This window comes from Citrus sinensis, chromosome 4 (assembly GCF_022201045.2).
Source record: "Citrus sinensis cultivar Valencia sweet orange chromosome 4, DVS_A1.0, whole genome shotgun sequence".
Classification (NCBI taxonomy): Eukaryota; Viridiplantae; Streptophyta; class Magnoliopsida; order Sapindales; family Rutaceae; genus Citrus; species Citrus sinensis.
In genome coordinates, this window is record NC_068559.1 from 4767328 (window position 1) to 4909798 (window position 142471).

The 142471-nt window shown below is 33.3% G+C and overlaps 13 protein-coding genes, 2 long non-coding RNA genes, 1 other non-coding gene and 1 pseudogene across 32 annotated transcripts in view; 13 read left to right on the forward strand and 4 right to left on the reverse strand.

Annotated features, from left to right (window-relative positions):
* Positions 1-1990, forward strand: part of LOC112498964 (uncharacterized) — a 3964-nt gene extending 1974 nt beyond the window's left edge. The window contains exons 2-5 of one of the 4 annotated variants that reach the window (XR_008054188.1): positions 1-392; positions 482-534; positions 1149-1245; positions 1791-1990. The exon at positions 1-392 is cut by the window's left edge and continues 1566 nt beyond it. This is a non-coding gene — a long non-coding RNA (uncharacterized LOC112498964). Of the gene's footprint in view, positions 393-481; positions 1734-1790 lie in introns of those variants that run through there. The other 3 variants (XR_003066365.2, XR_008054187.1, XR_008054186.1) reach the window with 3 other exon arrangements.
* An 11150-nt stretch (positions 1991-13140) lies between these two features.
* LOC127901807 (uncharacterized) lies at positions 13141-16045 on the forward strand. Its single transcript, XR_008054145.1, has 3 exons — positions 13141-13367; positions 13462-13541; positions 15920-16045. It is a non-coding gene; the product is annotated as an uncharacterized LOC127901807 (long non-coding RNA).
* LOC102608444 (E3 ubiquitin-protein ligase WAV3) lies at positions 15998-20941 on the reverse strand. Of its 2 annotated transcripts, none has more exons than XM_006485588.4 (2): positions 20179-20941; positions 15998-18304 (listed from the first exon to the last, which is right to left on the reverse strand). In XM_006485588.4, the coding sequence occupies exons 1-2, from the start codon at positions 20410-20412 to the stop codon at positions 16361-16363; spliced, it is 2178 nt and encodes a 725-aa protein (XP_006485651.1). In that variant the 5' UTR covers positions 20413-20941; the 3' UTR covers positions 15998-16360. The 2 variants fall into 2 exon arrangements, with proteins under 2 accessions (XP_006485651.1, XP_006485650.1); XM_006485587.4 differs by having other exon boundaries at positions 15998-18307; positions 20179-20939.
* A 4276-nt stretch (positions 20942-25217) lies between these two features.
* Positions 25218-30273, reverse strand: LOC102608152 (synaptotagmin-3). Its single transcript, XM_006485586.4, has 12 exons — positions 29852-30273; positions 29027-29125; positions 28825-28875; positions 28627-28750; positions 27777-27895; positions 27568-27669; positions 27386-27460; positions 27167-27243; positions 26730-26979; positions 26191-26562; positions 25860-25988; positions 25218-25770 (listed from the first exon to the last, which is right to left on the reverse strand). Exons 1-12 carry the CDS (start codon positions 29969-29971, stop codon positions 25642-25644), a joined length of 1647 nt encoding a protein of 548 aa, XP_006485649.1. The 5' UTR covers positions 29972-30273; the 3' UTR covers positions 25218-25641.
* A 12643-nt stretch (positions 30274-42916) lies between these two features.
* LOC102607860 (phenylalanine ammonia-lyase) lies at positions 42917-47040 on the forward strand. The gene is made up of 2 exons (XM_006485585.4): positions 42917-43509; positions 45056-47040. The coding sequence occupies exons 1-2, from the start codon at positions 43097-43099 to the stop codon at positions 46809-46811; spliced, it is 2169 nt and encodes a 722-aa protein (XP_006485648.1). The 5' UTR covers positions 42917-43096; the 3' UTR covers positions 46812-47040.
* Positions 47041-50443: 3403 nt separating this feature from the next.
* LOC102607566 (adenosine kinase 2) lies at positions 50444-54511 on the forward strand. Its single transcript, XM_006485584.4, has 12 exons — positions 50444-50704; positions 51070-51123; positions 51395-51441; positions 51582-51613; positions 51695-51796; positions 51874-51941; positions 52508-52584; positions 52689-52786; positions 52870-52940; positions 53013-53079; positions 53171-53354; positions 54159-54511. Exons 1-12 carry the CDS (start codon positions 50622-50624, stop codon positions 54299-54301), a joined length of 1026 nt encoding a protein of 341 aa, XP_006485647.1. The 5' UTR covers positions 50444-50621; the 3' UTR covers positions 54302-54511.
* An 11841-nt stretch (positions 54512-66352) lies between these two features.
* LOC102607267 (transketolase, chloroplastic-like) lies at positions 66353-70875 on the forward strand (annotated as a pseudogene).
* Positions 70876-73970: 3095 nt separating this feature from the next.
* Positions 73971-74042, reverse strand: TRNAC-GCA (transfer RNA cysteine (anticodon GCA)). Its single transcript has one exon. It is a non-coding gene; the product is annotated as a tRNA-Cys (tRNA).
* Positions 74043-77859: 3817 nt separating this feature from the next.
* On the forward strand, positions 77860-86916 carry LOC102606975 (lysine-specific demethylase ELF6). The gene is made up of 7 exons (XM_006485582.4): positions 77860-79408; positions 79887-79965; positions 80153-80220; positions 81102-81252; positions 82097-82665; positions 83521-83718; positions 84027-86916. Exons 1-7 carry the CDS (start codon positions 78241-78243, stop codon positions 86636-86638), a joined length of 4845 nt encoding a protein of 1614 aa, XP_006485645.1. The 5' UTR covers positions 77860-78240; the 3' UTR covers positions 86639-86916.
* Positions 86917-87862: 946 nt separating this feature from the next.
* Positions 87863-88894, forward strand: LOC102606670 (probable acetyltransferase NATA1-like). Its single transcript, XM_006485581.4, has one exon. It carries the CDS (start codon positions 87949-87951, stop codon positions 88660-88662), a length of 714 nt encoding a protein of 237 aa, XP_006485644.1. The 5' UTR covers positions 87863-87948; the 3' UTR covers positions 88663-88894.
* Positions 88895-90938: 2044 nt separating this feature from the next.
* Positions 90939-92703, forward strand: LOC102631393 (lysM domain receptor-like kinase 3). Its single transcript, XM_025100850.2, has one exon. It carries the CDS (start codon positions 91224-91226, stop codon positions 92454-92456), a length of 1233 nt encoding a protein of 410 aa, XP_024956618.1. The 5' UTR covers positions 90939-91223; the 3' UTR covers positions 92457-92703.
* A 1857-nt stretch (positions 92704-94560) lies between these two features.
* On the forward strand, positions 94561-96748 carry LOC102631081 (uncharacterized). The gene is made up of 2 exons (XM_006485579.4): positions 94561-94729; positions 96152-96748. The coding sequence occupies exons 1-2, from the start codon at positions 94648-94650 to the stop codon at positions 96631-96633; spliced, it is 564 nt and encodes a 187-aa protein (XP_006485642.1). The 5' UTR covers positions 94561-94647; the 3' UTR covers positions 96634-96748.
* Positions 96749-97211: 463 nt separating this feature from the next.
* On the forward strand, positions 97212-102151 carry LOC102630368 (ATPase GET3B). 4 transcript variants are annotated; one of them, XM_006485577.4, is made up of 12 exons: positions 97212-97552; positions 98128-98339; positions 98445-98507; positions 98629-98739; positions 99046-99120; positions 99208-99276; positions 99353-99418; positions 99719-99793; positions 99882-99980; positions 101114-101248; positions 101602-101762; positions 101855-102151. In XM_006485577.4, the coding sequence occupies exons 1-11, from the start codon at positions 97354-97356 to the stop codon at positions 101737-101739; spliced, it is 1242 nt and encodes a 413-aa protein (XP_006485640.1). In that variant the 5' UTR covers positions 97212-97353; the 3' UTR covers positions 101740-101762; positions 101855-102151. The 4 variants fall into 4 exon arrangements, with proteins under 4 accessions (XP_006485640.1, XP_006485641.1, XP_006485639.1 ...); XM_006485578.4 differs by having other exon boundaries at positions 101871-102151; XM_006485576.4 differs by having other exon boundaries at positions 97213-97552; positions 101863-102151.
* Positions 102152-102229: 78 nt separating this feature from the next.
* LOC102629884 (ABC transporter G family member 28-like) lies at positions 102230-111265 on the reverse strand. Of its 4 annotated transcripts, none has more exons than XM_006485574.4 (14): positions 110599-111265; positions 110179-110255; positions 109332-109604; positions 108903-108966; positions 108661-108807; positions 108421-108455; positions 108146-108219; positions 106914-107842; positions 106056-106352; positions 104834-105328; positions 103976-104124; positions 103420-103709; positions 103188-103321; positions 102230-102803 (listed from the first exon to the last, which is right to left on the reverse strand). In XM_006485574.4, the coding sequence occupies exons 1-14, from the start codon at positions 110829-110831 to the stop codon at positions 102644-102646; spliced, it is 3357 nt and encodes a 1118-aa protein (XP_006485637.1). In that variant the 5' UTR covers positions 110832-111265; the 3' UTR covers positions 102230-102643. The 4 variants fall into 4 exon arrangements, with proteins under 4 accessions (XP_006485637.1, XP_052295126.1, XP_006485638.1 ...); XM_052439166.1 differs by lacking the exon at positions 110599-111265 and adding an exon at positions 109930-110038 and having other exon boundaries at positions 110179-110193; XM_006485575.3 differs by lacking the exon at positions 110179-110255 and having other exon boundaries at positions 110599-110744.
* A 3905-nt stretch (positions 111266-115170) lies between these two features.
* On the forward strand, positions 115171-119208 carry LOC102628859 (serine/threonine-protein kinase PCRK1). Of its 5 annotated transcripts, none has more exons than XM_006485573.4 (6): positions 115171-115566; positions 115782-115814; positions 115908-116303; positions 117336-117596; positions 118135-118257; positions 118495-119208. In XM_006485573.4, the coding sequence occupies exons 3-6, from the start codon at positions 115914-115916 to the stop codon at positions 119011-119013; spliced, it is 1293 nt and encodes a 430-aa protein (XP_006485636.1). In that variant the 5' UTR covers positions 115171-115566; positions 115782-115814; positions 115908-115913; the 3' UTR covers positions 119014-119208. The 5 variants fall into 5 exon arrangements, with proteins under 5 accessions (XP_006485636.1, XP_006485634.1, XP_006485632.1 ...); XM_006485571.4 differs by having other exon boundaries at positions 115172-115566; positions 115889-116303; XM_006485569.4 differs by lacking the exon at positions 115782-115814 and having other exon boundaries at positions 115172-115566; positions 115864-116303.
* A 1542-nt stretch (positions 119209-120750) lies between these two features.
* On the forward strand, positions 120751-126486 carry LOC102627972 (OVARIAN TUMOR DOMAIN-containing deubiquitinating enzyme 9). 3 transcript variants are annotated; one of them, XM_025100851.2, is made up of 12 exons: positions 120751-121127; positions 121266-121294; positions 121933-122307; positions 122760-122989; positions 123489-123562; positions 124128-124182; positions 124762-124836; positions 124946-125019; positions 125116-125164; positions 125810-125894; positions 125975-126034; positions 126196-126486. In XM_025100851.2, the coding sequence occupies exons 3-12, from the start codon at positions 121980-121982 to the stop codon at positions 126243-126245; spliced, it is 1080 nt and encodes a 359-aa protein (XP_024956619.1). In that variant the 5' UTR covers positions 120751-121127; positions 121266-121294; positions 121933-121979; the 3' UTR covers positions 126246-126486. The 3 variants fall into 3 exon arrangements, with proteins under 3 accessions (XP_024956619.1, XP_006485628.1, XP_006485630.1); XM_006485565.4 differs by lacking the exon at positions 121266-121294 and having other exon boundaries at positions 120752-121127; XM_006485567.4 differs by lacking the exon at positions 121266-121294 and having other exon boundaries at positions 120757-121127; positions 125978-126034.
* Positions 126487-135058: 8572 nt separating this feature from the next.
* On the forward strand, positions 135059-136987 carry LOC127901818 (uncharacterized). Its single transcript, XM_052439818.1, has 2 exons — positions 135059-135717; positions 135817-136987. The coding sequence occupies exons 1-2, from the start codon at positions 135059-135061 to the stop codon at positions 136985-136987; spliced, it is 1830 nt and encodes a 609-aa protein (XP_052295778.1).
* Positions 136988-142471: the final 5484 nt, after the last annotated feature.

Genomic DNA, 142471 nt, shown 5'->3' on the forward strand with positions numbered 1-142471 from the left:
AAATGATTGCTTATATTTTATATGCTTTATTATTTCATTTTCTAACAAACTTACACCACTTGTAAAATCAATTTCATGAGCAATTGTCTCAATTACTAAAGAAAGAACAAACAGAAGATGTAAGAGAGCGAGTATTGGCTGAAGTGATGGGACCTGATGGTCACAGATTTGTATGTACCTTGGTCATGGTCCATCTCCAGCACATGTGTTACAACAAAAATCAAGTCGAAGTAGGGAGATGGTTCAGCAAGAATTAAACTATCTGCAATCCAACTACAGTGATTGCAATGCAAATATTGTGAATTAGAGACTAAATATGATAGTTTGCATTCATGTCTACTGCACCATTTTGATGCTTTTGATGCTGAGATGCAGCCATCCATGAGTGAGAGGTATTTTGTGTTTAGAGTAGCATTATCATATGATGTTAAACCAAAAAAAAAAGATCATCTAACATATGTCATAATGAATCTGTTGGTAGGTTCCAAATGCATTGTGTGCATACCATCGTCATTGTGATTCTCAAAGTGACTGGTATGTTTATATTGCAATTTAGATAATCCTTTACAAGTAAGTCTGCTTGTTGCTTTATCAGATTTCTTTTAGGATTTCAATACCATTTTATTTTGTTGATAGAATATTTATTTATTATAGTTCTTGACAATTCTCAAGAGCAAGAGATGGGACTTCTTTAAAAAGAATGAGCAAGGAAGAAGCGTGTTGTTGTTATGGTGCTTAGCAATTAGCACTGAAATCTCTGCCCTTTTTGGGAAACATATTGTTTTTGTAGGCTTTGAAAAATAAAAATTATAGACTTGTAATTGATTGAATATAGAAGTACATTATTAATATTTTCTCAAAGATGCTACATAAAGTGTAAGGATTATATTTGGCTATCAATGATTTGTTTCATTTTGGTACCATATACATGTTATCAATAGAAAACGAGGAAAAAAAAACAACAATAGGAACACTATAATTAGATTTGTTGAACAAACTTTCATACTATTTCACTGTTTTATGCTGTTGCAAATTTTTCATAACAGTTTACAACATAGCCGATAAGCAGTCATAATAAAGTAATAATGACTGCGAATTTCTTGTCCAAGAAATTTATGACACTTTTATTTGCGACCTCTTGAAATCAGTTGCAAGGCATCGTATAAGGTTTTATACAATTGCAAAATAGTGGTCGCAGAAAAATCTTATAGTGAACCTCAGTTCAATGGACCAATATTTCAACAGGTAAAATCTTGTGAATATTTGTAAACTATTCTTAGTTTTTATTTTGACGATTTAGATATTTTGTTAATGTGGTATTACAACTGTTTCAAGTTGATAAAGAAAGATATCATCTTTCGAATGCAAACTCTTGTTGGTCTTTGTTTTGATGATTTGGTTAATTAATGTGGTATTATAATTGTTTCTGCATTTATAAAGAAAGAATCATATTTGGAAAGCTTGTAAACTCTTCTTAGTTTTTGTTTAATTTGATCATTTGGGGTGGTATTATAACTGTTTTTTGTTGTTCATGAACCAAGAAATTAAGGATGAAGGAGAGCGAATATAAAGAATTTGTGTAGAGAGAAATGAAGAGTATTAGAGAAGCCTTTTCATTGTTAGATTTACTGCAAAATGCTATGTAACGAAAAAAGACACACTTTGTCTTTATAATTTCTTCATTCATGATATTATATAATTTTTTTTCAGAATATATTGTTTTATTCTCGTCTTATGGACTGCTTATTTGTAATAATTTTGTTCATTTTCACTTGACATTTGCATTTCAGAGCTGTTTAAATGGGGGTTCATGAGATGCAAGTGTCATCCACAATAGGATTTTCATGGAGGTATTTCTCAAAGTAGTTTCTATATGTATTTTTTCTTTTTAATTTTTACTTTGCCTTTCTCTTCATGATGTATATTTGTAATAGACTATTTTATTGTAGGACTCTGTTATTTTTTAATATCTAACTTATAGTCCGTTTGGGATTGTGGTAGGGTAACTAGGCTGTCAAAGCCCAACTACTAAGGTGTTTGGTAACACTTGTAGCTGGGCTTTGGTAGCTTAGCAATTTTTTTTTTCCCAACTTGTCTTCCATAGTTGTAGCTTTTACTCCACAACAGCTAGCACCTCACTCCCAAACATACCCTTAATTATGACTTTATATCCCACTGTGACAATAGGAGTAGATACAAACGAGAGACAAGCGGGTTTCTCTATAATGCATTCTGATAACTGCAAAAAAATTGAAACATATACTTACCGAGAACTACATCAAGTTCTACCGAAAATAATATTCCGCACCAACAACTTTGACTAGGAGTATAGATAATACTACCCAGGTTGCCAATTTTAAACTTCCTAAGAGGCCACTACTCGTAGAGATGAAAGTACCATTTTTGCTGTTACATGGCCAAGGTAATAAGGGGGCAGCCACGTATTTGCAGTGGAATATTGTTATAATTGTCTGCCCATTTAATTTAGCTTTCACCAAAATCTCAAAACTCATTAAACTAGTTAAACTAAAAAGTGTTAGAATCCATCAATAGAAAGCAACTGGTTACCTTTGCGAACGTTTGTGAATAAACTTTAAAAAAATATGATAAGAGTAAATCGGCATATGATCAGATAAAAGCATAATTGTATTATATAAAGCCGTCCATGCTATTTTTTTCATTTTTATGTGATCGTATCTTTGAACTATTTCTTATTGTGATCATGAAAACGTGAAAATGTTCCTTTAGCTAATGTTCTCCTCTCTCTTTCAATTCTTCTCGTTTTTTCATTTCTTCCAACTAACTATAGGTAAGGTTGGTCGCTTGACACTATAAGAGAACTTTTATGTTCGTATTTTCTAGTCCCTTTTATTTTGTAAGTAGGGATAGTAATGGGTACGACCGGCAAGTTTGTCATTACCAAACATGCACCCACAAAAAATTTAAATTACTAAATCTGCCTACAACATGCAATGGATTTTTTTTATAAAAAAAAAATGTCCATTGTAGATTTTAACAATTCTCAAATATACCCACAAACTCGCAATAGATTTTTTTTGCAAGTTTTTTCATTTAAAATCACAAATATTAAAAAATAGTTTGAATAAAACATAAAACTTAAATTATATAATTCAAAATATAAATTTATAATGATGGCTTAAGAAATCTATATCTAATATTGAATTCTAGATTTTATCAACGTAAATAAGAAATTAAAATTTCAATATTAAAATAAATACACAAAATATTAATCTAACACAAAATATTTCTGCAAGAAATTCATTATCACTAATATTAATTGCTTGCTCCATATTTTAATTAATATACAAGTATTGTCAACAATATTAACAAGTAAATTTTGTAAAAGTATCATTAACAATAAATTAAACAAATAAAAACCCAACTTTAATAAGCAATCATTATGTTCAAGTCATTAAAACAAAAATGAACGAAATCAATTTACTTAAAATAAAATATCAGTTATTAAACTTGAAATTATAACATAGAAGCTTTGGAGAATTTTGAAAATCAAACACTCAATAAACACTATTTTAGTTTTTTAACAACACTCCTCAACCACATCTCCTATTTTTCACTCTCTATAACTAAGAAACTTTGTTGCTTCACTTGATGATTAAACTGAATTCATGAGGGTCTGTATACATGTTATAAATCAATCATAACCATGAAATTATTTAAATATAAAACAAATTCTAACCATTCATCAAAACCTACCATTCACCTACTTCACCAACCACACCTACCACAAAAAACTTCTATGAATTGGGCTTGAAATTTGTTAATCGTGGATCAATTTATGATCCAACACCCCCCTTAAACCTGATCCTGTGACACCAAGCAAATTTTAAAATTTTACAAAGTCTTCTTTCTTGAGCGGCTTGGTGAAGATATCAGCAACTTGATTTCGTGATTTCACATACTTGACTTGCACTTATTTTCTTGTAATGCACTCCTTTATGAAATGGTAGCGAGTATCTATGTGCTTGCTTCGATCATGAGAGATTGAATTTTTAGATAGGGCAATTGCTAATTTTTTATCAACACAAATCTCTATTGGCTCTTCTTGTGGCAAACTTAACTCTTTCAATAAATTTCTGAGCCAAATTGCATGACATATACTTGATGTAGCAGCTACGTACTCAGCTTCACAGGTAGAAAATATGACAATTGGTTGCTTCTTTCACATCCACGTGAAAGCAGTGTCTCCCATAAAGAACTCAAATCATGTAGTGCTCTTTTGATCATCTATATATCCACCCCAATCGTTGTCGCATAACAAGCTGAAATTAAATGTACCTTTGATGTAGCGAAGAAAACTTTTTGTAGCTTTAAAATGGGTGGTTTTTGGATTCTCCATCTATCATATCATAAGTCCAATAGCATAAAGGATATCTTGTCTCGTGCATGTCAAATAATGTAAGCTTCCGACCAAACTCTTAAAGAATGTTGGATATATATATATTTGCTTTCATCATGTTTGGATAACTTGACTCTATATTCTACTGGCGTGCTTATAGGCTTGCGATCATTCACCTTAAACTTCTTGAGAATCTCGTTTGCATAACATTCTTAAGAGATAAATATGCCTTTTTTTTTTTTTTTTTCTTGACTTCAATGTTGAGGTAATATGCCATCAATCTGATGTCAGTCATCGCGAACTCTTGATCATCACTCTCTTGAACTCTTCAAATGAGCTTAGATTAATTTTAGCGAAGATGAGATCATCCATATACAAATATACAATCAAAATGTCTCTATCTTTTTCTTTGACATAGAGAACACATTCATATGGGCATTTGGCGAAGTCGTTCTCTTGAAAATACTTGTCAATTTTGTTATTCCATACCTCTGGAATAGTAGAATTGACAATCAAAATTATTTTCAGTGAAGATGAGATAATACATATACAAACACAATCAAAATGTCTCCATTTTTTTCTTTGACATAGAGAGCATGTTCATATTGAAATTTGACGATGTTAAAGTACTTTTCAATTATGTTGTTCTATACCTTTCGTGCTTGCTTTAACCAATAAAGAGATTTCTTCAATCTCATAACTTTGTTTTTATGTCATTTCACGATAAAACCTAATGTTTGTTCGATATAAACTTCTTTTCTAAGGAATCCATTCAAGAAAGCAGACTTCACATCCATTTCAAAAATCTTTCATGTTTTCTAAACAGCTAATGAAATAATAAGTCTAATAGTTTCAAATCGAGCTACAGGAGCAAATACTTTATCGTAGTCTATGCTAACCTTTTGACTAAAACCTTTTGCAACTAGTCTCGCCTTATGTCTTTTAATTTCTCCTTTTATATTTATCTTTATTTTGTACACCCATTTGACATCGATCACTTTGTGACCTTTGGGAAGAGTAGTAAGTTTCCAAGTGTAATTTTTTACGATGGCTTTGATTTCTTCATCCATTACTTTTTTCTACTTCTCACCTTGTGCAACTTCTTGGAAGTTGACTGTCTAACAATCAGCAAAGATGCAAAAAAGAGTGAGATTGTCAAATCTTTTAATTACCTCATAGAGATCTTGAAGACTCTTTATACATTCTTTAACTCTTTCATTTAAATATTAAAACCATATCTGGAACATCACCCATGTGAAGAAGACATCAAAATCAATTTGGGTGACCCACCAATTCTTGATTAAGTCATTAATGACTGACTCAATTGTTTTACTATTATTTTGTTGTTTCATTGTTTGATTTTTTTTCTTTCTCTCTTGATTGATACACTATACATATTTTTTTTAGCATTATATTTCTTGTTTAAGCGTGTTTGTTTGACAATTGTACTTTCTCTCATCAATTTTCATTATATGTCATGAATACTTTAATAAGAAAGATCTTGTTCACACATCTTAAAAGACTTTTACGAGTAAGATTTAATCTGAGAAGATTTATACAAAGTTATAAATCTCATCTACTTTGGGATCTGCAACCCCCAACATTAGTGTCCTACGTTGAGGAGAAAAAAAGACAACTCAGAGCAATAGAGCATGGTATATACGAATTTTAATTAGAGCTTGAGGTTAACTCAATGAGAGGATGAATGTAAGTTCATTTTCTTTTTTTACATTGTGTGTTTCTTTTTGTTCGCTTTCACGTTTGATTTGATTATGCATATTTGATTTTAGTATATTTTGGTTTATTTTCCTATATAAATGGCGGACAACAGTACTCAGTGACTTCTTAAGTCGGTATCTTTAGTTTCCCATAATAACTGAAACCCCAAAATCAAACATGGAAGAAATACAACATAAATTGCATAAGCATTTTCCCGCTCTCTCATAATGCCCTTAGGAAAATTTACAAAGCTCGTTGTGAACAATTGCGTTTGTTAATGATCAATGACATTCCTTCTGACATTCGTTAGTTAATTGAAACAAAAGTCCAATTAGCAGGTGAGTTTTCTAATCCATTTGTTTCTTTCATGTCTAATTTTGGTAAAAGTATATTTGCTAAAAAAAAGAGAGCTAAACGACTTGGCTCAAAATATTATAATTGTGTAAGACTTAGTTGCATACGACTAGATTATACATCTTTAGGACTGGTGTCTGATACTCGTGAAGATAAAATTAAATTCGTCAAAGATGGCCTGAGTAAAGAATCGTTGGATGATATCTTACGATCTCTTGAGACGCATTAAAGCGGATATTTGCAACGTGAGATTCATAATTTAGGGGATACCATTCCAAAAAAAAAAAAAAGGCATAGTTTAGTTTTGGGAATCTGACTAAAAAAAAATCATGTTTGCTAGTTTATAAGAAAATTTGATAAAAAGTCTATCCTCGACCCATAGAGGGCGTTCAAGCCGTTACTGGACGTAAAACCAAAGGAAGACGTGAGCCACAATCACAGCTACCAGTAAATATCTTTTTATTTTGTTGTTATTTTATCATTTGCATTATTACATTTAGTGGTGTGATTTTGTATTTAATAATATTTATTTTCTTTTACTATTTACTTTTTCTAATCATTATTTTCTTTTTACTATTTGCTTTTGAATTATTGAACCATGAACTTTACTCGTCATTTGACAAATATGCAAACCCATTTACAGATATTTCTCATTATTTCTGTCACCAAAATCTTTAAATGTGAGCTCGTTTTTCAAACACTCACAACTTGTTTTTAAAATATTATTCCAATAGCAACATCTTCAAGTAAACAATTTAAAAACATTTGTGTACTTTCTGAGTTTCTCTATGCAAAGTATAAAGAATTTGTTCAGACAACTGTAGATCTTGGTCATTTCATAGTAGAGAGGAAATTACATCTTGTATATGGAGAGGGTGAACGAGAGTTATCAAGGCTTGTCTCAGAAGCTGTTTTTACTTGAGGAAGCCAAGTACTAGGCATTATCTCAAAAGCCATGAAATAGCTAATATGTCAGTTGGCCCACCAATTGGAGAAGAATTAGTGGTATCAAGTATGCAAGAGAGAATATCTTAAATGCAAAATCATGCTGATACTTTTATTTTCTTGTTAGGAGATCTTACAACTTTTGAGGCACTAATTACATTTGCATCTTTGGCCCACTTGAACATTCATAAAAAACTCATCGGTTTGTTAAATGTTAATAATTTTTATGATGGCTTGCTAACTTTTATTAACCATGCAATAAAGAATCATTTTGTTCCACGCTCTGTAAAAAAACTTTTTATCTCTGCTTCTACTGCTAATGAGTTACTTGATCTTTTACAAGCTTATACACTAGAGCTAGATCCCAATATTTTTTAGCTGGATTGGTCGACTGATGAAGGTAGCAGTAGTAGTAATAAGAAGTGCAAATTAGATTTAACTCTCCGTCTGTAAATATTTTATGTTGCAATGTTCATATGTTGTCTTCTAAACTCTTCCTCTTTCTTTTCAAACATTGAAGATAATGTCTCTTTCAGGTTGGGGGAGGGAATATTTTATAATTGTGGAATGTCTTAGTCCCTAGTGATGTTTTAATAAAAAAAATTCTGTAAAGACTAACTTTGGACTAAATTTGAGTCGACGATGGCTGGATATAGAGAGTGCAATACTTCTAGAAACGCATCTTCTTAATCTTAGAGTTTTATTTTTAAAAAAAATTGACTTTTTCTTATTCTTTATTATTTGCTTTTAAGCTTCTGCATCAAGTTCAGGTGAGATCTCTTCATTTTCTTCTTTTATTATTATTTTTTTATGCATATCTGTAAAATTATAAAATGTTAAGATAATATTTAAATTAGGTTGGGGTATGGATAATTGACATATGTTTTTAAATATGTGTGTTTATTTTTCTCTTTTTAAAAAAAAACCCAAAAAAATATTTTTGTTTTTTTTAAGATGGTTGTGTAAAGAGTCAAGACTTTTGAGACGCATCCTAATAGTCTTGTTGTATTATATTTTGATTTTAAAATTAATAGTAAATTGTTTTTGTTCCATTTTCTTTGAATTACTCAAATTTGTGAACTCTCCACTTGGTTACTAAGTCACTTAATTGTTTACTCATTTAATATGTATTATTGAATCATTCCTCACACACACACTATGCACATACTAGTGGGTTGTAAGTTAAAATTTTTGCAGCATTTAGTTTTTTTGATTTATTGTGGATAATATCTAAGGTAGTAGAAAGTGTATATTGTAAAAAAAACAAAAACCAAAAAAAAAGAAAAAAACTAATGTGTTTAAGTTTGCTATATCTAGAACCCGAGTAATTAAGTCTGCATGAGTGTTACAACACCTAATACCCTAAGGTCAACTGGTCTGGGAACAAAATTTTCAACACCTAGTTTTTTTGATTTATAGATATATATTGTTTGCTTATTTATTAGAAACCCGAGTAATTAAGTTCGTAAGGGTATTTCAACACCTAATGCCCTAAGGCCAGCTGGTCTGGGAGTCACTCACCTAAAGCTCGCTACATGAGTTAAAAATGTAATATTTTAAAATATGTGTGAATAATCTACTACTTAAAGATAGAATTTCTAATGAATTTTGGAACAAAAATGTTGTTTTTTTTTTAATAAAGTCTCATAAGCATTGTGTTAATTACTTGAGTACAAAAGAAGATTTGATGATATTCTGGATAATGAGTGAACATCAAAGAGGTAAAGAAATTTGGGAAAATTTATTTATTTGGTAGTTTAGAGGATAGATGAAAAACTATTAACTTGCATGTGAATTTTGTAAATCTTAATTTAATATAACGCTTTAATTGCTAGGGGCTAGTAATAAGCTAGTTGAGGGTGTGATTAGTATTAAAAACTATTTAATTATCAAGCGGTAATAATGTTATTTTGTGCTTATGTTATAATTTATATTTATGTTTATGCAATATATTAGGAATTATTAATTATGTATTAAATAATCTATTTTTGTGTATTTATTATCTAAAATATTAATTTCACGCAATTTGAGACTCTAAACAGATGAACGGAGGTCAAATTTGGATTTCAAAGGTTCATAAATCTTAAGATCAGTCAAGATCAGCTTAAATTTGGGTTTGTGTAAAAAGAGTTGACTTTTCCTGTTGACCTAGCACTGATTGGATAATGAAATGAGCTTATAATAGATTGGAGTGCATGGGATAGCCGGCAATTTTGACTAAATCTCAACCGTTCATGATTCAATGGTCATGATTGTTCCACGTGGCAATGGTTGGTGACGCAAGTTGTAGGATTCGAATCTTTGTATTCGGGTCGACCCGATCCACTCATTAATTTGCCAAATCTCAACCGTTCTTTGGCCAAATTGGACGAGTCAAACGATGCCACGTGTGATGTTGGCTTTTGAAGTTTGAGCAGCCGTTGGATCTTGATCTAATGGTTGTGAGGAGTGCATGCATGAAGCTTATGATGGACCGCAAAACACTGGATTATGAATTTATTTTTCTATAAATAGAGCCTCATTTTTATGTCTTTAATCATCTCTCTACATCTCTCTTCTTCTCAAATTCTCTTCATCTCCCTGTAATCTTGATTTTCGAGTGTGTTTTTAATATTTTGTATAATTATTTTTATAAATAAATTTATTTTTATTTTCAATTTTAGTTGTTTTTATTACTTTTAATTATAAGTAATTTAATTTTAATAACTCTTTTTATCTCAATTATACTTAACTAAATAATATTAGTTAGGGTAAGGTGAAACTCTTAGGAAATAAATATCATTTAATCAAATTCCATTTTTAATTTTATAAATTAAATTATTTTCTATTTAATTTTATACATATTTTATATTTTGAAATTTTGATTTATTGTAGACAAACAAGGGATTTTGACACAATAAATTCTTAATATCTTAATATAAGGTCTGGTAAAATGGTATTTTGACTTATTGTAGACAAATTATATTTTGGCAAAATAAATACTTAATCCATCATAAAAATAAAGAGAAAATAATAATAATTTATATAATTAATCTTTTAGGTAATAAATTTAAAAAAATGACAAAAGAATTTATTAAGTTTTATTTACTATTAAGAGTGGATCCACAACCCTAACTAGTTCAATTTCATAGTTTTATTTAAATTAAGTTGTTTATATTTAAGTTTTATTTTAAATTTTTAGATAAAATAAAATAAACAAATTAAATCTTTTCTCTGTTGATCGACCTCGGACTCACTGGACTATAATATAACAAGATACTCTTATACTTGGGAGATAAAATTTACTTTTAAATTGTGTCGAGTTTTTGGTGTCATTGTCGGGAAAAAGTTTTTATTTTGCTTTATTTTTTTGTTTTTGATCTTTGTGTAAAGTTTCTTTTATACCCCTTTTCCTTTTCTCAAATTCTATTTTGACTCTAAAGTCTTTCAGAAGTTTCACTTTCATCCCACGTGACTCAATTCTATACTTCTAAAAATTGCGGTGTGGCCATAAAATTATAAATCATTTTCAATTAGATACCTAAACGAAATTTCTCACAATAATCAAAATTGGACTTACATCTTGAATTTATTTAGACTCAATTTAGACTTAATTTGGACCAAGCAAACTAACTATTAACTCTTAACTTTCTAACTACTAACTCTTAACAAACTAACTACTAAAAAACTAAAAATTAAAAAAAAATTTGGTGGTTGAACCCATCAAAATAAAATAAAGCAAAAAATAAATAAATAAATGCGAAATAAAATAAATACTGAAAATTAAATAAATGAAATAAAAAACTAACTACTAAAAAACTGAAAATTAAATAAAAATTTTGGTGGTTGAACCCATCAAAATAAAATAAAGCAAAAAATAAATAAATAAATGCGAAATAAAATAAATAATGAAAATTAAATAAATGAAATAAAAAAAATAAAAATTAAGAGTTAGTAGTTAGAAAGTTAAGAGTTAGTAGTTAGTTTGCTTGGTCCAAATTGAGTCCAAATAAGTCTAAGATGTAAGTCCAATTCTGATTATTGTGTGAAATTTCGTCTAGGGATCTTATTACAAATTATTTATAATTTGATGGCCACACCGTAATTTTTAGAAGTATAGAATTGAGCCATGTGGGATGAATGTGAAACTTCTGAAAGATGTTGGAGTCAAAAGATAATTTGAAAAAGGAAAGGGGGTATAAAGGAAACTTTACACAGAGAAAAATCAAAAGCGGAAAAATAAAGCAAAATAAAACTTGCTGATCAACTTAAAAGTAACTTTTAACTCCTAATTATAAGAGTATATTGTTGCAATATAGATCAGCAAGTCCGGGGTTGATCCACAGAGAAAAGATTTAATTTGTTTATTTTTTTATCTAAAAATTTAAAATAAAACTTAAATATAAATAACTTAATTTAAATAAAACTATGAAATTGAATTATTTAGGGTTGTGGATCTACTCTTAATAGTATATAAAACTTAATAAATTCCTTTTGTCATTTTTTTTAGATTTATTACCCAAAAGATTAATTATATAAATTATTATTATTTTCCCTTTAATTTTATGATGGATTAAGTATTTATTGTGCAAAAATTTAATTTGTTTACAATAAGTCAAAATACCATTTTACCACACCTTATATTAAAATATTAAGAATTTATTGTGCCAAACTCCCTTGTTTGTATATAATAAATCAAAATTTCAAAATATAAAATATGTATAAAATTAAATAGAAAATAATTTAATTTATAAAATTAAAAATAGAATTTGATTAAATCATATTTATTTCCTAAGAGTTTCATCTTACCCTAACTAATATTATTTAGTTAAGCATAATTGAAATAAAAAGAGTTATTAAAATTAAATTAATTATAATTAAAAGTAATAAAAACAACTAAAATTGAAAATAAAAATAAATTTATTTATAAAAATAATTATACAAAATATTAAAAACACACCAGAAAATCAAGATTATATGGAGATGAAGAGAATTTGAGAAGAAGAGAGATGTAGAGAGATTATTAAAATCATAAAAATGAGGCTCTATTTATAGAAAAATAAATTCATAATCCAGTGTTTTGCAGTCCATCATAAGTTTCATGCATGCACTCCTCACAACCATTAGATCAAGATCCAACGGCTAGTCAAACTTCAAAAGCCAACATCACACGTGGCATCGTTTGACTCGTCCGATTTGGCCAAAGAACGGTTGAGATTTAGGGGATTAATGAGTGGATTGGGTCGACCCAAATACAAAGATTCAGATCCTACAACTTGCTTCACCAATCATTGCCACGTGGCATAATCATGGCCATTGAATCATGAACAGTTGAGATTTAGTCAAAATTGACAGTTATCCCGTGCACTCAAAGCTATTATAAGCTCATTTCATTATTCAATCAGTGCTCGATTAAGAAGAAAGTCAACTCTTTTTACACAAACCCAATTTTAAGCTGATCTTGATTGATCGTAAGGTTTTTGGACCTTCGGAATCCAAATTTGACCTCTGTTCATCTGTTTGGAGCCTCGAATTGCGTGAAATTAATATTTTACATAATAAACACACAAAAATACACAAAATTAGATATATTTAATACATAATTAATAATTCCTAATATATTGCATAAACACAAATATAAATTATAACATAAGCACAAAATAACATTATTACCGCTTGATAATTAAATCATTTTTAACACTAATCAGGGTCGCACTATTACATGCCTCGAAGGAGTTGAACAGATTAGAAACTGAAAACCCCAATCAGAAGATTGGTGTGCATCTTATACAAAATGCCCTTAAGATTGGTGGTTTTATTTTTTTCCCCCCTTTTGATTTTTTTTCCCCCTTCCCAATTTCTTAGTAATAATATGAGCATCTGCAGATGCCTGTTTACACCATTGCTTCTGTTGCTGGATTTGATGGATCTGTCGTTGTTGAAAAGCTACTGGAACAGGACGACCCTAACTTAGGGTTCAACCCAGCTACTGGTAAGTTTTTCAAAGAGCAAAGAACTTCAGTTATTTTCAATGTTGTAGTCTTGATTTTGAATTTGGAAAAGTGTAAAATTTTTGTTTGTACCAGGTGCATCTGTAAATAAGATTGAATCTAGAAATGTCGATCCAATGGAGCAGATAAAGCAAAGAACTAGAATTTGTTGCAAGGTAATTGTGTTAAACTCCTTAAATATTGTCCAAGATCTCAGTATTTCTAGTTCTTTTATTTGCGCAGTTTATAATTTCCTATATACGTCTATAGGGTCAAGTTGTTTCAACTTAAACATTGATAAAAAAAAGTCAACAAAATTTCATAAAATGTGATCATCTTACCGTGCTCAAGTTATTAGGTACAATTTTCTTAGAGTTCCATAGTTGTTATGTTTGGGATTAGATAGATATCTCTAGTTGAAATTTTTTTTTTTTTAATGTCAAGATTTTTTTGTTTAAACTTGTAACATAAAAAATTAGAAAGAATCTAATATATATTCTTATAATTAATAATTAAAAAATCAATGTTTAATTTTTTTGTAGATTTAAGATATTTTGTATAGTAATAAATCTAACGTAACTCTTATATGGATCCAGCTATGGTGCAATGAGCGCACCGTACCCTCTTTGTCTTTTTTAACTTCTCCTTTGCACACTACTGTATTTATAGTTTATTAAAATAATTATTTTTCTTCCTTCTTCAACTCTTCACCTCTACATTTTTCTTGCTTTTTTCTATTTTCAATTTAACCTATAATCAACCAATTGCAATCAATAAGAGACAACTTGATATTCTCATTGAAGCTACCTGTTTGTTGCAAGATTCATTTACTCTATATCACATAAGCAATAATGAGTTGAACTTTTAATATAAATGAAAATCACATAGATATTTTTTTATCCACACTTTATTCATTATCTATGAGGAAACTCAAATGTAAATAAATTGAATTATTTTATCTTTTATTATGTATCTTCTTTACTTTTTGGGAAATTAACTGTACACCATCTTTATTATGTCGTATATACATCTAACCACCTTAAAATTTTAGCATTTTCTTTACACCACCTTTATTTTTAAACTTATATTAATCAACCACTTTGACACTAAAATTAATCATTTTACCCATAAATGACTTAAAAGATCATTTTATTTTACAAAATTTAAAAAAATAAAAAAATATGACTACAAAGATACCCTAAATTCAAATAAAACAAATAAATCTCAAAATCTAATATGATAATTTTTAAATAAAATTATCATTATAAAAAATTAACATCTTATAATTATAATTTCATTTAATTTTTGTAATTAAATTAAGTATAGAGAAGTTTATAAAAAGTAAGATGAAGAGAAAAACTTCCTATAATTATTGTAAACTTCCATATAATTAATATTAGGAAAATTCTCTATATAAATAAATGAAATTATAATTACAAAAACTAACTTGATAATTTTTAAATAAAATTATAATTATAAAAAATTAACATATTGAATTTGAGATTTATTTATTTTTATGACTTGTGATAAATGATACCGTGCGTTTGTGTTCAAATCCTTCCTAATTTCTTTCTTTATGTGAAGTTATTATTTTTAATAAAAAATCAAAAACCTTATTTGTAGATTAACTATGGTTATAGGGTCAAGACATTTTACTGATACAAATTTTCGAGTTATTGGTCTCTTAGAATTTAGTATTGGATGAATTTGTGGGCAAAAAAACCGTGGTCTTAAAATCACCGAACCGAGCCGACGGTTTTTTCTAATTCGGATCGATTTTTATTTTTAAAAAAAAATTGAAATATATCATTTATAAAAAAACCGAAATGTCGGTTCGGTATTCAGTTCACTCAGCTGAACCGAAAAATCGAATTAATTATAGATTTTATTCAAATCGACATGTGTTAAATTTTTTTTTTATAAATCCAAATATTGAGTTGGAAAATGCCTAAAGTTGATGTTGATATTAATGAAGATAGGAGAATGTTGTTGGCGTTTATTTGTAATTTTTTTTTTTTTGGGTGAAAATGGAAGAATGTTGTTGGCGTTTGTTTTTAAATTTTCTTTATATTTTGTGTTGTAAGTTGTAATTGTTGTTATTTTTATTTGTCTTTACAACATTATAATTATGTTTATGTAGATGGAGTATTGAAATTTGATTATGTATTTTAAAATTTTAATATTTCATATTTTGTGAGTACCTTATTAGTAGTTAATAAGATATTAGTGATAAAATATGTTTTAAAAACTTTGTATTTATTGTTAATATTTGTAATGAAATTAGGATGAACTAATTGTTAAAAAAATTATTACATTCATGTGGCTGGACTAAAAATTTAAAAATTTAAAATAGGCTCAATAGGCCTAGAACCAAAAACACCGAACCAAACCGATCCGAAAAGATCCGTTTGAGTTCGGTTCTTATTTGATTCTTTTTATAAAATAACCGATTTAAATCGGTTCTACTTAATTTTAATCCAAACCAAACAGTGCCCACACCTAATTTGTATTACGAAATGTTACTTTAATTTGTCTTGTGATGTTGCTTGTTTAGTGAAATAGTATTTACACTTGTGGTTGTGGCGGTTGGCTTTGTTTGGGGAGGCTGGAAGAGAAAGCAACCAAAGTTCAGTAAAAAGAATTGAGAGCGGTTTATATATATATTAGGTGAAGAGTTCATCCAAAACCATTTTCCACAATTTCAAACTTGTGCCCAGATCTTTCCCAAGAAACCATTTATCTTTATGTACACACCCCCAACAACACAAACAAACATAGAACCAAAAATGCTGTAAAATCTACCTAACGTTTTTCCTCTTTTCTCCTCCCGAAAGGCAAAAATACTCCTTTTGCCCTTCTCCCAGTGGTTATTATTCATGTACACGTACAAAGGCAAGTAAAACCACAGCCTTAACAAAAAAACCTTCCTATACCCTCCAATTTACCCCCTCCAAACAAGAATGTGCAAAAATAAAGGTGCTGGAAAACTTCAGTATTACCTTGGTTTTGGTTGCGATCCCAATGACCAAAAAGGGTGAACAAGTCTTTGAGCTGATGGACTAGCCAGTAACATAGCCTGGGACCGAGTAAGCATCTCAGCCATTGTAGGTGTTTGATAAGATTGTACTAGACTTGACCCATCGGTTGAGTCCCCTCTTGCCGTTGCTCTTTGCCATGAGTGTGAACTCAGCCCTGACAGAATATATGCTCGACCGGATGCTTCGTAAACATGCCTACTCGCCATCCTCTCTTGCATTTCCTTGAGCTCAGCATCCAATGCCAGACAGAGACGATCATGAGCTTTAGCTGAGACTGTCTCTGACAGCATCCGTCGACAGTTCTCGAGGATAGATACAGCACCAGCCAGATCTCCCTGCTCAGCTGTAGTTCTCGCCAGTGCCATTGCCTCTGCTGCTTGGAGCCGGTTGCGTTGCCTGTCCACTTCAATCGACGTGACTTCTTGTCCAGCTATTTCAGGCCTTGCAATCCTAACTTCATCACTCTCCAGTGTTACCATTTCTTTAGTTAAGGGATCCTTATAACTACATTTCACCTTTAGCAATGACGTCTCATTTCCGCATGACTCTGCTGGAACATTAACTGATACCAGGAAATCCCTCTCTTCATCAGCATATAAATCCCCAACATCAATAAACCCCCTACGTCCATCAACCATCACACGGGTTGGGTAACTTCCTGCTTTAAACGAGCCCAGACGGAGACTTGGGTGCACACACTCAACTCCCACTTGCAGTTCCTGTACCACAACACTCAAAAGCCCTCCAATGCATTGTGCAAATGCATCCTGGAGCACAGCTTCAGTCTCAATGAAAGAAAATGTGCCTCCAGAGTTTTCAGAAATTGAATGCATTGATGAAGCATCATGATCGGCACCAAATCCAAAAGCATGAACCGGAATCTGGAAACCATTATTGTCACTGCTGTTAATTGATGAAGGAAGGAGAGACTGATAATTGGGTTGAGGACCTTGAGGCTGATTACCACCAGAACCATTGACAGTATAAGTATCCTGCCCATCAGACAATAGTATAATGCTGGCCACAGGATTCTTTTCCCTACGCTCTTCCATTACTTTGGCACCTTTTCTCAGGCCTTCAGCAATATTGGTCCCACCATTTGCAACTAAAGAATTAACAGCTTGAAGAGCCTGCAGCCGTCCTGTGTCAGTCATCCGATGCAGGGGAAAGAGGCGGCGGGCTGTGGAAGAGAAGGCAATAACTGAGAGCCTATCATTAGAGCCAAGGTTTTGTATTACAAATCCCATTGCTCGTTTAAGTAATGCAAGCTTGGTACCAGCCATGCTTCCGCTGATGTCAAGTACCGTGACTAAATCAACTGGAACTCGAGGAGTTAGAGAAAGCTGGGGCAAAGTAGCCTGATTTCCACCGGGATTCTGTCTTGCAATAGTAGCTGCAGCTTTGAGATGGATCAAAACTGTGAAATTATCATAAGATTTCAACCGTGGTGCAACTGAAACTTCTGGGCATGTTTTGATGGCTATTGTTCTACTAGAATTGTTATCTGCAACATTGTTACTGCCAGAGCTTCTGTCAGCATACACAGGTTGGTGATCTAGACATTCATCATCGTCAAATATCACAGGCTCAGGAGCCTGAAATAGGGGAACAACGTGACGTCGACTCAAATCACGATGAGGAGGTAACCGGCGGACCACAGTCATCAAAGCATCACTTTGAGGCCAACCGATTGGATTTATCGGTGCCCTCCCAGGGGGAAGATCAAGGCTAGGTCCCTGCATGGGGATCTCTTTCCATTTAGCCCTACAAACTGGACAAACTTGGTTGCCATGTTTTACATTTGAAGCAATGCAGTGGAAATGGAAGGAATGGGAGCACTCTGCAGTGAAAATAGCCTGGCCGTCTCCTTGTTTCATCTTTGTCAAACATATGGAGCAGGTCTGCTGAAAATATAAAGCAGGCAAAGTAAATATCTGAGATCACACTTAAAATTTGTCATGAACTGTTGTCATCAATAGCGAAATTAAAATTTGTATACTTATCCCATGTAACATGAGTACTAGACCTCAACAACAGTGTAGAGAGTGATATTTACATAAATAAATGCAATATCACAAGGCCATCCAAAATCAGTAAAGGACACAATAAGCACTCTAGGCATGAATAACTTTTGCTAATATGTCAAAGAAACAATGTTTAATTCGGAGTCAATAGAAAGTGTAATCCGCATTATCTGTCCAAAGAATTTGAGTGAATTAATGGAAAATGAGGTTCCAAAAACTTAAGTAATGAAGAAAAAGTAGTTCCAATGATGGGCTAGCTTATGAAAACCTCTATTGGCATTTAAAAATAATAATAATAATAATAATTCAAAAAAATAACTTCAGGAAACAAACACACATCCACACATATATATCATAACAAATTGGATCCTATGCTTCATTTTGCTGGTATGAATTATTAATCCTTATATAATGATTGTATATTTCTGCATAGCCTACAATTTTTTTTTTTCCTTCTGACTCATTCTTTTCCTTCATTATGTATAAAATGGAAACATAATGTTATAGAAATATTTTATCCATAATTGACAAAAGGAAGAATTTATAGATAAAAAATGTTGAACAAAATAAATTGTCAAAGGCAAACGACTTACTAACAACTAGAGCTCAGTTAGAATACAGGACATTCCCATAGGGCTAAAAGCAAGGAACCCATAAATTCGAGCCAACTAAGGTAGTACATGAACAGCTAATTATGTTTCAAAATGCTTCCATATTCTTATATTTTTACTCTTCTCAACAAGTCAATGTTAGGCATCCAACAAATATAGTGTATGGTTATCACACAACTACAATGATACGGGGTAAACTAGACCTTTCAAGACAACTTGCAAGAAATATGCAAAACACATCAATCAAAGAAAGGGAAATCATAAGTTTCTTTTTAATATATCTTTTCTTGTACTTCTTTGATGAAGGTCACAGCTAGAAAGATTGTAATTTAACAGTCAACAGATGAGGCCACCGGACAAGTTGCTTTCTCTCTCTAAGACCGGGAAAGGGAAAGGTAAATCCTTTAGTTTTCTTTTACTAGTAAGGTCTTGAAAGTGACTTAAGCAATTACCCCACAAGCCCAAAGAGGAGAAAACAACATGTCATCAAATACATAGCTCCAATAATTTACGATATTCCTCAATCTAGGATATAGCAAAACCAAACAATAAATGTATTAATTAAAGATTAAGACAATTTCATATTATACAAAACAAAATTTAAGAAATTTCAAGGCTCTCTCACCCATCTTGGTCTGCAACAGAAATATCAAAATCATTAAACAGATAATAACTTCAGAAATCATTTCTGTTTGGTTGCTATGTGAAAAGAAAATAAGTTCTTTTTTGTTAAATTATAAAATAAAAGCAAGAGAGGGAAATCTTCAAACAGCTAACTGTCGAGGTAATTAGTACTAATCGAGCAATAAAGATGATTCTTTAATTGCAAAATAGAAATGAAAAAAATTTTAAAAGAAATAGAACATGCAAAATTTCAATTTCTTAAACAAACAAGCTTAGTTGAGCTGAGTTAGGTAGCCAAAGTTTTAAATTCGTTTCACTTCAGATATTTCTTCAGAAACCAAACAGAGAACTTAATAAGTTTAAACGCAATCAAAGAAATCAAATCAACACAAAACCCCACAAAAAAAAACCCTGAATCTCATTTTTCAGCAACCAATCAGACCCCAACTCAAAATCATTTCTCAGAAACGTCAGAAGCAGCAGAATGAAAAAAGAAATGAGAGAAAGCACGCAAACCTTGGAGGATTTACTGCCACTTTTGGACAACCTCAAGCCATGAGAAGATGGAGTTGGTGTCATGGGACGATGGCACGTGTCCCAATCAACAGGAGGCAGCAAAGCAGCATCAGATAGTCTCTCAGATGAATCAACCGCAGACGGCGGCGGTGGCGAGTCCTCTAAAGTTCTTGGTACGAATACACAGAGATTCAAACCCAAAGCCAGCTTTGCTTTTCTCCATTTGCTTCCCATATTTTTTTTCCCCAACAAAATGAGCTAAAGCTTAAACCTTTATCAGTCCAAAAGCTAAACACCAACAGCCCAGAACCAGAAATCAAGAACCCAAGTAAAAAATGAAGCAAAAATTTTGATTTTGCAGCTGGTTTAGCTCCCAAGATTTGATTTTTGTTGTGTTTTTGGCTTGGTTTCTCAAGATGGACCCTTGGAATAAGAGAGAGGTAATGGTAATGGTATTGGTAATGGGGTCTTTAGCAAAAGTTGAAATGGAACACGAAACCCAAGAGAGAGACAGGGGGTTATAGGCTTATAGGCTTTTAATGCAATTTTTTAAGAGAAATGGGTGATGGGCAAAAGCTAAAATGTCAAAGGAGGTGACTGGGTCGCCATAGAAGAAGAGTTGTAGTGGAGCTGAAGCTTGCATTCAAGGCCGCCATTGAAGAGAGAGAGAGAGAATTGAGCTCAAAGGTCAAAGTTGTTTGAGTTTTTTAGAGAGAGAGAAGTAGTAGGAGATATAAAAATAGGTAAGGTAAAAATAGCACGTTTTAGTTAAATACAGAAAGCTAACTGCTTTATGCACACAATCAATTATTTTGCCTCTTGTCTCTTTGCTTTCTTTTCTCTTCCCCTTTTGCCCTTGTGTTTCACTTTTATTACCATGCATGGTGCTACTCTCTTCCTCTGTTTTCAAGCATGTATGTCCAACGCATTCCTAGAGAGTGACACCTTCTTGATTCATATAATTTTTTTTTTTTCAAATTAGATAATGTTTTTTTTTTTTATTTTACATACCTCATGTGGTTCTTGTCTTCTTGATGTCAATCAATTTAAAAAACTTCTCAACAAACTTGTTAGTTGTTTCCCATTCACTAAATGGATAATTCTATTGACATTTTTTTAGTTTTAGTGGATGGTTGTCAAATCTTCTACATCCTAAAAAACACTCCCTTTAATCTTTATTTCCTTTTGCAATATGAAAATAAAATAAAAAATTGTTTAGTGCGTTATCCTTTTATTGGAGGGTATGATTCTCAATTATATTTGTCTAGGATAAAAGAATTCTTAAATTAATAAACAAATACGGTACGTACATGTATGAATCATTTTGTAGGATAAGTAACATGAAGTTGGGGGATGGACCCCATCATGATTGATGATCATGATCATGATTCGTTTTTGGGCATGATGATGGGTCAAAACGTAGTGGGATTTTCATGATCACAGTCGCACAAAATATAAAGATAGCTATTTTATTTGTCAATTTTGTACCACATGAGATGATGATTATGATGATAAAACTATGCCACACGTGCACATCATCACAGAAGTCCCATGTCAACCCTGTTTGACATTTTTCTTTTTTTTTAGATCCTATCACATGCGTCCTCTTTTTTTTTTTTTTAACCCCATTTCCATTTTTGCTAGCAAAAATATTTTTTAAGCTAATTTCTAGCTTATAAGAGCATGAAATACTAGAATTGTAAAATCCCAACTTGTTTCAAGGCAGCAGGAAAAAAAAAATATCCTTCTCTCTACTTTCGTTTTATTCACTTAAAGTGAATAAAGAAAAGACTATTTTCATGTCTATTTTAATAATATGAAGATACTAAAATATATTTTTGGGTACTAAAAATTTTCACCAATCACAAAAACAAAAATCACATCATGCCATAAGAATTAAGAAAGGCAGGAGGTCAATAGAAACGGCAGCGTGCTGGCTATCATGCATCTTTGCTGCCACCATTTGTTGAATTTTTTTATTCACGAATTATGAGTAACAAAAATAGGAGCAAGTATGGCCCAATATATATCATTACTCCGTGAAAAAAAAAAATGATATAGAAGTGTATTATGTAATTTTTTTTAAAAAGTACTCTGGTGAAAAAAAATGTTGATAATTTTGATAGTGTGTGAATTTAAAAAAAAAACACAATATGTAGAGATTTCTTTAGAGAAGAATGTATGATAATTGATTTCTCCTAGAAGCAGTTGGACCTTTTTTTTTTTCATTGAATAATAGAGTTTTATACTTCTAATCAAAATTAGTTAAACATTGTAAAATTGATAAGAGATACTTTTTATATTTAATTTTTTTTGGACAACATATAAATTATTTTTAAAGGATTTCAAAGTGGGGTAGTAATAGAATAGGCCAAATTTTTTTTTTTAAAAAAAATGTTGGGTTTTCCCACCGCTACCGATAAAAACGTTGAACTTTCACAACTTAAATGATGTTTTTGAGACATAATTACTAGTACTCAGAGACTTTTCTTTGAATCTCAATGATAATCTTCTTCTCATTTCTTTTAAAATATATATAATTTTCGTTTTTTAATTCATTTAGATACGTGTGCATTCGGCAACCTTTGTCTATCACAACCGAGTACACAAAACAAAACATTAGTCTTTGAATCATACAATGCCATGCCCTGAAAACTAGCATTAAATTCAATAGTCAAAAACTGGCACGCATAGGAAGATTCAACATAGCCTCAAAATTTGAATTTCTATATGGCTGCTATCATTTTGATGGAGTCAGTTACTAGGTTTTTGTAATCTTGTTTGAGTTTTTCAAGATAATTGCGTTTATACTATTTTTTGAGATTGATACCTATTGACTGGACTCAGTTTTTTGCACACACCAGAAAATTCAGATATTTTTAGTTAATTTTTAAGCAGGGTTTGGTGATTATTTTTCCTATTTTTGATTAATTTTGTTTAATTATGTAGACATGCAATAAGAGTCGAGATTCGAGAGGGGTTTGATTGATTAAGAAATAAGTAAAGTATAATATACATTTTTTTCCTTATAAAACATGAAATTTTTTTATCAGTACATTGAATCCATAATTGATTGAAATTCAATAAGACGCTGGCTTTGAATACAAAATATTAATTGATTCTGATATCATACCGGTAAAACCTCTGTTGTTTGTGATTCAAGTTATTAGATAAAAGCTCTGCAGCATTCATATTAAAGTCATATTTAGCAGGAAAAATGTTGGATGGAGCAATAAAGATTGAAGTGTTCTGCAGTGTATATACGGAACCAAAAAATGGACCACTTCAAATCATTCCAAGTTGACCAATGGAAGTGAAAATAACTGCTGAAGTTGGATCCAGCAATGCCCATTATAGATTATTTGGAGAATAGTATATGGCACCAGTATATGGAACTTGATTCTCTCATTGAAATTTTCTAAAACTGTCACCAACACCAAATGGCAAATACATATATACATATCCCACACTTTCTAATGCCCAAATGAGAATAGAATTTTCAGGTTTGAAAAACTAGTGGGGAAAGATTTACATTTTAAGTGGAATATAATTTTCTCTTATATTTTTTTTCCCGAGTGTTTTGGCAGTTGAAAGTGAAACTTTGATGTATAATATTGTGTATGTGTATATCCAAATATAATATCCCAATCATCAACCATATGTATGCATGAGAGGAATTAATTAATTAAAGAAAGACTAGAATGAATGATAAATCTTGAGTGGAGTTTCCTATTCCCACTAGCTTTTCTCTCCTCAAAAGACAACCTTTTAAAAGAAAAAATGCCCTATCTTTTTAGCATGGCAAAAGTTATAAATATTCTCCTCTCCCCACAAAACAACATCAACAAGGAACCAAGACAACGACTTCTTTGTTTTCAATTTTTAATTTTACCTCTCCTTTTGACAGCACACACATGCTTCACACAACTTAGAGAGAGAGGGGGGGGAGGGGAAAAATAATGAGTGTTGGCATAGCAATGAGTGGAGTGCCAAATGTGGAGATCCATTAACAAAGAATTTTTTTTAAAAATTAATTTTTGTCATAATATTCCAGCTTTGTTAGGGAGAACAAATTAAAGAAGAGATTGGATTCCCTTTTACTGCCTCTAAATTTTTGCCAGACTTTCTGGGGCAAGTCAACTAGAAAGCTGACTTTTTCTTTCTTTTTATAATTATCATAAGGGAGCTTCTCTTATTGTGTTCCCCACTTTGGTATTTTGATCAATGGCTATGTGATGTCTTGCACTTCTGAATCAATATTTGTATCTTGTATCTCCCAATTGCTTAAATTAATTCCAATAAAAGCCTACAAGCGTTTTTGTTGTTGGAATTCTCAAAAACATTATCCTGTTCATGGGCTAGGGTTTCTCATCTCACAACAGTCATCTCTTTTCTAAATTAAGCATCATTTTTGTTACTAAACTTTGGCGTAGAAGGAGATTAATTATGTGTATAAAAAGAAATAAAAAGACTATGAAGCAGATTAATTATGATAATACTCTTTTAAAGATATGAATGATATCATGGGGACTTTACCAAACCATGATGTCACATGTATTCATCATGATCCTCAGCAAGTCAAACCTAATCCATGCACTCGGTGGGGTCCAAATATTTTATTTTTACATCATGTCCCAACATGTTGATTGTTGAGAATATATCATGCTTGCTTTTCATCAAACTTTTTCTTTTCTTACAAAAATAAAACTGTCATAATTATCTATGATACATGCATGCACAAATGGCTCCTTCAATCAGGATTACTTGTGTTTATTCTTTTGTGGGCTTTCTAAAGTGAGGTCTCATTTTATTGGCAACAAATGCAGAGAGCTCTCAAGTGATGGCATGATGATGAGCACTAAACAACAGTGATTGTTAAAAGGTTTCAGAAATAAAATGGGATTTTATTAGCCTTGTTTCTTCAGTGTTGGTATGTGTTGGATTAATGCCCTTGCATCCATTTACCAACATAATAGAATCTTTTCTGTGTGACATTTCTTTTATATTTCTATCAATCACTTGTTGCTCAAAAGAGTTCATTCAACTGAAAAAAAAAAAAGTATAATTTTCATTTAAGCAACAAAAATAATGTTCTTGACAATATTTTTTGTACAAATGCGGGATCTAAGCTATAAGCTCATGTTTGATTAGTAAAAATAATAGTAAAGGGGAGAAATGGAAAGGAAAATAAGTAAAAAAAAAAAAATCAGTCTCATTTTTATTATTTAGTTGGACATAAAATTCATCTTTTTCCCCATATTTCTTTGCCCTCTTGTACTTTCCTCTCCTGCTCTCCTCTCCTCATATTTCTTCAAATCAAACATGCCGTTGAGTTCATTCTTTTTCCTTCAACATCACTTTGGTATTCATCTTGTGTTCTCCTATGGCATCTAACAATAACTTTACCCACAAATCCCATTTCGGAAAGCTGTAAGTGCATCTGATAGTCTTCATGTTGATCTCTCAAATCATCTTCCACCGTATGTCCACATGTATCACACCCCTCTTTGAATTGATTAAGTGGTATTTCTCATTGATGCGTCCGTTGTGCACAACATCAGTGAGATTAATTTCCACATGCCCCAATGACTCCTACATAAACAGAAGATGATTTAACATTCCAAAAGACAATTGCATTTTAGAGAAATCTAGTAAACAAGAATGAGGGTGGTCGCCGATACCTTTGACCAAAATCTAATACCAGTCCGCTTACTCATAACCTCGATATGGATCTTCTCATGCAAAGGAGGCTCATCGAGCATAAATTGAAATTCTTCATTCCAGGCAGGGTCTCGAGTTTTTCTAATCATCTTTAGAAAACCAAACGAAACATGAGATTACTTCCAAGTTCCAACAGTTAAAATATCTTTGATAATGCATTAATTATCCTACCGATCCATTTCATTCTATAGCAGCTTGAATGCTTCATTGTGTTTGTGTTATTTCCAGGGAGTTCCAACTTGAAATTTACAATTGAAGAGAATAGGCATATAACAGGGAAAGAAAGCTCACTTTTGTTCTCTTTTTGTCCCCTTTGTAAAGGATTATAGCATACGGATTGTTGTGATTTTCCCCTTCTACATCCTCGGCTCCTTGGACTAAAACAGAAAGCAAACCTGCTCCACTCAAGGCCTCCTCATCAGATGACTGATCATTTCCACTTCCCTTCCTGCTGTATTTTTTGGACACTGAACTGAACTTGATGCTGTCTTCTTTAAAAGGTACATAGGTAAGCTCAACTACTATTTTTCCTCTTTGTTTCATGTCTTTTGGGTCACTAATATTTGTGTGCTTGAGCAAATCAAGAGTAAATTCCTTTGTCTCATGGGGCGTGAGAAGTTTCAGAGGAACCAGCTGCATTCCCAACCTGTCATGTCCTCCAACCTGCAGATAATTTAAGCAAAAAGTACAACAATTCTTATTAAGCAAAAAGTACAACAATTCCTAGAAACTTGGAAAACAAATTCTCGTCGGTATAACTCAAGCTTCAACTTATTCACAATAAAAACTGAAAAGTGTCCTCATGGCAACAACTTGGATAAGATAAACACCTTGTCCCAATCGAAGACTTGTAATTGGAGAATTTGAGATTCAGGTTCCTTCACGACAAGCTTGAAGTTCTCATTCCATTCTGGATTCAAGTTTTTCTTCTTGACGGTGGTTTTCTTCCATGGAAGCTTCTCTCCAGTCAGACTGAGTTTGACATATGGATCAGAAGTTCCCAAGAAGTCTTTCTTCAGGAGTTTAGAAGCACGAACAACCTTCACGTGTAGTATTCCCACGGGCTTCTTTATGGCCACACTAGTGAAATTATCAAAAAGATAATTATCTCAGGAAACAGAAAAGAAACTATACTTCAGACATGAAAACCAATTCTTTCCATACAAAGTTGGGAAACGATATCTAACTTCACCGGTTGAGTGAGCTTTGCGAGTACAAAAACGACACAGAAAAAGGAAAAAACATGAAACTTGTATTATAAAATTACCTTGAAGCATCAAGAATAGGTATTTCATATGTTTGGGGCCAGATGTAAATACCAGCAACATATTTTGTTATACACTTCTGCAAGAATCTAGAATAGTTAGTTGATTCATAACCAATCCAGAAGTAAGCAAGCATAACATCCACCGCAATTCAAACTCAAAATAATCACATCAAAATCCAATTCCTACCCAAGAGGCAAGAGAGAACACCAGTTCAGCACCTGAATAAATTGGTAAAGGCCTGGTATGGACATGATGTCTCCTCCAAGTATTTTAATTCCAAAATCTACATGCGGCTGCAGATATATCAGGGAATGTCATCACACAAGAATTAGCTGATTCATTCACTTTGTATCACAGAGAAACATAGAATCTGCTTCAATGTATATAGAGAATTGCTTACCCTCTCCATCAAAGACACCACCATGGTAGCGAAACATGGGAAGGTAGGAACAAGAGGTTTCAAAGTTATTCGTGGTGCCGCAAATATTTGTAAATCCACTAACTGAGAAGAAGTACAATCAATATTACAAAAGAAACATGCTCTTCAGTTTTAAAGAACTAAAACCACTCATTCTTCCATTAAATGTTTTGTCCTTAGTCTATTCTGACCTGAACTGTAATTCGAAAGGACAACAATTTTAACACCAAAACAATGTTGGGATTGCCGGCCCACCTCAATGCTGGTTCCATTACTAGCTGATTCTCATTAGTTTCATAGACTCGGATACCTAAAAGTTTATAAAATAAAACAAAATGAGAACCATGACTACCTGCTTTTATTTAGTGTCCCAGTTTCTGATACTTGAAAGCTTGACAGTAAACTGAATGAAAAAGAAAATGGCATTAAGGTGTTCACTTCATGATCCAGCCAAATTCTTGCTAAATCCAACTGACAAGGAAATTCTTCAAATGGTGGAAGTGCGATCTCTTATACAATTAAGAGTAAGTATATATCGTTGGCAGCATTTGCTTATTTACATATGATTCCAGGTTGACAGCATGCATTAGTTTTTCTAAAAATTTCTTTATACTTCTTCCACAATGCAGCCGCTGCCCCAGATAAAAATCAATCTTGTTTCTTTCAAACTAGAGCCACAATGTGAAATGAAGCACCAATTTCTCAAACTTTCAACAATTATTTTTCAGAATTTTCAACAATCTTGAAATCCACATGAACCTGGAAGTTATTACTATGTTTGTGCACATACACATTCAAGAAACAGAAATGTCAGGAATGAGAGCCAATGCTTCAGCGAATAGAGGCAGAATTTGTAAACTTGCATATGAATGAAGGACATAATTGAGGTTGATAGTGTCATTTAATCTGGAAATAGTTGTTCAGAAAAGAAGATATTTCAGTTCAGTAAACATGATTAAGTGACTAAATGGACCCTTTTTTTTTTTAATTCCCCTATCATTTTAGTTAGAAAAGTGATTGAGTAAATCTCGTAAAACTTACCATAAATTGTCGGAGGAAGAGTCCCCAGAGTTAGATTCTCAAACTCAATGGATTCTATCTTAAACTTCCCACTGTACTCATCAAATATTGGCTGTGCCGTGGTCCTTACGTTAGCACAAATCGCCTGTAAATTGACATGAAGTCAAGCTTAATATAATCACTGATAGAATTGAAAGTATATCTGAACTATAAAATCACCTTATCGAGGTAAGGCCACATATCTGAGAGAAACCTGTTTAACCAGTCTACCTGCGATCACACTAGTATAGTCAATAGAGTGACTGGCTTCATACAATAAAGTAGTAATGATAAGAACACAAAACAGATAATAACATTAGCTGTAATATAAACAAGCTGAGGACAATTGTAACAATTAGATTGTTTATACATTACTACTTACTCTCTCATAATCAGGGTTCTTAACCCATAATGGAATTTCAGGTAAGAGGTCGAACAAAGGAATGGTATCCAACTCACAAAGTGGCGTAACAAGTGGTTCCTGCATCAATAATATTTTGCAAACAGTTTCATCTCACAAAGACAGAGAATCCAAAAATTTCAAATTGCTCTGAAGAAACTTTGCACTTCAATGCTGATTAATATGATTATAGCAGTCGAACAGAAATGTAATGAACAGTCTAGAAATTTAATATGTTTACACTTGCAAGTGAATCGTGCTACACTCACTTTACATTTCATCTAAAAATAGTGATTCAGAAAGAGGAAATTTTCATGGATTTTCTAGAAGCTACCCATCAAAGACTTTATCACCACTCAAGGAATTGTCAAATTGCTGCAGTGACCCATTCAATATAAGTGAATTGTCTTTTCATTCATTTCAGTAAAATTCAAAGATAATTTATTCAATCAAAAGCCAGAAATCCCCCGCATAGAGAATGGTCAGCAATTGTACAGCCATATTCACCAGAAATGCAGTTATAATATAAAATTCGAAACAAATGAATTTGAATGAACACGAATTGCATATTACAAATTACAAACAACGAAACAGGGTTGTAACAAATCAAATAAAATCTCCACTTGAAGCAGAATCCCCATTTCACATGTGAAATTTAGCTTTAACAACAAATGGTCACAATGAAGGTAACAAAACTAACAATTAATAAAAACAAGTTGCAATATCAACAAATGAATAAACAAGTGATGATGCAAGAACATTTTGAATCCTGATAATAATAATAATAATAACAATAATAAATGTTACCTCAACTTGATCATCGTTGGGCTTAGAATATATGAAGAGAAAGAAGCCAACAAGGAGACCAAGAGGAAGCCCAATGAAGCCAAAACCAAGAACTCCCAGTACACTACTCAGAAACCCCATTTCTTTGCCTTTTTCAACTTCAAAGATATATCAAAATCAAAAGTATATGCAAATTCTGAAACTAAACTCAACAGAGAATTACAGAATGAGAAACATCAAAAGGGTCTTGTTTTGTTTATTTATTTATTTATTGCTTTTCATGTTGTGTAGGAAAATGTTATTGCTCGGGAACGTAACGAAAAAACTGACAGAATGGCATGAAAACCGCCAAAACAAAACCACTTTTGTTTTTTGAGTTTTTGAGTTACAAGTAGAGCCTTCTAGTTGAAGTTGGTATGTTTTTCTTAGCACAGTTGTGTAATTTTGTTTAATTTGTTTTATTAGGTTTGTGAAATGACGTGCAAGCTCTTTCCCTTGAGGCCTCTGTTTTGTTTGTTTTCGTTTTTGTTCAGATAAAACCAACGACAATTTTGTCACGAATGCTCGGTCTTTTATTTCGTTCGAAAATAACCCCTAAAGAATATATATATATATATATATATATAGAGAGGAAACTAGAAAAGGAAGAGTTGTTAAAAAAATTATATTGTTTAAAAATCCTAATATATATATATATATATATATAGACACTCACAGGGAGATTTTTGTTGATCTAAAACTAAACGATGCTTTTACCTTGGAGATTACATATAATTAATTAAGATTTACTATTAATTAACAGAATAGGCCAAGTGGGTTTTTTTTTTTATATTAAGTTTAAATAACCTTATTTTGCTTGTGATTTTGGAGAAGGGTGCATTTGGCGCAATGAGTTTAATTGAAGTTGGCCGACTTGGAGAAGGGTGTATTTGGTGCAATGAGTATTTAAAAAAAATAAAAATTGTACCTCCATAAAAGTATTATGAGGGTTAGTTTCAGTTTTTCTTTAATTATAAAATAATTGAGTAGATATAGTGTTAGTTAAATGTGAATGGCTCTCCCTCATAAAAATGTGAGTGGAGTAGACACCCCTTAAATATTAGAGATGGTTTAAAGAATTTGAACAACGCTTCGGATAAATACATGTCACGATGAAAGTCCAAATTATATAATGTGTTTGTAAATATTAATTATAATATCTGATATAATATCAGTAACAATTCTGGATAACAGTATTTTCAAAAAAAAAAAAGTTGGCCGACTTGTCGTAGTTAGTGGGGAAGATTTATGATTTCATCAATGACATGGACAGAAATAATAATCAAAAAATGGAAACTAGTTGGCACGTAATCAAAGAAAATCTTATCATTTTATAGTCAAAGATTTTGTATTTATTAAGATTAAAAAAAATTGCATTTGTTCAGAATTGGAGAGCATTATCTAAATTCAGTTTGAAAACAATTTTAATTTATTTTAATTCCATATGTTTAGTGTGAGCGAAGATTTTCTTTCAAAAGTACTAGTAATGTTATATCTCCCAATTACCATCCCAATAGCTTTGTATTAATAAATATGAGAAAATTGTATTTCACTTTTGATAATGATTTATACTTGTTTAATATTTAAAATTCTTTTCTAAAGGAAAAAAAAAAGTAAAAGTATTATTACTTTTTTAACACTTATTTTAACACTTGAATTCATACTTTTAAAAGATAAATAAATGTGGCTGTTAAATTTAGATATTTAGGTGCATCTAAAATTAAATCTCAATTGGATTTAAATCTATTTACATTTTAAATGTGTCACGAGTTAAAGTGATTTCTAGAGTCTACACAGACATGAAACATATTCGGACCTTGATTCATGTGGGCAGGAGAAAAGAAAATGTTAGGTACATATATCCATCAAGAATCAAAACAAAAATTTGCAATCAATCAAGGATTAGCTGAGCAAAACCTCAATTTCTCAAGCAATCAATCTTATGTCAATATAATCATGCGGCAGCACTTAATTAACCAATCAATTTTTCACATATAAGCGGAGTCACTTTTGAAAAATAATAAAACAATTGATAGAAAAAAAGAAACTTAAGAGGAAAGGTATTGATTCATATAATAATTACAAAAAAAAAAAAGGGAATTTAAATATATTGAATTAAAGCTTAAGAATTGAATGAATTATATTATATACATGTGCCTCATCATATACACACACACACATGTTCTAGATCTTGAATAATGTAAACTTAATTTGAATTTGTCAATTTTTCGCGACGTTACCCAAATCATTATTTTCCACATTTGTGAAGATGGAAACACCTATTGGGAGACTTTGATTGAGAATATCAAAGAGAATATTTTAGGCTGGCACATATATAGTATTCCAATTTCCATTACATTGCTTAAAGACTTTGTATTTTGATTAGTAGCTTAAAAGCAAAGTCTATGTTATTTAAATTAGACACGGTTTTCTCTCTTTAAAAAAAAAAAAAAATTAATTAAGAGTATAAAATTAAAGGTTTAAATTTGAATCGAATCTAGATCTCCTTTAATATAAGAGTGAACGAATTTGAATTGCATGAAAGGGCGATTATAAAGAATGTAAAGTTCACCTCTTGAAAAATTTAATAACATAGTGCATTCCATTTAATTGAGTGGTTTTTTTTTCCTTTTCATTTTTTTTTTAATGTTAATGTCACAAAATCCATGTTAACGATATATTTAGAATCGATAAATATAATAAATAAGTATGTCTATGTCTATCCTAAAATATAAAATCTTTTCAATTTTCTAACTATTTCGTTACTTGTCTATTGATAAATGTTATTTAATACATTTATATCAATTTCTTAATGCCAGTCGGCCTTATTTAATAAATTCATTTTAATTAATTGATAAAGAAATTTAAACAACATTAAAAAAAATTAAAGTCATTTTCATCGAAACTTAACATTAGAGTTTAATCTATCCTAAGTTTGTATTCATTTTTTTCAATTTAACACATATTTTAAATTCATATAGACTAAATAAAAAAACGAGTCATTTTCGTCGAGAGCTTATTAGAACCTACTAAATTGTAGTAATTTTTTATTATTTATTTTGAAACAATGCATTATCATTAGTTGTACAACATTCAATCTGATCGTGAAACTCTACATCTCACTAACTTAACTAACACATGAGAGAATGCTATCAATTTTTGTGTGGCTTACAAAACTCAAAATAAAAGCCACACACACTTTGCTTCAAACAAACTCCATATTAAAAAAAAAAACCATAATGTAGATTAATATTAATTTTATTTCTTTATTATGGGCCAGATTTTGATTTTTTTTTAATGGCCAGAGAATTACTAATTATAAAGTAATATTTATTTTATGTTCTAACCCAAAATGATTCAGAACGGTTTATTTATGTTTTTTGTGATTTGTCATAAAGAAAAGGATTCGGCCTTTGATTTATAAAACTCCCATTTTCAGGGCCCATGAAATTGGGTCAGGCCTCAAACCGATGAGGCCCAAAGATATGACAATTCTTTTTTCACGTTTCTTTATTTTTTGTTAAAAACTGTTTTACTCTTCTTTTCGATACTACAAAGAAAATGTATTGTTTATGATGAACAAAATTGTATTGTTTTATAATAATCAAGGCCATCTACTGATCCTGAAGAATAAAATTCTTTATTTCTAAAATTTTTAATTTCATATTTGTCGGTCGCTTTTATTTAATATATTCACATCAATTTCTTAACGTCAGTCAATCTTATTTAATAAATTCATTTTAATTTATTGATGAAGAAATTAAAAAAAAGACTTACCAATAAAATTGAATTTCAAGCATAGACGAATTTGAGAATATTAATTGGAGAACACTGAATTGGTTTAAACTGAACTGATGTTAAAATTATACATATTAAATCGAATTTTCTGAAATAAAGTAATATTAATTTTTAGGGGGATTGCCACTTTCCCCCCTACAATAATTAACATATACCATTTTCCCCCTGCTATTTTTATAATAGCCAAAACTCCCCTGACAACATAAGTTTATAATATTACCTTTATTTTTAACTACTCTTTTATTTACATTTATTATAAATTAAATAAATCACATGAATATAAACTAAATAAAAAATTAAGTATTAAAAATAATAAATATATGTTTTGATATGAGCAAAAAAATTAATAATAAATTTTTTTTCTTGTAATTATTTATTTTGTGAATATTTTCTTATAATAAATTTTTTTAATATTTTAAAATTAAATGTAAAAAGTATAGGCAAAATATTTTATTATTTATCTTGTAATAAATTTTTATTTTTCATTCAAGTTTTCTTATAATAATTTTTTTATCATTTTATAATAACTTTCTTATATATTTATTATAAGAAAAGTTTCACAAAATAAATAAGTACAAGAAAAAAATTATTATTAATTTTTTCTCATATAAAAATATATATTTCTTATTTTAATGTTTAATTTTTTATTTAGTTTCTATTCATGTGATTTATTTAATTTATAATAAATATAAATAAAAGACTAGTTGAAAATAAGGATAATATTATAAACTTATTCTATCAGGGGAGTTTTTGGCTATTATAAAAATAGTAGGGGAAGAAATAGTATATGTTGATTACTGTAGAGGAGAAATTGACAATCTCCCTAATTTTTATGTTAAGAGCTATGAAAGCCCGTTTGCTTATGTTTGAGCTATGAAAGCCCGTTTTGAGGGCCCATGATATTTGATCTCAGTCCGTATAGCCTCAAACCGGCAAGGCCCAAAGATAATGACAAGCTTTTTTTATTTCATTTTCGATCAAGTCAAAATATGTTTCAAATGTAACAATAGTTTTTTTTTTCATCACTTACAAATAATCTGTGTGTATGTGGAACAAAATTATATTATTACACAAGTTTTTTAACTTATATTAACTTTACATATTTGAGAATCGAGATCAAAAGGAATGACCATAAAAGAATATTAATGTTTAACAACTTAATACCAAACAGATCCTTAGTTATGTATTTCCAAAACCTGTCCAAGTTTATGATTATACATTAATCTAGAATTCTAAAGTTGTTAAAATCCAAAAAAAATATATTAAATTATATAGTTTAATAATTTTCCAAACTTAAATAAAGTTCACGATCCTAGACGAAATTAGTGTACGTTTTATCATTGTCATTAAAGGTAAAATCATAATATCTTTTTTTTAAAGTGTCATATTTTAGGTGTTAGTTGAAATATCATTTTCTCTCGCTAAAAAATAAAGAAAAATCAGCAGCCATGCTGTACCAAATAAAGATGAAAATGTAATATCATATAAAGATGAAATGAAATATCAAATTTGATTTCCAAATGCCGGGCAGCTCAATGTGCATAAAAACGACGTGTCAATATAATGCAACGAAGTTAATTGGGTGATTGGGTCTATGAAATTTAAAATATATTGAAAAAAAAAAGAAAAAGGTACAATCATCAGGCAAATGCTATGTTACAATTAATGTAACATACACACTCAACAACAACCACACAAATTGTGTGGGCCCATTATTTGTGTGGTTGTTGTTGAGTGTGTATGTTACATTAATTGTAACATAGGGGCTCCCTCAAATTGAAGGAAATAATTCAGTCGACAAATGCTGGTGAATCACGACGCAGCACATTTTTCAATTAATATCAGCCAAGTATTGTCACGGTCTGTGAATCTGATGTGGTCACAATAAATATACCGATATATGAATCAGAGAGGGACATTAGATATCGGATGCACATGTTAATAATGAACCAAACCTTCAATGAGTGAGTGTGGGTCTACTACGTATAATCTCTTTGCATCGCACCCTACATTTTGACACGTGCCTCCTTATAATAGTAATTTGAGACACGTGCTTTCGTTTTGGGTGTTAATTGGTTCAACTGATAAAATTTATTACAATAATTAGATGTTAATTTATTTAATTGATAAAACTTATTAGAATAATATAAAAAAAATTCATGGATTTGTTTTTCATGACTCATAATTTTAGTTCGAGTTAAAGATAAGACTTGTATTCAAGAGGGGAAAAAAAAGATACACTTCTAATTTTATCTCCATAAAATAAGAAAAATAAAATAAAAATCCACCTAGTGTGTCCCAGTGGGTCAAGATTATACTTCTAAATTTATAATAAAATAAATATTATATGGATAGTTATGAATGATTTTTTTTTTTTATATATAATTGGAGCTCGTGGAACATAGGTTTGCTTTAATAAATACAATGCCATACTATGAGAAACGCAAGATACCTTTTGCCAGATTTTGTGTTAAATAATCCACATGGTGATAGCTGTACACGTGCGAAGTCGTTGAGATGCCTCGGGCTGAACTTCAAAAAAATTTCATGAAATATATCACAAAAGATTCTAATGCGTTTGCCTTTATAATGTGCTATAATGAATTCAATAAAAATAATTATGTTATCATTATTACAAAAAAATTATATTGATCAGGCTGCTCTTGTTGTGGGTGTCATTTAATTGAGTTAGTAAAATTTATTGTGTTAAACATAAACTCATTTGGCACTGTGTTGAACATTAGTGTCTGAAATTTTAGATCAATTTTCCCTTTTTATGCCAAAATTATTTTAAAGAAGTGTCCAATAAAAATGCAAATTAAAATGCCTTAGGGTAAAGTAGAGCTTTTAAATTAACAACTCGTCATATGTACGTTTGAAATTGAAGTGTTAAAGAATTTAATTGATACATTGAAATATTGCGGAAGCAATCATTAATTATCAAAGTATAAATGGGTGAATTGATTAGTATAAACTAGATATTAAATCAAAAAGGAAAATATTCATCAAACGCTCTAGTTGCTGTACTTTGAAGATAAGTCAGAAGCACAACATTTTTTTTTTCTCTTTTTTCATGTAATTAGCTTTTTTAAATAATAAGAAGTGACTAACCAAAATGATTAACATAAAATGATATATCATACCCTTGATTTGAATGTGTAATCCAATTATAATATGATAATCCAATCTAATTAATTAACTACAATCCACCAGCCAATAATAAAAAAAAAATCACTAACCTTATTACCTCAATTGATCATATAAATGATTGAAGTCAAAGATATACTTCTAACCTAGTCTGTATAAAAATAAAAATAAAAAATAAAATACCCACATGAATCTCAATTAGTCAAAGATGTACTTCTTCTATTTTTCATAAAATAATAATATTCGCCTGATCGATCGTTTTGAATGATATTTTTTTGGGTTATTTATACGTATAAATATAATTTAGCTCGTGGAACATATATAATGTAACTTAATTTAATCATTTGATGAATACTGTAACATGAGATCAAGTAATTAGCTACACATGATAACGAAGCCACGTTGAGACCGGAGCAGGCATGTGCTTCGCTGCTTCAGCTCAATTTTCCAGAAATTTCAACAATGAAATTGTAGGTAAATGAAACAAGTTGTGGTTTTAAACTTTTAATATTCATTGTGTTAGATGTTTAATTTTCAGTTTGTTGGGATATGGTTCTTGGAAACAACAAAGTGGGTTGGTGAAATCACTTCTACACCAAACACGCAAGACTTTGAAAGGAAAAACAAAAAAAAAATACAAAATAAAGAGATGAGAAAATTCTTTTAAAATGTTGCTGTTCTCTCTGTTCACACTTCTGTTTTTTCTTGAAAATTTCTCAGGAAACCCATTTGCGGAGAAGGAATTTACTTTGTAATTTATCTTCAATTTGGGAGCCTAAAAGTAGGAAAATTCTCAATCATCTTCATGGATAGCTCTTTTTTAGTTTAGGTGATGACCAAGTTCAGTCTTGACTCATATTTGTGTTTTTTTGCATCAAACTTTTGACTTGTAAATATCTCTTGGATTATATGAGCTCTAAACATGCAAGTCTATTCATTTGATACCTTTCATATTGTAAAATCTTGTCAAATTTCTCAACGGTTTACTTCACCTACCAAAAAGCAAAAAAATAAAAAAATTAAAAAATAAAAACTAGTGGTGGTTGTTGGTGACCATGACTTGTCCATACGCATGTTTTTATCATTAACCCTAGCTCCGAAATCCGGTAGAGACTTTGTCAAGAAACTTTGGTTGTGTATGGGTGCAATTTTTTTTCTTTTTCATTAAGCGAATTATGGATTATTCTAATTAGTTCCAACCAAGAGTTTCATTTTCTAATATATTTCTAAGAACCAAAAGACAAAGCCATCGATTTTTAAATAAGAGATCACTTCACTTCATTGCTTGGTCGAAATCTTCAATAACTACAAAATTTCAAAACGCAAACTAATCACATTGAAGTGCTTATCTTCGTGTGTCATCATGCGCAGAATATATATAAAGAAAATGAAAAATGAAATTCTTGAAAAGGTAGCTAACTCGTTAATGAAAGGTTATAATTAATTGGGCAATACAATTCATAAATTAATTATCAACCGAACCGCAATTGACGATGATCATTAATTAGATATGGTTTCTTAGGACCCTAAGTGGTGCTTTCTTGGAACAGCCTCGAGGGAGTAATTTAACTATTTAAGGTCCATCACGTGTCTAGCTTTAATTTCTTCATCCTCTTTTGTCGGTTATTTGACAATGGTTTTTAAAATTAAACTTTATAATATGAAAAATAACAAGTTGCTTTCTTATTAGCAAAAAAACTTGATTTGGACAAAAAGAAAGAAAGAATGAATTAGTAGGAGTAGGTGGAGACTTGAGACCACAAAAACACATGACAACATCTTACCAACTCCATATCAATTAGAAAAGGATAAATTTCGGGTAATTCACAAAACAGTAATGATATAACCACAAACTCTTGACGTGACATGATAAGATTGATTGAATTAAATATCATTTGGCCCACATGATTTGTTTTTATTATTTTATATTTTCATTCAACCAATGAATTAATACCACGTCTGTTTGTACAAAATAAGTTTGTACAAGAGTTTGTGGCTCTATCATTACTCTTCACAAAAATGATGAATTTTGGAAAAATCTTTTTGTGAATTGATTGTTTTTTGGATTAGTTTTTTTTTTTTATGAATTGATTATTTTTAAATCGTCTCATTTTTAAGTTAATAATTGACTATTTTTGAATCATCCTCTTTTAGGTTATTTTTATTTTTATTCAAAAGATAATAAAAATAAAGGCGGGTTGATGAATTATTTTGGTTTTCTCAATAAAAAGTAAGATTAAATTAAAATTTTCAAATAAATAAAAGAAACTATTTGAAAATAATTAGTTCACAGAAAGATAATTTGAAATTAATTCTTCAGAAAAATAGATGAGATGGAGTTGGTAGGTTTTCCACTGTATACGTACGAGTGAATAATTAGAGAAAAGAATTTTTCTTTAGAAAATAAAAAATGAAAATTAAGAAAATAATTTAATAAGAAAATTGGCACTTTCAAATCAAGTAAGATGTTGTTGGCACATACAACAGGCAAAAGTATACTTTCGATAATTAATAAAATAGTAATGATTTCATCTTGTTATTCTTCTTCTTCTATTTTTTTTACTTTTAAATGATAATTGACTCTCGGTTCTCTTGTCGATCATTACCTACGTAATCAACTTACTAGGACCGTGCAAGTTAAAATTTACATTTAATATTAAAAAATCTAATTTTTTATCTATCAATTTTAAGATTTTCGGTTGAATATTTTTTCAACATGATATCAGAGTAACAAGTTCGTAATGTTCTCCGCCTGAAAACTCTATCTCAATCATATATATATATATATATATATATATATATATATATATATATGGAGCCGGCTAAGTTACGTTAAACGTAACTTACGCCAGGCACAGCAACAGTGACAAGTCCCATCACTAGCATTGTTGCTGTATTTGGCGTAAGTTACGTTTAACGTAACTTAACCAAAGCCTCTATATATATATATATATATATATATATATATATATATATTTCTCGTGCTTTCAGTGTAATATATTCTCATGTGTGGATTACGGATTTCACACGAATTATTCGTTATTACGCCAAATGGGTATACAATTAATTGAATAGTAAATATGTACAGAATCTGTATTTAAGCATCTGCATGCACATGAGAAACTCTATATGATTGTAATAACATTTTTATTCAATTATTTATAATGTCATATGATATAATAATAACGAATTTGCATAAAATTTACAGTTAACGTGATTATTAAAATTATAATGTTTGTGCACGCACGCCAGTAAAATTAACTCTTATTAATTAAGACTTCTTGGCTCTGCCCTCTTTCGTTTTGAAATTAATACCAATTATCTGTTGAATTTTTTTTTTTAAAATATATATATATATATATATATATATATACATGAAATCTTGTTCATTTGTGCCAAACGGCTTCTTGCTTTGGCTAATTGTGTGTAATTTCTTCTTCTTCAATCTTCATACATCGCTAAAAAAAGAGGCCTTTTTTTAAAAGTTGTGCAAAATTCAAACAAGTACAATGATGGTTTGTTTTTTTTTTTTTTTTATCGTTTTGTTTTGGTAAATTTTGGCCGACAATTTATTAGTAGAGGGCAATGATTAATGAGTAGAGAAACTTGCACTTGCTCTAGTTAGCTACAACTTATTAATTAAGCCTACATATATATATAAATATATATATTAAAAGGTTACAATCTCAAGTCTACTAGTAAGTTAAATACGTGCTTGTAGTGGTGGAAGAAAATTAAATTGAGTTTGATAATTGTATTTATATGCTGGGCAAATTCTGAAAAGTGAGTTGCAACTGATAATTGTTTCTATTTAATTCTCTGCCGGAATAAACGGCTCTTAATTGATTTTTTTTAACTGTTTTTTTCAAACTGCAAGTGGAATATTAACTAGCAATCGTTGCTGAAAAGCTTGTAGACAATTAGCTAAGGATTTCATCAGTGCTTACCTATGTTATGTGCTCATATTTTTTTTTTTTTAAAAAGAAAATGCATGTAGTTTTTTGATAAAAGATACTGAATTTATTAAGGAAAAAATAAGAAGAAAGAATGCAAAAACACTCATTTGAAACACGAGAATCGTCCCATCAATTATAAGTATTAAGATTTAATCTTAAATTATCAAGACTATCAGCCACTCAATTCCCTTCTCTTAAGATGTGTAAAGTAGGAAAGTTTATTTTACGAATAAATCTCAAACAATTCAACCATCTGATACGGAGACGCCATGTAAAAAATAATTAAAAAAAAATACATGTAGTTAGTAGTTATTAGATAAGAATATATATATAAGTAATTAAATCGTAGTCTTATATTCCTATAATTATACGCGTCATAGAAGACTACGAAAATGTAAGAAAGCTCAAGCTCAACTTTAGATTCAAATTATTAACTAAAACTTCGTTGCCACAAATAATCAAACACAATTTATCTGAAACTCATGATTTGGTGCATACTTTAAATCTTGTTTTAGATTTCACAATTATTAGAAAGTATATATTAAATCTTTCAATCAAATTATTAAAAAAAAAAAAAAGAAGAAGGAAAAATTCAAGCCAATGAAAGCTAGTGCCGAATGATCGTGCAAAGTTCTTTTTGTTTTAAATGTACTTTAGAATTTCAGTTTTTTCGCATATGGTGTGTCTTTATTATTTGACATTTCTAAAACATGGATGTGCTTCTTTAATGAATTTTGACCACGATACTACTAGACATCTCTACTTGATTCGAGATATATTACCTTATGTTATAATTTTTTATTTTTTATTTGGGAAAGTTACCTTATAACACAACTAATGCTTATTCTCTCAGCAAATGAACTTCAACGAATTTACTTCTATAAGACTTTTTTTTTTAATAAAAAAAAAAGTAAAAGAGCAGAAAAAAACTAATCATTTCTATTTTTAATCTCATATCTTTTTTAGGATTCGAATTCAGGTGGTCAGTTGGCTAGTCCAATTAAACCAAATACAATTATTTGAAAATCACTCGATTAAACCCTTAAGAGGACCTCTACATAAATATATACTAAACAATACGCTGTCTATTATATAAAGACTCTTACAGCGTGTTTATTGTTTAATTGCATAAGAGTGACAAAATTTAACCCATTTGCAATAAAAGGGAGCTTAACTTTTCAATATAAACCAATTACACCTAAACCATTTCATCCGAACACCTCACTTAATGGGAGTCCGCGCTAGTCTCGATAGAATTTTGGGCTGTGTTATAAATTTATATATGTAGATTCTTAATAGATTGATATCAAATTATAGTATATTTCTAAATTGTAGCAATTTATAAAAAAAAACACACACCCCCTTACTTCATGTGGTAAAATTTAAACCAAAAGCAAATTAAGTAAATGATCATTGCTTATAATTGAAAAATTGTGGATGTTGTAACTCGTAATATGCCAAACAGATAAAAATTGAGTGATGCTGCCATTGGAGACATTAATTCTTTTTCTAAATTTAACAATGAAATGGGTATCCATGCCCATAAAATGGCCATTTCTTACACTACTCGACATATATGAGATTTTTTTCCTTATCATACAATAAATGCTTATCCTCTCTATAAATGAAATTCAATGAATTTACTTCTACTAGAATATCGAAATAATACACAATAATTTGTAACGTGCATAATGGTATAGAGTGTCCATTGGTGTGAAAAGAGGGACCTTGATTTTTAAATATAAATCAATTATAACTAAGCCATTTCATCGAAACACCTCACTCATTTGATGTTGCAATTTCCAAACCCAGCAGTCAAAAAACGAGTGAAGTAAATGACCATGCAATTGCTTAAATGGATACTTAAAAGTATTCATTTTGGAACCAATTTTGGGGCTTGGTGAATATGAGGTATAGATATAAATTGGATTGGGGGGGGTGGTGACGTTGTGCTTTCGTGCCCCCTCACCAACCCCAAAAAAGTCCATGCCACCAATCACCTTGCTTCCATGTGGCGAGATCTTAACCATCTAAAACCATGAAAATCCAACGGCCGCGTGTTTCTTTCAACTAACCCGTCGGCCAACCCCACCAAACACTCAATGTTGCAACCCCCCCAACTCTATTTAAAGCCCCCGTTTTAGGTCTCCAAACTCAGGAATTTTCACTTGGCTTGAAAATTTCCCTTTCATCATCGTCACAGATTCACGTTTACATGCAATAAATATATAATTGCCCCCACAAAAGATTTTCCCACCCATTTTCTCTCCCACCCATCAGTACATTTACTTCTTTTAACTCAAAAACAACAAGGAAAAAAAAGAAAATGGAGTTGTCACATGAAACATGCAATGGCATCAACAATGATAGGAATGGTGGTACTTCGTCATTGGGGTTGTGCACAGGTACTGACCCTTTGAACTGGACCGTGGCAGCGGACTCATTGAAAGGGAGTCACCTTGATGAAGTGAAACGGATGGTTGACGAGTACAGGAGGCCGGTGGTGAAGCTGGGCGGCGAGTCCTTGACCATAGGCCAAGTGACTGCTATCGCGGCCCACGACTCTGGAGTCAAGGTGGAGCTAGCGGAGGCCGCCCGCGCCGGCGTCAAGGCCAGCAGCGATTGGGTGATGGACAGCATGATGAAAGGGACTGATAGCTATGGTGTCACCACTGGCTTTGGTGCAACTTCTCACCGGCGAACCAAGCAAGGTGGTGCTTTGCAAAAGGAGCTCATTAGGTACGTACTTAATTTGTCTACCTTTACTTAATAGATAATTTTATCATTATATATATATATATATTAATTAATTAACTTTGGTTAATTTTATATTTGTGTATTGTTAGGCGGTTCTTAAGTTAACCGTTAATTCATAATTTGGTGAAAAGTTGATGTGTTTGGAGGTGCATAGCCTTTGTACCCATCTAGCATTTAATAGTTATAGAGCTGGCAAACCAACCCAACTGTTGGACGTCGAATAATAATAATAATAATAACAACAAAAAAATATTTTTCTTTAACATTTTGATATAAAAGTATTATTATACGAAAATGTTTTGGACAAGATCATTTTCTTTGAAATTTCCCGTAAAAGCTGTATACTGAAAGTATGAATAATAATTGCAAGGGCCCATATATATAATATATAATTTCATTGAAGGTGCCACGGCCATGTCTTTTAACTTTATATATTTTATTCTCCACCACTTATTTGGAACAGTTGAAAATCAGAAATATCTTTGTCTAATTATTAATTACTTATAATTTTATTTTTGTTAAGAGAGGGTTTTGAATTTTGCCGATATGGGACATACCCAACTAAAGCTTTCATGTTGCCCCAGATTGGGAGAAAAAAGACATAATTTGGTAAATTAAAGTTGGGAAATTGACAAAAAGGAATATTTAATATATTATTCGCCTCCGTGGTTGGTTCATCTCAAGTTGGCTTTGAATTATAAGAAAATAATGGTTAAAAAAAGAAAATTGATTTAAACTTTATCCATCCCTTCCAAAAAAAAAAAATCATATACATTAACTCTAGTAATTAGTTGTTAATCATAGGAATGATCAGCAATTGTGTACAAAACTAAAATTAAAAAAAAAAAAAAGCCTAACAAAATATCTTTTGATACGACAGTTTTAAGGGTGTTTTGTTATTATCTTTATCAATAATTTCGGATCTCAATCATATTACTAGATGTCCATTCCACGTGGTAATCAGTAATCACATGTGTTACAAACATGTCACAGCTGATAAGGGTTTTAAAAGCTTAAGTCAGATTAGTCAGATAAAAAATCACAGAAAAATCACCATTCTGAAACTTGTAATGTCCCAGAAAAAATAAAAAATTGAATGCATGTTACCATGTGAGATACATTATTACCTTTTTCTTATATGCTATATCTGAATAAATAAATGTGTAATGCATACAAATATTTATTTATTAGAAATTTGTCATAACTTTTATTTATTTATTAGAAAATGAAAATCAAATCCTTTAAGGTATCTTAGTACCGTTACAAGCAATATTAGTTATAATTAATGGCGTGGTCAACTTAGTATTAAGTCACATAACTCTTTTTTTTTTTTAATTCAGAAGATTCATTTTTAATGAGAATTAAGATCAGACCAAATATTTTATTGGATTTACTAGTTTAAATACCAAATCGACTAAAGCTTATTGGGCTTTTCACTTTTCAGGCCCGATGTTTGATTGCTAAATGAATCAAAAATTTGTTATAACATTAGTTACGAATCTAGTTTCTGAATTTTTGTTTTGCCCAGATTCTTGAATTCTGGAATTTTTGGCAATGGCACTGAATCAAGCCACACATTGCCTCACTCGGCAACAAGGGCAGCAATGCTGGTGAGAGTCAACACCTTGTTACAAGGATACTCAGGCATCAGGTTTGAGATCCTGGAAACCATTACCAAGTTCCTTAACCATAACATCACCCCATGCTTGCCGCTACGTGGCACGATCACCGCGTCGGGTGACCTGGTCCCACTCTCGTACATTGCTGGGCTTTTGACAGGCAGGCCCAACTCGAAGGCTGTTGGGCCCAACGGCCAAGTTCTCAACCCCACCGAGGCCTTCAACCTAGCTGGGGTCACTAGTGGATTTTTTGAATTGCAGCCTAAGGAAGGTCTTGCCCTGGTGAATGGCACAGCGGTTGGTTCTGGTTTAGCTGCCACGGTACTCTTTGAGGCTAACATATTAGCCATTATGTCTGAAGTTTTATCTGCAATTTTTGCGGAAGTGATGAATGGGAAACCTGAATTTACGGACCACTTGACGCATAAGTTGAAGCACCATCCGGGACAAATTGAAGCTGCAGCTATTATGGAACACATTTTGGATGGCAGCTCTTATGTTAAAGCAGCACAAAAGTTGCATGAAATCGATCCTCTTCAAAAGCCAAAGCAAGACAGATATGCTCTTCGAACATCGCCTCAATGGCTAGGCCCCCAGATTGAAGTGATCAGGGCAGCTACCAAAATGATTGAAAGAGAGATTAACTCCGTGAATGACAATCCATTGATAGATGTATCAAGGAACAAGGCGCTTCATGGAGGCAATTTCCAGGGGACCCCAATTGGTGTTTCCATGGACAACACCCGTCTAGCCATTGCTTCAATTGGCAAGCTCTTGTTTGCACAATTCTCTGAGCTTGTCAATGATTTCTACAACAACGGGTTGCCTTCAAATCTTACTGGGGGACGTAATCCAAGCTTGGATTACGGATTCAAGGGTGCCGAAATTGCAATGGCATCATACTGTTCTGAACTCCAATTCCTCGCCAATCCTGTCACCAATCATGTCCAAAGTGCTGAGCAACACAACCAAGATGTGAACTCTTTAGGCCTCATTTCTTCTAGGAAAACTGCTGAAGCAGTAGACATATTGAAGCTTATGTCGTCAACTTTCTTAGTTGCTCTATGCCAAGCGATTGACTTGAGGCATCTGGAAGAGAACCTCAAGAACACAGTGAAGAACACCGTGAGTCAAGTTGCCAAAAGAGTCTTGACCATGGGAGTGAATGGAGAGCTTCACCCTTCAAGATTCTGCGAAAAAGACTTGATCAAAGTTGTGGACAGAGAATATGTCTTTGCATACATTGATGATCCTTGCAGTGCAAGTTACCCATTGATGCAGAAGCTGAGGCAGGTGCTTGTTGATCATGCGTTGGACAATGGAGACAGAGAGAAGAATTCAACCACTTCAATCTTCCAAAAGATTGGAGCCTTTGAGGATGAACTAAAGACCCTTTTGCCTAAAGAGGTCGAAATCGCCAGAACTGAACTTGAGAGTGGAAATGCAGCCATTGCAAACAGGATCAAGGAATGCAGGTCCTATCCGTTATACAAAATTGTGAGAGAAGAGATTGGAACAAGTTTGTTGACGGGCGAAAAGGTTCGATCCCCAGGTGAAGAATTCGACAAAGTTTTCGCAGCAATGTGTGAAGGGAAGTTGATTGATCCTATGCTTGAATGCTTGAAGGAGTGGAATGGTGCTCCTCTTCCTATTTGCCAGAATTAATGGTTTGATTAAGTACAGTTTTATGACAGTGTCTTTTTTTATGCTTCTTGTTCTTATGCTTTTACTTGCCATGTTGTGTAGTCAACTTGAAACAGTCAATTCAATTGCTTTTTTGGTTTTTCTGTATTTGGAAAAGTTGGGACAACAACAAATGTAATGTTGATAACAAGATCTTTTGTTATTTCAGTTCAAGTTGAATTAATGAAATATGAAGAAATATTTCTGTCGATTTCTAGTGGCATTTTTTTTTTCCAATAATAGTACTACAGAAATGACTATAAACTTCCCTTAGAAAGGGAGTAAAGTACAGTAACAGGACTACAGATGGCTATTTGTTCAATTAACGATCAAAATTACAATTATAATGATAAAAAAATTTGATAATTAGAATACTAGTTAACAAATTTCAAGGTGGCGGCCAGACTTTTTTTTTTCAAATAAAAATTGTTATTGGACAGAAACAAGAGAACGTTTAAAGGCATTTTTTGTTAAATAATATACAAACATATGCATACACCAAACCCCTCGTTAATTTCAGTAATGAATACCAAACCTGTTTTAGTATTACAATAGATTTTTTTTTAATAATTAAACTAATTGAATTGGTACTCACAATTAAATGCATTTTTGTGGAGTTAAAAAAGTAAATCATTTTTCCTGAACAGATCCAATCTATTTTAGGCCTGAACATTTGAAAAGAATGCACAGATGTCCGAACTACATTCTCGTAAGTCATCGAGCACTATCATGCAGCTATCTAAACAAAGTTCCCACAAATTAAAAAGAAAAACTCCAAATTTCTGAAAGGAAAAAAAAAATACTTTTTATAAAACCCTAAATACAGCTAAACCCATCAAAAAGGGCAAAAAAGTAAAACAAACACTCTACCTACCCAAACACCAGTAAGAAGCAAACGAGTTGAGTGGGTAATTTTTAAACACCTCCCCTGAGGTTTGAGACTGTTGCAAGTAAATGACGAAAATCATTTTATTTATAAAAAACACCTACCATTAGTTAAATTTTCTACTGACTAACGGTTGATTTTAAAAAGACAATATTACCCATGATGATAGTTTATAGACCGGCACCGGTGTAATATACAAGGCTGAGATTTTTGTGGCGCCTAAATCTTTAACTCTATTTTTTTGACATTTATGCCCCTGCCATTTCTAAATATTTACAACTTCAAAATAGCTAAAATGACTATTATACCCTCATTAAGTTATTGATATTTTCTTAAAATCCTAAGAAAAAATAGATAAAATTACAAACTTAAAAAAATATATAATTGTTTTGCAATATGACCGTTTGCTTGATACATCGATTTAAAGCTCACAAGCAGCACACAAAAACATGTTTGTATTTCTCATCATTTCTTTCTTCTTCCCCTCTACTCTTAATGGATTCTGGAAGCTCAAATGGAGCAAGTAGCAGCACGAATAGGGATGGCAATGGGGAGGGGAGGGGAGGGGACCAATCTCCCCATACCCATCCCCGATGTTTTGCATATGTCCCCGTCCCCTCCCCGTCCCCGTCAAAATTGCTTGAGAGAATCCCCATCCCCTCCCCGAATAATAACAGGGGATCCCCGAGGGTCCCCGGTCCCCGAATAATTAATAGTCTAATACATTTTTTATTTTCGATTTTAAATTAATCATATTAAAATAAACTCATACCGCTATTGTAAGCTCGTAACCAACTTTGACAGCACATTAAGGCCTCCAATGTGCTTGGATGAAGTTTGTTATGGTATGAGCTCACAACTCTACCACTAGTGTTAAAAGCTGATTCAGAAGCAACTGTTGTAATTGGAATTGCCAAAATATCTCTAGCAATTCGAGCTAATGTAGGATACCTATTAGCATTTGTCTTCCACCAACTCAAAATATTAAAATCTTCCATCCGAGATATAACTTTCTCATCCAAATATGAATCTAATTCATCTGCAACAACTGCACAATCTCCATTGTTTACATAATCATTAAAACATGTCATCCATTTGGTTGCTTTCTTATAAGAATCCCCTGTAGATCTAGTAGAAGAACTACTACCAGTATAATCAAAGCAATAAACAGTTGGTGAAAACTTCAATTAATACTCTTCAACTAATTCCCGGCAAAGGGTGACCACTTTCCCAACATACAACTATTTTGATATTTATTATTTTTAACAATATTTATAATTTTGTTATTTATTTATTAGTAATTTTAAAAATAAAAATAAAATTAAAAATTAAAATGGGGAAATGGGTAGGGGATGGGGATTCCACCTCATCCCCGTCCCCTCCCCGAATAAAAAGTTTGGTAAAAAATTTTCCCCGTCCCCTCCCCGAAAAAAAAATTGGGTATAAAATTATCCCCGTATCCTCCCCGAATGGGGAAAATCCCCGAGGGTACCCATCCCCGTGGGGATTTTTGCCATCCCTAAGCACGAACAACACAAGCAACTTTTACTACCAATCCACATCATTATCCATTCAAAATGCATCATGATCATTTTCCGACAAGCTCTATCCACAAAGACAACAGCAAATTTACCAAAAAAAAAACAAAAAATTTAACTGAAAAACAACAGTAAATTTATCCAAAAACAGCAGAAAATTTAACTGAAAAAGAGCAGCAAATTTACCCAGAAACAATAGAAAATTTAATCGAAAAACAACAATAAATTTACCCAAAAGCAGCAAAAAATTTAACCCAAAAACAGCAGCAAACATTAGAAAATCTAACTAAAAAACAACGGCAAATCAGCAAAATATTTATCCAAAAACAACCGCAAATCAAACCCAAAATAAAACCCAACATAAGCTAAATAACCAAAACAAACAAAACATAAAATTTCTTATCGTTTTTCAACTGAAAATTACTTTATTGTACAATTTACTTCAATAATCAAACTGTAAATCAATCAATCGCAGAAAAGATAAAATAAAATAAAATTATGACAACAAAAATCTAATTTCATCTCATCACTTTTCTCGCCAGCCACAAACAATAATAAACCACCAGTTCAAATCATCAAAAGCGGCTACCGAGCTACTTAGTGTCATCCAGTTTCGACAAAAGGCATTTTCAGCGTGTAACATGTAAAGATCTTGAAGACTTCATTGTCAGGGTAAAGCCAAATCCCTAGCTTTAACAGAAGCTCATTATCGTCTCTTCCTCCTTCTTTAAAGCAGTAATTTTACCTCTTGCCTGAGCCGTAAAGGACCTTATCATCTTCTTCTTTCATTTTTATCTTTCTTGCTCCAGAATCTATAATGACCAAAAAATTAGGAATTTAGAATAGCAGTAAGGGGTACATGTTATCTTTACAAACGATTCCCTTGTTTTTCTAATTTTTACTTCATAATTTCTTTATTTTAATAAATATTACAATCATAACCGTTGGATTCATTTAAATTGGATTCAACGGTTTGAAATAACCTCATGCAGCATAAATCGAAATGACAAGTCATTCAAGGCACTGAGATTTGCAAAGTGTTTGGCAATATTACGGAATGTCAATAATACCCCCAACCACCCAAACAACAAGTAAATGGAGCAAAAACGTAAGGGGCTTTTAACAAATAAAATAATTTTCGCCATCTTACTTGCAACAGCCTCAAACCTCAAGGGAGGCTTTTAAAAATTAGCCCGAGCTGAGTTGGGGAAGTGGGTGAAGGCAGAGACATTTGACCAACATATGCCCTTCTACCAGTCACTACAAATATCCCACCAACCCGACGAAGTGAATTCCTCTTGCACCAAGTGAGATCTAGCCATTGAACTGAGCTTGTTAGTTGATCTCTTTGTAAAATCTTTTGCATCAATGGCGTACGAAGGGATCCTGTTGGGCATGGGAAACCCACTTCTTGACATTTCAGCGGTTGTCGACGAAGAGTTCTTGAAAAAGTAAGCTTGCCCATTTCATTCATTTGTAGTTTTGTCTTCTGTGCTGATGAAAAATTTTGAGCATTTGTTATTTGCTTAAGAGTTTCGTCTGCTTGGTTTTGTTATTTTAGATAGTGGGTTGTTCTTAATTTTGGGATCTGATGATTTGGTTAGCGGGTTTTTTTAATACAATGGATCTGGTGCTGCTTAGGGAATTTTTTTTTTTTTGAATGTAATAGTTTGTATTATGTGACTGCCTTCTTTGTGGAATTTTGTGATTCGTTTTGGTTAAGTGATGGTTTTATTGTTTTATTTTGCAAATGTAGTTAGTGTTCTACTCTTGGATTTATCATTTGACATTTGAAGTTAATATGGTTCGTTAACAGATATGACATCAAGTCGAACAATGCTATTCTTGCTGAAGACAAGCACTTGCCCATGTGAGTTGTTTTTCCTGTCTTTGGATAATCCATTTTGGCAGTTTAGTTTAAATAGATCAGGATGCTATGGCATCAAGAAGATGTCCTTTCAAATAGAATGACCTCATGTGGTCAATTGGGATTGACATTTTCTTTTAACTAGTTGGACTGCTTATTATTTGAATATCGTTTGAGACATAAATTTACTCATTAGATGGTGGCACATTTTTTAATCTTTCTGATTGCATACTGTTATGTGGTGAACTGATTTAATTCGGATTGGTTTTTGAAGGTATGATGAATTAGCTTCCAAAGAAAATGTGGAGTATATTGCTGGGGGTAATGTGGAGACTTCTTTGATTTTTTCTTTAATGATGCCATCTCATATAATGCTCTGCCTTCGAAGCATAACACGGTTCAGGTTTTTGTTATTTACTGCTTATTTCAACTGATGTGATTTGCTTTATTGTTACTTTCAGGTGCTACACAAAATTCAATCAAAGTTGCCCAGGTTTGTTTTGCACATTAGAGTGTCTTTTGTTTTAGCTAAACTTCTATGATCAAGAACTCATCAGTTTTGGGGCTCCTGCAGTGGATGCTCCAAATTCCTGGTGCTACTAGTTACATCGGCTGCATTGGAAAGGATAAGTTTGGAGAGGAGATGAAGAAAAACTCAACAGCTGCTGGTGTCAATGTAGGTTTCTCTACATTTTTCCCCAATGTTGAGGCTTTTCATTTTGTCTTCGAAGTTTAATGATGATATGTAATTAGGTAAAATACTACGAGGATGAATCTGCACCAACAGGGACATGTGCTGTTTGTGTTGTTGGTGGTGAGAGGTAAGTTCTGCCTGCTCCGAAACTTTTGCTTTTTGAGTTTGAGGGAAGTTTGTTTGCTTTATATTATTTCTTTTTTTTTTTCCCCTTCACACTATGTTACCATATGGTATTCTCCTTTTTGAATTCATAGAAATCCCTATTGCCCCTTGCATTTTTTATTTTACTTCTCCTGACATTCTATCAAGAGTACGAAGTTTATTAGCTCTTTTGAGAAGATGGTCTAATACATGTGCACTGATCATATTCTCTAGCTCTTTAATATAATTTCTTTATGTCCCAGTTCACAAAAGCATGCCATGGAAAGCTCTCTGTTAAAACCAAACTTGCATACTAGTTATTATAAAAGTAGTAAATAGGTGCAAGGTTCTATCAGCGCGATTGTTTTCTGACTTGAATCTATAACAGAGGTGATATTGTTTTTAAAAGCATAATTGGGGTTTGCCATTACATACCATGAGGGAAAAATATATATATATCTCCCTTCTGTATGTTGTCTTTAATTTGTTCTCAACTGATAACGGCTGCAATTTGCTTTGCTAAGAGTATTGCTACAAATGTTTGGACAGGTCACTTGTGGCCAACTTGTCAGCTGCAAATTGTTACAAATCTGAGCACTTGAAGAGACCTGAAATATGGTCAATAGGTATGTGCATTGTTTTGTTGCTACAATATTCAACTCTTGAGCAGTTCTTCTCTATTATACCGTTTAGATTAGAATTCACCTTGAATAAATTCTGATCTGAGCAGTTGAAAAGGCAAAATATTACTACATTGCTGGGTTTTTCCTTACCGTGTCTCCTGAGTCCATTCAAATGGTTGCTGAACACGCTGCTGCTAAGAACAAAGTAAAACTGATATAATTATATATTTTTAATTGTTACAATTTTTTCTTTTCAAGTGCTTTAGAATCCTTGTCATACATTTGCAGGTCTTCATGATGAACCTTTCTGCTCCATTTATCTGCGAGTTCTTCAGGGAACCACAGGAGAAAGCATTACCGTAAGCTTCATGATGAACCTTTGCTTGTAATGTTATTTACTAGGACGTCCCTCATGTGCTTTTTGTGTACAGGTACATGGACTATGTGTTTGGAAACGAGACTGAAGCTAGGACCTTCGCAAAGGTTCATGGCTGGGAGGTAAAACTATCGTAGTGTTTGGTTTGTTCAATCTCAAAACTCAATTTTTTCCACCCCAGCTGGAACTTATAGGTGATGTTTTTATTGTCAGACTGACAATGTCGAGGAGATTGCTCTGAAGATTTCTCAGTGGCCCAAGGCATCAGGAACACACAAGAGGATCACTGTTATCACCCAAGGTGCTGACCCTGTTGTGGTTGCTGAAGATGGGAAGGTGAAATTATTCCCTGTGATCTTGCTACCCAAGGAAAAATTGGTTGATACTAATGGAGCAGGTATATATCTCAAATAATGACCTTTTATGGACTTCAAGCCTTTTATCATAGCAATTCACAAAATGGCTCTGCCAAATGCATCCTTGCATTTGAATTCATAATGTTATAGTTCCTGTGTTCTTTTTGCATCCTTCATCCCACCATAAAGGCGATACTTGCATGAGTTTGTAAAAGAATTATTTTATTTCTTTTCTTGAAAGTCATATAAGAATGTATTGATTGTGAGAATAAGGCCTTTTGCAAATCAATTGTACGGATAATTAATTTAAATATTTGGTAGTTATTATTGACAGATGGAGGCATCCTTAGCGAGTTTGACAAGGCTTACATATTAAGTTTATTGGGTGTAGCATAATATGCTTTGTTATTCTTTTGATTTCTTCTCATTAATTTGGATAATTTCTAAGCTCTACAGCCGTAAAACAAGTGTAGGAACATATATCATGGAGTACATGATTTATTTCATGTGCTATTGTGAAATCCATGGTTCAGTTTATTCGACTTTTAAATCTGCTAAGTTTCACCCTCCCCCCATTCTCTTCCACGCAACAATCCGACCAAGTGGGGAAAAGTGGGGGGAAAAATTTGACAGGGAGATGCAATAGTTGTGGTGCAAATTATTACAAGAATTAATAGTCTCAGTTCCAATAATATCCAGTAAATGAAGCTATCAGTATCTTATTCTGGGATTTATTAGGCATATCAGAATGACAAAATCAAGGATATTAGAAACATTGTTGGAATTAGTCATCACCTTGTCCTTATGCCAACTATTCATGATAACTCTTTTAACTTTTGTGTCAGGGGATGCATTTGTCGGAGGATTTTTGTCACAGTTGGTTCAAGAGAAGCCAGTGGAAGATTGTGTGAGAGCTGGTTGCTATGCGGCAAATGTTGTAATCCAAAGGTCAGGCTGCACTTACCCCCCAAAACCTGAATTCAATTAGGCTGATTCCTCATTGCAAGAATCTCTTGCGGCCTCTGCTATTGTCAGTTTTCTTCCGCTGTTTCTTCATTTTTCAAACTTGATTAAGGGGCCTGTATTATTTAATCAAGGAGTTATTTCAATGTTGAATTTGTTTGTGATACTCTGTCCACCATGTGGATAAGAATACATGACATTTACTTACAGAGGGAATGGATTTTCCATTTAAATACCTTAAATGTTGAATTTGTTTGTGTACTCTGTCCACCATGTGGATAAGAATACGTGACATTTACTTACAGAGGGAATGGATTTTCCATTTAAATACCTAAAATGTCAAACCAGGTGTGGTTCCTGATAATTTTTCTGTTATTCTTATTTTGTCCTTCCCCCCTTTTTTTTTGGGGGTTAATTTTCTTTCAATCAGAATTTGGCTACTATGCTAGGCCACATATGGAGATAAATCTCATCTCATTTCCCCAGATACAATTTCGATTATGTGAAGTGATCATCAAAAAATTAAGGATAGTATCGGATGAATTAGATATATGTTTTTTTTAAAATTGTTTTTCACTTCTTTGAACTTAAAGCAAATTCGAAATTGCCAATTAAAACCCTTGGTAACACTAGTTGCCGGGTTACGTGATGCTTGCCTAGCTGAGCATATAATGAAATGAAAGAAATAAAAATAGAATGAGGTTAAAAAATGGAAGCATGCATTGACGGCTCGACTGAATTTATGTAAAGCGTGATACTAGTGATCCCAATTGTTATCCCAGCATTTCAGTTCCACATCTTGATCGTAGTTACCACATTAATGACTAACCAGATGCGACGGCTTACATGTAATTGCTACGTAAAAAAGAACAATGAAAAAACCCCAGCACCCCTTAGACAAAGAGAGATGAATATAGGTCATTGGCAACCCAATTCTTTCCTCACCCATACCCATGTGAGCAAGGTTTGAACCCTAAAATTTTTATTTTTCAACATGAAATTTTACTATCTTAATTAGATGAGATCCACATAAGATAGTGATATTACGTGGTTGTATATGCTTAGGATATAAAATTTGTATATGGTTGATTTTGCAAACATTATCATTATCGTAGTCTGATAAATGTTAGAATAATTATTTACTTTTTATCATTTATGGTCTTGTCCGGATAATTCTTCTATAATAGTCATTTGAAACGGAACTGTCTAAGAGAACTAATGAACAATTCATAATAATAAGAAGAAGAAGAGGAGGAAGAAGAAGGTTCGATATGTAAAATATTTACTTAATTATTGCAATTACATGATGTACAATAAATAGAAACTTGACAGCAAAGTACAAGCACCCAACTTGGCTCTGCTTCTTAAAGCACCCATCTTTCCTCACTAAGAACCAAAATTACACCGTAATCTTCATCAACTAACTATCAAGCTTGATGATCGTCACCTCAAAAACAAAATGGAAACCAGCTTCTATCTCGTTGAGGGCTAGCGAAGTAAAGAATGCTCCTAAAGATGCTCTCATTGCAAGGAATCCGAAGTTTTGAGCCAGTGGCAAATTCAAACGCCTCTTCAGCTCTATCAAGCAATGCCTTGAAGAGAGGATGCTCAAGTAAGCTGACTTTGATCACAAACCTTTTGCATTCTTCCCCTACATACACTACTACGTGACCTTTAGGTACGTCTTTTGGGATTGAGTACTCTTCATCAGTTCCTTTAAAACAACACCATATTTTCGATTCTTCCATATGTTTCCAAGCTGCATTCCTAAGAACCCTAATCGAGATTTTTCGACATTTTTGACAACATCGATTCAAAAACTCCCCCTTCACTATCATCTTTGTTGCGATGAAAACAGACAGATAGACGGACTGAGGTGTCGTATATGCTAGTGAAGTTTTATGAATAGAACAGCAGGAGAGGCTTGCATTTATAGCCGTGCAGGCAAGTGAAAATCTATTGCTGAATATACTTTCTGAGTCATTTAAGAAGTTAAAAAGTTATTTGTGGATTTGTGTGAGCTAATTAAGCAAGAGCTTGACAATAGAGACAAGATATTGGTAATAAATTAATCAATTATTAAACCATGACACAACTCGGTACGAAAATACACGTTGTTAGAGTTATTTTAACATAAATTCTTCAAAATTATGTGCCCCACTTGGAGATAAGATATTGAAGATATCTAGCCGGTCGGATAAAGTGTCGACGATGAGTAATTAATATAAGAATTTATACAAGTTGCATGCATGGTAACCAATTAGATTATTATGAGAACGTATTTCAAATTAAGCATTTGATTATCTATATATACATTTTTTTTTTTTGTATTTGTGTTTGTAAATGTTTTTTAATCACTAAAATTGTGAAAATTAGGGTGCATATGCCGTGAGAAGCGAAGGCAGAAAGCATCTGGTGATATGCTGGAATATATTCTGAATTATGGGCATCAAATGGGGAAACTAATGAAGAACCAAAAGATAAAATTGTTTACATATAAGAGCAGTTGATGAACTCCAAAACTATCAGAAATGAAAAGAAAATAATAATAATAATAATAATAATAATCTCTATCATCGTGGAAGAAATTGATATTTATAAAACACGTTTTCTCAAATGTCATTGTTTTAGTATTTATAAGACACGGGTATCAAACTAGTTAAGCTTGTGATAGTACAACATTCATGCATGTTGGGATCAAATGGAAAGTTTTGATTTATATATAAGAGAGTGTCTGGGGGGCTAAACTTATAAAAATTTAACCATATGATGAATTTTGGAGAAGCTTGATACTTGGGTACATGTTGATGGACAAAGATATATTCTCACCTTATTTAATTATTTTTATAAGATTTAATAATGTACACATAACATAAAATCTCTGAGAACTCGTGGATAGTTTATATAGGAGATCGAAGATTGATATTTATCCTTGACCTAGTTGACTTAATTGATTATATGATGTGATCATGACAAGTTAGCGAGCCTAAGGTTCTCATTCCTAATCTTCCTCCCAAGTCACATCCAAATTAAGATAAGGTCTTTAATATGATTTGAAATCTTCTGAGCTTCTAAAGATATGATATAAATTAAGCTCGAATCATAGCTAGATCCACTCAATGCATCTGCGAAGTAAGCTAGAGTGAGCTAAGAAAGCATGCACTCAGCCCACAGATTTGATTTGGGACAAACCTTTTATTCCATTTTTTTTTTTCTTCGGTTAGGTAAGCTGGAGTTGAGTGAGCGTCGATCGACAAGACAGACCAATCAAATAAACAGCCAACAGATTTGCAAACAGATGTGTTATCCCAAATCTCAATCATTCCTTCTTCCTAGCTACTCGTATGGTCTAGGGATGGCAATGAGGAGGGGAGGGGAGGGGAGGGGACCAATCTCCCCATATTCATCCCCGATATTTTGCATATGTCCCCGTCCCCTCCTTGTTCCCGTCAGAATTGCTTGAGAGAATCATCATCCCCTCCCCGAATAATAACAGGAGATCCCCGAGGGTCCCCGGTCCCCGAATAACTAATAGTCTATACATTTTTTTTATTTTCGATTTTAAATTAATCATATTGAAATAAAAAATTCAGATAAAAATAAAGTTCAAAATATATCTTACATTAATATTGATCCATTACAAAATCACATTCAAAATATAAATTATTAAAATAATTATCTTTATCAATGACTCAATCTTCATAATCCTACAATAAAAAGAAAAAAATTATTTTTATATCGGCAATAAAATAAATGAAATAAATGTAGATACTTAATTAATATTTTTAATAAAACTATTTACCTCCTGCTCGTCCCGTTCTTCCTCGAGAAATGTGGCAAATTGAGAGATAGCCTCAGATTTCAAACCTAAAACAATGAAAATGATATAAGTAACATAACTTATAAGTGCAAATATTAATAAATGTATAATATAATTACAATGTAAAATAAACTCATACTACTATTGTAAGCTCGTAACCAACTTTGACAGCACATTAAGGCCTCCAATGTGCTTGGATGAAGTTTGTTACGGTATGGGCTCACAACTCTACCATTGGTGCTAAAAGCTGATTCAGAAGCAACTGTTGTAATTGGAATTGCCAAAATATCTCTAGCAATTCGAGCTAATGTAGGATACCTATTAGCATTTGTCTTCCACCAACTCAAAATATTAAAATCTTCCATCCGGGGTATAACTTTCTCATCCAAATATGAATCTAATTCATCTGCAACAACTGCACAATCTCCATTGTTTACATAATCATCAAAACCTGTCATCTATTTGGTTGCTTTCTTATAAGAATCCCCTGTAAATCTAGTAGAAGAACTACTACCAGTATAATCAAAGCAATAAACAGTTGGTGAAAACTTCAATTAATACTTTTCAACTAATTCCCGGTAAAGGGTGACCACTTTCCCAACATACAACTATTTTGATATTTATTATTTTTAACAATATTTATAATTTATTTATTTATTTATTAGTAATTTTAAAAATAAAATTAAAATTAAAAATTAAAATGGAGAAATGGGTAGGGGATGGGGATTCCACCTCATCCCCGTCCCCTTCCCGAATAAAAAATTGAGTAAAAAATTTTCCCCGTCCCTTCCCCAAATAAAAAATTGGGTATAAAATTATCCCCGTACCCTCCCCGAATGAAAAAAATCCCTGAGGGTACCCGTCCCCGTGAGAATTTTTGCCATCCCTAGTATGGTCGGAGGTTTTGTATTTTCTCAATTTTTTTTTTTTTTGCATTATCTTTTCAACAATCAATGGAGACATATTACACATTGATATTTCTTGAATATCTTCGCCATTCTCTTCACTGTAGCTAGAAGCAAATTAAAGACCACCTTCACTGCATGCATCATGCATGCGGTTTTTATATATGTTTCCTTGTTTCTATGTCACGGGCCCGGGCCCCCTTTCATTTTCTTCGACACACACCAACTTGGTTTCAAATCTAGCTGCTGGTTTTCCGCATTTCATGAGGCGATCGCTTGCTTTAAGTAGCTGAGGCATGCTCTTTGATTTTCCGATGGATTTGGATTTAGAATTGAACTATTTTTTTTATTAATCTTCTAAAAATATATAATTGATAGTTTTTAAATAAAAATATAAAATTAATTAAATCCTAATCGTATATTGCTATTCATACACATCATGTGCTAAAAGATTATGAAGAGTTGAGCAGGCATTGGATCTAAATTTTTTTAATTTTCAACTACTTGATGTTCCTGTATATAAATTTGACAGCATATTTCTTTTGGATGATCATTATTGAAAGTTGAGATCTTATTGGAGGAAATGAGTAAGTGACAATAATATGACGATATAACTCAAATATTTTGAAGCCTCCGATTAAGAATTGCAAAAAAGCCGGGTCAGGGCTTGGGCTTCAAGTGTGGAGGTCCATGGGCCCGGACTAGACTTTCACACAAAAAGATATAAAATTTGAGTGACGCTTCGAACAACCCTTTTAAATTCTTTAAACCCCCCTCCCTTTTTCATTCTTTATATCTTTCTTTAATGAAATTACAGGAAGGGACATAAATTTACAATGGAATTTTAATTAAAATTTCGCTATCATTTAGAATAAATTAATTAAATTGTAAACATACTTTTTTATAATAAGAATATTATTATTAGGTAATTTATTTCTTCATTGTTTTAAAATTATTTTGAATTTACCTAAAAAATTAATAAGATCATATATGAGAATTAAAAAATAGCTATGATTCATGATTTGTAAATACAATTTAGTTTGATTAAATTCATATTTGTCCATGAGAACAAGAAAAAAAAAGGCATGAAAAGCAGTACTCATAAAATTTCGATTGAGAATTTAAAATTCATAGACTTAAATAAAAAAAATCATAATCAATTTTTCTAACAAAAAAGTGGGCACTGATGAAGCAGCCTGGGCCTAGGTTGGCCCAAGCCCAATCTAACCCGACTCATTTTCCATTACTAATTTCAAGGTTGGTGCGGTGGGACGCTTTGATTTCATTTATTTTTTCCGCATCTTTCATTTATTCATGATATACGCACAAGTAGATTTGACTAAATGATACATAAGCTAATTACAAACATAAAAAATATTTTAATTGGCACGCATGTAATATATGACTGTACGGCACGTTGTTTATAGTTTTGTATCCAAACGACAGGTCATCCATTAGTATACCATTAAGACGACATGTCGTGCTCATCATTAATGCAGCAGACGTGTAAATAGAATGCGCCACCATATACTCCAGATGATTTATTGTTTACATTTGTTGATAAGCACGTCGACGATGTGTCGGCTTTATTCTTGCTCGATAAACGACACGTCATCTTTGAAGTTAAATTTCATATGATTTAATGCAGTAAGAGATTGCTTATCTTTTTAACAGTTGCATGAAACAAGAATCATTACATTTGAATCCCAGCTATTGTCAGTGACTCACCTGATTAGGTGATAAATTTTGTAATTTACAAAATTACTTATTTATTATCCAATGGATCATGGATGGGTTATCGAATTTTAATAGTAATTATAATAACAATTCCAATCACAACTGCAACCATTAATTACAACCAAAACTATAGTTATGATTATAGTAATATAACAAAATCGTAAATTTTGGGCATATAAATATATCGTTGCACCGTAATGTTGTAGCCTTGAAATCCACAAGCTTTTTTCTTTTTCTATAAATTTTGTATATGAAATTCTATATTTAAGAGAAAACTAAGTATGTGACATATTTATTCAGAAAATTATTATTAAAAAATATGTTAATCAATCAATTGGGGATAATATATGGCGTGAAATGTAGAAAAAAAATACAGTTTGAAATTCCTCTGAGATACAATACTAAAAAAATCACTAAAAATAGTAACAACGATAATAAAATAATAATATTATTATGAAAAATACTACTAAAAATAAAAATGAAGATACAACAACAACAACAATAATGGTAATAATATATTTAATCGGTTGGTAGCTGAAATGTTGTTTATAAATATGTATGTGACCGACTTCTCGTATATATGCGAAAAGACAAGACGTCATGTCATTTTTAACATCCATGCAGATGACATATATAAACAATATACACCCGTGCATACTCCAAATGACTCGTCATTTACATTTATAGAAAAACGACTCATCATTAGCCAAATAAGCACTGGGACGATTCTGCGGGACATTCTGGATAAGAAAATGACATGTCATCTTCGAAGTTGAAGTCGAATTCTCAATGATTTTAATACAAATAAGAGATTGTTTGTTTTTTAATAGTTACACAGAATAACAACCATTATCTTTGATTTCTAATTTGAGTCCCAAATACTAACCTAATTAAGTGATGAAGTTTATAATTTATAAAATTACTTATTTACCATCCAATAGATGGTTACCAAATTTTAATATTAATTATAATAACAATTCCAATCACAACTACATCCATTAATTACAACTAAAACTATAATAATGTATATTAGTAGAACAAGATCATAAATTTTGAGCATGTAAATATACTGATGTACCATAATGTTGTAGACTTGAAATCCAAAAATTTCATTTTTTTTATATGAAATTCTATAATTAAGAGAAAACTAAGTCATTTAACATATTTATTTGGAAAATTATTATTAAAAAAAATGCTAATCAATCAACTGAGGTTAGTTTCTGGTGCGAAATATAGAGAAAAATACAATTAAAAATCTCTTTGAGACACAAATATTAAAAAAAAAACACACACACACTAAAAATAATAACAACAATAATAAACAATAATAACAACAATGACAACGACATATTTAATCAACACATAGGTGGTAGATAACAAGTCATTTAACAGAACAACATGTCTTTCCTTTGTTATTAAATTAGATGTCCTGTCGTTTCTCGTATTTATGTAGCTGACATGCATAAATAGCATGCGCCGTCATTTGCATTTTCATAAAAAAGATGCATCATTAGCCAAAGAGGCACTAAGACGACTTTACGGGGACTATTGATTAGAAAATGATGCGTCATCTTTGAAGTCGAATTCCAAATGATTTTAATATAAGTAAGAGATTGTTTATTTTTTTAATTGTTATATCTTGCATGGAATAAGAACCATTACATTTGAATTCTAATTTGAGTCCCAAAATACTAATCTAAATAGGTGATGAATTTTATAATTTATAAAATTACTTATTTACCATCCAATGGATGGGTTACCGAATTTTAATAGTAATTATAATAACAATTCCAATTCACAACTACAACCATTATAGTAATATATCAAGATCATAAATGTCAGGCATGTAAATATACTGGTGTACTATAATGTTGTAGACTTGTAATTCACAAACTTTATTTATTTTTCATATTTTTTATATGAAATTATATATTTAAGAGAAAACCAAGTCATGTGACATAATTATTCAAAAAATTATTATTAAAAAATATGCTAATCAATCAATTGGGAATAGTTTCTACCATGAAATGTAGAAAAAAATGCAGTTTGAAATCCTTTTGAGATACAAATATTTTTTAAAAAAACTAAAAATAGTAACCATGATAATACAAAAGTGGTCTAGCTATGTTGGAATCGATTTAAGATAGAACATATTTTCATAAATGCATGATCAAAGTTATAATGTGTTTTTTACTATTTATCACTTTGCATGTGTGGCTATGATTTGTGCTCTACCTTAAAGTAGCTCTAAGATAGCCATTGCTTAAAAAATTAATATTTTTATAAAAAATGTTAATAACAATACAAAGATGAAAATAATAGTAGCAGCAACAGTAGTAGTAGTAATAATAATATCTTTAATCGGCAAGTTGTTTGTGAATATGTAACCGAACAACATGTCTTACATTGAATTTCAAAGACGTCATGGCGTTTCCTGTATTCATGCAGCCAACATGCGAAAATGGTATAACGTTGTGCATATAGTAGATGACTCGCTGTTTAGTTTTTCATACAAACGACGCGTCGTTAGCCAATAGACACTAGGACGACTTTACAGGAACTCTATTGATTAGAAAATAAGAATCATCTTCAAAGTTTAATCCCAAATGATTTTAATATGAGTAAGAGATTTTTTATTTTTAATAGTTACATGGAATAGGAATGATTACATTTGAGTTATAATTTGATTCACAAAAACTGACCTAATTAGTTGATGAATTTTATAATTTATAAAATTACTTATTTACCATCTAATAGATTTGTTACCAAATTTTAATAGTAATTATAACAATAATTCCAATCACAACCACAACCATTAATTACAATTAAAATTGTAATTACGATTATAGTATTATAACAAAATCATAAATTTTGGGCATCTGAATATATCACTGTACTATAATGTTGCAGACTTGTAATTCACAAAATTTATTTTTTTTTTTCATTTTTTTAATATATGAAATTCTATATTTAAGAGAAAACTAAGTTATGTGACATATATATTCGAGAAATTATTATTAAAGCTAATCAATCAACTAGGAATAGTTTCTCTGTGAAATGTAGAAAAAAATGATGTTCGAAATCCCTTTGAGATACAAATATTAAAAAAAACACTAAAAATAGTAACAACGCTAATAAATAATAATAATAATAATAATAATAATAATAATAATAATAATAATAATAATAATATGAAAAATACTAATAACAATAATAACGAAGATGAAAATAATAATAATAATAATACTAATAATAATAATAATATTGGCACAGAGGTAGTAGATGATAAGTTGTTTATGAATATGCAACTGAATGACATGTCTTAGATGGAATATTAAAGAAGACATCATGGTGTTTCCTCTATTGATGCAGCCGACATGTGAAAATGGAAAAATGCTATGCACTAGCACATGTTGTAGATGACTCATCGTTTAGTTTTTCATGAAAACGACACGTCGTTAGTCAAATAAATGCTAGGACGACTCTACAAGGCATGCTCATCAAAAAATGGTGCATCATCTTCGAAGTCGAATTCCAAATGATTTTAATACAAGTAAGAGATTGTTTGTTTTTCTAACAGTTACATGGAAAGAACCATTACATTTGAGTTCTAATTTGAATTATAAAATGAAATAATAACAATTACATTTGAGTTCTGATTTTAGTCCTAAATACTGACCTAATTACGTGATGACCTTATAAAATTACTTATTTACCTTTCAATAGATGAGTTACCGAATTTTAGTAGTAGTTATAATAAAAATTTCATTCACAACTACAATTGGTAATTACAAGTAAAACTGTAATTACGATAATAGTAATATAACAAGATCTTAAATTTCGAGCATGTAAATATATCTCTATACCATAATGTTATAGACTTGAAATTCACAAAATTTATTGTTTTTCATTTTTTATATGAAATTGTATATTTAAGGAAAAAAAAAACTAAGTCACACGACATATGTTTTTTTGGAGAATTATTATTAAAAAAATATGCTAATCCACAATTGGGGATAGTTTCTAGCACAAAATATAGAAAAAAATACAATTTGAAATTTCTTTGAGATACAAATAATAAAAAAACACTAAAACTAGTAACAACGATAATAATAATAATATTATGATAAATGCTAATAACAATAATAATGAAGATGACGACGACGACAACAACAATAATAATATATTTAATCAGCAAAAGTAGATTACAACTCGTTTATGACTATATAGTCGAAAGACACATCTTACCTTTTTCATTAAAGAATATGCCATGTCTTTTCTTGTACTCATGTAGCCGACCTGCGTAAATAATATGTGTGGGCGCATATTGTAGATGACTCATCGTTTACTTTTTAATACAAATGAGAAGTCATTAGCCAAATAGGGCCTAGGACGTCTTTATAGGGACATTCTTGATCAGAAAACGACACATCTCTTCAATGTCGAATTCCAAAAGATTTTAATATAAGTAAAAGATTGTATGTTTTTTTAACAATTATATGGAAAAAGAACCAGTATATTTGAGTTCTAATCTAAGTCCCAAATACTGACCTAATTAGGTGATGAATTTTATAACTTATAAAATTATTAGATGGGTTACCAATTTTAATAGTAATTATAACAACAATTTCAATCACAACTACAACCATTAATTATAATTAAAATTGTAATTATGATTATAGTAATATAACAAGATCATAAATTTCGGGCATGTAAATATACCGATGCACCATAAAATATTAGACTTGAAATCCACAATTTTTTTTTTGTATATGAAATTCTATATTTAAGAGAAAAACTAAGTCATTTGACGTATTTTTTTTTCCAAAAATTATTATAAAAAAATGCTATCAATCAACTGGGGATAGTTTCTTGTGCGAAATGTAGAAAAAAAAAAACAGTTTGAAATCCCTTTGAGATACAAATATTAAAAAAACACTAAAAATAGTAACAAAGATAATAAAATTGATACTATTATTATGAAAAATACTAATAACAGTAGTAGTTAAGATAACAATAATAATAACAACAACAACAACAATATTATTATTATTAGTAGTAGTAGTAGTACTACTACTATTACATTTACAATAATAATAATAATAATAATAATAATAATAATAGTATTTTAATTGAGGACAAAAGTAAAATTATGAAATTTGGATAAGATAAAATGGAGAGTTCATGAATACTTAATTCCCAACTCCACATAATTAAGTTTTCATTCTTTAATCCAAAAAACACGTGAACTTTACATATTTCATTCCTATTCTTGCTTCCATTTTTAATAATTAAATATTATCGATCATTCCCATTTCCATTCCGAATTCCCTAATCCCGCAATGAGAACACACCATCACTGTGTACGTAATGCTATATCTGTGATGATCACCGTTGAGAGAGCTGCATAGATGGAGAAGAAGATACACCGTCCACCTGGCAAACTGGGTTGAAAGGAGAGGATTGAAGTGGAGGTTTGCGAGTTTGACTTGGCTTTGTACTTGGAAACTGACGAAAAGACTACGTATATATACACACTTGGCATGCATATGCACAGACCACCCATGTAATGAGTTGGCGGATGATCTTTATACTTGCTAATTTATTTCTTTGACTGTTGATGCATATATACTTGTTAATTATTTATATATGTTTAAACTTTTTAAACTAATTTTTGCATTTTCTCTTTTTGCATCTCCATGGCCATCTCTTTGCTACTAACCAAACCCTCTTCAATTCCAACAAAACAAATATTTTCCAACAACAAATTGTACCACAAAAATGACACAGTTTCTGTTAATCCAATATTGAAACCCTGCAGTTCTCTCAGAACCGACAACAACAATATCACCATTTCAAACAACCACAAGCTTTCTTGGCAAAAGAAGCTCGAACAAGCATTCAAGGATCAACTATCTGATCATTATGATTATGCAAACGACAATTCGTTTCAAGAGCTGGTTGACAAACGATGTGTGGACAATATTAGGATGCTGATAGTGGATGCAGTGCAAAATGCAAAGGCAGGGCACCCTGGGATGGCCCTTGGGATGGCTGAAGTTGGGTATGTTTTATACAGGCATGCTATGAAGTATAATTCTAGAAATCCTAAATGGTTTAACAGGGACAGATTTGTTTTGAGTGCTGGCCATGGTTGTTTGCTTCAGTATGTTTGCCTTCATCTCGCCGGTTTTCAATCTGTTCAGGTAAGTAATTAGAAAATCTTATGCCATGTGTCCATTAGATACACTCACAGTGTGATTGAAATTTCATTAATTTTATATTCTTATCTATTAATCAAACATATGCGTGTGTAGATACAACAGAAATTCAGATTATGAGAGAATCCTAACATGCGTATTCTGTGGAGAATCACAAGGGAATCTTTGTTTAGATGATTGAAATTTTTTCGTCAGGAGTTTTAGTTTTGTATATATTTGTTTTAAAAATTAGTTTTCAATTTGATTGCATGTGTCTGATTGTAGCATCCTTAATTTATTCAGCTAGAAGACCTGAAACGATTGTGCAAGATGGGAAGCAGGACACCAAGTCATCCTGAGAATGCGATGACGGAGGGCATTGAAGTGACGACAGGTACAAATTTTTAGAAGAAATGATAATTAAGAATAGAGTTATTGATGAGGAATTACCTAGCATATACATGCTGATATTTAGGCCAAAATATGGTCATTGAATATATCACTAGAAATTATTATGATCTCAAGTTTAGTATATGTGTTGAATACTTTTTAGATTTTTGGGTCTTGTGTGTAGGGATGGCAAAAATTCCTACGGGGACGGGGATGAGGTAGAATCCCCATCCCCTCCCCATTTCCCCTATTTTAATTTTTAATTTTATTTTTATTTTTTAAAATTACTGCTAAATAAATAATAAAATTTGAATTATATTATAAAATTATAAATATTGGCAAAAATAATAAATATCAAAATATTTATATTATTAAATTTTTAGGCCTAATTAACTAATTAAAATCTTAAATTTTTATTTAGGACATTAAAAAGGCTGAGTAGATTCTATTAGCCCAAAATTTTTTTATTAAAAATATTAATTAAGTATCTACATTTATTTCATTTATTTTATTGTCGATATAAAAGTAAATTATTATTTTTTATTGTAGGATTATAAAGATTGACAAAGATAATTATTTTGATAATTTGTATTTTGTATGTGACTTTTGTAATTGATCAATGTTAATTTAAGATATATTTCGAACCTTATTTTTATTTGAATTTTTTATTTTAATATAATTAACTCAAAACCAAAAACAAAAAAAAATTAATTATTTGGGGATCGGGGACCTTCGGGGATCCCCTGTTATTATTTGAGGAGAAGATGTTGATTCTCTCAAGCAATGCTGACGGGGATGGGGACGGGACGGGAACATACGCAAAATATCGGGAATGGGTACGGGGAGATTGGTCCCCTCCGTCCCCTCCCCATTGCCATCCCTACTTGTGTGCACTATATCACCAAATTGTAGAGTTTAATTTGCAGATGCTTATAAGTAATTGACATTGTTGCTTAATTAACATCTCCGGCCTGCTGTCATCATATGCTCACTTGGTTCTGTTAATTACATTTAATAGGCCCTCTTGGACAAGGTGTAGCAAATGCAGTTGGTCTTGCCTTAGCAGAGGCTCACTTAGCAGCTAGATTCAACAAGCCCGATGCTGTTATTGTGGACTATCGAACGTAAGCTAATTAAGTGCATGATCTAAATGATTTTTGGCTATGTGAGTAAGTTGGAATATGAACTGACAATTAAGATACTAGTTATCAAATTATTGTTCTGCACAGGTATTGTATTATGGGTGATGGGTGTGCCATGGAAGGAATATCACATGAAGCTGCGTCTTTGGCTGCTCATTGGAAGCTCAACAAGCTTACGCTGATTTATGATGATAATCACAACACCATTGATGGACCAACGAGTCTCGTACTTTCTGAAGATATATCTGCACGATTCAAATCACTTGGTTGGAATACAATTACGGTAGAAAATATACACGACAATTTGAGTTCATTCAAAGAAGCACTTATGGCTGCTGCCAATGAGACCAAAAAGCCAACTTTCATCAGGGTTCGTGCTTTTATTTATTGTGCACATAGACCGTAAATTTGTTGTTTTGTTAAATTTGAGGTCTTTATTTAGCCTAAAATAAAGAAATTTTGGAAAGTCATGATACATCACCTGATAACATTTGATCCATTGAGCATTTCAGGTGAAGACTCTGGTAGGCAAATTATCTGCAAAAGAAGGAACATCTAAAGCTCATCATGGTGCCTTTGATGAAAACGAGGTGAAGAAAATGAGAGAGAAAGTTAACTGGGTTGATCGTGATCAATTCCATGTCATTCCTATGGTTTACAGGTTAAAAAAATTAAAATTGTGAAATATATCAATTTATTTCAATACCAGGGATCTGAAAAGAAAAGAAAACACATTGCTATTTGAATGAAAATTTGTAAAGTTTTTCTGTATAATCTGCTGCAGGGAGATGCAAATTCAGACAGATCATGGAGAAAGACTGGAAAAGGAGTGGTACAGTAAGGTATATAACTACCGAAGTGAATATCCACAGGAGGGGGCAGAATTGGATCTTCTCCTCAATGGTGGTCTGCTTCCTGGGTGGGAAAATGCATTGCCGGTAAATTTTCATTTATATGAGATAATTTGTTTTAATTTCTGGGGTAGCCTAAATCCTGAAACAGAGTGAAAGCTAGAAAGATAAAGAGTTTGTTGCAATCTTAAACTTGTTTCAAATAGCATAACATCATCTATATCCAATAATTTTTTTGCAGTCTCACAGAAGTCGTATGTGTACTGTTTAAATATTCTTTAGAGAAAATGAGGAACTGTCTATGCTTTAGTTGTATGTCTTGAAATGAACATTGATTTCAAAAGTAGTTTTTTAGAAAACAACAAATAATGCTCTGTTTGCTCTGCTTTGTGATCAACATTTTCCATATTATACAATTGGCAGAAATGGTCTACATCTGACCCGCTTGATGCAACTCGTGGGTATTCCGAGAAGTGCTTGAACCAGCTTGCAAAAGTTCTTCCAGGATTAATTGGTGGAAGTGCTGACCTTGCATCTTCTAATAAAGCCTATCTCCTTGGCTATCACGATTTCTCTCAGCCTGACTCGCCATGGGGTCGTAACATCCGTTATGGAGTTCGTGAACATGCAATGGCAGGGATTTCAAATGGCATTGCTCTGCATGGAGGTGGTTTGATCCCATTTGCAGCCACTTTCCTCATATTCTCTGATTACATGAAGAACTCCATTCGGCTTTCTGCTTTGAGCCATGCTGGAGTGATCTACATTCTGACTCATGACTCAATCGGTCTTGGGGAAGACGGTCCTACTCACCAGCCAGTTGAACAGCTTGCAGGCCTAAGAGCGGTGCCACGGCTTCTAGTCTTTAGACCTCCAGACGGGAATGAAACCGCTGGTTCGTACAGTGTGGCCATTGCTAACCGTGATGTGCCTAGTGTGATTGCATTATCGAGGCAAAAGATTGCTGCAAATTTCGAAGGAACATCAGCAGATGAAGTTGAGAGAGGTCAGAGGTGGATGCATTGTGAGTGACAATTCTAGCGAAAATAAGCCGGAGATAATATTGATTGGGACTGGAACAGAACTATCTCTTTGTGAGGGCACGGCCAAAACTCTTAAGGCAAGAAGGCCGAAGGGTGAGGGTGGTTTCTCTAGTATGCTGGTGGCTCTTTGACAGGCAGCCGGCAGAGTACAAGGAGAAGGTGTTGCCGTCAAGAGTTGTAAAGGTGGGATGGAGAGAGTATGTGGGAGTGGAAGGTAAGGTGATTGGAGTGGAAGAGTTTGGGGCTAGCGGTGCTTATTTGGATACATTCAAGAAGTATGGCTTCACTATAGATAATGTTACTAAGGTTGCAAGATCATTGCTTAGTGAGTAAAAATAATTCAAAACAAAATTTGAACACGAGCAGTATGAAACAATAATAACTCAGTAAAATAATGTATATTAGCCTTTTCTTTTTCTAACTTATTAAAACATTTTTGATAAGGTCAAATATAGTCTTTTTGTTAACTTTTGAATTTTAATAAGTGGTTTATATGCAATCACTTTGCCAACCTCTTATATGTTTCCCATATTTTGCTACAAGCCACTCTAAAGAAGCTATAAAATGTGTGGTTTCTTTATAGATGGTCAAATAATTAAGCTCCTTTTTATACTTCATAGATAGACAATAGACATACCCTGCTTGTTTGTCAAACAAAAAGAGGACAAGGAGCAATATTAATTAGAAATTAAAAGGATGGTGGAATCGATCAAAACCGAAGCCATCATCGGCATGTTATTGGCTTTTGCATTGATACTGGGCATGGCGTTTGCTGATGAAGAAAAAGATAGGGTGGACAAATGTAAGGGGCAATGCATGCCTTATTGCGAGAACGAGCGACATGCAGATCATGAAAAATGTAACTTCGCTTGCGAAGTTTACTGCGTTGGCAGAAAAGATGTTTTCTTTGGACATGGACCCCCAATTATTATTTCTCGTTCGCAGGACCATTTTGATCCCCCTCAGCAGTGAAGGCATGAAGAATAATGCTTAAAGAATTTTAATACAAAAATAATAATATAGCCGCACACTTTTGTATACACTTTTGTATGAACTGACGTGACATAACGTGATTAGTTGAATGAAAATATAAAATTATGAAACAAATCATGTGGATCATGTACATTCAACTAATTAGTTATTTCACATCAGTATATTAAGATCTTCTTATATTTTGAGTTCTCCTGAACTTTTAAACATTGTATATCATATGTCTCTCGTAATAATGTATAAATATGATCTAACTTCTTTAATTCCTTTATATAAAATATTTTTATGCATGAGTTCTCGACTATATATTATGTTAATATGGTGCCATGTCTCTTTTAATACCATTTTGCCAGATAACTAATATCTGTCTCTAGAAATTTAAATCACTTTCATTTTAATTTTATAATTCAGTCCCGATAAATTTACAATTTTTATGTTGGCCTCTTCAAGTTTATAGCTTTTTCTATAATAACCCCGCTAGACCAAAAGGATCTGCCTTTACTTATAAAAGTATTAATCAACATCATCTGTTGATGATTGTTTGCAAATTATGATTGGATATAAAGAAGACATGGCTTTCCAACTCTATATATAAATAGAAACAAAAGTATAGCAGCGATAGAATCAGGATCAATGAGATGGTAGATTTCATAACTTATAAAATTATCTTTTATTATTTTATTTTACCATTCAATAAATGAATGACAGATAGTACCTAAATACTAATTAGGATATTGATTAAAAAGCTTATCGTTATTCAAAAGAATCTTAGTGCTAAGCTGAATTATGTCGATTGCTTCTTATAATCTTATGTAACCACATATAATTAAGATTTAATTACATCATAATATTTTTATCCAATAAATGCTGATCACAATATCATAAAAAGCTCACCATAAACCTCATCCAACAGAATCCAAATCGAATAGGAAGGCTTTGCAAAATCAAATGCATTCTCCTTGGTGACGAAAACCGAAGACTTCTTAATTTTGTACTAGTTATTTACTTGCCATCAATATTTTCTTTATATTTGCTCAAATTGACCCCCCCGTTTGCATGATTTCTTTGTTACATCACATCGATTTCAATAATTTTATTATAATGCGTGCCCATTCTTTTAAATTGCTTGTGTTTGTACATACATTGAGTAGCGTGTAGATTTGGGAATAACTCATGTTAAAGTTTTAAACTTTTAATGTGCTAGGAGTACAAAAAAGCAATTCTTCATTTATTTTTCCTATATTTAATTTTACGTTGAGTTTGTTTCTAAATTACGTATATTTGAGAGTATTTTTGCTTTATTTAATAAAACACTAAAAAATTAAAAGATGTCATACATTATAATATTCTCATCTTATGTACACTAATATAGAAACTTTTGTAATATATAGATAAAGTATTTATAGTTTTTTCTATTTACTATTTTACTTCTTATCATATCATCTTCTAAAATTGTTCCATTTTCTTTCCGCAACCCTGTATATATTCTCTCCATATTTTTCTCCAAACCATTCGAATTTCGAAACACCAATTAGACCCTTGCCCCTTACATATAAACAAAAATTCCAAAACCAGATCTCTTTTAATTAATTAACACATCAACGAAGAAAAAAATAGTTTTAAAATTTTCGAAAACCGAAAGTGAATTGTAATTCAGGCAGCAAAAAGGGGACAATGAGCGAAAGCAATTGTGTGGTTTTGATAACTGCAATGATATTACTGATTTGCATGGGCAATTTGAAGGTGAGCCGAGGAGAAAATGCGAAGGCAGGAGACGATATAGATATGAAAGAATGTGTGAATCTATGCATGCCAATCTGTTTTCAGCAAACAAAAGGATCCGATCCTGCATGCGCTCTTGGCTGCCAACTTTTCTGTCACCAAATTGATGGCAATGATGGTAAAGGTGATATTACCGATTTGTTTAGATAATTAATTAAATAAATAAAATCTCCCCTATTTAACTTTTTCACGAAAAAAAAAAAAATTATATCAATGGTGAGAGTGACTGTGGGATATCAACACATGCTATTCAGTTCATTTATAAGAAGAAAAAAGTGTAGCTTCACCAATTATTCAGTTAGCTTTTACTGTATTTTTAAAGATTATGTCAATGAGAAGCTATGTCCTCGTACATTCATTTTTATTAAAATTTTTATTTATTTATGTCTTATTTGTTGCATATTAGATTTGCTTGACTTTTAAGTTATGTAAGCCATAAATGTGATTTTACCAATGAAAAAAAGTCAGATTCAACCGTTAGCTAGCTACTAAAATAATAACGACGACATAAGTGTTTTGAATAATTCTTAAAATATAAAAATTAATACCATAACTGCTCAAATTGTAAGGATTAAATAAATATTTAAGACTATTTAATCAAAATCTCAAACTAATTTTCTTTCCTTTTCATCACAAAGATGATAAGAAAGGGAAGAAGATGCATCAAAATAATATAATTGAAAAAAATATTACTCCAAAAAAAAATTCAATTAAATCATATTGAAAGAAAATGCAGCATAGAAGCCATGAAAATAAATACAGACATCGCGAGCCAACACAACATCAAAATTAAATTTAAGCTGCAGTTTATATTTTGAAAATTAAAATAAATTTAGGGCCCAACCGGGTTCGAACCGGTGACCTCTTGATCTGCAGTCAAATGCTCTACCACTGAGCTATGGACCCAGTTGGCTGTATTCGCTTCCTTTTTAAATATATAACCAATACGAAATACATTCTCTAGTTTTTAAAAGACATTCCGATCCATTTATTATTAATCATGCAAGAAAAAATTTAGTAACTGTATGTCGTATTTGAGTTACATGTTTTTTTTCATATATCTTTTAAAATATTTCTTGCATTTACATATTCTCTCTCTAGATTTTTCCACAAAATTTTCCTCTGAAAACTCTTTATCGTTTCCTTACCAAAATCCTGAAGAGGGAGCTCTTTCTCTCCTTCTTCAGTGGCCTTTCCTTTCCTTTTTTGTTTTTTGTTACAGCCTCCTCATCCTTATGGATTGAGGATGGATGTCTTGTTTTAGCCTCCTCCACTTTCAGGTGTGAGGATGCAAGATCTACTTCAGTTTCTTCCTCCTTCAGCTATGAGTAAGATTGCTATGTGGGATCAATTTTTATAAAAAAATCTAGTTTGGTACCAGTTGGAAACTCTAACTATGTTGATAGATATTGCACCAAAAGAGTCAGGGGATCACGATTGGAGCTTGAACTATCTCTGTACTGTGCTTTTAATTCATGGATATATAGAAGCGTTTCTTCTTGGTCTTCAGTATGGTTTTATGGGTTAATCCAATTGGTCTCCATAATTTGATCTCTGTCATATGTACTAATGATGTGGTACGTGCGAATATTATTGTACTGTTGTTATTTGTTTAATGAAATATTACATTTTCCTGTCAAAAAAAAATAAATTTATTTCTTGCATTAGCAACTCGAATTATGATCAATTTGGTGCAAATATCAATGAATAATTTTTTAAAATAAGACAGATATTACGTAGTTTCAATTGGATTAAAAAAGAAGATCAACACGGTAACTCTAAACCCAACACAATTAATAAACACACGGCACATATTTAATACTATTAATAATAATTATATCATTTAAAATGCATCCAGATGTGTTCATTGGTCTTGTTAACGTGGAATTGATGTATCTCATCACAAATTGCCACCCCGACAGAATTATTCACGTCCTTTGCACATGTATATTACTAGTAATGTTTATTTATTTATTTATTTTTGCATGTAAATCAACATCACTTGTGTCTTCGAGTAAAGGACGTTGGCCCGTTCCCAATAGTCTTTTTTTTTTTTTTTTTTTGATCTTCATCTTTTTAAAGTGAAAAATCTATTACTTGCCATCAATACGATAATCTCTGTCAATATTCTTTGAAAACGCTACGATTGTAATTTTGTAAGCCTTGCGTTCTCCATGTTTTGTTCCAATCCAAATGAAAAGCATAAACACAATCTTTTCCTTATTCATGTTCATTTTCTACCATATAGCGTCAAATTATTATTTCTTGACACTCCTCACCACTACTCAAACAGACTCATCACAAAAATGGATCAATTAATTCTATAATCAAACCAAAAGGTTGAGCTTACGATGATCGCCAAAACCAAAACAAAAATCCTTGGCATGGGTTGTATTGATGGGGAAAGCAGCTAAAGATCCAAAGTGTAACAAAAATTGCATGCAACAATGTATGAAATAGTAAAAGTTAGCCAGCCTTCATGCGAAGCTGCCTGTGAAAGCCATTGCAGTCCCACTGCCACCAAAGAAGACGACAATATGGAGTGTTACCTAGGAAACGAAACCAAAACCGAAACAAGCTTGATTAATTAAATACCCTAACCCTAATATGAAAGTAATTGATAATTAATTTCAACAATAATCAAGAAAATATATACCTAATGACGATCAAAGGTCATAAACCAGCTTAATTATATTAAACTTTGGTGATTAATTTTCCCTTTTAAATCTTTATTCGATTAGATGTATTGATCATGTGCACGCATGCATGGATCAGCCAGTGTACAATGTGCCTTTTTTTAGTGGTGTGGTGTGTAGAGCAAACAGTGAAATCATCTCCAATTACCTCTAATAATGTTGCAGATAAATGTGATGTTTAGAGATAACTTCGATCCTTTTTACTGATATAATAATGAGTTTGGTTTATCTTATCATAAAAATCTCATTATTGTAATCTTGTACCACTATATATAAAGTAATATTTTACATCAATGAAATTGATTCTTTTCTCAATATTTCTTATATGTGTTGGTTTGTTACTTGTAGCTTTTCTTTTCCCCCCCTTTTTTTTAGTATGTGATATCATTGAAATCATGTCTTCACATTTTTGTTGATAGCTAATTCGATCTTAGAAATAAATTAAAGTACTTGTTGTACATGCTTCAAGCATACATGTTCAATGGCTCATCTTCTATGCCCCATTTTTTTGTTATATAATTGACGCGGTGGGTAATAAAAAGGAAGAGTATTTCTTGTTGTCTAACCTTAAGAAGTAGAGGCTAATTAATAGTTTAATCACTTTGTCGTCAAGTAATTTTAGAAGAAGTGAGAATTGAATGTCAATCTAATTCAAATGACTTAATAACTTGAGAGATTTAAAAATAATGTTTGACATTGACGTTACAAATAACAAAATTATCAAGAAAAAAAAATAAATGAGAAGTTTTATTAATTTAACAGGTGAATATGATAATAATAAAATCTTTACTATATGTAGCAATAAGATAAATTCACTTCTTAAGTTAACTCAAATGAAAAAAAAAAATATTGAATAACAATCAAACCATTATACATTTTTAAACGGGTTACTGTTTGTTTTGGCAATTTTACGGCCATTTTGGGCTAAAACCTACATCAAAAGTCCTTCAAGATTTTATTGCTTAATCTAAATTTGGTAATTTAGGGCACAAATACAGAAGATATGGGTACAAAACTGCAAAGTGATCCCATTGCAGAAACTCTCATGGGACTGGTTCAACTTGCAACCCTAAATCTAAAATTGACCAAACATATAACATCAAAAGGCATATTGACTATTTTCAATAAGGGTATATTTGTTTGCTTTTAACATTTTAAGGAAAGAATGATGCCACAGTGTGCATCGAGGATCTAGTTTAAATGTTACATTATCATGTTGACTTACCACTTTATAAAATATGTTATTTGTGCACTATAAGCAAACTAGTCCATAAGAGGCTCCTCTCAAATTGAGCTATTATTTTCTTACAAAGCTGCCTAAATAACTCTATTAGTTCAGACCTCATATATTTATACTTAGATTTATCTTCAAATATTAGATGAGAATTAGAGTTTTTTTTTTTTTTTTTTAATGCATGCGCAAGATGACTGGAACCTTCTGAAAAGGAGAATATTTATATATACAAATTACATACTCTTACACAAATTTTGAAAAGAACATATATTAGACTAATGATACAACTCAACTGCATCAATTTAAATAAAGAGAAATTGTATTCCTAATATTATTCTAATTTTTTATTTTACATACAAAAAAGAATGCTAATGTCATCTCAGATAATTTTACACAATTTATACAAGTTTATATTTATTTGTTAAATTGAAGTAAAAAACAATTAAATGGATAAACATAAAAATATAAAATTCTAGATACCCTACACGTCCCTTTCTATCATTTTATTAAACAAGCTCGGGGCTAGCATGCGCCACTAGGTACATATATTACTTAAACATAGTACCTACGCAATCTAAAACTTATTTATTTATTTGTGCATATAATTACTTTTAATTATTTATTGGGATTATCCTATCTTTTTATTTTTTATTTTTCAACGTTTTTGGCTTTTACCCCAAAGATCCCCAACCGAAATCGCGCGGCTCAGAAACAGTGAAATCATCAAACTATGCGCTGTGTTCCACATGTGTAGGTTAGCAAACGGACGATACAAAATTCTACCTTGCGCCCACATTGAATGTTGCTCAAAAAAACCTAGGCAAAAAGAACTCCACCTCTTCTCTCTCTCTCTTGGGGCTTGGTTCTTTTGAAGGCAAATCTTTTCAAAGTCTCTAGGAGAAATTACCAGGTTCTGTTCTTTTCTGTTTACATTTTTGTTACTAGTATCAGTTTCTTTGCTTTAATGTTAGCTTCAATTCACAAGCAAGGAAAACCCTTATAAGTTCTCCTCACTTCAATTCTTTTTCTAGGGTTTTCATTTGCAAATACCCACTTGAGTGTTTCGTTGTAACTTCAACAATTAATTGAACAATGTCATGAGTTTGAGTTGTAGTCTTAGGTTACTGGGTTTAGTTATGAGATTGTTGTAATTGTGGAAATTTTGTTGTTTTAGATGGGTAATAATAGTAATAATAATGTGGAAATACCCAAATGGCTGCAAGGGTTGCCATTGGCACCTGTGTTTTATCCAACTGATACTGAATTTGCTGACCCAATTGCTTACATATCAAGAATTGAGAAGGAGGCTAGTGCTTTTGGGATATGTAAAATTGTCCCACCGTTGCCAAAACCCTCGAAGAAATATGTTTTTGGTAACTTGAATAAGTCACTCTCAAAGTGCTCGGAATTGGGTTCCGATGTGAATTTGCCTGATGCTGGTACTGTGGCGACAGTGGGTTGTTGTGAACGTGGTAACGAGGGGGAGGCTAGGGCAGTTTTTACAACTAGACACCAGGAGTTGGGGCAGAGTGTGAAAAGAATTAAAGGGGTTGATAATAAAGATAATCTGCAGTTAGGTGCACAAAAGCAAGTATGGCAAAGTGGGGAGGTTTATACCTTGGAACAGTTTGAGTCCAAGTCAAAGGCTTTTGCACGGAGTTTATTGAGTGTGATTAAGGAGGTTTCACCATTAGTTATCGAAGCGTTGTTTTGGAAGGCAGCCTCAGAGAAGCCTGTATATGTGGAGTATGCGAATGATGTGCCCGGGTCAGGTTTTGGAGAACCGGAGGGTCAATTTCGCTATTTTCATAGACGGAGGAGAAAGGTGACGTCTTGGAAATCATATCGGAACAGAGGAAAGGCTGATGAAAAGAATATTGAACTAGAAAGTGCCAGAAATTGCCATAATGATCAGATTACACATTCTTGTGATAAGAACGATTTAGAGACCCCCACCTCATCTACGCCTTCATCAACTCTTCCATTTGATGAAAATTCACGATCTTCTAGACGAAAGAGTGTAACTGGTAGTAATGATGTGGAAGGAACGGCTGGTTGGAAGCTCTCAAACAGCCCTTGGAATCTGCAAGTCATTTCACGCTCACCTGGATCACTGACACGTTTCATGCCAGATGATATCCCAGGTGTTACTTCTCCCATGGTTTATATTGGTATGCTGTTCAGCTGGTTTGCCTGGCATGTTGAAGATCATGAGCTTCACAGCATGAATTTCCTTCACACTGGTGCTCCAAAGACTTGGTATGCCATCCCGGGAGACTATGCATTTACTTTTGAGGAAGTTATTCGCAATGAGGCTTATGGTGGTGACATTGACCGATTAGGTATGTCAACTTTTAATTCATTTTACTGTCAGATGTTGCATAATAAATCTCTGTGTTATAGAAAGATGGAAAAAAAAATCTAGCATTTCTACAACACTGGGTTTATCTTCACTGGACTGGGGAAAAAAAGAAAAAATCTGCAACTCCATGTTCTTGGTGTGTCAAATTAGGTTACCCCCTGATAGATGGACCTCATCTTGTTGGGATAACAATTTTGGACCTGGTCAGTATTTTGTGTTTTATGTGGGTAGATAAATTTTGATAAATCCTAAACTTACAGTCCTATTTTAGTTCATTGATTAATATGCTTACAACAGTCTTACATTATTATATAGACTAAAGAATTGTCGTTGCTTTAGGCATATTTCTCAGTCTGACCATTGACCAGTGGCTTTTTGGTAGAATTCTTCTTTTTATGTTGGAATTTGTTAATTCCATATCATTTTGGTAGCTAAATCCCAGTTTCCTGTATTGCCAGCTGCTCTCTCATTACTGGGTGAGAAGACAACTCTCATATCACCCGAAGTAATTGCTGCATCGGGCATTCCTTGTTGTAGGTGAGTTGCATTATTATTATTTTTCTCAAAATTAATGGCAAATTCGTCACTTTCTGATGTTCTTTTAGCATTTATGAGTTCATGGATGTGATCAATTTAGTTTGCCATGCATAAAACTGGCTAGGGTTGATTTGTGCTGATAGTGTTGTTGAAGTTCTACTTATGCCTATTATGGTTTCTCTTTTAGGTTAGTTCAGAATCCTGGTGAATTTGTTGTGACTTTTCCACGGGCTTACCATGCAGGATTCAGCCACGGTAATTGCTTTACAGTTTGGTTGCACATTTACAAGATCATTTCGACATCTTCGCTGTTATGACTCCCCAAATGGCAATTGGTATATGGTCAAATGGTTTGTTAATACAAGCAAATTGGAATATACAAATCTTAGAATATTTGGGTTGATGCATGGTTTGTTGAATGTCAATATATGTTCCAAAAAAAAAAAGACGTGAAGGGTTTAGCTCAAATGTTCAGTCTTTACATGGTTGTAAACTAAGATTGGTAAGATTCCAGTCCTTTTCGTAGGAACCTAAATCATTAACTATATACGTGAGGAGTTTGTATAAATAAGATTTTGTTTGTGGCCGTTACCACATCCATGTGTCAGCTATATGGGTGCTGAAAAAGTAGTCTGAAAGTTTTTCACTCTTTACCTCGGAGTACATAGTGTTATAGCACAAATTTCAAAGTTGGCATTTCACAAGTTGATCATACGAGAACAATATTGTTAAACTTTAATTTCATCAGAAGAAGTAAAATAGAGTAGCAATATTAAGTAGACAATAGTCCTGACTGAAAGAGCTGCTGGCTTCTGATTTTATTTATTTAAGAATTGCATGCAAGTTTAAATTTCAACGAGAGGTTATGTTCTCATCTACTAATAATACTGTAAACGTTTACATGATTAGGTGATGTTGATTTTACATGTTCATTTAGAGAATAAAATTGTTGTCACTTCCACAACTGTCATTAAATTAATCTTTATCCTGCCCTTAAAATTTTTTGAATTGAATGTATTGTTGCTGAGATGCTTTCCATACGCTGCAGCAGGAAGGATTTTCCTGAAGTTTACATTTCACTCTTTCTACATCATTAATTTTTTCAAGGATTACATAGCTTTCTTTCTCCAACCTAGGTTTTAATTGTGGGGAAGCTGCTAACTTTGGAACTCCACAGTGGCTTATGGTGGCTAAGGAAGCTGCAGTTCGAAGAGCTGCTATGAATTATCTTCCTATGCTTTCCCATCAGCAGCTGCTATACCTGTTGACCATGTCATTTATTTCAAGGTGAGTTTGTATCCTACATGCATGCTTTATAATTGATATGTTCCTCAGTTGAGTAATATTGATTGAAATTATAATTGATATGTTCCCAAGTTGAGTAAATATTGAGTGAAATTATCACATTTTCATAGCTTCAGCGACTTGCTCTATAAAGTTTTGTACATTCGTAATTTTCATTATTGTCCTTTATCGAATGTAATGAATGGTTACCAGCCTACCCCTATACCTGATGAATTGCTAAAACTCTTTTTTAAAAAAAAAAAAATATTATGGGATTTGGTTGTGTGTTGGGTCCAGAATGTCTTTCAAATGATTTCTGGCTTGGCAGGCTGAGAAGGAAGTTATGGCTGATTTAGAAAGAACAATCTTTATAGACGAATAGTAATCAGGTCCTGATTCACGCTCACGAAGACTTCTTTCTGTGCATAAATAGCTTAGTCCATATGTATTGCCTGTGCCTATGTAATTGTTGACTTTATTTTTCTTTTTTGGGGCTATTTGGCTATTCATTGCTTTAATCTTTATGTATCTTTAATTCTTAAATTACTTTAGTTACATGGTTTCAATGGTAATTGAGTTAAATTATTTTGAGTTACTGTAGACTGCACTCATCTTCCTTTGAAAGAAATTGCAATTTATGTTGAACTGCACTAGAGCTCAATGGATCTAGTTCTGTTGAGAGTGTTTTCTACAATACAGGACGTTATGGATTCTGAGAAGTTTGATCTCTGAATTAGTCAAATCATTCTGTGGTTGTGCCCTTCTTATTGTGTCTATAAAGATATAATTTGACACATCTTATTAATTGTTTCTCATTTTTCTTGTACTGTATTTGTTCTGATGGCAGGGTGCCAAGATCCTTATTGCCAGGTGCTCGGAGTTCACGGTTGAGAGATCGTCAGAAGGAAGAAAGAGAGCTGTTAGTGAAAAAGGCTTTTGTAGAAGATATTTTAAAAGAAAACAACATATTGTCTGTTCTTCTTGGACGACAATCAACTTTTAATGCTGTACTATGGAATGCTGATTTGTTACCATGTCAAAGCAAAGAGTCTCAAATGCCCTCTGCAAATGAAACGGTTTCTACCACACCTGGAGAAACTGTTCCCAATAATCCTTATGAGAAACACAATGATCACAATAATCTGCTTGATGAGATGAACGTGTATATGGAAGCTCTAAATGATCCGTATATGGGTGATGATGACATCTCACGGGATTTTCACATTGATTCTGGAGCACTGGCATGCGTAGCTTGTGGGATTCTAGGTTTTCCATTTATGTCTGTGGTACAACTGTCTGAGAGGGCATCGATTGAACTGCTTGCTGATTTGGTTAAAGAAGGACCTGGAGTTTCAGAATTAAAAAATACTCATCACCATACAAACCTTGATGGCTCTGTAAAGAGCTCTGTTTCAGGTATTCTGCCACCTACTTTATCCGATAATTTGCCATCACTCTCAGCTATTTCCTGCCTTTTCTTCTATGATTCTAGCATCAGTTTAGAATTTAGGACTACAAATTTCTTGCTAAAATTAAAGTTTATCAACCTGATACTCTACACTTCAGGAAAGATTTGAAAAAAATAAAATTGAAAGAAAAATGATGAATCCTGTGTATGTTTAAATCTAATATTGTTAGCCACTGTAGAATAGTTTAAATCTTAGATTCTGCAGATCTTTTGGACATTTGGAGGTGTTCTGCATCAGTTTGTCAGTGAAATAAATAATAATTAATTGCTGTGGTGTAAAGAAGTGCCTGTATGATTCTGGCAATCATTTTACTAATCTTTCATTTTTGCAATTTTGGGTGTTCACTTTCTAGATTAAATTGAGTATGAAACTAGGGTGTTAATGTTTGAATGATTTTTGTATTTATTTAATGTTCCAATATGTCTATCTGATTTAGGACTTTCAATCTGCTAATATTGTTAGTTACCATACAGAACTTGGTCAAAGAAAGGTCATGATTCTTTAATAGTAAATATAGCGTCTGTCTTGATCATTATTCTTATAATTTAAACTTGTACTATCATATGGAGATGCACGAGCTGATGTATCAAATTTAATTACACACGAAGAAATCTTTTTGGGATGCAAGGGGTGTAAATTTTTCATTTGTTGGCGAGAATTAAAGTTTATGAGACACAATCCTTAGCCCTAAAATAATTCTGATATCTCTTGATATGAGCAGATGAAAATAGGATTAATTAACATCATCACCAACTGGACTTCAAAGTGGCTAAATAGCATGCCTTGTGTTTTATTTTTGCAGATGATCTTTCCCTTGTTCCTGATATTTCTCTGCTTCAAAAGGATTTGTCGGTACCCTCGATAACCAAGTCCAGTAGGATATGGAACACTTCTAATAAGTATTTGAGACCCCGGATTTTCTGCCTCGAGCACGCTGCTCAGATTGAGGAGATATTGCAGTCTAAAGGTGGAGCAGAGATCCTTGTCATTTGTCATTCAGGTGAGGCTGCCTTTAAGTCTATAGTTGACTGGTTCAAAAATTGACTGACTTTACGAGTTTTCCCCTTAACAGTTTTGTTTCCAAAGGACAGGCTAGATTTTGCTGAATTATCCAAATTTTAATTTGTTTTATTTGTGGAAAGAGGCATTCAGTCGAAATCAATTCCCTTTTTTTGTGTCACAATCACATCATGCCGTTAGTTAACCCATCATTATCACTCCAAGACCAACGATAGCACCAATTCCTGGCTTTCATATTTTCTATTGATTGTGAACTGAGTTTGTAACTTTAATAATTAATTCTTGTAGACTATCAGAAAATAAAAGCACATGCAGCAGCTGTTGCTGAGGAAATTGGCAGCCCTTTCAATTATATTGATGTTCCCCTAGATGCTGCATCTGAGGAAGATCTGCATTTGATTGATCTTGCAATTGATGATGGAGAACTTGATGAATGTAGAGAAGACTGGACCTCAAAACTGGGTATCAACTTACGACATTGCGTCAAGGTTAGAAAGAACTCACCATCTATGCGTGTTCAGCATGCATTGTCACTGGGTGATTTGTTCTCCGAGAAAAGTCTTAGCTCAGATTTCTCCAAAATCAAATGGCAGTTTAGAAGATCTCGCTCAAAAATTAAGCTTTATGGCCGAGCCCACTCTAAACCATGCCAGAACATTGAGATAAAGAAAGATGAAGTAACAGGGCGAAAGTTAGATGGCGCCACTGTTAAAAAAGAAGAAAAACTTATTCAGTATTCAAGAAGGAAATTTAAGCAGAAACCAGATTTGTCAACTGGGGCATGTGGGGACCAGGTACACCCTAGAGAGCTCCTGCCAGAAGTTTCTGCTGCCACTTGTGACCATCTTGATGGGCATAATAGAAGTGATTTTGAAATTAACCCTGATGGTACTGGGAATAGTGGAAGCATTTCTGCTGGGTCCATTCACTCTCCTATTGGGATGTCCGAAGGGCTGCATGACATCCCTGTCCGTGAAGCAACTAGCAATTTGAGTTTGAATTACTCGCCTTCACGGGTGGCAGATTCACTTGCAACTGCTACTTTAGTGGTAGATAGCATTGTGCAGAATGATACTGAATCAATGAAGGAATTAAATATCGAGGGTGATATTTTTCACATGGCAACATGCAAAAGTGCCGAGATGCAACAAAACAGTGGCACTGATGTAACTAGTGAGGAAACTGAAATTTCTCACCATACCGTTGCATCTAATGAGGGATCTATAATAATGAGATCGGATCAAATTACAGAAAGTATGACCATCAAGAATGAGAAATGTAATCTGGCTTCTGAGGGACATTGTAGGAAAGTGGCTGATAAGGATGTTTTGATGATTGAGGTTTCCGGTCTTGCTAACTCTGCAAGTTTTCGTGTTGCTTCTTCACCTCTGAGGAGTCTTGATGCACAGATTGAGAACTTAGCTCCGGATAATTCCTGTATGATTAGTGAAGCATGTGACCATCTGATTTCTGACAATGAAGTGCGGCAAAATGTGCAATCTACTAATGGAGGCAATGATGTGGAACCCATTTCATGTGATCATAAGCTGATAGATGAGCCTCCTGCCTCAACAGGTGAAAGTTGTGAGGATATGAGAGAAATAAGCACTGCAGAGTCTTTACAGGATAATTTGCAGCATGAGAGAAATATTGGAAATGGATCTAATGAGGAACTTGTTTCCAGTTCTGTTACAATGATGATTCAGCCTACTTCCGCTCCAATGGAAATTTCAGAAGTTCCAAGCAAGGAATGTGCTGCAGCAGACTTGCTCAATGTTGGGACCAAACAGAAACTTATCTCAAGTTGTGTTTCGCGGATGGAAGTAGATCAGCCTTCCCCACTCAAGGTTGGAGGATGTTCTGAAGTTCCAATAGAAATTTGTACCAAAGAAGACTCAGGTGCTGATATGACGTTAGACCCTAGAACACGGCTGCAAAATCATACTACTGCTGAAGCTATTATGGATGAGCTTGTTTGTAATTCTAGTGCACAACTGGAAGAAAATGAGCGTATTCCTACCTCCATAGCAGCATGTTCTGAAGAATCAAATGGTATATTTGCTGAAGAAAAAATGGATTTTGAAATGACAATAGGTACCCAGACAAAAAATGCTGCTAGCGAGGAACCAAAACCTACTTCTTTGATCCCAATAGATCAGCCTATCCCTGCCGTAATCCGAAAGTACTCTAGAACTCGAAGAGAGTCGTACTCTGCTGAAAAATTTTGCAATGGCAATGAAGCATATTCATCAAAAGACAACAAAGAGAGGGGATGCAATGAGCCCAATTTGGAAGATCCCAGCTCTAGCGCTGGAAAAGGAAGAAAAAGGAATAGAGAATTGGAGCGGTTGACAGAAAACAAGTTAAATGGCAGTGGGTTTATCAGGAGTCCTTGTGAAGGATTGAGGTCACGGGCTGGGAAAGATGCAGCTAATACAAGTGAAGTTGACATCAGAAAGATTGCTGAGAAGCGTGCAACAAAGACAATGAGAAACCGTGAAAGTGTTCCAGCGCCTTGCCAGGATAAGAAAAAGATCTTAAAGGGGCATCACAGGTGTGATCTAGATGGCTGCCGCATGAGTTTTGAGACGAAGAGAGAACTATCCTTGCACAAACGCAACCGCTGCCCGCACGAAGGGTGTGGGAAGAGGTTTAGCTCCCACAAATATGCAATAATTCATCAGCGTGTTCATGATGATGAGAGGCCGCTCAAGTGCCCATGGAAAGGTTGCTCTATGTCATTCAAGTGGGCTTGGGCTAGGACTGAGCATATACGGGTGCACACAGGCGAGCGGCCATACAAATGCAAGTTTGAGGGTTGTGGCCTTTCTTTCAGGTTTGTATCTGATATTAGTCGACATAGACGGAAAACAGGGCATTATGAAAACTTATCTGCCTGAAGATATCCTGTAAATTACGCTGGTATTGTAAAATATGGCCACGGGAAATGAAGATTCTGGGGCCAAAGAGGCATTCAGAATCATGTACTATATACAGAACTCTTTTTGAGTGTTGTTTCTTAAATATAGTTTAGGGGTTAGGCCGATCACTTTCTTAGGGCGCATTCTTCAAATTATTTGAATGCAGTGGTAGTTGAAAAGCCTTCTCTTTTTTATCTTTCTGGAATTTTTCATGTTATTTTTTCGTTTTTGGATAAGGAAGGGAAGGTTTCCAGAAAGATTTGTTCAAATCATTTTAGCTTCATAGATTGATTGTCTAGATTGGTCTTCATTTTTAAGCAGGGAATGAAGAAAGGATATGGATGCCGACCGTCATTCATATTGTATCCAAGGGTTGGGAAGATGTCTCTTTTTTTTTTTTTTCAATTGGAATGTGGCAATGTGGATTGTGGAAGATGGCATAATGAGTCTGTTGTAATTTTGACAATGGGTCAAAAGCAGGACATCAATTCTAAAACAATGTCTTCCTCTTTGTCCTTTGACATTTTTTAAATGATTTCCTTCGTGTTTTGTTGACAAAATTGAATATATAAGCACCCCTTTATGCACAAGTCCTAAATGTCTTTTCTTGAATTTACCGTATTTGTCATAAAGCAATAGATAAGAATTGTGTAAAGTCCAGAACTCTCTTCTAGTTTCCGAGTGATTCTTTGCTTACTCCTCTAATCTTTCTTGTGCAAGCTTGTTGAATATATGAATTTTCTTTCTAAATTATCCACAACGAGCTTAAAGCAATCTAACTTCGTAGCATTCACCTTTCATCCACATTGATTCGTAACTGAAAGCATATGAGAAGCAAAATTTTCAACCATTAGATAGAGGCAAACTCTATCTTACATGCATGTAAGATACATGTCTCTCACATGAATAGTGTATATGTGGGACCCATACACTATTCATGTGAGAGGCATGTATCTTACATGCATGTAAGATAGGGGATCCCTTAGATAGATAGAGGGTGGTGTTAAACAAATTTTTGTATTACTTAGTTAAACACATGGCGGTTTATGGTAATGCCACGTCTCACATTTTTTTCATTTTACTTATCTTTACTATAATAATTAAAGTCATGATAATATTTATTTATTACTGAAGGAAAAACAAAAAAAAAACAAAAAATGGCACGTGTGCAATAATTATGATTTATAAAACCCAGCTCATTCATTCATGCAAAAGCAAAACCACAATACAAATACAATCAGTCATTTCTCTCTCTCTCTCTCTCTCTCTAGAAAAAAAGTGAACAAGAGATGGCCGCCGCAGCACCCCCCCCGCCGCCGGCACCGGTACCGGAACCGTCGATGACACTGGTAGACACAGATTCGCGTAACCACCCACTCTTCTCCCGCATCCGTCTGGCCACTCCCGCCGACGTGCCCCACATACACAAACTGATCCACCAAATGGCCGTCTTCGAAAAGCTCACCCACCTCTTCTCCGCCACCGAATCCTCCCTCGCAGCCACCCTCTTCAACTCCCCTCCCTTCACCTCCTTCACCGTCTTGCTTCTGGAAGTCTCGCCTTCCCCCTTCGCTCCACTTCACTCCCCTGCTTCTTCTCCTTCTCCTTACTCGCCTGTCGACCGCATCGTGTACCTCGACCTCCCCCTCGACGACCCGGACCGCGAAACCTTCGCCTCAGACGAAACCCACGACGTTACCGTTGCTGGGTTTGTTTTGTTTTTCCCAAACTACTCCACGTTCCTGGCCAAGCCCGGGTTTTACATTGAGGATATTTTTGTGAGGGAGTGTTATCGGAGGAAGGGTTTTGGGCGAATGCTGCTGTCCGCCGTGGCGAAGCAGGCGGTGAAGATGGGGTACGGGAGAGTTGAATGGATTGTGCTTGATTGGAATGTGAATGCCATCAAGTTTTATGAGGAAATGGGTGCAAAAGTTTTGAGTGAGTGGAGGATTTGTAGGCTCACGGGTGACGCTCTGGGTGCTTATGGTAATGCTAATATTTAAAAGATGGCTTAGGGAATTTGTTGACGCTTGTTGTTTGATGGTGGTTCGCTAATTGTGCCCTTTTGTTTTCTCTAACTGGGGACAGTGAATTTCAAGGCTTTACTTTTTGAGGTTGTAGTGTAATGGATGTGTTTACTATATTATTAATCAAATGTATTGGATTACGTGCCTTTGTTTGTTGTTCCAATCATTGTCATTATGCTTATGAAGTTGTAGCTTTTGTTTGTTTCAATTTAGTAATACCGAATGGTTTTTGTATCATTACTCAGATTCTTTTCTCAAATTATGGTTATGGGGAGGAAAGGTTATTTTCAGTGTTAGCCTCATTTAGTGAATGTAAGGGAATGAGACAGCAGGGTTCCGGGGTTGGGTAGTTTGGGATGTATCTAGGGACCCCTAACAAGGAATTCGGCACCTTTTAATGTGGGAAGGGGTACGGACAAACCCCATATATGTCCAAACCCGAAGGATGGGGTTTATCTGTGTTAGTTAAGAATATGGTCTATTCACATTTGATTAAGTCTGTTTCCTTTTTTAATAACTGCTCAGCCCCTCACTGATACTTTGCCACAACTTGCGGAGCATTAGACTATTTTTCTAGGAGCGAGGAAGGGAGAGAAGAGTAAAAGGAATAATTAGAGGAAGCAGAAGGGAAGGCTGAAATGAAAGGACAGTGATGTTACTTCCTTTTGCCTGTCTTTTAATAAAAGATGATAACTTGGTTGCATATGTTTGTCTATTTGAATAGGATTAGCAGACCGGTTCAAGACCAAGTTTTAGGTTGATTGTTAAATTATCTGAGCCCTTGAACATGCTAGTTTATATAACTCATTTAGCGGATATACACAGTTTAGGTTTATCAACTCCATCTAGTTTAGAAATTGGCTGAGCCCCTGAGCACGCTTCAGCTGGGCTCAAGCTGCTCAACTGAGTGGCCTCAGCTTGAACATATTGAATAGAAGTGGTGATTTGTTCATGCTTCTGTAGCAGCCAAGGTTGGTTACTGGTTGGTCACTAAACTCGGTTATTAGAGATGAGATTTTTCATGATGGACCTAGTTTGTGACAGGCAAACGCTTTCGTTTTGTCAAACTTGGCTGGGAAGTCTTAAGTGTAATCTGATTCATAATTCTGATTGGAGCAATTGAAATATGGTTTGGTTATTCTTCCGGCGGGCTTGACATTTTAACCGATTAGTGGGAAAGCAGGATATTCATATCAATCTCGGTCAAAATTTCAATTCGCTTCCAGGATAAGGCAGGCAAAAGGAATTGTATCCATGATCCATTCTGTACTCGTACAGCCATTTCCAAATGCAATTACATCAGCCGTTGCAGACTGCCTCATTTCGTTTGAACCGAACAAAGTCAATTATCTTTCTTGCTGCATCATGGCTGAGCTGAGGTTTTTAAAAGTCTCACGTTAACAACTGCAGATGTGTCACGGGTTGCTTGCTCTTGTGTCTAATGGCAGTCAAAATTGATACCCTTGTAATACAGCCTAGAGATTTATTTATTTATTTTTATTAATTGAGAATCTCAAATGATACGGTTATAACATAAGCTAAAGTCTATCGAGAACATAACTCAAAAATTAAATACCAATGAGTGGCGAGACATTTATTCTCGTATTACTCTATAAGCATTTATTACATAAGTTTTGATAAAAATAATATTTAGTATTTTTTTAAAAAGATAATTATTTCATAAGCTTCTTTCACTTTTGCAGCGGTTTTTAAAAGTAAGTAATTCCCTACTTTTAATGACCAACCTACAAGATAAGTCATTATATGTTTTTAAAATTCTTATTATAACCCTAATATTTTAACAAAAAGATAATTATATATATATTTTTTTCATAAATCCTTATATATAAATAAAACACAGTTTAAATTTATATATATTTTAGTCATTATAATTATAAAATATTACTTTTGTAGCAAAATTTATCAAACAAATATTTTTTAAACTCACAACTAGTACAATAATATAGTTTACTAAATACTAATTTTTTTTAATTAATAATGTATCCTATTCACACAATATAAATAATTTATTTCATCAATTACCACAATCTAAATTAGCCTTTAGTCTCGGGTTGAGGGACTCGAACCGGGATATTTGGTAGGGCACCATCTGCAACCAGCCAAAGCCTGGTGGCTTATTGACTTTAATTAGATGAAAAATATGGCGAAGTCAGAAAATTTACCGCTTCAACTTCGTGTCCATCATTATATTTACATATTTACATTGATGATGAGAAAGATTGTTCATTAATGGCCAGGCCAAAACTCTGCGTTTTACCAACCAAAACTCTGAAAACCAGTAGTCTTTTTTCTTTTCTTCTAAATTTGCTTTTCTTAAACTCACCAAACAGACAAGAACTATGTGCGCTCTGATGACAAAGACCAGACTGCAAGGCTCCCAGTCATCAGATTCTTCACAACAACAACAACAACAACAAAACATAAATTAAAAACCCAAAAAACAAACAATTAGTGCTCAATTTAATGCGCAAAATAATCTCTGCCAATTCAATCAATCTCGAAAAACACACAATCCCATGTGCAAATCAAAACGCAGCACAGATATGATCACCCCAAGAAGAAGACCTCGCAGCTCACGCCCATCAAAATCTTCATTCAACTCCTCAAAATCCTCTTCAAATGATTCATCATCAGACCCTTCTTCGTCAACCTTAAATTTCAGTAGCACCCACTATTACCACAACTCATCAAATACATCATCTGTAATCAACTCATCATCTTCTCTCCAAACCCTCAAAAAGTCTTTACCCGAAAACCCTCACATTTACCACCTCTCCGAAATCTGCGCCGCCACCAACAACTTTCTCGCCAAGAAGTTCACCTCGTCCTCTGCGTCAGCCTCTTGGCGCGGGACAATTCGCGGGAAAGATGTTATCATCTTTCAACGGAAGCTACGCCGTTCTTTAGATTTGGAGCAGTTGCGTGAACGGCTGTCCGTTATTTGCCGGAGTCATCACAGTAGCTTGATCAAGCTTCTGGGTGCTTGTGTTTCTGGGAATTGTGGGTATCTTGTTTATGAACATGTTTCAGGAGCAAATCTTGCTGATTGTTTGAGGAATCCGAGGAATCCGAGTTTTACTGTCTTGTCCACGTGGCTTTCGCGCATGCAGGTGGCTACTGATCTTGCTCATGGTCTGGATTATATCCATAATTTTTCCGGTCTTCATTCTAATGTTATTCATAATCATGTTAAGAGCAGTAGTATTATTGTTAGCGAAGAAAATGCCGGGTCTTTGTGTGCAAAGATCTGTCATTTTGGGACTGCGGAGTTGTGTGGTGAAGTGAGTGGAAATGAGAGTGGGAAAGTGAACAAAATCGAGGGGACTAGAGGGTACATGGCGCCGGAGTTTCAGGCTTCTGGGGTTGTTACACAGAAGTGTGATGTGTATGCTTTTGGGGTGGTGGTGCTGGAGTTGTTGAGTGGGGAAGAAGTTTTGAAGTTTGTTTTTGATGAAGGGATTGATGGGTATCGGAGGGTTAGTGTGGTAGACAAGGCGAGTGAGGCGGTGGCTGGTGGTGTCGGGGGTGTGAGGAAGTGGGTGGATAGGAGACTGAAGGACTCGTATCCGGTGGAGGTGGCAGAGAAGATGGTGTTGCTGGGGTTGCAGTGTGTGGATGAGGATCCAGGGAAAAGGCCAGATATGAGGCAGGTTACGGGTTTGGTTTCAAAAATGTATTTGGAATCTAAGAACTGGGCTGATAAGATTGGTTTCCCTACTGATTTTTCAGTGTCGATGGCACCTAGATGAGGGTAATTTGGATGCTAATTCTTGATGACTTGGGTCTTAAGTTTCTTTTTGTGGTGATACATTACTGATACATTACTGATACATTGTAGAGTTGAGTTTTTGCTATGATTTCTTCTTCTTTTTCCATACAATTGCAAAGTGATTCTTTATAGATGGAACATTGTAGATACTGTAACTGTTGTGAATAATATATATGAAAAAGTTTATACAATAATCAGATTTGTGGATGAATTTGGTATTTGCATTCTCTCATTTTTTATTTGTCAACACATCCAATCCAAATTTTGAGGGGTTATATATTGTCTGATTCATTTTTGCTGGGTTTGCATTAGATGCCAGAATCCAGTAGTTACTGACAAATCTGGCAATGGCTCAAATTGGCTTAAAACTACAGTAGAATGGATATGAACCGAATGGAAGTTTATGCTCCGTTCTGAATTCTGATTGCTTGGTGTAGAAAGAATAAAAATCCTTTGAACTTCTTAAATTCTTTGTATTGACTCTGAACTTGAGTGTGCAGATATTATCTGAAAGTCTTAGTGGAAGACTCAAGTAGATAGAGCTCTGGTCATTCTCATTGCATTAAACATGGAGAATGATATCTTGAAGCAGAGATCAATTCCTGCTAAGAAATTATCTTGACTACTGTTCTTATGTTGAAGTCAATAAGGTAGACTAAGCTAATCTATGCTGCACATGTAAGCATGCAGTAATGAGCTTGATATGTAAATATTTTAACAGTGAATTGTAAATGGTCAGGCCTTTTTTTTTTGTTTTGGGGGGGGGGGTTGGTGTAGGACTTTTCTTCTCCAAACGAGGATCCCATAACAATTCTTTTACGTTGTTGAATAGAGAAAAGTATAATGAAAGGCAAACAATTGGATTATATTATTGGTTTAAACGAAAAAAAATTCGATAATCATTAATCAGTTGATAGTGTGGCAGTTCTCCCAACCACAACAAGATGCCAAATCATTCAATCAGTGAGCCTCTCTCCCTCTCTCCCCTTTTCAAGTGTCCATAAAGCATGCACAAATGTCAATTAAGCGCACTAGTTACACTTTCATGGCCCTCAATGAAGACCAAACACGTTCTTCAGTCTTCACCTATGAGTCCCATATTTACTTGTCAGTCTTCACCTATGAGGCTATGACTTCCATATTTACTTTTCATTTGACCAATATTTTGCACGTTGTTCAATTTTTGCACAAAATTTTTTTTACATTAGTTGCTCATTTTGTGTTAATTTTTTAACAAAGATTTTTTTTTTCTAAAGTAAAACTTCTATTAGTAAAGTTTGTATGAAAAAAAAAGTTATTTACGAGATTTTTTATATAAAATTTGTAATATTATTTTAATAAATATTTTTTAATAATTATAATATGAAAGGGGTGAAATAAAATTTTGAATAAAATAAAGAATATTTTAAACAATTGAACTCTTTAAAAAATCTACAACTTCCTTTACTTTTAAAAATCTAAAATTTGAATTTTCTTAATATAGGCAAAATATTATTATTTTTTATTTCTAAAAACTCTACTCAAATTACAACAAACAACATAAAGAAAATGGAAAAATAAATTTTAGTATTAAATAAGATCTTATTTGGAATTGAGGTGCTATAAATTTTAAGTTATAGCTGTTGTGGAAAAAAAAAGTTGTAACTATAAAATAAAAATTAATAATATATAGTAAATATAAATTTTAAATAATAATTTTGATAAAAATATTTAAAATATAATAAATTTTCTATTATATAAGTGAAAAATCATATTAATATAACTTTAAAGACACAATAAATAATATTTATCAAATATTTTAATACTATAAAGTTACATTATCCAACTTCAATTTCAAACGCAGAGTAAATACTTTGGTTTAATAACAGAGATGTGTTCATCCCTTCAGCCAAACCACACCCCAATCCTACGTGGACAAATTTTAGGGGTAACTTTAAGTTAAACCGAGGGATTGATTAACCCCTCATCAAGGGAGACCCGCGGGATTTAATTGATCAATTCATAAAGTATCTAGTTTATTCAAAATTTTATTAAATAAGAAGGTCTTGAACGCAAATAAAAGGAGAAGGTTTTTATAATGTGTCGTACACGTGTGCACATCGCGCGGGCACCTTGCATTCCTCTAAGCTTTGCAGTTTGCACAGAACCTCGGCCAAGCTGAGTGATCGTTAATGGCGGCGGCTAGGATGATGCAAATCAGACGACTAATCTCTCTCCTTTCTCGTAACCAGCCTCAAGCTTCTCTTCTCAAAGGTGAACCTTCTCTATCTCCTCTGTCAATATATATAGGTGTATGTATGTATCCGTTCCCCTGTGAATTGAAGTTCATAATATCGTAGTTTCTTTGTTTCTTTTACCTTCTCCATTGATTACTCCAGGACTGTTCTTGCTGATTCTTACAAATAGGATTTGTGTGATTAATAGGATAGATGTTTGAGAGAAAAGTTAATAAAATTGGAAACAGGAAAAAAAAAAAAACCCTTGATGAGAGAGAAATCAGGAACTTTTACTGGGGTTTCTGGGAATATAGCATGTATTTTTTCATGACAGTTGAAGGCGATTATACTTGGAAGCATATGGAGTTAATCATAATAGTGTTGTTGTGAAGGGTTTAACATTGCGATAGGTAAAACACTGTTGAGCAAATCCTGATAACTATTTGGCGAAAGTCCAATATTATTGTAAGGTTCTGTTCGAATCGTTTTGAGGTGAGTAAATCTATAAGATGCTTGTCTCTATTCAAATTAAGCACTGCTTGAATAAAACATCTATGTTAATGCTAGGCAAACTGAACGATTCTCTGAAGATATATATTGAACTAGAAGGAGAACTTGGAATAATAGTGATGGCGTTGAGTGATGAGCTAAATTTTAATTATTTCTGCATGTTATCTCCTTCATCTACTGGATTGGCCTTACTCTGTTTTGCCGATACATTAAAATTGATTTGAAGTTGGTGGTGCAAAGTTTGGATCATAATTTCCTCTTTCCTTTGAATTATGTATATGTTTGTATGTTCCAGGACTTAACAATATAGGCTTGCAACTTCTACTGATATTTGCCTGGTTTATGGTGAAGGGTGACTGTTTTGAGCTAATAAACAAGTCCTGGATGCTGGAGCCGTGCTTTTGTCGATTGATTGACTGAATAGTTTCGTAATAAACTAATAAGTGATGGTAACAGATCAAATTTTAAATGGAAGAGTGGAAGACTATGTCTTAGAAATATGCTTCAAAGAGTTAAATCTCAAAGATTAGAAACTTAGCAAAAATTTGGCTTTATTTTGTGATCAATCAGCATGGTTAGAATGGTTTCCAACTACTATGACATTTTGAAATGACTTTTGATAGTATTTGCTGCTTCAGGTTTATGCATATCATATAAACAGAGAAGAGAATTGGATGGTTTGATGAAATGTAGAGCTGCTATTTTATCTGACCATTGGACGGTTTGATAATACCATAATATTAAGACCAATGAGGTCGAAGACCTGTTAAAAATATAGTGTTAAGATGAGGACTTGAATTGGTACCCCTCACCTGAGAGTTGACACACTTGCTTAATGAAATTGATTTAGAATCCGGTCTTGCTGGTTGCAGTAAATTTCATTCTGTTGTGTTAACAGCCTTTCTGAGATATTTTAACTTATTACTTCTTTATTGATATTTTATGGCAGAACCCACTAGGCAATTTCTACCTTCTACAAGTGCACATTTTGGCATAAGTGAATACCACCGGAGAGGACTTCAAACATTGATAAATTCAAACAGTGTGACTGATGCGGATCAGGAACAGCATGAGGCTGGCAATTCGATGCCCTCTAAATCTAATGACAGTTCCGCTGTGAAGCTCAGTGCGACGTCCAACTTGAAGACGTCCGCAAGGCATGATCTTGCAATGATATTTACTTGCAAGGTCTGTGAAACAAGATCTGTAAAGACAGCTTGTCGTGAATCATATGAGAAAGGCGTGGTGGTGGCACGATGTGGTGGGTGCAACAATCTACACCTGATTGCAGATCATCTCGGATGGTTTGGAGAACCCGGAAGCATTGAGGACTTCCTCGCTGCTCGTGGAGAAGAAGTGAAGAAAGGTTCTGTTGATACGCTAAATCTAACACTTGAAGATCTAGCTGGAAGAGAAGTCTTGAAAGACTAAATCAAATTTGTTTATATGAATATTTTTTTTTAAATGAAATATTCGCCTCTTGTTAAATTATGTATTACAATGTGTTTTAACCCGAAATTGAAATTACAGAATGCTTTTTCGTGAATTTAGTCGGGTCCAATTCAGACTGTATGTGGTGATTGTCGATTAAGAGGGCTCACGTAGATGACGTTGATGCTTATCTTAACCAAGAAGTCCGGTGGCAAATTTCCCTTGATTGATCTTAGAACGATTAATGAACCATGAGAGGCTCTTTCATTCAATCATGAAATTATAAAGTGCAACATTTTATCAGTAATATTGGAAGTGTCAACTGTGGTTTTTTTTTTTCATTACACTGATATGTTATAATATAATTAAAAAGCTATTGACTAATGAAATTAGCCTATAAATAATTCTATTACGACACAATCTAAATTTTTATCCTCACTAATTGCGCGTTGCTGGCATTCGAAAGTGTTCTATTACCACCGACCCAGTTGCATTACTTGGCAATCAAGCTTTTCTGTGAGGGCAAACGGGTTATGGGTTTATGGGGCGGCGGGGCGGGTCAAAACTGTTATCCAATACCATACGATACGTCATCTAACAGTTCAGTTAAGTACTTGTGATTTGATTTCGAGTGTACAATCACAACGGAACTCCAGAAGCACTTTCTTTGTTTCTTTGTGTTGGCAAATAACCAGAACCAGCAAGGCAAAACTTAGAAACATGACGACAGCTGCGTGTTGTTTTCGCTCCACGTCTTTACCTTCTTCATTCTCAATTCACAAAAAGCTTGCTGTCAAGAGAAACTCAAACGCAGTGTCATTCATGGGTTTGCTCTCGTTCTCGCCCAAAACCAGCTCTTTCTCCACTGGCCTTATATCAATTTCCCTCAAGCAGAGGCGTTCGAAGAACTCATTCCAAGGTAGAATTCTTTAATGGGTTTGCTCAGCTTTTTCTCTGTCTTTGTTATTGAATTGGGTCTGCTCTATTTTATTCTTGTGAGTTATTTTCGTATTAGTACAGTACTAGTGGGTGTAATTTTGATGGGTCCTCTTAGGGCTCAGTTGCAGAATTTGATAGTGGGTAAAAAAAAGAAAAAAAGTTTTGGTTTCTTCATGTAGTCTTAATGGCAATTGAGGTTTGGTAGTTGTGAGCTGAATGTATATGTATAAATAATTGATGGTCCGTATAGTCAAGTGAAATTGTGGTGAAGTAGTGTTACGAAAGACAGGAGAAAAACAAAGTGAATTTATTTAGGCCTTTTTGCTTATATGAAACTTGATCTTTTATTTTATGTATTATTATCCTAATTCCTAGTTCCATGCAAATGAATATTATTGTTCGGTTGAGAGTTTAATTGGGAATTTTCCATTCTAATTATTTAAAATTGTATAATACTCAGCTGTTTAAGAAATTCCTTCATAGAATAGTATTTGAGACTATCTGTTTTATTTCTTTGTGTGCAATAACTATGTTGCATCTACTATTTCATGGCAGTAAGAGCAGTGGTTGCTCCTTCGGAAGCTGTATCTGGGTTTGATGAGATGGTGGCTGGGACCCAACGGAAATATTACATGTTAGGTGGGAAGGGGGGAGTAGGCAAGACAAGTTGTGCGGCTTCACTTGCTGTAAAATTTGCAAATAATGGGCACCCCACTTTAGTGGTCTCAACTGATCCAGCACATTCCTTGAGTGATTCTTTCGCGCAGGTCTATGGCCGTTTTACTTCCTTGGTCTTTTTGGAGTTACATGTTTCTTGCGTATAATAGACATATTGTGCTTGTGCTTATCTGTATGAGCTTATTTTTTCTTAGGATTTGACAGGCGGGCAACTAGTACCAGTTGAAGGGCCTGATTTTCCATTGTTTGCTCTTGAGGTTTGTGGGAATAGCTTCTTATAGCCTTTTACTAGTTATTCTTAATGATGGTTCTGTTGTCCTATTTATGAGGGCAGCTTTGCTTCATGTAGTCAGTAATTTCATTATGCTTTTTCAACAGATAAATCCTGAGAAGGCTAGGGAAGAATTTCGCAACGTAACTCAAAAAGATGGTGGAACGGGGGTTAAGGATTTCATGGATGGCATGGGTCTTGGTATGCTTGTAGAACAGGTAAAGGTTTATCCATAACTACTGGCATCAAAACTTAGGATGAAATTTGTCAAGCCTGGATTGGACTTGCATTTTGATTTGTCATGGATAGTCTCAGTAGTTGCTTCATTTTCATTTTGGTTGGTTTAACTTAGCAACTTTGTTAACTCAGGATTCAGTTGTCTTTACCCTGTGTATGGGGGCATAGTGCAAACACACACACACATACACGCACAAAAAAAAAAAAAAAAATAATAATAATAATAATAATTGAGGTCGTTATCTTGATTTATTCTTCTCTTGATTGGTTGTACATGGTTTACAAAGTTAGGAGAATTAAAATTAGGAGAGCTATTGGACACTCCTCCTCCTGGTTTGGATGAAGCTATTGCAATTTCAAAGGTATGTATTATCTTCCTGCTTATTCTGCTGCTTGTGTTGTGTATTGTATATCCCAAAATGTCCACTGATCATGTAACCTTTTTCCAGGTGATACAATTCCTTGAATCTCAGGAGTATAGTATGTTCACTCGAATAGTTTTTGACACTGCACCAACGGTGAGCAAAAGCTTGCTTTTTCATGTCATTTTATCGTGCAAATTAGTTTATTAAGATTGATGATTATTTTTTGCAGGGGCATACCCTTCGGCTTTTGTCCTTACCAGACTTCTTGGATGCTTCTATAGGCAAGATATTGAAGGTAGAAATGGCAACTTAGACTAATTATAATCTGTTGATATTTTCTGTTTTCAGTTAAGGATTTTGCGACAGGACTTGCAGCGGTAACACTATTGAATATGCGAGAGTAGTAACATTAAAAATTACCCTACGAGCTGTATCATGCTACAAAACTTTGTAACATGGAAGATCGTTAAGTATTGTGTTGCCTGTTGGAAATTCCTTATTTTAGTATTTTTACCCATAACGTGGAACTATACTTGTTCCTTTTAACTGTTTCTCATTTTTGTTTGAGATTTTATTTCATGCAATCCTGTGACAGCTTAGGGAAAAAATAGCTTCAGCAACCTCAGCAATAAAATCTGTGTTTGGGCAAGAACAAAATCGCCAGGGTGCTGTAAGTCTTATGCTGTTGGGAGCAATTGTTTTGCGCTTTCATTATGAATTTCTTAACATTTTAAATGCCTCTTCTATTTGTTATGTAGTCTGACAAATTAGAGCGACTGAGGGAAAGGATGGTAAAAGTGCGTGAGCTCTTTCGTGATACGGATTCAACAGAGTTTGTCATAGTAACAATCCCAACGGTAATAATCTTTAGATTTTTTTTTGTAATTATTACAAACTATGCCTTGTTAATTGATTGGTGTATTGAGTTTGAGTTTGAATGAGTTTGAATGATTTGTTGGATGGTGGATCTATGTTGTTTAAAGTTGTGTTCTTAAGGTATCTTGGACTATGCCTGGTTTTGCATTCAAATTTTGATATTTTCTTCTGATTTACTTGCTCATCCAAGTTGAGGCGATGTAGGATTTTATTCAGGTTGGATCATTTAGATTATGTGCATTCGAGCTCTTTTTTTGTTGTAAATCTATCCTATTAGAAAGATTCGCCTGTAAATGTCATCTTGTTTATAGTATATCTTCAGCCTGTATAGATTTATCTAGATATGAACCTATGCAAATAGATTACAAAGAAGAAAAAATAATTGACACTTACATTACTTTTAGATTATGGTCTGTTAGGTCAAATAATATTTTCAGATCCAGATCAAACGGATCAATTCGGTAGAAAAATAGCAACAGTTGTCTTAAACACTTTTGCCACAATCAGGCGAGACTTCTTAACTCGAAAGATAAATAAATAAAATAAAAGAAATTAAAATTGCTTGACTAAGAATTTCTATTACTATTATTCTCATATGTGTGTCTGTATAATTTTGTTTTCTAAGATAATCTATTCCTACTGGACTGATTAAAGTTAATTCTTCTCTTCTTTTTTTTTTAAAAGAGAGATGGGGAGGTTTTGCTATATAAGGTTGGGTTTGGGTGCATACCTTATTCTATTCTCCGCCTTCATTCAGAAAGCTTTGCTTTTGGCCGCTATGCTCATTGCTTCTTTTTTCTATATTTTTTAATGTTTGATTTTTGCCATCGTTTTCTCTGCCGAACCAAAACCTAAATCAGGCTTAATCACATCTAGTGGAATAAAAGCATTAAATATTTAAATGCAGATCATTTTTTTTTTTTAAATAAGAATTCAATGCAGATCAATTTGCCATATCAATATCATTTTTAGAGTCTACATTGTAGTTCTCCTTGTTAAAATGAAATTACTGTGTTGGCTAATTAGATAGTTATTGGCAAGTGGAAGTAAGGCTAATTTGGAATACTTTTGTTGCTTGTAATTTAGTCATTCATGTTTCACTTATTTTCCCCAGGTGATGGCGGTCAGTGAGTCATCTAGGTTGTCTGAGTCACTGAAGAAGGAAAATGTTCCTGTCAAGAGGCTTATTGTTAATCAGATTATTCCCCCATCTGCTTCAGACTGCAAGTTTTGCGCAATGAAAAGAAAGGTATTAGTCTATTTTCTCTCTCATTGGCGCACACAATCTTTTGTCTTTCATTTTCCTGATGAACTAAACTTTAAAGTTCTTTATGATATCGTACAATAACACTAGAAGAAACATCTAGCATTTTGAAATTTTTCTTAAACTTATGTTGTATTTGGTAGCATAAAAATATGGGATTAGAGTGTTGGAATTGAAACTGAGTGGGATTTAGCTATATCAATCCCCAATTTTTTCTGAGGAAGCTTCCTCCAGCACCAGATAATCCCTACCCGTTGCCAAATTCATGCTGCCAAAACACAGTATTACTGTTTCTACGCCAAGGATTAAAATAGTGCTTAAATATGTTAATGCTTCAGGATCAAATGCGTGCTCTTGAGATGATTAAGAGTGATTCAGAACTCTCCAGCTTGATGCTGATTGAGGCACCCCTAGTTGATGTGGAGATTAGAGGAGTCCCCGCTCTTAGATTTATGGGGGACATTATATGGAAGTGATAATCTCTTCAACGATTTCAGAGGTGATTAACCCTTTGCTTCTTCCTTTTTTCTCTGCCTTTACTTCACCTCTTAAAACCAAGTTATTTTAAGTATCGGCTTCAACTTCTTCAAGCAATACAGTATGACAGATCAAAAGAAGATTTTGCCTTCAATACGAGCAATCTCAGAAGCCAGGAAACTGAGTGACACAGCCAGAAGTATGAATTCTATATACGGAAGCCATTCTAACCCATGCAGTTATAATGCAGAAAGTATGTATGCAACAGTTCCCCCCACACATGAACAGGGGTCTGAACTTTAGACTGGTGAGATTTTACAATTTTGCAGTGCTTTTTAAAGTGAAAATGACACTGCCACAAAGAACAAAAGTTGGCCATAGCTCATAATTAAAACACCCTATTTTCATTTATGCTGTGCTCTCAATATGCTTTATGGTTTTGGCTTGAACCTCTTTTAAGGTGATATGCAGCAAATGAACTATGATAACTCACCAATAACATGCCAACATATATTTCTGAGATTTCAATATACACAGTTCTATTGTAGATACACGCTTATCTTCTCCAGCAGAAAATAAATACAAAATGAATGATATACCTAAGAAACCAAGCTAAAGCAAATACCTAAAAGTGGTGCTGTTCAAATCCTACAATATACATGATTTCGCCATTGTTGTTCTCTATGTATCTCTGTTTGCTGCTGCTAAGCAGCAGATTCAATCCACTACTATGGCTATAGCCATAGTTTCTCATTCGTTTATTGTTTTAGGAGAGTTCTTCAAAATGTGAAATTATGCATTTCTACAAAAACTTTGGATGGTGAAAGAATTGAGTAATATAGTCTTGAAGTTTGAAACTTGCTTCCTCTTTTGAAAGATCAACATGCCAAAGAATGTTGAATCTCACTTCCTCTTTTGGAAGATCAACATGCCAAAGAATGCTATGATACGGCTGACTACTCCATAGACAATAAGAATGCCTATACAAAGACCCCATTCTTGAAGATCGTAGCCACTCTTCATCAGTAAACCGCAACGAGTAATCAGCCACACTCCATAATACCTAATTGTAATCATGAGAATTAGTAACATGAATCACGAAATCTGAAATTTAATAAAGTTCTCCAGGTATTTTTGATAACTTATTTTTCTATTGCAAGGTAAAATCTTGTGTCAATTTTCCCAAGGAACTGATTGCCGGCTGGCTCACTATCCAATGTGAGCTCCTTAAAATTTACATCTAGGATATATACGTTCCTTTTCATTGGTATTTATCGTGTGGTTCAGTGAATTTTCCTCTCTCTGGCTCACGGTGCCAATGTTTATATTATCGGTGTCCGGACTAAGTTGGTTAGACTTCTCTAAAGACCATAATCATAAAACCCAGTGCGCAACATGTTGCATAAACTTGTAAAATGACTTTAGAGAAAATGCAGTTCTATCATACCTCTCAGCATTTGCAACCACAAATGCTTGCAAAGCCCACTTTGGATAGCATAAGTTAGCTATATTCTTCATAAATTCACTATCCGTCTTCCGTGTTGCGATAAGAGTTAAAACCACTGGAAGAAGAACAGACCACTGCAAGAAAAAATGGCTTGTCAATATAAATAAATGATATACGAAGCTTCAAATTGGCAAGAAGTGAATATTTTCACTTGATTGCTATCGTTGCTCACCAGCTGGGCAGAACCAGGTTCGAAGAAGATGGCAAGTGCATAAGCTATACCAGTCACACAGTAAACAAGGCAGAGCAGGACTGCATAGTTATCTGCAAAGGAAGATCTTGGGTTGGTGAAGAAATAGAACATGGAGAGATACACCACAGGCTTGATGACCGTATTAAAATGGTCAATTGTATCCTTAGCAAGAAAGTAGGCCAAGCTGCTCATGCCGGAGGCCCTTTCTCTCCAGTATTGTAGTTTTTCCAGAGAAAATGTTCTCAAAGCTGCTATTTTGCAAAGAAGAGCTGAAAACAGGAATATATTGTGGTAAGAAAGAAAGTCTTTTGCACATAAACAATATATTATTACTTTTCCACCAATCCAATTGGCTGGTCAATCCAAATTCAAAATTATTTTGGTTGTTGCAATTTCATTTTTAAACACAGCACTAACTTTTCACTTCAAATGACAGAAGTAGAGTTATGTGATGGATAAAGCAAAACAAAGATTTTCCATTTTTCTGAAACTTTGTTTACAAATCAAGAAAGAAATCAAATGTTCTTGAACTTACAAACTGCAATGATGGTATGACTATAACCAGCCGCCCCAAAATTTTCATCACCTACTTTACTCAGTGACCCTAAGCAGGCTCCAGCAAGCAATAAGATCAGAAAATCGACTGCCTGTGGTTTAGCTTCCCTTAGCCGCTGTTTGGCAACTCTGAAATTGTTGTGGACAAAGTGAGCATCAAGAGTTAATATATCAACATAATAGAATGGAATATTTCAAATGAAATTAGCAGGATAAGTCACTTAAATGGGAATATCATATCTCGTCTCCCCGGGGTTTAAAATTACTGCAAATTATTAAGCAAATGCAAGTACATAACTTATCCAGCAATATGGAAAGCAAAAGAAAATCAAAAGTATGTCCTATACATATAACATCATTCAATAATATTTTGCTAATCAAATTAATAGTTCAAACATGTTGTCTTATTAGGGATGGGTCAGATGATATGCAAGATGGAGAGAGCAAAGTTTGATCCCACGACAAAAGAGAATAAGACGAGAGAACAGCTGCTTGGCTTAAGCTGTTGGATTTAGGTGTTGTCAAACTATAGTATATTAGGTCCTTGAACAGAGGTTCCCTATGTTTACTTTGTGTGCTAACAGAATGCACTTTTTTAACAGTTAAACAATTACATCTTCAGGGGAATCATAACAGAAATGGTATCTTTGAGTGTGTATACCTAATTTACCCTTTAGTCTACAATTTAAAAGCAAGAAAACAAAATTTTAATAACTATGAAATGACACGGAATACAAAGAATTTTTACAGTGGTGAAGATTTCAGCTCATCAATCTTTCTGAAACACATAATATAAGTGAAGGTACCAGAAAAGGTAAGGAAATATATGGCAATTTACCTCCCAAGGAAGAATCTGTACTGCTGGAATACACCCGGAGTTTTCCGTTTTGATAAATCCTTGGATTTAAAAAAATTGAGTCGTATATGATCCTTATGAAACTCCACATTATTCTTCATATCTTGCCATAATTCTCCAGCAAAAGACTTCTCCTCCACTTCAGTAGTAGCAAGATTTATTCCATTAGCTGGATTTACACCCTCTGGAGGCATAACGAATCTAGAAGCATTCTTCTGCATATCAGGGGGCACTGGATAGCCATTGTGCAGCATCCATCTAACAGGAAGATCCTCATAAGTCACATTTGAGTTTGCACTCGGTTTCACTATACCCTCCAAAATGTCAATTAAGTGGTCTGGAGGGTTAACACGCTCTGGAACATTGATACCAAGGCCTGCAAAGTATTCTTCAACTTTCTTCACTGAACCATGATAGACAGTAAGTCCACCTTTTGCCAGGAGCACTAAATCATCAAACATTCTGAACAAGGCATAACTGAACAAGAAAACTTGGCATTAGATATGAGAAAGCAAAATAATCCTGTGAGCAATCACATTCACATTATGCTCATAATGTACTACAAAAATATACGTATATTCTGAAATGATTTTGTTCAGCGGTATTGCAGCTCTTGAGAATTTTCTAACCCTGCACAGTTCATGAATGATGCAACAAATAAGCATTGGAAGTATTTTGACCGATACCAGATGCCAAAGCCTTAAGTTCTGGCTAATACTGAAATTGCCTATCTATCAAATATTGGTATTGCTAACCAATGTGAAATTTAGGTCATTCATTTTTTTTTGTGGGGGGGGGGGGGGGGGGGAGATTCAATTTAGGTCACTCCTAATATACCAAAGTGCATGAAAAACTTTTCTTTCATAATTACTGTTATGTTCTTGCTTATACTTCAAGTGAAAACTGCATCTATTTCTTGCACTAGTATTTAACGATCAGATAATTGAGCACAATGTCATCAGATGATGATGATATTTGATATTAACTGCCGTACTCATCAGTTGTTTACCAGTATCCCTCTTATGACTGTAAGTCATATTAAAAAAGAAACTGTAAGTTTAAATTTTATTTGATATTTTATTGTTGATTTTATGAACTTACTAGTTGTGGGGGAATGGGTCAAGTAACTGATAGTAAACCCCAATACGTTGACTAGGCAATCCAGAAAAATATTAGAAGCTAACTTGTAATAAGAAAACATTACCTGGGTTGATGAACAACCAGGCAGATATTAACCCCTTCGAGAGCTTCACGCCGTAGCGCTCTTAAAAGTAACTGAGAGGATGCACTATCTAAACCAGAAGTGGGTTCATCTAAGAGCAAAAGTGAAGGTTCCATGACCATTTCCAATCCAACATTTACTCGTTTCCTCTGGCCCCCAGAGATTCCTCGCTTTTCTACTGTTCCAACCAAGGAATCACGCACCGTCTGAAGCCCCAAAGTATCAATAACTCTTTCAACGACTAAAACTTTGTCTGCTTTTGCTAAGTGAGCTGATAATCTTCAACAATCAGAAGTTCATATGGTAAGGAACAATAGCAGTAAGAGGTACTGAAGGAATGATGGAAAAATCATGATGCAGAACAATAAACTTGACAAAGAGTGCATGGCAGAGAAGACCAACTCAAGCTGCAATATTAGAACAGTGGGCTACAGCCACTACCAACCTCCTTTCCTCTTTCCTTTTTCCCTAATACCAACTAGCATATGCAGCATTTTTAGTCCAGAAAACTTTAGAAATAGGAGCAGCAAGCTGTACAAATTACCTCCAAATGGACTATGGATATTTAGTTTATTTTTTATTTAGTTTGCCATCTGTGTAAGATTTCTTTGAAATTATATGCAGTTACAAGTATAACTGTATCCAGCCTACATATAATATATTTTTGTTTGCTGCGTTGAACTTCTCATTACTGATGGATAGCAATTCATTGTCCACAGTCCTTGGGAGGTTGATGGTCAATTAGGACTTTAGTTTCATAGAAACCCAGTGGCAAAAAGAGAAGAAGAAGAGCATATTAAACTGTAGCTAAAATGTGAAAATGGGCTAAATGTAACATACCTGCATCTTGCATGGAACCATAGATTCTCTTCCACTGTCAAGTTTCCATGCACAATATCATCTTGTGGCACAAAACCAATGGTTTTCTTATATGAGTGGATTGGTTCATTCTTTCCATTAATAAGAATTAAGCCAGTGGCTTTACATGCAATTGCTTTTCCTGCCAGAGCAGAAAGAAATGTAGTCTTTCCAGCCCCTGATGGGCCCATGACAGCAGTAATGCGGCCAGGCCGAATTTTTCCTGTGACACACCTCAATAGATGTTTATTTTTGCCTTTCAAAGTAAGCGTTAAGTCTTTGAAAGAAACCCCAATCAGAGGCCTTTTCCTGACTTCGGTGTTGGTTGCCATTGAAACTACTCCTGAGAAGGTAAGATTCTTGTTTTCCTGCTGAAGAGCTTTCTCTTTTTCAAGTTGAGCATATGCATAGTTAAAAATTTGGCTATGAGTACTCAAATCTTTCCCCTTTGACATATGCTCTTTTGTTTTCACATCTCTGAGTTCAACATCAAAACCCTCATAACTATCAGGGTTATCTTCTATTTCATGCATCATCTTCATGAGATCACCTGGTTCTTTTTTCATTCCTTTTGATGGTGCAAGTGGTGGCAGAGATGCATTCCAAGTACTTGAATCTGAAGTTGGGTACAAATCTTCATCTGTTCTAGATTCAGCTTGGTTCAAAATCTTAAGCTTTTCAGGATGTTGGATGGATTTTTTACGAGAAAATGTGCGTGATAATTGAGCTTGAAATTCACTTGCACGCTTCTTTGCAGCATCTTTTGCAGATTTCCACCTTTGACGTGCTTTTGCTGTCTCCCTTGCATTTCTTGCTGCTGCGTCCCTCTTTTTGGCCAGTCTTCTTTCCCGAGTGGTGAGAACTTGGTCAAAACAATTGTAAATAATAAGCAGCAGTGTGCTTAAAGCAGCCTGCAGAAGAGAATGAAGAATTCCTATTTGGATCAACATAGTTACACAGGGAGCTTTTAGAGTACATATTGTAGTGTGTTAAAGAAGAAAGTCATACATATGATATGGAAAAGTCCTTAGAACATAAAAACTGAAATTAAAATATATTCCAAGATGTTTCCCTTACCAAGGCATTTAAAGGGTTTTACACACATGAAAAGTTGATGACTCGGAACCATCAAGGCAGCCAAGATTGATTTTTTTTCCCCTTCTTTCAGAAAAGTTAATTTAAGAACAGCAAAATTCCGCATGGAGTTAACTTACCAAAAGCAAAATTCCGTATGCATGCATATTTTCATTTGTAGCATTTGGATCACATGTAGTCAACTTGAAGCAGCCTGCAGAACAATTGAGAAGAAAGTTAAGTCCAGAAATACAGGGGAAATGAAAACACCATATCGAGGATATAATAACATGCGAGTGTCAAATTTCTAGAAATTCGCACGTTTGTGAGATTAAGACCGAATAAAGAGTTTTATGCAAATACTATGTATAAGCAGTAATAACAAATTTAGCCCCAAAAAAAAGGAAAAACTTACGCTTCTCAGATGTAGAACCCATCCTGCAGTAATGCCTGAAATTCCATAAACAAATATTATAGGATTAAAAAAAAAAAGTGAAAGCAATAAGAACTCAGGAGTAAATAAATTGCCATCAAATCGTATCCAAATTTCCTTTATAAAGAACTGACACAACAAGTTAAAACTAGAAGGTTGCAATTAGCAAATAGTTGACAAGTTTGGCAGTGCAAGTGCGTGAAAAAATAATAATAATAATACCCGCTGCTGCAATCCTTTGTGTCTATCGTTGTTGGGCAATATGATCCCGCTGAACAGAATATCTCTTTACTAGAAGCAACATCAGCCCATATATTTGCCCCTCCACAAGTATGGTTTAGTCGTCCTGAAGGCAGTTGGTAATTATACCTGCAGTACCATTCCTATACATGGTTTATACACATTCTCGGACATTATGGCAGGGCATGTCCTAAAGTAATGCTTAAAGAAAAATCTGAACTCACGGTTCACATGTGCCAGTTGACTTATTGAGTGTTGATAGAGGGCAATAGGAACCCAGTGGACAAGCTTCAGGAAAACGACATGAAGTGCATAAGTAGTACGAGTGAGACAAGATAAATATTAGAAGAAGAATATTAACCGTATCAGACACATCTTATAACTATAACTAGGAATATACTCAAGCATGCAAAGACAAAATGAAGCATAGGTCAATTCTTGAGAGATGTTTAGTTAGCAGTAACCCTAGATGGTACACTTTTTACACAGAAAAGTGACTAGGTCCTCAATGTTTCACGTCCCATTCAACTTTTGCAGGTAATGTTTTTACAATAAATAGAACTCTAATTATGAAGCTGAATTGGAGAACTTTTAATAAATGCTACTTCCAGATAATTACAAGCAAAGTATTTAAAGGATTTTTAGAAACTTACGTATCATGCAAGTAAGACCATGTGGGCAGAAGAAACCCTCACAACAAGCCTGACAATCCTGAGTTCTTGCAGGAATGTTGCGTGAAGCTTGAAGGTCAACCTGCCGATTTTGACCAACACTACAAGCCCATCCAGGCTCACAACCAGAAACCCATGCAGTTAAATTACAGTTTTTGTTAGGTTTCAAATGAGTAGCACTATCTGATGATTGAAAGAAACTATCAAAGTAGAACTTCATTTCCGCTGCTGTACATATGCGCTGTTGGATATCTCCTGATGAAACATTCAGAACCATATTAACATGTTAGAACAGAAAGTAAAATTAGCATATGAACTCAAGTCAACTTAAATCAAGCCTTAGTGACAACTACTCAGGCGCATAACTGGAATTCCACTAATGTACTTCGGCGACTTATTGTATGGTCATAAGTTTCGATGTTTCGAGCATATGGTGAGAGTTTTGATAATGTTGCAAGATTAGTACACTCTGTTAGGACTCTAAGAGAAGACTTTATCTCATTATGATAATGTCAATAAGTTGATACATTACAGAAGAGGTAATATTGTCGACAGTGGGCCATAATTAGCTATAGCTTACTGTTTCTTCCTCACCTCATCTAAACAAATGTAAGGCCGCCAACATGAATCTTTCTGGGTCACAATGCAATCTCATAGAGCTTAATAACCCACTAAGCCCATTGCAGGCACTGGGCAGCATGGTAAGGAAAATTACAGTTGTGGAACAAATTCTAAACTTTGAATTTATTATATTTCCTGCATTAATTTGCTTCCATAAAACATGAAAGAACAGATTTTTCTATCACCGCTGATATATATATACTTGTACCTCTAGTTTTTTTAATGCAAGAAGCTAAGAAATCCAGATTAGACGAAAAATTAAATGCTTGGTTCCAATCAGCATCCCTGAAACAATGAAATAAGCTTGAAATCAATGCAAATTCAAATGACAATCTGCATAACCAAAGCTCGAGAAAGGCCAAAACGTTACACACTCGAATTTACATTACTAATAATTTTTTTTTTTTTAAAAAAAAGGGCTAAATGGACACCACGCAGCTGAGTCAAATTCATTTGCCTGATGACAACCAAGCTAAATGCAACTAATTTAACAAAAATGTGTTAGACGTTTTCATACCCAGAAACAAGAGCAGAAAGAATGAAACATCCAATTATTGTCTTTCTTTTCCCTGCTCTCTCAGCAACCAAACAGAAACTAAATGGCTAAATCTAAAGAGAATTAACTTACGGGTTCTTCACACAGAAACTGGCTCTGTTGCCGATATCCCGGCTGAGAACTGTGGTCAGATTCGAAAGCCTGCTATAAACTACCTGTGTGATTAATGGAAGAACAGCTGGGTTGTCAAATTGATCATAATCACCCACATCTTGGCAATGTACCAAATGCATAAAGCTCAAAACTACAACTACCCATTTGAGAAATAAGCAAGATTTCAACATTTTGAGCTTCTTCAAGCTCATATCTTGCACTGAAAAGAAGCTAATGCACACTGATTAGAGTTGGAAACAATGAGAAAAACAGAACTTTGAGGCGACCGACTAAAGAAAACTCTTCAAAAACCTTCATTAAGAGTAAGAACCATGAGGTCTGGACACGGATAGTTAAGGGATCATAAATTTATTGGTAGTGCATTTGCGATTTGCACGTCCATGGTTTTGCAGGTCAAATAATATTCTTTTATTTTATTTTATTTTCTAATATTTGAGATACGTCGTGTGTGGTGGGACCATGCTTGATACCACTGGCCACGTCCTGGCGACTTCAGCAATACAATTTACAAAGCCACCCAGGCGGTTGGATATTTTGCATTTGCTTGAGTTGGTCTGGATGTCTGGGTCGAATGAGAGAGAGTAGGGATCCAATGCGGCTCCATTGATTTGAGTACTTGAAACCGGCCAACGAAATCGGTTCGTGGCAAAGACCTTTTGGTTTGACTGGAAGCAATGAGAATGATTTTTTTTTTTTGTATCTATTGCAAAGAATGACTCTGCAAAGATTATGATTTTTTAAGAAGTGAGACAACGAGCGCCGTTGCGATGGACCACTTCCATATGGCACGCTCTTATTGAGAGAGTTGTGTAAGAGGAGGACGGCGTTCGATTGACCCATAAGTAAACTTCCTCACTTTTACTTCTTTAAAAATGGAAAAATTCTTTGATTAATTATATAAGTAAAAGGTTAAAAAATTGGTTTAACTTTACCATACCCACCTTTTTAATTTTCTTTAATTACTTATAATTCAATTGAGTTGAAGCAACTCGTAAATGACTTTTAGTGAGCAATGATAAATAATGGAAACTGAAAAATTATTAGGATTAACGAATAATAATAATAAAGGTCGGGTGGCAATTACTGTATACATATTGCAGTTTTACGTATGCATGAAAAATGATAAAAGTTTGTATGTGGGTGTGTGTGTTTGTCTTCAATAAATTGACCATTTCTCATGCAAGACTTGGTTATGGAAACGAAGCAGGTCAGAAAAGTTCTTAATTAATTAATTAATTAGAGAAAATTTCAATTGTCTAATGTGAAAATTAAAAGAGGAAAAAAGAAAAAATTACGTCGTTTAAAAAGAAACTGATCATATGCTGAAGAATTTTTCTAATAAGAGATATGATCAAATGCGTTGTGATAATTGAACGTTTCTTCGTAATTAGGCGGGCATTATTTTGATATTGCTTCCCAAAGTGCCAAGTTTATCTGTGAAAAAAGTAGGCTATAACTCTTGGGACTTTTCTTGATTAAAATTTTTTTCTTGATTAATGGAATTAAAAATTAAACCAATATACTCGAACAAGCAATAAATTTTTATTTTTATTATCATTTTAAGAAGCAATCTTTAAAAAAAAAAAAAACAATTTGGGGTAGCATTGTCCCGTTGTGATTTGTGACTCCAAATTCTTTCTGGTTTCCACCGTATAAATTTCATGTGGCCGACAAATATAATGAAATGATGTGGTCATTTACATCACTACAAGCTAATTCATTACATTTCCGTGTAAGCCTTGACAAAGAAAACTAATGGGAAGCAAATTGTTAGGGAAATATTATTATCAAGATTCATAGCTTTCATTTTCATATTATCGGTTGGATTGTATTTGTGAACAGCGTATCGAACATTTATTTTGAGTCATGATACTAATTTTAGGTTCTATAATTATCTTCTGATGTTGTCTTTGATTCTTTACTTATTTTGTTATCATTTGGATATGTATGTATGCCACGGATTTTGTTTTTTGTTTTTCTTGAGTTATTGTTAATGCTTTTTGTTGATAGGGATATTATAAAATCCATTCAATTTGATTGCTCTGAACAACCATTAGACAATTGGGTGAGGCATATCTTTCATCTAATATTCCTATTTATCATGTCTGGTCTAATTCGATATGTCATTTACAATAAAATCTCGATAAACTAATAATATTAGAATCACGTAAAAAAAAAATTTAATTTAGCGAGTATTTGTATATCAATAAATTGATAAATTATTAATTTATGATTTTTTTTTGAATTTGTAAATTATGATATTGTATATGTTGTTTATCTGCTTCGATTTAGTATTTATTATGTTTTATTTGAATAGTAGTTAATTGTCATATATTGGTAGTAATTTAGACTATTGTAGAATTTTTATTTTTCTATGTTAGATATGACATTTGGAGCGCATCTTGGGTTTGTTGCAAAACTAGAATGCAACCTGGAATTTTACATTAGAGATGAGATCTAATTTCAAATCAATTTCAAGAAGCAGCAAACAACACAAAGAACATATTTTATAGAAGCTAGTCACATGACATATCATTTGAATTTACTTTCAAATGAGGTAATTATTAATTCATTAAGTGAGCCCTATAATCAAATATGATTTTTTTAAAAAAATTACTATCATAAAATTTATTGAATTAATTTACCATGTTGACCCCATTTTGGGACCGACAAAAACTATTTTTTGATCATGATAATTAACTTATCAAGATTCTACTGTAATTTGAGCCGTGTTATCTAATTATTTGTGTGCTATATCACAAGGTATCCCTTTACTGATTTATATAATATTCATCATAATTGCCTATATATGTGTTAGGTTACCTCAACTACAACTAAAATATATATAGCATAATTTTATAATGAGAACATCATCATTTTAACTAAATGAGAATGCCACTAATATACAAAAAAAAAAAAAAATTCTAATACACTAATAGACAAAAATACAGTATAATGTATTGAAATACATTTTTTTAATATTTTTTGTGACATTCTCACTTTAACAAAGTGAATATGCTTATGTGTGTGTGTAATCATTCTCAAGTGTAATTGCCCTCATTTTGTTTAATGCGGATTTACTGTTAAATCGTGCAGTTTAATATAGTCAATTTTCAATTCACTACAAAATCGAGCGATTTAATAGCACTCTTCCCTCACTCTATTAAGTCGCATAATTTTTAAAGGTGTGTCCACATAAAAAAAATTGAGGAAGTATAATATATATATATATATATATATATATATATATATATAGAGAGAGAGAGAGAGAGAGAGAGAGGAATACTTTATCTTTCATTTCCTTGCATTAAGTAAAGATTACAGCACAATACAAACTTAAAACGATATAATGTCTGTTTAAAGATAATGAAATACATTAATCATTGTATTTATACACTAAGATCGAGATGGAAATTAGTATAATAAAGATATTAGAAAGAAATAAATAGAACATAGATTACGTTAAACTCCAACCGTTCACGTAATTTAATATATATTACCAAAAGTTAATCTCACAACCTCAATTGAATTCTTAAATCTCAAGACATGTACTATAGAATTATGCCCATGTATATATATATATTGACTTTTGATTATTTCTGCTTTCTCATTTATTCTTCGTCATTCTATATTTTTGACTTCATTATCTTTTTTTTTTTTTTGAAGATAATGGGTATATAGTATTTTTCTCATTTTCTCAAAGATAGACAGATAACGGGTAATAATAATTAATAAGAAGCGATCGAGCACGTTAATGGCGTCCAACCTCCAACTAACTTTCAAAAAAAATTACACACACGTGTATGCGTACGGTATTATTTTAAAATAATAACAAAATGATCCCTAAGTTAAATAAATTTTCAAACATGGCAAAAATTTCTTTTTCTTACACAATCCTTTGTGAGAAGCAATGAAAAATTTGTGATAAGGTTTGTAATTTAACTGTTACAACTAAAAAATCAGTTTACTCAAGTATTTATTTATTTATCTAAAATTATACAAGTCAAGTTAATTTACTAAAAATCACCTTCTAACTAAATGGTAAACTACTTATTTTTCCACACATGTAAAGTTAATGACTTTGAGTTTCTTATATTACTAGAATTTTTTTTTTTTTTTTTTACATTTGAAAAGTTAATTTGCATATCAAAATTGCATTGGACTTGAGTTGATATAACTAAGGCTAGTTTAAAAATTAGGACGACATTTTATAAGACCAATATAAAAAAATAAGAGAACTAAATATATAAGTAATTTGTAATGTTAATAAAATATTCCAATATTATATTCTAAAATATCAACCAATTATTGCTATTAACTTCTATGAAAATTAAAAAGAACATAGAGGGGAGAAACCCCGAACTCGCGCCAAAGAGTATAAACTATGTTTTCATTTTGTAATTTCAGTAAACCTCCAGGATCTCAATGTTATTACCCCATAAAGTATGTCACCTTAAAAGATGACAAATTCGCCGTGATTGTCAAAATTTAACTGTTGGAAGATTTATAACTGTGAGCGTTCGCCGGTTCTTCCTTTTTTTGTTTTTTAGTGTTGGGGGAAGAAAGCTAAAAAGTAAAGCAATCTCTTTCACTTGGTTTTCGGCTTTTTCGCTTTCATAATCAAAAGATTCAAGAACCCATTTCACACTTTCCTTCTTCTTTAACTCTTCTTTTTTGGGATGTGTTGTCTCTTTTTAATAAATCTTATAATAAAACTTATGGTGTTATTGGTTGGTGAGCTACAATCCAGCTGCCTCCTCCTTGTATTGACTCGCTTTAGTTTTAGATCATGGAGGCCTCGTTGTTGTTGTGTACTTGATTTCAATTCCATCAACCCCAATCTCAATCTCAAATCTTCCTTTCTGGGTTCTTTTATTTCTCTTTACGTGTCATCAAACCTGTAAAGCCTTGATTGGTGCTCAAGAGGTGAGTCACTCACTTCATTTCTTGTTTTTCACCTGTGTTTCTTTTAAATGTTTGAATTTTGGATTCTGGGTTGGTCTTAAAATCGGTCAAAATGATAAACCTTTAAAGGCCTGCATATGGTGTTGAATCATTACATTTTGGCAATCTTTTGATGTTTAACTTCAGCTAATTGAACTTATAAGAAGTGAATTAAGTGAAATTTTTTAATGTTATAGGGATTATGAGGCACTTGTGAGTTTCTAAATTTGGTGAGTAATAATGTTGCTGTAGGTGTTAATTAACTTATTGTTGTTTTAGTCCTTATTCAATTGTAAATGGGCAGCGAGGCAATTGGTTTTCAGGAGGACATGAAGTGTTTGTATGCCTCCAAGAAAGATAAAAATGAAGAACAGAAGACTGCAAAATCTATTTCAGTTCGATCCTCTGCGTCCAATACTTCCATGTCAACTGATCGTGATGTGAGGAAATCTGGATCGGAGTTTAATTCTCAGAATGCCTCTGATTTCAGCTCGGAATCCTCCTCAAGGAACACATTTGCAGTGTTGTCTCAACGACAAAGTAATCTCAGAGTCTTTACATTCTCGGAGTTGAAAACAGCTACGAAGAATTTCAGCCGCTCCCTCATGATTGGTGAAGGCGGATTTGGTGGGGTTTATCGGGGTGTGATTCGGAGCACAGAAGATTCACATAAAAAAATCGATATTGCTGTTAAACAACTGAGTAGAAGAGGCTTGCAGGTGAGCTTGTTTCTTTTGTATTTCCCTTGTAATTTCTACCAGTATAAATTTTTACATTTTCAGCAGATACAATATTCTAATTTGGAAAGGTTTTTTTCTCAAAACACATGAGATCTGGATATTAGACAACTCGTCTTCTTGTTTGTGAAGTTATAAATTTATTCGGGTGCAAAATATAGAGATCTCGGCCCAAGATGTTTGAAATTTGGTTAAGGAGTGGAGTGGAAACTCATGGTATGAGGACTTGCATGCGGTCCCATTACTTTGGAGATACCTCTGTTCTAGCCAATGTATATATTCTCAGCTCTTAGTGATCTTCCATGCCAGTTTTCAGACCTTCAAATTTCTTCAAGGAGTTAACTTTTGTAAAATTTAGGCAGCTATTTGATGTAAATTCCAGTGACTCCTCAAAGTCGTAATTAGATGCTTTTTCTTGAGGACACAGTTTAGATGGTTATCTGTTGATGTTGTGCCTTTCAATAAAATTTTTATTTGCTTATTTGATAAAAAAGTTAAGAATAATCCAGGAAATGTATTTGAGTATGGCATCTACCTGGATTTGCTCTTTTTCCATTGGTTTATATTTACTGTAAAAGCATATCATCAAGATTCCTGCATGTCTGGACATGTATTAAGACATATGTTTGTTTTTTTTTTCCCCCTTTTTTTAGCTAGAATCTAGCTAGGTCAAGAAAGTAGAAAAAATCTAGCAATAAAACTGGGCTACACAAATAAATAATGACGAAGTTGCAGTTCCTAATTTATGGTAAAAAAAAAAAAGATAAAAAAGCATCTCTCGTCTTAATATAGATAATTACTGTGTTCAACAAAACCTGTCTCTGTTTTCTTCTTAATTGGTCACTTTAATGAATTGAAAGCCGCTAGGTCTGCTTATTTTCTTTTGTTCAATAAATGAGGAAAAATCTTTTATAATTCTAGCTTTTCCTCTACTTGTCTGTGTCCTCTCATGGCATTCCAAACTTCGCTTCTTTTTTGAAGATTTTCAATAGTTGTTCCTTTGTCTGTTTACAGGGGCACAAGGAATGGGTGACAGAAGTGAATGTTTTAGGAGTTGTTGAACATCCAAATCTCGTCAAACTGATAGGCTACTGTGCTGAGGATGATGAAAGAGGAATTCAGCGGCTGTTGATATATGAGTATATGCCCAACAGAAGTGTGCAAGATCACTTGACAAGTCGTTTTCAGGCAACTCTTCCCTGGAGCACAAGACTAAAAATTGCCCAGGATGCTGCCCGCGGCTTAGCATATCTCCATGAAGGAATGGACTTTCAGGTACTTTCTTACCAGATTGTTGCCTCTTGGTATAGTTCCATGTCTGTGGCTTCGTATGAATGGGATAAGTTCGTAAATCATTTTGGATGATGGGGGGAAAAAAATTATTTACTGCAAGGAAGCTTCTTTCAGACCTCCTCCAAATTTATTTGGAATAACCAAAATCCATCTAGAAGATTTAGGGGGCTATATGTGCTAAACTTTAAAAGGTTGAAATTTAAATCAGGCATCTTGTGTTGGTTAAAGTGAAGTTGTTAGTTGACTGTGAGGAATTACTTTCATAATTCAGGGCTTGACTTTACTGACATGATCTAAAGTTAGGTCCTGCCTTCCAGAAGACCCACATGGTTTATTTATGGAGAGTATCCTTTGACTATTGCTTATACTAGAAATATGGAATTAAGAATTTTAAACTTCAATTTATTTATTTTTAACTCATTGGAGTTTCTGTAAATAAGATAGGTTTGATCTATTCTCGGCCTGTAGCATATGTCTCACATTCCCTGAATAAGTTTTTTAATTTAAATTATTGGTGCAGATTATCTTTAGAGATTTCAAGTCTTCAAACATACTTCTGGATGAACAATGGAATGCAAAGCTGTCCGACTTTGGATTGGCTAGGCTGGGACCCTCGGATGGACTAAGTCATGTCTCAACTGCTGTACGTCTATAGTACTGGAGATAAACTGTATCTCGGAAACTTTTTTGATTTGCTTTTTACTTAATTTTCATTGTTCATCTAGCTATGGCTTAGTTAAGCATGCAAAAGCTTTATATCCTCCAACTCATTGAATCTGTATTCAAACTAAGTTCTTAGGATATTTTCCTGCATATATCTATGTTGTTGATAATTTTTCTGATCATGTCTGAATGAGTGATTACTCTCATGTTCGAACAGGTTGTGGGAACTATTGGATATGCAGCTCCTGAATACATTCAAACCGGGCGTCTAACTTATAAAAGTGATATTTGGAGCTTTGGAGTTTTCCTTTATGAACTCATCACCGGGAGGCGCCCTTTGGATCGTAATCGCCCCAAGAGTGAGCAGAAGCTCTTGGAATGGGTCAGGCCACACCTCACTGATGCTAAAAAGTTCACGATGATCTTGGACCCAAAGCTCGAAGGGAAGTATTCTATCAAGTTGGCCCAAAAACTAGCCGCTGTAGCCAACAAGTGCTTGGCAAGACAGGCCAAATCACGCCCAAAAATGAGTGAAGTTGTGGAGATGTTGAATAAGATAGTTGATGTAGCAGAAACAGGAACCCCCCAAACACCCTTGAAGAACTTGTCTCTAAAAGATGCTTTTGAAACATCTAAAAAAGAACGTTTGAAAAGAAGATTCGTGGATCCAATTCGCGGAGAAAAAGGGTGTTTGGCTTGGCTAACATGGAGACCGAAGCTTGTAAAAACAAGTTGAAATAGATTGTTTGCTGTCCATTTTGACGAACCGGCGTATTACTCTGAATTTCCCATCTTGATTGTAAAGGTTTTATATCAATGCCAATGAGTTCTTATGTAAACTTTGCTAGCCATTGTATATTTTTTTTGATGAGTTGCTTAGAACTGTTGCAGTTCAGACGGCTTGAAATTTATTATTCAACACATTTTCCTTATAATCTTTTCGTTGATACGGGAGTAAAGAAGGCGCCAACCCAACCATGCAAATATTGAACTTCTACAACTAACTTTCAAAATTTCTCATAGCCGTTAGAGCGAGGATCACTTCTCTTCGTGAAAAACGTTTTAATTCCATTGACAATCTGGTGTTAGTAAAATTTCTAAAAAAAAAAAGAAAATCCCCTACTTTAATAAATCCCATATTGTAATAAAGTAAAGGATAAGTTGAAAGAAAAATAATATTTTAATGCACTACGGATTGTCTGTTTTATAATACACTATGCTTTTTTTGAGTACTTCAGATATATTTCGACCGTCAATGAACTGAATTCATTGGTGTTGATTACGTGGAGAATTTAGAGTGCTAGAAATCAGATGTTACATTTGGAGTGGACAATTTTGCGGTGGCTCTGACTGAAGGGGTGCGGGATAATGTGAAAAGCAAACCGTTCGGATTTCTAATGTATGGCAAGCTCAATACTTATGCGGCTGTGGATATTGTCAAGTTGAGCGTGGGAAGGTTGGCTACGCAGTTGTCGTTGCGTAATCATGATGGTATGATTACGGCGGCTGGGCTTGATTTTGGTGTCTACACTGGTGATATTGACATTAGTGAGGCGGACGTCTTATGTTTTACTCTTTGGTTTTCAAATGAGATTGATTTATCTCTGTTATTTCTTGAGTCCAATTCATTGCGGAAAGTTCATTTGGTGACAAGACAGCACCGCACTCGTATTAAGCTGTTTTAGATTATTTTTGAGATGCAATGTATACTTTCACCGAAGCAGAATTTTAGAATTGGTTATATATCTAAGAATTGTGACTGTTTAATCAAACAGTAGATGCGTTGATGAAGTTTTGCTCTTCGATGTAATGATTATTTGGTATGGGTTAAAAGATTTGTTTAACAAGGTAATGTTTTAAGGTGGAGCACAAATTACAACCACACATACAAAGTTATAAATAATTAAAAATTCATTATAATTTTGATTCTGGGGTTATAATCTCTACCTTAAAACGATTTTAGCATAACCGAACTCTTTTAGCAATATTTAACTTGTTTCCTCCAACTCTTTTGGTTGAGTGGTCAGGGTTGCTGCCCTCCAAGTTGGAGGGCAGCAGTTCGAATCCCTACAAATATATTGTGCGGTATTTCTTTCCTCAATTAAATTTGAGTGAAGGCAATCTTTTCTCTTACCCAAGTGTGAGGAGTAGACATCTCTCGAATATTTGTGAGGGTTAAAATCTGGACAGCGCTCCATTAGTATTGATGTAAGTTGGTCCCAGTAATAGTCTGATTTGTAAATATCAGTTATAGTCTCATATAATATGAGTTGTAGTTTGATTAATAGTCTCATGTAATAAAACAAAAAAAGTTGTTTCCTTCCTTTCCTAATTTAATGAGAATTTCTTTTTAAAAAAATAAAAATTTTACAAAAAAAATCATTTACGTAAAGTTATATTATTAAAAATTATAATAATAATCTCTAAAAGATTTTTTTTTATTTTTTTCAATTTCATAATTGGAAAAGAGGCGGTACCATTAAGATACGGGATTCTTTATCTTTTTTGCAAGAAACAAACACTGATCCAAAATCTAATTCCCATTAACATCGTACAAATCAAAACCGACCCAGCTTAAAGAGCCAACACGTGGCATCACGTACCAGGATTTGCCGGTACCGTTAAGGTCACGCCACGTCAGTTTTCGGCGGTGATTAACGATTTCACACGTAGATCGGAATCCCAAGAAAAGGACGCCTAAAACAACGGCAACTTTCGCCTACCCTATCTTGCGAACGTGCTCGATCTTTAACAAAACCTTTTCGCGTGAATACCCAATTTCTTTGTTTTCAAAACCTTTCCTTCCTCAGACTCTCTTTCGCACAAAATTTTTATAATTGAAATTGACAGGTAATTTTATATTTATTTGCAATTAATTATTGGTAGTATTTAGTTGTTGCGTAAAGTTTAAAACCTTTCGACTGGTATTTGTTGTTGGGTTATGAATTTTCATTTCGGCAATTAGGGTTTTGGGGTTTCTTGTTTCAGGGTAGCGCTGTTTCATTTTGGTGCACAAAGTAAGTTTTTTTTTTTTTTTTATAATAATGATTAGGAAAGATTAATTTAATGGTGATATGTTGTTGAATATGTTTCTTTTTTATTTGTTACAAAAGTTCTGAAATTTACTTTATTGAGTTAGAAAAAAAAATGCTTACCGTTCATAGAATTATGAAACTTTCATTGGTTTGACTGAATTTTTTCTCTTTCGTTATGGTTATGTTATAGGTTGAATGTGCCTATGATTAATCTTTTGGATGTTCTGTTCAGTGGACAGATTATAGTTTTATAACTTCAGGCATATTTTATAGCCCATTACCTCTTGTTATGCTTGAAGTTTTGGGTTCTCAACTTAAGGATAGAGTTTGAGTCTGAAAGTATCAATTTTATGTGAATATCAAAGGGTAGCACTCCAACTTCATTTATGTTTCCTCTTCTGGGACCTGCTTAGGAGGGACGTGTACTGTGAAATTATCCTTTTTTTAGGTTTACTTTGGGACCTCTGGGGACACTTCTTGGCTTCTCTGTCATTAATTTCTGAGATTTTGTTACTATAAATTCCTTCACGTGGTGAATATCTGTATATACGAAGACGTGAATGTTTATTTATATGTTTGGTATTTTAATGCATCGATTAAGACAAGTTTTTGTGTTGCAGATTTTGGAATTTTATTGGAAGAACTATCTAAGGAATTTTTAGGCTATATGATCAATATGATAACTTATGAGCAAGATCCTGATGTTCTTCGCTGGGGTCTCCATCAACTTTTAGATATTTGTACTCTTTCTAATTCTGGATCACAAAATGTTATTACACGATATGACAGAGATTCGAGCCAAGTTGGGTATGTCAGAGAATGTTATAGTGAAACAGAACTGGCTTATGTAGAGAATGATGAGGTTATAGCACATGTCCTTCAGGAAGAGTTCTCTCAAGTTGCTGCTGCAGAAGCGTCAGGGTCTATTAATCCAGAGAAATCATCGATTCTTGAACAGGATCGAGTCAGCCCTTTAGGAATATACAATAATTCAGGTAGTGGGAAATTCTGCTGCAGCCAATTTGATTTACTGTTCTCTTAGAGCCTGTTTGGTATGGCTTATTTAAGAGCCATAAGTGCTTATTTAATCGTATAAGCACTTTTTAAAATTTTTTATGGTGTTTGGTTATTTTTTTAGTAGAGTTTTTTTAGCTTAAATAAGCTAATTTACCTCTACTAGGAAAAGCTCAAAATTTGAGCTTTTGGGAGTAGAGGTTATAAAGCTTTTCTAAATATATATAATATAAAAAATATCACATAGTTTAATGGTTCAAAAGTGCTTTTTTTATTGATAACCAAACACCCAATGACTTTTTGTCCAAAAGCTCTATTGGTATAAGCTCTACTGCTATAAGCTCTACTGTTATAAGTTCTATTTAATAAGCTGTACCAAACGGAGCCTTAGTTCTCTTAGGCTGGCTGTAATGGTTTTGAATAAAATGTGCAGTGTGTGAGAATGATCGGAGCGCAGCAGATGGTTCTGGAAAAAATGAAGAAGAGATGGATGATTCTGGTAGAATGGTGGAGGCTGATTATCAAAGTAAGGGGGAGAAGGTGGAGCTAGAATATGATGAGGACAATATGGAGGACTTGCTGCATCAATTAGACACAACAGATGAATCTTCTGTGATTGATGGTGAATTGGGAAAGAGGCTGAATCAGATGGTTCCTGTTCCAGTAAGTATCGTTTGAATGGTTCTTTGTAAGTTTTGTTTCAAGATTAGAATGGTTTGTCTTCAAGGATGTTATTGGAAATTTGTCTTCTGCTCACTGGTATACTTCGAACTTTAGGTTTTTTGTATGCATATTTGCTTTTGGTCATTAGTTAATTTCATGGCATGTTATGATGTCATTAGTTAAATTCTTGGCTAGTTGATGGACTTACTTTTCCAAAAGAAGTGCAAGTAAATATTAGTTTCGGGCATTGGAATGCTCTAGACATTTTATTATATTCTTCCATTTAATTTACGAGGAGCTCTAGTCATGTATGTGTATGAAATATGCTTGTAGTAGATTTGATTACTTTGGAAATTCATGGTCGGCGAACATACTATTTGATCATGGTTTCGGGGGTAGTTAGTACTTTGGTGCTTCCCTCTACATGCAAAATTTGAAGAAAATGGCAAAGTTATGTTTCCGTGGTTGACTCTTCTTTTTCCTTGTATCTTTTGAACAGCACATTCCCAAAATTAATGGAGATATACCTTCACCTGATGAAGAGATTTCAGATCATCAAAGAATGCTTGACAGGTCTTGGATCATTCTTCACACTAGTTACTTGATAAATAGCGTACATGTCCCTGCATATCTTAAATAATAGTTAGTCATGAAGTCATGAAGTTGAAGGATTTTTTAGCTAGTGGTGTGGTATTGCTTGTGGTGTCTAATATTGTCGGATGTATGAGTAATTAATACTCTATATCAATCATGCAATTATGGAACTTGGTCTGTGGTAAATAGCATCTTGATACACTTAGACTTGGTCCTTAGTCTACAACACAGCCCACAATCACATGTAATCAAAGTATATGATCTGTGTCAATGAGGCCACATGTGAAGGTGGGCTGGTGCAGTGTGTTGTCCAAATTTGGTTTAAGTGTGGGATTGGATGAGGCTACTTCCACTGATGTTGGGCCTCTGCTTTTCAGCTTAAGCTATTGGGTTGAACTTCTTAATCCTCAAAATAATGTGGAGCAATTATTTACAATGCACTATATTGCACAATTTATAGGAACATATCTACCCATCTCTTCTTGTCTTTTGTATTATTTATGAAAAAAAATAGGTTTAAGCTGTAATTTTTTTCCCTTCTCAGGTTGCAGTTGTATGATTTGGTAGAAAATAAGGTGCAAGGAGATGGCAACTGTCAGGTTAGTTTGATATTTAAATGGTAAACTATCCTGCGCAGATATAAGTGTTTTCTTAGAGAGAATGAAAGAAGTATTGATTTAGTAAGAAATATCTTTATGAAGATAATAACTTTTGGAACTGATTTAATCTATGTTGTGATTTTAAATTCTATGCCTGCAACCAGTATCTTCTTAATTAAAGTTGTTGGACTTTCTCACCTCCATTTTGCAGTATATTCTCAGTAGTGCTATACTTTCTTCTTTTGGGTGGTGGGATGAGGGTGAAGAAGAAATCTTAGCAAATGTTAATTGTCTTTCATATACGGTATCATGGTTATTGCCAATTCAACTGATTTAATGGACATGCACGATCAACTAATTTATTAGGTGCGGTATTCACTGAGTTGTAATTTGCCTATATTTTCTGGTTTTTGATATTTTGAAACTGATGATTTTAGGGTTATATCCTGTGAAGATGGAAACAGATAGTTAAATGTGTGTCCACATCTGTTGCTATATGCACAAGGACAAGCCAACACTCCATTATTTTTCTCTTTCAGATCTTTCTAAAGTTCTTACTAGTTTCTTGTTATTTTTCAGTTTCGTTCCCTATCAGATCAACTCTATCGTTCTCCTGAGCACCACATGTTTGTGAGACAGCAAGTTGTCAATCAGGTCAGTGTAGCATCCAGTTCAGTAAATTTATGTGAATATTATTTGATGATGTTATTGCACATAATGCTTAAACTATGCTTGTAACTTTTTTCAAATGTTATGTCTTCAGCTCAAGGCTCACCCAGAAATCTATGAGGGTTATGTTCCAATGGCATACAGTGACTACTTAAAGAAAATGAACAAGTATTATCCTTATCTCAACTTTTATGGTTTTACCTTAAAGGCTTTGCTAAAGGAGTTTCATGCTTATACATTTTTTTTTTTGGGTGGATGAAACAGAAGTGGTGAATGGGGTGATCATGTCACATTGCAGGCTGCGGCAGATTCGGTATGGGCAACAACCTAATATTTCCAGTTTTTTGGCAACACATTTGTTGTTTGTCTGCTTAGTTTCAACTGTGTCCTTTCTGGATTTTCGGAAGTTAGTAGGAGTTTTGAGTGGTGGTCATACCTTGTTGTCTCACATAATGGCTTAAATAATATCAAATCACCTTAAATTGATTTTCTTTTATAGGATCCTTTATAGATCATACTCAATGTTTCTCTTGTTTCCAGTTTTTTAAAAATTTGTGTGAAAACCATGAAAACTATGAAATTAATTTAAAAATTTACAATTAGAAGTTGGGTTTGGGTAACATAAGGAAAAAGTTTTGGTCTCACGTCTCAGTGTTTGGTCTCTTTCTCATTACTGGAGAACATAGAGAAGTATCCATTGTTGTTTTTTTTTTTTTTAGTTTGTATGATATTGAGAAGAAATTTTGTTTCTTGAGTACTGAAATAGTGGATGAAGCGAGTAAGTGCTTTTAGATTGTCGTGTAATCATCCAAAGATTCAATTTGGAATTAGAAATCGTGAGAGAAGTTTGTGTAGCTACTTAAGGGTTCATTGATCACCATGAGTATCATTAGTGAAAAATGATGCAGTTAAGGGTTCTGATTTTGATGACTAATGTCCTTGTTGTATATAATTGCAGTATGGTGTCAAGGTATTTGTTCTAACTTCATTTAAGGATACATGTTACATTGAGATCCTTCCACATGTGCCAAAGTCTAAACGAGGTAAGATTTTCAAAGCTATCAGTTACTTTTAGCATCCTTCATGTGTGGTAGATGAATTCTTTACAATTTGTTATCTCTAGCAGTTATTTTCTTGAGTTTCTGGGCTGAGGTGCACTACAATTCGATTTACCCAGAAGGAGGTAAGCAGATTTATATCCTTTTGTGTGCATTATGAGAAGTTTGATGAGACGACTGCCCATGAATATTGTTACAATTTTTGAGTGGAGTAAGTTGATTCTCATGCTAGTTATACAATGCAAGTAATGAAATACTTCCTTTATTGTGATCTTTCTACCCTCAGAACTGCCTCTGTTAGATGACAAGAAAAAGAAGAAGTGGTGGAAGTTTTGAAGCAAAAATGGCTGGTGGTGTTTTCCGTGATTTGGTGTATATAGAAGAGAACAGCGTGGGTGTGCTGTAACGTGCTGTCATTTTGTGCTTGTACATATTGTTTTCTTTGATGCGGTTCTTATTCATTTTATTTTGTACATAGTTTTTCAACTTTCATAATTTATGGAGTGGGAGATTCTTCAGTTCATTTTATTGATTCATTTGTAACCGATTTTTTATCATAAGTAAAAACCTTTATATATTTCTTTTCTGCTTTATAATAATATCACCTGCTTACTATGTAGCAGTCTCTTTTCAAATGTCCAAATTACAGAATGTAGTATTGAAATCTTAAAATACCAAGGAGGTGCATTAAGAGCAAGGATTTATAAAAGGCTCAGAAATTTTACAGACATCAACTCAGATTGGGACTCAAAATGGTCTGGTAAATTTACATCAACCCAGATTGGGACTCAAAATGGTCTGGTAAATTTGCGTGAGTGGCTTGCCACTTGGACCATTGTAGGCCTATATTCCTGATATTTGGAGAAACATTTGAAGGCAAGCTCAGTATAAATAAGCAGTTGTTGCTTCTTTTGAGGGCATAATCCTTCTCCAGTGTTTATAGGATCTATACTATTTCGACAAACTTATGACTTTCGACATGTCTTAATACAAGCTTCTGCATAATGTATTTCTCATCGTCTTCATAACAGGATGAATAACGAATCTTTCTTCCAGTCAGAAGCTTAAGAAGCAATGCGCCTATTGGGGTTATCTTAGATTAGTTGTGGAAGGGTTGGTGGTGGTGGTGAGTTTACAAGGAAACGCTTCATGCTTTAAGTTAGCTTTTGGGGTCGAGAGAGGTCCAAAATCAGTTAGCACTAGAGTTTGGGTTATCCTACATCAATTGTGGACGAGTTTACGAGGAAAAATCCTCACCCCTTGGGCTTCTTTTGGGTTGAGAGATGTCTAAAACCACCTAACAATGGTATCATATTTTATTACATATATAGATTAAAATAGGGGAGTTTATGGCTTACATGATTAAATGCTTTAGGTTATGGTTTTTGTTACTTGTCTAGATTAAGATTGAGGAGTCTATAAATTGAAGTCATAGAATTATAGTATTTGGCAATTTGAAATGGAGGATTTTTTGTACATGAAAGATCTCTGTGAACTCATTGAAGGTGAAGATGCTAGACTATAGGTATTATTAGGTTATAAATTGATGAAAGTGTATACAACTATGTTGCAAAAGAAACCAAGTTTGATATTCTTTGGCAGAAATTGAAAACAATTTATGAGTAGTCAACAACACAAAATAAAGCCAATTTGTTGAAAAGAATACAACGGTGCAATATAATCAAACATACTACTTTAGGGTTTAGTTGATTAGTTGACTACAATGAAGATTATTCTTGATGATAAGTTATAAGCAATGTTATTATTTAGTTTTTTTGCTTGACGATTGAGAGATATTAGTGGTGTTAGCGAATAATCTAATACTGAATAAGAAGTAAACTTGGATATGATTGTAAATTGGCCGCAGAAAGAAGAATTTAGAAGGAAGAGTGTTGAAGCAATTCCCTTTAAGTTAGATGCATTTGTTTCATAAAAGTAAGAAAGACAAAAAATAATCTAATATTGAATAAGAAGTAAACTTGGATATGATTGTAAATTGGCTGCAGAAAGAAGAATTTAGAAGGAAGAGTGTTGAAGCAAATTCCTTTTAAGTTAGATGCATTTGCTTCATAAAAGTAAGAAAGACGAAGAAGAAGCCAAAGCATAAATTCCCGTCAACGAAGAAACATCAAGTGCTTTTTGATTGACACTAAAAAACGTACATTCAATAAGGATAAAATTATCAGTTTTTCACTTATTGTGTCGATTAATGTGCTCATTATTCTTAAATTATTTTAATACTCCCCAAGTATATTTATGTTAAATTAATTTATAATTTTGTAATATGTTAATTTTATTTTAATTTTTTATTGTAGATATATTTCAATAATACAGAGGAGTTGGAACTGGAAGCGGGAACAAAGAAAAATTATTGGAGTATTTTGGAATGTATTATTGAGGAGATGTAATTAATAAAAAAATATAAAAAAAAAATAAAAAATAATAAACGGTGAGCAACCATGTTTTGGTTACTCGTGATGGCCATCACAACTTTCAATTAATATATATATATTATAATATAATATAATATAATATAATATAAAATAATAATAAAAAATAAAAGAAACGACGCATCCCTTGCCTATAAAAGGCAAGGGGATGCAAGAGTAGAGCAGAGGAGCTGGAGCCGAGAGGAGACGAGAGAGTGAAACTAAGGAATTGTTTTATTTTTCTTCTTTTCCTTCTTTTGTCGTGTAATCAACTTTCTTGTAATATATTTCAAAAGTTTGTCAAATTAAAATGAATGTTTTGTTTTCTTTTAATATGAGTGGCTAATTTTACTAAACTGAGGTGAAGGGTAAAGTTCAAGGTTTAAAATTATAAAATTAATTACTTTCACAAATGAATTTTAAGTTTATTTTATTATTTTCTGGTTATTTTTTTCTCATGTTAATTTATAATTTTTTTTGGATTTGTATGGTATTTTAACATAATGTTGACACATTAATATAATTGTGGCACATTAGATACTTGATTCCATATTTATCCACACACATAATTAGTTAAAAATTAAATGACATAATAATTAACTGGTAAAAGTGAGGCAGAATATAAAACTAAGAGATTATTAAAATTATAGTTTGAATACTGAGAGTGGATCTCGTAATCTTAGCATAATTTTAAATTGATTCCTAATAATTTCTTTTCCCGCAATTAATTATCTTTATTTAACAAATTGACTACTAAATTTTAAATTCCTTATGGTTCGATTCCGGACTCACCGAGTTATTTTATAACTAGATACTTTTATATTTGGGAGTAATAACACTTTTGAGTCGTGTCACTTTTGCTGTCAGAAAATGGATCACAAAAAAGGGGAGTGTGGAGTGTGGAAAAGGCAAAAAGGAGATACGCAAAAAAAAGTCAAAGAGAACACTGCATTTATAGTTGATGGCGACATGAGTATTGTTTATGATAAGAGCTTTATAAATCTCACTTGCCATACTAATGATTTAATGATTGATTCGGGAGCTTTATTTTATGTTACTAATTAGTATAACTACTTTGCATCCTATGTTAATGGTGATTATGATTATGTCAGGATAAGAAATAAACATGCATCTTAGACTGTGAGAACAAGAGATATTTGCTTATAAATCAACATTTCCTGTAAGTTGTTGCTCAAAAATGTTAATATCAAATGTTCGTACTAGCAAGCTTGATAATGGTTATTCTAGCTAATTTGGTGAAAGAAAATAGAAACTCACGAAAAGCTCTTTAGTGTTAGCAAGGGGAAAGAAAGTTAATGTTCTCCATGCAATATAAGATAATGTCTAGAAAGAAAATGTGAAAGTGGCAAAACTTCTTACATAAGATAAAAGGTTTAATCACATCGGTGAGAAAAGGCGAGCTAGAAACTCTAGTTAGAAAGAAGAATATATCTAGTTTGGTAGGTATATTCTTTAAGACTTGTGTTCATTACTTAGCTACAAAGACACGTATAGCAGTGTCAGAGACTAAATTCACCAACAATCTTGGTCCAATAGTCTAATAGAGAGAATGTATGTTTATGCTTGTGATACAAGGCATGATGTGTGAGGGTAAAATTGTTAGGATTATCCAACATTATTGTGGAAGGGGCTTGATGTGTGAGAGAAAATCTCACCCTTTAAACTAACTTTTGGGATTGAGAGAAGTACAAGACCACCTGACAACACCAAATTTGTAAACATCACACTTCTTATTGCAATGGACTGGCAATGGTTGGGAACTCGATTCTCAAGAGTCCCTTAGGCCACAAAGTTGAAAACTAATACTGGGGTTTGACTTTCTAGACGGCATCCTATCTATTTTAGAACGTTTTTCTGGCTCATGTGGGATGTAAATGTAATACAATTAAAACAATACTGGTCTGCATCATCCTCATTATCATTAAACTTTATAACTGAAATAGGACGATCATGCTGCAGATCCTTACTCAATTTATACATCAAATCATTTGTTACAATCTTACTTGGTCATAGTTGTTTGTTGCCGCCTTTGGCTCTATGGAAGTGAAGTTACCAATAAGATTGTATTTGCCATTGCAAGAGGCAATCAACTTTTCTGGTAAAACTTTGAACTCCATATCATAACTCTTTCTTTTCTACATTTTCCAAATACATGATTGTTCTCAGATGCAAACTCATCTAACCTATACAAAATCCCGGGGACACGAATAGTGAAACACAAATTAAAATGAATATTATTTGAAAAGAAATTAAAGTATGCAAATACGAAGAAAAAATCGAAGGAAGACAAGGTACCTTGCAGATTTCGAGTACTTTTTTCTTCTGGCAAGTATGGGAAAGTCTTCTCCTAGATTTAAAAATTAAAATAATTAGAAGACTAAATGGGGGAGTTCTGTAGAGTTTTAAACAAGGGCAATATCAAAGGAGTTGACTTAATATAGTTTAAAAATTAGAGTTCGGATATTTAAACCAGAAATGTGATAAAATGTTGATAAAATAAACTATAACACTATGTTGTGCTAAAGAAAGAAAAGAAAATAACTAATTAATACTGTAACACCATATCATTTTGTAGTTTATTTTGTCAGTCTTTAGTCTCCTTAACAATGGAGTATTGCAACTGCTCTTAAATTCAGAATTTAAATGTCTTTTGGGTAGTGTTTTTAACTTCCACTAAAAAAATGATTAAGATCCAAATTTAAGTAAAAGCTTTCAACCAATGAGTTGTTGATGAGGAGACATTTTTAAATTTTAGGAAGATAAAAATGTTGCACATTTGACCCATGTGAGTGAAATGGAAAAGAAGATTGAAACTCTCTCAAGGATTACTACCATACTGAAAGATTTCATTTAGAATAATGTAATTTTTCTAATAGCACTGATGGTCTTTTGACTTGAACTCGCTAAAGCTTCTTGGAGGTTGCAGCTTCATTCATAAGTCCTTAGTAACCTATATCATGTTTATGTACAGAAACCTGCATTGTTATGCCGTTTGGGGAATTTTATTCGTATATTGCATACCATGGGTATGGTAAACTGTCCAACACTAGTCACGAAACTTGCAACTAGAACTATGTTAATAAGTGAAAGAAATTTTGCTTTGCAAAGTGTTGTTTTCTATTGCCCGCTTATTATCTCATTTAACTTTATGTTATTTATAAATTATGCCAACGATCGAATTATAGCTCGTCTTCAACAACCCTATTCACTTGAACGCATTCCTCTGGAAGAAGAATATCAGGTTGGTGACCCAGTGAAACATGCTTTTAACAACCAGACTGGAAATATATTGTGAAACTTGGTTTTGATTGTTAATTTAGACTGGTTAATTTAGATTGCATGTTCCAACAAACATCTGTACTATTCAGAAATTGGAGTAAAGGATTTAGGCAGGTTAATCTCCAGTAAATCTTATGGATTTGATTTTTAAGAAATGTGAATTGAGTTTCAATGTCAATGAACCACATATTCAAGAAGTGAATTAAATTTGGGTTCAAATTCTGGGAATTTATAGTATATTGAAGTTTCTCTTTGTCATAGTACTTGTTTGACTAAGATGTCCTCAAACTTTCCTTAAGGTTAGTGAAATAAATTTCCACCATAGATGATACCTTTCAGTGCTTAGATTGGTTAATTGAGTTACTACATCCAAGTCATGTGTTGCTCAGTAATGATCAGATGTCTACTTGAAACGAGGATAAAAATATCAAGTGCTTGTATTGAGCACAAGTTTTCAATTTAATTGTTGACTGATGACTTTCACAATTAATTGTAAGTCCATAATTTTAACATGACATTTATCCTTACCTTCACAATTCAACTTTCAAGTGTATGTCCTGGGTGAAACAGAGCAGCCATTGGCCTTCGCCCTTCTCTGTGTAGAGTTTAATTAAACTAAATTATTTAAGTTCATTAAAACTTACTTTCCTCATTAGATGACTTATGGATCTGCTAATATAGTTCCCTTCTCTGTTTCAAGCAGTGCATTGATGTACATGTCTGCATAGGCATTGTTGTCTTTAATGTTGATGTACTAATTGAAGGCTCTTTAAATGATTATTTAAGTTCTCTAATTTTTCGGGAAGTAGATATTATTTTGCTCAGTCATATTGCTTTGTGGTTTTTGGCAGAAATAATTTTCTGAATTACTGATGAAAGCTGCTAGTGATTATAGAGCCTTGACAGAATTAGTTGCAGGTTTCCTGTGGAGCTAGAGGTTTAAGGAGCCTCCATCAGTTTGGGGGGTATGCGAGCTTCTGTTTGTTTTTATCAACTTCAGAGTGTAATATTGATCATCATTCTGTATACACCGACACATTTCTTGTTTTGTTAAGTTTTATGTATATTTTCATTCCATTTTTATGTTTAAGCCATGTTCCTTAAATATAAATCTTCGTGAGAAGTGTTATTTTCTAGGGAGATAGTTGACATAAAGAGGTCAAATGTTATGTTCTTATTTTTATTTTCCTTTTAAGTTTTTGGTCAGTTTACTACTAATGCATTCTGTTGTCAAGGTTCGGAAGACCGTTGTGCTTTATTATTGAAATGATTCTCTTGTAAATGATTTGGCTAAAATGATAGTCTAGTATAAAGGATTAAGCACTGCTAGAAAAATGGTCTTTACTGACACTTGGTTTGTGACACTTTATTACAAAGTATCAGTATTTGTATACATATGGGCCATTTTCCGTGTTTAACACATATGTATCACAAATTAATGATACTATGGTGTTTGTAATTGTGACATCAGAAATCGCTGACACTAAAGTATTAGTAATAAAAATAAAATAATTCTAATAATGTAACAGATGGAATTCGAACCTGGGACCTCAAACATCGGAACATTTAAGTTTAAGAAAAAGACAATTAGTCTTTTTCTTGGTGACACTAAGGTATCAGTAAAAGAAAATAAAATATAAATTTCGTTCCAAACTGATTTTCGAACCCAGGACTTTCCAAAGCCAAAGCATTTAAGTTTAAAAGTGAAACCGTTTTGACTTTTTGTTAGTTATGCAACTGAATTAGTAAAATATTATAATTTTAATATGAAGCACTTGAAATGTATTGAGCGCGGCTCACTGAAAATTTTAGCGGGTTTTGGCTGAAAATTTATTAGTAAATAATATATTTTCAGTTAAAAACGGTATCGTTTCACTTAGGAAAAATAAAGATAAGTAAAACGCATCGTTTTATACAAGCCTAAGACCAAAATCGAAGCTAATTTTTTTCTAAGTCATTCACTCATCAGTCTTTCACCACTCGGTTCTCCTTCTCTGTCAAAGCTAAGTAAACCAAACCCTAAAATCATATCCCTCACTGTAATCAAACTTCACGTCGATCCCAACCAAGCTCGAAGCAGAGGAATTCATTTCTATCACGATTCGGTTCTCTCTGTCTCTCTCTCTTCACTGCGATAAATTCGTTTATGAAGGTGCCATTTATTCATTTTTTTTATTTTTAATTATTATGTTTCCAATTTACAATGCCTATTTTCCTCATGCATGTTGTTTTGTTGCGGTTTAACTGTAGAATGAGTTTTAAAATTCTTAGTTTTTTTTTTGTAATCTTGATTGTTTATAATTTGGGACCTGGGAAAACCTAACAGAGAGGTAAAGGTAACTGAAGTTGAATTATTGTACTAGAGTCTTTAACTAAGAGTAGTTTTATAAGTGCCTGATTCAAATCAGTTTTCTTTCGTCTCTTTCTTTAGTTGCCTTGTCACTGGACTTTGAATTTCATGTACACTTTAACTGGAATTGATGGATACAATGTCAATGTAGATTTGGGTTTTTCTCATTTTCCCCATTTCTTGAAATTGCATTTTAAATTTTGCATGATGCTTTTAATTTTGGGCCTAACTTGTTCCATTTAATTAGCGCTTGATAAAGATACATATTAACAAAGGGTCAATTCATCAATCCTTTCCCTGTAATGCACTTGCTAGACTTAGTATAAATGCAATATCTCACATGCAAACCCTTCAACAACAACAAGTATTATCCTTAATCTTTTTTTATGTGATTTCCCTTGTACAGCTATCTGACATAGTAATTAACAATCTGTCGCTTTTGAAGAATCACAAAAGTTTACGGTGTAACAGCTGTCTTCATTTGGTAATTCTTTTAAATCACTCACTTACTTTCAATTTATATTATCGTTGTGTTATGAGTTTTACTTGTACTGAGATGTTTTAAATATTGACATGCATAGTTTTACTTTCGTTTTTGTTGCATAGACTGTTCTGGAATAAAATTTTTTATTCTAATATATACTTTTGTTTGTTCTAATATGAAAAAGAAATTTTGAAAAATGTGGATGTGGCATGTTTTGTTGGCTTGCTGAATGTGTACGTGTAAGTTAGATTTGCTGGCTTGGTGAATGTGTACATGTATGCTCTGTTGGCTTGTTGAATGTGTACATGTATGCTCTGTTGGCTTGTTGAATGTGTACATGTATGCTCTGTTGGGTTGCTGAATGCTTAGATATATGCTCTGTTGGGTTGCTGAATGCTTACATATATGCTCTGTTGGGTTGCTGAATGCGTACATATATTTTAGTGACTCTAAACAAATAGAATTTAGATTTATTTTGCAATTTGTATTTTTTAATTTAAACCTAAAGTTTGGAGTTATTTGTGCAATTTAAGTAAACTTATTAAACTAACAACATCTAACAAATGAACAGGTAACAATACAAGTTATGGACAAAACTTGGATATTCTGTGCTAGATTGTCTGATGAGTATAGTGATGGGGTTGATGATTTCTTGGAGTTTGCCATTCTTAATTCTGAAAATAGAATGTCAATTAGATGTCCTTGTACTACTTGTTGTAATATGGAGTTTTTGAGTCCTCAACAAGTGAGGCTACATCTATTTAAAAAAGGTTTTCTAGAAAATTATTTAGTTTGGAATTGGCATGGTGAGGTGGATCGGAAACCTACCTCTGTAAAATGCCAAGACCAGCCACAAAATCAACATTTTAGATGTCCGGATTATAGTTATGTAGATGACATGGTTCATGATGCTTTTGAGCATTGTGATAAAGATCCTAGTTCTTTTAAGAATGTGCTTAAAGATGCTGAAAAGCCCCTATATCCGAGTTCAAAGCATTCAAAGTTATCGAGTCTAATGAAACTGTACAATATAAAAGGACTTTATGGTTGGTCTGATAGTGGGTTTTCAGTTTTATTGGAAGTGCTTAATGAGATATTACCAAATGATAATAGTTTGCCTAAGTCCATGTATGAGGCCAGAAAAATAATGAAGCTATTAGGCTTAGATTATGAGAAAATACATGCATGTCGAAATGATTGCATTCTTTATAGGAATGAGTTCGAGAATCTTAGTGAATGCCCAAGGTGTGGAGCATCTAGGTGGCAAATAAGAAAATATGGATAAAAAAAAATTAGAAAGGGGGTCCCTAAAAAGGTGTTATGGTATTTTCCTATAATTCCTAGGTTGAAAAGAATGTTTCAATCACCACAAACTGCTGAGAACTTAACATGGCATGAAAATAAAAGAATTAGAGATGGCAAGCTTCGCCACCCAGCAGATTCACCAGCTTGGCAGTTAATTGACAAGAAATGGCCTGATTTTGCCCAAGAGCCGAGAAATTTTTGGTTCGCTTTATCATCTGATGGGATTAACCCACATAGCACACTTAGCACTACTTATAGTTGTTCGCCTGTTACATTGATAACATATAACCTTCCTCCGTGGCTGTGTATGAAAAGAAAATTTATGATGTTGTCTCTACTGATATCTGGTCCTAAACAACCTGGAAATGACATAGATGTATACCTAGCACCATTGATTGAGGACTTAAAAACCCTATGGGATGTAGGCGTTGATGTGTTTGATGGTTATAGGAAACAAACTTTTAATTTACGAGATGTGTTGATGTGGACAATTAGTGATTTTCCAGCTTATGGAAACTTGTCTGGGTGTATTGTTAAGGGGTATTATGGTTGTCCAGTTTGTGGGATAAACACATGTGCATGTTGGCTACCGCATAGTCGGAAAATGTCATATATGGGTCATAGGCTGTTTATTGAAAATTCTCCTAAGCCTTTGTCTGGTACAAGTATCTTAAACTTGGTGGCTGACATTGACACCAAGTTTGGGAAAAAGGTCCAAAAAAAGCGTAAACGGGGTGAGGTTGAGGGTCACAATAAGGGTAAAGGTGAGGGTAACAGTAAGGGTAAAGGTGAGGGTGAGGGTGATGTTGAGGGTGAGGGTGAGGGTGAGGGTGAGGGTGAGGTTGAGGGTGAGTGTGAGGGAGATAGTGAGATTGAAGGTGAAGGTGAGGGTAAAGGGGATGTAGCTCAGTTGCTGTACAAAAAGAGATCAATCTTCTTTGATTTAGAATATTGGGAATATTTGTTAGTTCGCCATCAACTAGATGTGATGCATATTGAGAAAAATGTATGCGAGAGCATCTATAGCACATTACTCCAACAACCGGGGAAAATAAAAGATGGAATTAATGCTAGAAATGATCTTACACATCCAGACCTTAAAGAAAAAATTAACAAAGCATTGATTGTATTAGCTCCTGATGAACAAGACAAAGTCCTGCCCCCTGCCTCGTACACTTTAAGTAAGAAGGAAAAAAAAAATGTTCTGTGAAACCTTGCAAAGTGTTAAAGCTATTGTTCTAATTTTAGAAATATTGTTTCAATGGATGATTGTCGTCTTCACGGGCTTAAGTCTCATGATTGTCATACCTTGATGCAACAACTACTACCATTAGCAATTCGAAATTGTTTACCTCAAAATGTCAGATCTGTCATAATCAGGTTGTGCCTCTTCTTTAATTCTTTATGTTCTAAGGTAGTAGAGCCCAATTCTCTAGACCAATTGCAAAAAGAACTTACAATCACCTTATACAATTTAGAACAATCTTTCCTACCTGCCTTCTTCGATATAATGGTCCATTTAACAGTCCATCTAGTTGAAGAAGTTAGATTATGTGGCCCGGTTTACCTTCGATGGATGTATCCATTTGAGAGAGAAATGAAACCTATAAAGGGCTATGTACGCAACCGATACCGTCTTGAAGGTTGCATTGCAGAGTGCTATATTGCTGATGAAGCACTTGAATTTTGTGCTGAATACCTTTCAAATTGTAATTCAATCGGACTACCTACTGGTTGTCTAATTGATTTTACAGTCGAAAGGCCACTCGGAGGTGCAAATATTAAGGTGGTTGATGGCCCTACATTGGCGCAAGCGCACCGATGTGTTCTGGTGAACACCCCCGAGATTCAACCATACATAGAGTATGTGACTGAAAATTTGAACCTCTTTTTCGTTAATATTTTTTCAATTTTAATAATTCTGTTGGTATAATTTTAGGGAGCATTTGGCCTTATTGCAATCAACACACCCTCGTCAATTAAAAAAGCCTTTATGGTTGCCAATCGAGCACTCCCGTACGTTTGCTGATTGGCTGAAACAAAAGCTTAGATTAACTTCATTAGATCTAATAAAAGTATCCAAGTAAAAGCACACAAACTTTTCTCTTTCAACTAATTATTGTGATTTTATTAATTGAACAATAGGTAACAACTGATAAAGCAAATAATGTAGTGGTTGACGAAAAAGTATGGTGGCTGGCAAACAAACCCCGCTCAAGCATGGTTACATATGATGGCTACTATATTAATGGTTTTAATTTTGCTACAAGAGATCGGGACAGCAACCGCATAACATAAAACAGTGGCGTTTATGTAGTTGCTAACACTTTACAGATTTCAAGTTCGAAAGACAAAAATCCTCATTCTGGGGATATGCCTTTTTATGGGGTTGTCAGTGAAATTTGGCAGCTTGATTATCTAGGGGTTAAGAACGTACTTTTCAAGTGCGATTGGGTAGATGATAGAGGGGTTAATGTTGATGAGTTAGGGTTCACTGTAGTCAATTTAGATCGAATAGGCTACAAATCTGACTGTTTCATTCTAGCTCGTCATGCAAAGCAAGTGTTTTATGTGAAAGTTTAAGTTGAGTCTTAAGGCGAAAACCCAAGTGTTCAAGTGGATGGGAATTGCATTAAGAGGCTTTAGATGTAAGTTGGCCAATGAATATATTCTGCCCAATGCAAGCAACTTGAGTTCACTGAAAAAGCCTCCTCTTGAGTATGAAGGCATTAGAAAAGAGGACTGGAAGAGCTTTGTTGATAAGGTTTTATCTGAAGCCTTTCAGGTATGTTTAAAATTATGTTAGTTAGATAATATTATTGAGTTCATGTAACCATTTTAATCAATATCCGCTTTGTGCAGGAAAAAAGTAAGGCAGCAAAGGAAAAAAGAGCAAAGAATATGTACAATCATCACTTAGGCAGCACAGGATATGCTGGGTTATTGCATAAAAGAGTAAGTATAATAACCACTCTATACAAACTTATGACATTTTCAATACAAATAATAGGATGATTCATACCAGTTTTCAATTCAATTTTTGTTGAATTATTACAGCAATTGGACCTTGGAGTTACTGAGCGCGAGATTGACCGTAGTGAAGCCTGGTTATTGGCTCATAGGAGAAAAGATGGAACTTATACACCTGAAGTGCAGCAAGTGGCTGAGAGAATTGTAAGTTTCCATCACCACTGTCATTATTTAACTTATTTGTTTTTTTATTCCTAATTTTGATCAAATTATTTTTGTATTTATTTTGTAGAGTGAGCTAAGAAGTCAAGTTGAGCAGGGAACATTCCAATCCCAAGGACCAAATGATATCCTAGGTGAAGCACTTCAAAAGAAGCCTAATGGAAGTCGGGTGCAAAGATTGGGTTAATTCATCACTCCATCCATGTATTTCAATGTCCCTGACCCCACGGAGTTGGCGCGAGAACGGAGAATGTATCAGGAGAGTTTTCAGTTTATGCAAGCTTAATTAGATCAAATGAATGCAAGGATCAACGCCTGCAACAACACTGAAGTTGGCAGTTCCAACTTTCATAACTCTAAAGGTGGTTGCAGTGTTAAGATGGAGATAGATCGTCGATCACCCAGCAAAGTTACTCCAAAGTCAGTGACTAACAACCCTAAAGCAACTCCAAAGTCAGTGACCAACAACCCCAAAGCTACCCCAAAATCAGTGACCAACAACAACCTCAAAGCTACCCCCAAGTCGGTGACCAAAGTTAGTCCAAAGTCAGTGACCAATGACCCCACTGTTTGTCCAAAACCTGACAAAAACATCAACACACCTCCCCTGCCATCCCCTGCACAGAATCCACCCCCAGTAGTTTGTGAAGCCACTTCAAAAATCACCCCAAGAAGATCTCCAAGATTAACTCCTTCAAAAAGAAAAGTGGATGGTCGAAGGTCTCCTACAAATGCCGTGGTATATCTGTATGAACAGAAACGAACAACAAAAGGAACCCGTTGTTGTAAAACCAGTGACAGCAAGGAAACTGGTTCTGAGAAAGAATACCCGTGGAGTTGTGAAAGCAAGAAAAGAGAACAAAAGTTCACAAATAAACATCTTTTCTTTGATGATTGAGAGCTCCCTACCACGGACGATTATAATTGCCCATGATTTGAAGACTTTTGGTGTCTACTGGGAGAGCAGATTGAACGAGTAGATTTGCAATGAAGTCATTGAGTTTACAGAGCTCTCAAATTATGTTTTGGAGATATGGATCAAGTAAGAAATAAAAAACTTGATTTATGTTTTTACTATGTTTTCTGATTTTGCAAACTGTCATTTATTTATTTTTTATATTCATGCCATGAAAGTTTCTTTTTTTAATAGACACTTGTATGAAGAGATGGATAATGGCAGTGGTGTTATTCCAATTCAATTTGGATGCATAGCTAAGTTACACCCAAGTGAAGCAAGCTACCCAAATAGGTGTTCCTATATTTCAGACCTTTTGGACAAGATTCAAATAGCTCAAATAATTGTCTTCCCATATAACCCAGGGTATAGTTTATTTATTTTTGGTCTATTTTATTTTTTAACATAAATTATTTAAATTTATCTTGTAATCTGTTTTTTTTTTTACTTGTTTGTTTAGTGGCCACTGGGTGCTAGTAGCAATTGATATGGTGAGGCGAAAAATTTATTATCTTGATCCATTAGGTGATAATCCTGATGATGAGTTGAAGCAAATGGTGAATGAGTAAGTTTAATTAGTTTACTTAATTCTTTATTAATTTTTTATGTTGTAGATTAATTTGTTGCATATGTTATTTATTATTTATAGTGGGATAACAATGCATCAAGTGAAGAGTAATAAAAAGAAGGCTGTGAAGTGGGTCTCTGTGAAGGTATTAATGAAACAAAGTTATGATTTCCATTGTTACTTCATCAGTATATTTGAAACTAAGTTTATTTATTTATTTTTTAGTGTCCGAAACAAGCTGGAACCTTTGAATGTGGTTACTATGTGATGAAGTACATCCAGGATATTGTTCACGATTTGTGAATTCTTGAAAACAATGTGAGTTTCTCCAAAACTTGTTTAATATTTGTTCGAAGAATGCATTGTGAAATGGACTTTCTTAAGTGAATTGTGAAGATGGTTAATGGTTGAACAATTTGCTGCTTTATGCTTGAAACTAGCAATATAATCATATCTTGTGCTAGGGATTAGAGGAAGTGTTGTGTATGTTTAGGATAATCACATACACTTCATTTGCCATATTTATTATAGGTAAAAGCTATAACGCTATATACATTTTACTGAATGCATTCAACATGTTTGGAAAAATTAATGCCAATTTTTACTGTGTTCTACTATGTATTTAAGGCACTTTAGTGTAAACCAAAATGACTGGAGTTGTTGCATGTACAAATAGAATGCATATAAATCTCAGTGTTCAGTGTTAAAGTATTATTGAGCAATGATTGGAGCTGCTGCATGTACAGATATAAAGCATATAAATCCCAGTGCTGAGTGTTAGAAGTAATATTGAGTAAAGCAAATAATATATTATAAATTATCAGCTTCTTAGACAGCTTTGGTAACCGTTGTTTGCTATTGTAATACAATTTATTTGCATGTTCTTCAGTTTTGATGTTAATCCTGGCAAACTTAAAAATATATGTTTTTATTGTGTTCTTCTATTTTAGGACAGATTCTATAATATATGAATATATTTTGTTGCTTTATTTTTGAAGTTCAAGGGCTGTAATGAGTACACTATGGACGATCTTTAGCAACTTCGCGATCAGTGGGCGATGTATGTTGCAAAGTTACTTGTAGCATACAATAATGAGGTAAATTATATTTTTGCTTGTAAATATCAAAGAATTGATTTTTGTAGCATAGTAGCTAATTGATTCTATATACTGCAATTATAGGTGGCAAAGGTGAAGGGAAAGGCAAGGATCAAAGAGTAGATGTACTGATTGTTTCCTGCAAACTGTCATTATGTGTTCATGTAAATATTTGACATGTTTTCAAACAATATTTTGGATATTTGTATTACTATTTTATTTGATACCTATTTAAATGTTGGTAGGAATATTATATACTTATATTTAATTATTCAAATTTGTACTTTAGTTTAATTTGAATAGATTTTCTTTGAATACCATTATTTGATTGGCAAAACTAAAAGAATAATGAAAATAATCGAGTAACAACAATAATTTCAGCACCATTTAATCGAAGCCATTAACGCTAAAAAATGACTCAGCATCATAATATTAGTGATGCTATAGTATTACAAATTGCTGACACTAAAGTATTAGTATCCGTTTATTCTATCATGTCATATCCCAGTGTAAAACAAACTATTGACATGTAATAATTGTTAGTAAATACTATTACTATAGTGTCATAATATTTTGTGATACTATGGTGAAAGTAACTTTTAACAAGTGAACATTATCAGTAATTACTAATACCATAGTGTCATAAATCTGGTAATACTATAGTAACAGTAATCACTAACACTAATTACAAGTGTCACTATTTTTCTGACTCCCAGATTACTGACACAATTAACAAGTGTCAGTGAAAGTAATTTCTGACACTATTCTAAAGTCAGTAAAGACCATTTTTCTAGTAGTGCAACTAACAATGCTTAGGCTTTAAACGAAGCTGCTTTTCTAGCTAGGCTTTAAACGAAGCTGCTTATCCAATCTCAATGTGCA

Excerpts from the sequence above, each read along its gene's own strand:
- LOC102627972 (XM_025100851.2), top strand. The coding sequence starts at position 121,980 with ATGATCAATATGATAACTTATGAGCAAGATCCTGATGTTCTTCGCTGG. Across the intron at positions 124,837-124,945 it reads GACAGCAAGTTGTCAATCAG|CTCAAGGCTCACCCAGAAAT; the intron begins GTCAGTGTAGCA and ends TTATGTCTTCAG. Across the intron at positions 125,165-125,809 it reads TGCAGGCTGCGGCAGATTCG|TATGGTGTCAAGGTATTTGT; the intron begins GTATGGGCAACA and ends ATATAATTGCAG.
- LOC102628859 (XM_006485569.4), top strand. The coding sequence starts at position 115,881 with ATGGGCAGCGAGGCAATTGGTTTTCAGGAGGACATGAAGTGTTTGTAT. Across the intron at positions 116,304-117,335 it reads TGAGTAGAAGAGGCTTGCAG|GGGCACAAGGAATGGGTGAC; the intron begins GTGAGCTTGTTT and ends GTCTGTTTACAG. Across the intron at positions 117,597-118,134 it reads ATGAAGGAATGGACTTTCAG|ATTATCTTTAGAGATTTCAA; the intron begins GTACTTTCTTAC and ends TTATTGGTGCAG.
- LOC102606975 (XM_006485582.4), top strand. The coding sequence starts at position 78,241 with ATGGGTAATAATAGTAATAATAATGTGGAAATACCCAAATGGCTGCAA. Across the intron at positions 79,409-79,886 it reads TGGTGACATTGACCGATTAG|CTGCTCTCTCATTACTGGGT; the intron begins GTATGTCAACTT and ends CTGTATTGCCAG. Across the intron at positions 79,966-80,152 it reads TCGGGCATTCCTTGTTGTAG|GTTAGTTCAGAATCCTGGTG; the intron begins GTGAGTTGCATT and ends TTTCTCTTTTAG.
- LOC127901818 (XM_052439818.1), top strand. The coding sequence starts at position 135,059 with ATGGACAAAACTTGGATATTCTGTGCTAGATTGTCTGATGAGTATAGT. Across the intron at positions 135,718-135,816 it reads AATCTTAGTGAATGCCCAAG|GTTGAAAAGAATGTTTCAAT; the intron begins GTGTGGAGCATC and ends TATAATTCCTAG.
- LOC102608152 (XM_006485586.4), bottom strand. The coding sequence starts at position 29,971 with ATGGGGTTTCTGAGTAGTGTACTGGGAGTTCTTGGTTTTGGCTTCATT. Across the intron at positions 29,126-29,851 it reads CCAACGATGATCAAGTTGAG|GAACCACTTGTTACGCCACT; the intron begins GTAACATTTATT and ends TTATTGATGCAG. Across the intron at positions 28,751-28,824 it reads TGTGGCCTTACCTCGATAAG|GCGATTTGTGCTAACGTAAG; the intron begins GTGATTTTATAG and ends GTCAATTTACAG.
- LOC102607860 (XM_006485585.4), top strand. The coding sequence starts at position 43,097 with ATGGAGTTGTCACATGAAACATGCAATGGCATCAACAATGATAGGAAT. Across the intron at positions 43,510-45,055 it reads TTGCAAAAGGAGCTCATTAG|ATTCTTGAATTCTGGAATTT; the intron begins GTACGTACTTAA and ends TGTTTTGCCCAG.
- LOC102631081 (XM_006485579.4), top strand. The coding sequence starts at position 94,648 with ATGGCGGCGGCTAGGATGATGCAAATCAGACGACTAATCTCTCTCCTT. Across the intron at positions 94,730-96,151 it reads TCAAGCTTCTCTTCTCAAAG|AACCCACTAGGCAATTTCTA; the intron begins GTGAACCTTCTC and ends ATTTTATGGCAG.
- LOC102606670 (XM_006485581.4), top strand. The coding sequence starts at position 87,949 with ATGGCCGCCGCAGCACCCCCCCCGCCGCCGGCACCGGTACCGGAACCG.
- LOC102629884 (XM_006485574.4), bottom strand. The coding sequence starts at position 110,831 with ATGAGCTTGAAGAAGCTCAAAATGTTGAAATCTTGCTTATTTCTCAAA. Across the intron at positions 109,605-110,178 it reads TTGCATTAAAAAAACTAGAG|GAGATATCCAACAGCGCATA; the intron begins GTACAAGTATAT and ends ATGTTTCATCAG. Across the intron at positions 108,967-109,331 it reads TGGTCTTACTTGCATGATAC|CTTGTCCACTGGGTTCCTAT; the intron begins GTAAGTTTCTAA and ends GTTTTCCTGAAG.
- LOC102630368 (XM_006485577.4), top strand. The coding sequence starts at position 97,354 with ATGACGACAGCTGCGTGTTGTTTTCGCTCCACGTCTTTACCTTCTTCA. Across the intron at positions 97,553-98,127 it reads TTCGAAGAACTCATTCCAAG|TAAGAGCAGTGGTTGCTCCT; the intron begins GTAGAATTCTTT and ends ATTTCATGGCAG. Across the intron at positions 98,740-99,045 it reads TTGGTATGCTTGTAGAACAG|TTAGGAGAATTAAAATTAGG; the intron begins GTAAAGGTTTAT and ends TGGTTTACAAAG.
- LOC102631393 (XM_025100850.2), top strand. The coding sequence starts at position 91,224 with ATGTGCAAATCAAAACGCAGCACAGATATGATCACCCCAAGAAGAAGA.
- LOC102607566 (XM_006485584.4), top strand. The coding sequence starts at position 50,622 with ATGGCGTACGAAGGGATCCTGTTGGGCATGGGAAACCCACTTCTTGAC. Across the intron at positions 51,797-51,873 it reads CAACAGCTGCTGGTGTCAAT|GTAAAATACTACGAGGATGA; the intron begins GTAGGTTTCTCT and ends ATATGTAATTAG. Across the intron at positions 52,585-52,688 it reads ACCTGAAATATGGTCAATAG|TTGAAAAGGCAAAATATTAC; the intron begins GTATGTGCATTG and ends TGATCTGAGCAG.
- LOC102608444 (XM_006485587.4), bottom strand. The coding sequence starts at position 20,412 with ATGGGAAGCAAATGGAGAAAAGCAAAGCTGGCTTTGGGTTTGAATCTC. Across the intron at positions 18,308-20,178 it reads GTGGCAGTAAATCCTCCAAG|CAGACCTGCTCCATATGTTT; the intron begins GTTTGCGTGCTT and ends TTATATTTTCAG.